Source organism: Anolis carolinensis, chromosome 3 (genome assembly GCF_035594765.1).
Source record: "Anolis carolinensis isolate JA03-04 chromosome 3, rAnoCar3.1.pri, whole genome shotgun sequence".
Classification (NCBI taxonomy): Eukaryota; Metazoa; Chordata; class Lepidosauria; order Squamata; family Dactyloidae; genus Anolis; species Anolis carolinensis.
In genome coordinates this window covers 257,052,647-257,163,857 of record NC_085843.1, presented here as the reverse complement: position 1 = coordinate 257,163,857, position 111,211 = coordinate 257,052,647, and the positions used below count along the sequence as shown (strand labels likewise).

The 111,211-nt window shown below is 39.1% G+C and overlaps 1 protein-coding gene and 1 long non-coding RNA gene across 6 annotated transcripts; one reads left to right on the top strand and one right to left on the bottom strand.

Moving 5' to 3' along the window:
- Positions 1–18,242: 18,242 nt before the first annotated feature.
- On the bottom strand, positions 18,243–97,565 carry agtr1 (angiotensin II receptor type 1). 5 transcript variants are annotated; one of them, XM_062976656.1, is made up of 3 exons: positions 73,363–73,751; positions 34,565–34,670; positions 18,243–23,876 (listed from the first exon to the last, which is right to left on the bottom strand). In XM_062976656.1, exon 3 carries the CDS (start codon positions 23,825–23,827, stop codon positions 22,739–22,741), a length of 1,089 nt encoding a protein of 362 aa, XP_062832726.1. In that variant the 5' UTR covers positions 23,828–23,876; positions 34,565–34,670; positions 73,363–73,751; the 3' UTR covers positions 18,243–22,738. The 5 variants fall into 5 exon arrangements, 4 of the variants coding, with proteins under 4 accessions (XP_062832726.1, XP_062832725.1, XP_062832727.1 ...); XM_062976655.1 differs by lacking the exons at positions 34,565–34,670; positions 73,363–73,751 and adding an exon at positions 97,087–97,565; XM_062976657.1 differs by lacking the exons at positions 34,565–34,670; positions 73,363–73,751 and adding an exon at positions 75,676–75,837.
- LOC134297867 (uncharacterized) lies at positions 58,856–61,159 on the top strand. The gene is made up of 2 exons (XR_010004757.1): positions 58,856–59,285; positions 60,163–61,159. It is a non-coding gene; the product is annotated as an uncharacterized LOC134297867 (long non-coding RNA).
- Positions 97,566–111,211: the final 13,646 nt, after the last annotated feature.

Here is a 111,211-nt window from a genome sequence, read left to right as displayed (position 1 = left end):
TTATCTCTAATTACATGGATATTTTATTAAAATAATACATTTTGGCTGAAATATTACACATTTTTTATAGACAGTCATTTTGGAGTCATCCCCTCTGATGGTGTCATCTCCTTACCCCTTAGTGATGTCACTTTTTCTTTTTCCTTCCCATCCCTCTGTTTTGCTTCCAAGTTCTCTCTTCACCTTTTCTAAGAGAAGATGAAACATATACAGCTTCATCCTTTAACATTCACACTTGTTATGAATGGGGCCAAAGCCATGCCGTCCATTCTATTTCAAGGGCTGCAGCAGGGGAAGAGTTGCCATTCAATTTTCTGAGTATTTCAGAAACAATGCGGTGAATGTAACAACACCAACACTCAGAAAAGTTGCTTGTTTTGACTACAACTTTTAAAATCTTCAACCAGCATGCCCATTGGCTGTGTGGTAAATAGAGTTTTGGAAGTTTGTAGTCTCCTCTCTCCTCGCCACATGACAACAACTTTTCCAAGCTCTGAGGATAATCAATTACTTTTGCATTTGGCGAGGCTGGGCTTTTCAGTCATTCCAATGTCAGAATTCATTGCTGATAAGATAATAAACTCCAGCTTGCTATTTCTATGTTTTTGCAACTCATTGGACCTAATGTACTCAGGAGATCTTCGGTCTTTGAAGAAATGGTGTGCTGCTGAGCCTGTTCTCAACCATATGCACGCCTGCTTGGGGATACCTTCTCTCCACTTATATTTGATTAATATCACATCTTTTCAATTCAAATAAAAGTCTTTTTGGCCCATCCCACAACTCAGTCTCAGCATCAGGAGACTAGGATAGTGTGCCTTAATAGCTTCATAGAAACAAAGTTTTGTTTACCTGAACAAAGTGTCTGTATGCACTCATCCAGAGGTGGGTAACTAGGTGCCCTCCAAATGTGGCTGGACAACATCTCTCACTATTCCTCTCTATTGGCTTTGCTGGTCAGTGCTGATGGAACCAGTCACCCAAAAACACTAAGAGGAACATGCATTTTTAGTTCTGCACTCATCCTCACCTTATATGTCTGCAGAAGGTAGTGGTCAGATATAGTTTATGACTTATGGTAACACTAAGGTGGACCTATCAGGGGATCCAGCATAACTAAAGGAAGTCGACTATAGTGTCACACTAGAGATTCCTAGAGAGAACATTTTAATCAAACCCATGAATAATTAATTCTGCAAAAGTTAAAATTGTAAATTTTAAAATTATAGAATAATAGAGTTTGAAGAGACCATATGGGCCATCTAGCCCAACCCTCTGCCATGAAGGAAATACACAAATGTGGGGGGAGACTGTAGATTTCAAACTGCCCTACCACCTTTGCAGTAGAGGAGCCCAATTTATTTGAACACAGAATAGCAAGTCAGTCAATACATTGACTTCATCAGTGAATTGACTCTACATAGCATGTAGTCACTTCATGCCTGGCTATGGAGACAAGTACATAATGTGGCACAGAACCTGTTATGATTGAGCCTCATGGCTCTGCTTCTGGCAGACGTGGACGTAAGACTCCTCGAGAGTCAGATACTCTCGAGGAGCGCGAAAGAAAGAGGCTGCGAGATATCTTTGCAGAACCATCTGACGAAGAGTCTTTTGAGGGGTTTACGGAGAGAATGGAGGAAGAGCTGGTTAGCTCAGAAGAGGATGAGATGGATTGGACTCGGGTAAGGGAGGAATTGGGTGCCACTGGCAATGATGGGATGGAAGATGATTGGGGACCTTCAGGACTAGACCCATGGACAAGCTGGAGGGATGGGACGGGATCCACAGCTGGGGATGCTGTGGGGCGTAGTCAGAGGTGTTCCAGTTCTGATGAGGAAAGTGATGAGGAAACGCCCGGGTTAAGGAGAACAGCTGATAGTGATGAGGACTTGTAACTGGCATAAAATGGGGCTTGGGAGCAATAGCAAATTGCGTTGGGCAAGGTAATCTGGACAAACGCTTGGGATCTGTGTGGGACGTTTTCCTGAAGACGGGTGTGTTTCGTGTGCTGATTACGTAAGTTGTTTTGGAATTTGGGTTCAGACGGCGGGAGGAATTGTGTGGGCTTTTGTTTGTGCAAACCTCTGCTTAATCTCAATAGCTTTGACCTTCCGTCGTCTTCTTGACGGACGCCATCTGCTACTCTGGATTTACGGACTGAACTGACTACGGGCTTGGATTCTCCTTCTGGACTTGGAAAACTGCAAACGTCTGCTTCTGCCTATCGACCTTCGGAAAGAACTGGGACTACTCTACTGCTTCAATCCTCGGCTGTTGTGTTTGTATTGGAAGTTTGCCTGCTGTGTGTAGGAGTGACTTCTAAGTTACTCAAAACATAGTACTGGCAGCAGAGAGGCATCTGCTGCCAATTAGTTACATTCTTTTGAACTCTTTGTTTCCCAGCTTCTGTTTTGTTTGTTCCCAAGCTGAAGCAAGCTGTTTTGATTTTACCCGGATTAAACTCCGGTTTAATCCGGTTTATCTTTTGAACGTTTTTCTTGCCCCTTTTTGCTTTTTGAGGCTAATGTTGCCTGGCCCTTGTCTTTTACGGGCATTTTGAGTTCTGTAAATCCAATAAACTCTGTTATCTTTGATCTTGTGGCGTTCTGTCCTTGACAGAACCAATATGAAAAATGCTTCTTCCTGGCCACATAACCATACAAGGGCACTGATATGACAGGCTGACATAAAATATCTAAAGAAATTAGAGGTTTTTAGAGTCCAAAGATGATATTGTGGTTTTTAGGTGCTTAGCAATAATACAGATATTAAGGATGATGATAAACAAAACTGCAGTGTATAGTGCAGTTGGAGTGGATTGCTCTTCATTCCATCAAAACTTGCAAGTTATCCAGAATCACAGCAGGTCCATATCCATTATTATTGGGGTTAGAGCTGCTCCAACTGGCAGTCTGGATAGAACTTTGGTCCTCTTTTGCATTCCCCACAAGAAGGAGACAGAGAAGGGAACAAAGAACATTACTGTAAGTTGATGCTTCCACATCAGCTGTGCCCTGACCTCAGGATTCACTTCACTTTTGGAAGTCCTGACTTTAGGTGCTCTTCTTGCCAATGGGAATCATGAGTGAGGCATGAAGAGAATCTTCACATTCATTGATCAATGACTGGAATGACTGGCAGCCATTCTGCTAGCCAACACACGAGATAATCTGTATTGTAATCTGAGATCTGTGACCAGAGAGAACAATGGTTTTTTTCTTTCCCGATTGTCTTTCAAAGATTAAATGAAGGAGAGGTGTACCATCCCACCAGCCTCTCCATTAACCTCCAAAAGGCACTGAATGAAAATGCTCTGTAAGCCAGAAACTTCAGTGAGCTATTGATGTGTCTTTAACATTGAGAGGCTGATATCACAGCATTATAGAAAATGAAGGGTTAATATATTAAGATTGCGGTGGGAAAAGTGTGACCTGTGGCCTCATATGTGGCCTTTGATACTGTTTTTCCAGCTCTCTGCTTCTTTATAACCATGACTGGCCAATTTGCTTTTGGAAAATAATATGTTTTCTAATCTTGGAGCCACTGAGAAACAATAGTTTGCAGTAAAATGGGATGCAGACTCTTTTGTCTTCCCTCATCCCATGAACCAAAAGCAGACTTCATTCATTTCTTCCCTTTTTTTGACTACTATGGAATTGATGTGGCATAGAAATGTTGTAGTATGTTGAGAATTTGCCTAGGGCTTGTGGACCAGAGTTTGAAATTATGGCCAGACATGGAAAACTGCCTTGGGCAAGTCCCAAACTCTCAGCTTTAGAGGAAGGTAATGGCAAACCTCCTCTGAATAAATTTTGCAACACAACTCCATGAGAGGGATGATATCTCTTGGTGTCAGTTTGCAGGCAACAACTGGTAATGAAATTGTCTGTTGCCTGTATTTAGATACTGTGAGATTGCCCAACGTTTTAAAAAGAGGTGTGGTGAGTGTTATGGAATTGAAGAAAAACAAGCGTCTCTGCTGCCTTTAAAAAAAAGCATTAAAATTTGGCAGTAAATAGAAGTGAAAATATAGTACTTTTGAGACTGACTGAGAGAGAGAAGCTTATATCGCAATATTTCATAGATGCATCCAATGAACCAGATTGACAACCTTATCAGACACAGAGAATGAGTGTCTTCCCACTTCTCTCCTCTGCTGGCACAAAGAACATCACATGATGCAGGGCTACTTTCGACAGGACTCTGTGGGGCTCCATGTTGGCAGTGTTGCGGCAGTGGAGCCCAGAGGAGTTGCGTGTACACCTGACTTCTCATTGAAGAACAAGAAGAACCAAAGAGGAAGTGAGGACAGATGGGGAAATGCTGTGGGCAGGGAAACTACGAGCCCCAATGGGGGGTAACAGAGTCTGATGGCTCCTTCCGCTGCCCCACAATTGTCCCATGATTTCTCCCACTGTCCCCCCTTTACTCCTGCCCATCTGATAAGGTCCTATCTACAAAACCTTATGCTATAATCTCTTAGTCGTAAAGGTTCTACAACATCCCTTTGCATACAGATACAGATTAACAAGCTATGGCTTGGAATAGAAATGAAAAGGTTATGCTTGGAGTCTTAAACATGTAATTAACTTTATCGGAGCACTTCCACATCTTTGTAGGGGAGGAGAAACTGCTCTGGTCCCTCTCATGTCTTTCTGGAACTTCTAGAGGAAAAAGAGGGCAACGAAGACCAAACCGATTCTAGGAAATCACAGAGGAGGCAATGGGAGGTGATGGATGGTGAAAACAAACCTGGCATTGTTCTTTTTTTGCTTTCCAAAAAAACAAAAGGCATCTGAAATAAGTAAAATAAGAACTCTCATCACAGATGAGAAATGCAGCATAAAATGTTGTTAAAACATACCTAGCATCTGGCAACATTTATTACCACATCACTTTTAACTGTCTCAAGTCTTTCCCTGGGAGATAAATGGCCTATATAAGTTATATTTACAGCTCTGCTGAAATCAACACAGCTTTTGATACTATTTTTTAAATCTGTTACTCAAAAACTGTTCTCTGGTATTTTAAAAATGATCTCCTCCCTCCTAGCTCCAGAAACAAAGGATAGAGTAAATCATAGAATCATGGAATCATAGAGTTGGAAGAGACCTCATGGGCCATCCAGTCCAACCCCCGCTAAGAAGCAGGAAAAGATAAACACCAGTTTGTAGTGAACTGGAAATTGGCAACTGATCATTTTTGGATGGGACTCTTCAAAACCTTGTAAAAGTATTTTTTGAACTTGTCATTTATCAAGAAGCTAGACCATTGTGCTTGCATATATGGGGAATCCATACTGTGCACCAAACTTGAGCTCTGTAACATCACTTTCTATTTAAATGACCTTATAAGAGTATCATGAAGATGAAATACAATAATCAGTTTCCTGGGAGGGGGACTACTAGTGAATGCATCCTACTACTACTGGCATACAGGAGTGGAAACAGAGTGACCAGGAAATATGAATGTGCTTCTTCAGAGAATCACACTACTACTGGAAACATAATTCTGCTGGGGAACCAGGTCCTCTGTACTAAGTTATGCAGGTGGAAAACAGTGATCTATGTGGTTGTATCTATGGTTTTTGTGCTAATTTTTTGCTTTTTTATGTAAACAGGTATTTAGTGATTAATTAATTGGACAGAAGGGGCTTTTAATGAGTTTGGTGCACTGTCCTTTTATTTGCATTGATGTTAATTTTAAATTAGTGTGCCTTAAATACTTAAAAGACATTTGCATGAACTGTGTCACCAGTTGGTTTTTAGCTGTGCCATGTCAGGAATAAAATGGAGATGCAAATTAAATACACTGGGTCCCCCAGTTTGGGCACTGTATAAAGCCACATTCTGAACTCCTTGGAGGGAGAGTGTATTGCAAATGTGATAGATAAATGGGTCCATTTATTGATGGTTTATAATAAAAAAACCCAATCCTAATTGACTAGCAAAGGGAAAGGGGAGAAAGAAATGGATAGACATTGGGTGATCAAGGTTGTCTATTTCTGCCTATACAATTAGCAACAGCATGTCATACACAATGAAGCAAATTAAACTTCCCTAAAGATTAACCTCCATCCTATGAAAACTTCAATCCAAATTTCTGCTCAGCTCAGAGAAAGTAAGTGGATGACTGACCTTTTTGTATGTGTGTGTGTGGGCTGAAATTTCTTTCTCTGGTTCACTGGTAATTTACAGTTCTGTTTTGCTTTTCATGTTGAGTTGGCCTTCAGCAGTGAAGTAAATCATGGCGGGTTCCTTCTTCTCTATCTGTTGTTTGTGATAAGTCAGCATGATAACTTGAAAGTAAGAGGGGCACCTTCAACTCAGGATAGTTTTTACATGTGGGGGGGTGACCTTTCATTGGAGGCAGTTTTTGTCTAGTGAAATTAAGCAGTGAGTTAGCCAGAACCAGAGGCAGCTGTCCAAGGAGACATTCCTGGTATACAGCAAGTGAAGGAAGTGCTGCCAGGAAAATGGTCATGATCCATAAGGAAATCACCAGTTGGAATGTTTTGGGACTACAGCCTCCAAAATCTTTCAAGGAGCTGGAGTCCAAAGGTAATTTTTCCAAAGGTATCCATTCATACTTCTGGAAGGTAACTTTTCTAAGTTATGACAAACATTTTAGTCATAATGGTTTGGGACCTCATTCAAATGAACAGCAAAAATGAACAGCACCAAGAGCACAAAGCTTGTGCAAGTTAGGTTTTTGCTTTCTTGGACTACTTCAATAGATTCAGGGGACATTTCCTATCTCCTTTGGAGTTTTGAAAACTGCTATCCATCTCTGGAAAAAAAAACCCACAACCAGAAGTTTAATTATTTGCTTTCTAAATGAATTTTCTGCTGGGAAAGGCTAAAAAGTATTTTCTAAGAAACAGGAAGTGACCCGTCAGTCATTTCGAGTTTCTCAAGGAAGCTACTCTGGCCCTCAAATTACTCTTAACATACACAGAGATGGGGCGTGAGAGAGAGAACGGGTGAAGAATAATTAAAGAATGTGCATTGTGTTGAAAATATTGTAGATCATTTCCTTTCTTTCTAAACCTGGTTCCAACTTTGTCCAGCTGTTTCAAGAACACATATGAAAAGCATGTTGGAGTGATAGATGACTAGCAGCTGTTGTAGAGGAACTGAAAATGACGATGCACTGTAGGGACACAGTGTGGAACTTCAGATGTTTTCAACTCTTATCATCCCCAGCCAACATGAACAATGATCAATGATGGCAGAAGGTGTAGTCCAGGTTCCTTGCCTCAGAGGATAATGCTGAGGTCATTGCTCTTCAAATCTTGTCATATAGTTGTGTATCTCCTTTAGGAAGCTGGACTTAAATGCCGACTCTGATCAGGTCAGGTGGGAAAACAGATGATAGAACCGGTGTCAATAATCTCTACAGCTGTATAGTCATTCCTGGGTACAAATGGGAAAATAGGAAGCTTTACCTAAGTCAGGGCTTGGCAAAGTGTGGCCCTGGGACACATGTCTCCTGAGACCACTTTTGAGGTTTTTCTTCTTCTTTGTGTCAGGAGCAACCTGAGTTGCTTCTGGAGTGAGAGAATTGTCCATCTGCAAGGACGTTGCCCAGGGGACGGCCGGATGTTTTGATGTTTTACCATCCTTGTGGGAGGCTTCTCTCATGTCCCCGCATGGAGCTGGAGCTGATAGAGGGAGCTCATCCGCGCTCTCCCCGGGTGGGATTTGAACCTGGCAGCCTTCAGGTCAGCAACCCAACCTTCAAGTCACAAGGCTTTTATCTCCTAGGCGATCAGAGGCTCCACTTTTGAGGTGCTGAATGCACAAGACTCTCTGAGGGAAGGGAAAAGAAAAGATAGTTGGCATCCTGTTGGTAAGTTTTGATATTGTATGTCACATCAAGGACATTGTAGCTGCTTTGTATTTTCATTTGCAACTGCACAACTATTGCTATGATTACAAAGGACCCTAAAGCTCATCTTAAAAGCTATTTGGAATGACTGGGCTCTGTGTTGAATGACACAGGATGACGTGACCCTGCCTACAGCTCCTCACAGCTGCAGAAGGTGGGACCCCTGCAGGGACCTGCTGCAATTTTTCATCACAGCATTGCTTCATCACAGCATTGCTAGAAAGAGTCTGGTCACATGAAATCTAGACCACAGATCTAGACTACACTGGTTTCTGTGAATGCCCATAGATCCTTGGGTTTCTCACATTTTGATCCATAATTTACCTTTAGCACTGAATCATATGCCCTCCTGGTGTCTAAAGTCTAGTTCCACTTAACTCATGTGGTGTCTCATAATCCATTACTTACTTGGAAAGATAAAAGAAAATCCACCTCAGAGTGCACCCATTTATTTTTCTTTGCAGAAAAAGGATTTCCTTTTAGAAGAATACCTTGAACCATTAGCTCCCTCTCTTCAAGGAAACATCAGTTAATCATCTTGAAAGATTTTAAGTCATATGGCAGCATAATAGATTGGCTAGTCGACAGCTGTAATTACTACCTACATCTCCTTGGCCTCTTCTACACTGCCATATAAAATCCAGATTGTCTTCTTTGAACTGGATTATATGGCAGTGTATACTCATATAACCTTGTTCAAAGCAAATAATGTAGATTATCTGCTTTAATAATCTGGATTATATGGCAGTGTAGAAGGGACCATTGTCATGTTTAATGGGAACTGCAACTGTCTGACTATTAATGGCTGCATATAGAAAAGAGATTTTTTAACTAAAGCAGCTTGTGTTTTTAACTTAGAATGAAAGCACTTCGCCTTTAGGTGAGTTTGCATTCATGAGAAGAGAAGGTGCACAGGTTAAGAGTAATGAACTATGGGAGGAAATAGTTAATGAGACTCTGATGTAACTTACAGATGTTCAAATCCCCTTTGCACATGAAGAACCAATTCCAAAATGGGGGAAGTTCATGGCAATGCATATTGGAAAACAAAGATCTCGCTCATGGAAAGGCTACTCTATACAATGCTGGGAAAACAAGTAGGAAATCTTGCAAAATAAATTGTTTTGCTTGCTTCAGTGATCCATGAATAGGGTTAAGGGTTTGTTTGCTTCATGGTTCAGCTTGATGTTCTTTTAATCCGAGCTGTGTCTTCAATATTGTCTATGCAATTAAATGCTTCCTTCTGCTGTCATAAGTTCATAACAACAACATTCAAAGGACAACATGAAACTATATCCTCACAATGTCTCACGGGAACAATGACATCCTCTGTTCTCCCTAATCATATTTTGAAGAGCTTTTCCTAAATGCCACATTCTTGACCTTAAAAGGGGAAAAGTACAACACAGATCATGTATGTGGCAGTTGAAATGCTCCAATTTGTATCTAAGCCTATAGGGATTAATATTGCAACATGTGTTATTTCCCTTACGGTCCCTCAAGATTGCCTTTGTCATCTACCATTCAGCTTTATTCTGCTATAAGAGATAAACACCAGTTATGTCTGGCCTACTTCTGCTCCTTTTCCTAGGCCAGCTTATATAGGGCCTTCCCAGATCAAGGCAGATAAGCCACAATATCTGCTTTGAACTGGGTTATCTGAGTCCACACTGACATATAATTCAGTTCAATTTGGATTTTATACAGCTATGTGGAAGAGGCCATAGTGTTTATGGCACTTGTATGTGCTTCTGTAAGCTGCCCCTAGTTCTTTTTGGGAGATGGTGGTGGGGTATAAATAAATTCTTCTTCTTCTTCTTCTTCTTCTTCTTCTTCTTCTTCTTCTTCTTCTTCTTCTTCTTCTTCTTCTTCTTCCTCTTCTTCTTCCTCTTCCTCTTCCTCTTCCTCTTCCTCTTCCTCTTCTTGAAATAATTTCTCAGAAGAACCATAACATGGAACACAATTGCCTTTCCCCTTTCCAGAAGAGAGTTATAGATTAGAAATGGAAAAAAAATCTGCCAGTCATTTCTCTCTCCATTCTAATCAAGACACTACCAATTGAAATATTTACAATACAGTTAAACCACATGGAAGGCCAACTTTCTTTTATAATGAAATGCTCAACAACATTAAAAGCAATGTATAGTTTACAATTAGAAATAATAAATGCCACTCCAAGCAGCACGGCACTTTGTTGGCAATGCTTTCTTTAAAAACAGTTGATAAGAATGTGTATAATTCTCAATTTCCACCTCCCGTGTTCTGATGGAAAGGGAAACCAACATTGAAGAGAAACAAATCTCAGTGCCCTTACACACAGCTGTATAACCCAGAATATCAAGGCAGAACATCGCACAATATCTGCTTTGAGCTGGGTTATCTGAGTCTACACTGCCATATATCCCAGTTCAAAGCAGAAAATGTGGGATTTTATTCAGCTGTGTGGAAGGGGCCATCGTTTTTCTTAGTCCATCCAAACCAGAGCCTAACTCTTATAATTCTGAATGTAAATCCTTCTAAGTGAATCTCCCCTCTCCCACTGTTTTGAGAGGCTCTTAATTTTAACACATATAGGGCAGGCAGCTACTCTATGGGCCTCTTCATGCTGAGGTGGAAATAATTATCTTAACAAGCAGCTCCTAATTCCCAGGTTTCTTCACAGCTCAGTAAAATTTCAGTGTTCATTCAATAACCTGCAAATAAGTAAGAAAAAGAAAAAAGAAAGAAAAATACTTTTAAAGTAAAAATGACCAGAACCTATAAGTAACAAGTTGGAAGTAACAAGTTAACTTTTTTTGGACAGGGCAAGGTAAAAAGTCTATGTCAAATGTTATGAATAGGATTCAAATACTATAGTGATTTAACAGGTAACAGTTTCTAATTTGCTTTCACAAGTTATGTTATGAAACAGCACTTTAAAAGAAATTTTAGAGGTGCTCTAAAAGAGATTTGTGCACTTTTATACCATATAACTTAAGGCTTCAGGCTCTGAAAGGTAAAATAAAGTAATAGAAAAGTAATCAGGTTGGAAAAATTAAATAATGACAAGTACAGTAAACCTTTTCAGCAGGGCAAACAGTGATTGTAATGGATTGCTTCCTCAAAACAACCTACATTTCCAGGCTCTAGTGTTCAGATTATCTAAGGCCCCTTCTACACTGCCAGATAATCCAGGTTATCAAAGCAGAAAATCCACATTATCTGTTTTGAACTGGATTATTTTAGGGCCCTTTCACACATGCATTATAACCCAGGTTAAATCAGGCTAAAAGGGGGTGGGGGTGGGGTGGCTAAATGATGTTTAGCCAAAATTTGAGAGGAATCAGGAGAAATTGGGTCAAAGGCTGCAAAACACATGTTTAAAAGCTGCCCTTTAAACTCGGTTCCTCCTGAGAGTCTTATTAGGAATGGCCAGAAGTAGTTTTGCATCATATGATGGGCTCTGTGGGACTCCATCTTTAAAGTGATTTTAAAGTGTGTAGAAAGGTTTTGAAATGAACCTTGATGCTCATTTCCTCACAAGTAATAATCTTGCACGAAACTTTTACAGTAATTTTTTAAAAATAACTTATTCTTCAAGAACTGCACAATTTTGATATATCTCCACTTCACTAAGGAACATATTCCCCGCCCCACTCATTTTTTGTATCTGTGTCTGATGAGGTCCTATGTCAGTAAGCATAATAGAAAAAACAATAGCTTGGAGAAAGAAATTTATCACATATGCATCTGATAAATTAGGCACTGTTGCACCAGGTCCTGGAAACACCTATGACCACTGCACCACACAAGAGTCCAGGAATATAAAAAAAAGTTTATTGTAAAAACCATATAAAATCATATAAAATCAGGAATAAGAAAGGAAGATATATAATCCAAAAAGGTTTAGCAACAGGTGATATTCAAACAATAATTGAAATGTCTCATAAAGTTCCAGAGGCAGCAAAATCCAAGAACAGCCAGGAATCACAGATACAGCATAAGTCCACAACCATGAAGGTATAACTAGTAACACTTGTACAGGAGTACATGAACAAGAACACAGAAAACTGCCAAAATATATTAAATCCAAAACCAAAGCTTGGCTTGAATCAGGAACAAGAGAACTCAGGCTTAGCTTCATTCTTATGCAGCATTGCCTGAACTGACCTTAAGGTATACAACTTGTTGTTTAATAGACACCCATGAAATCATTCAGTTGCCCGTGAATTTCTTTCACAACTTTCTCATGTTGTGGCCTTACATTTATTATTTAAACTGTTACGTTTATTCATATCATGATCTGATCACCATGCTCAATATATCCCATATGCATGGGGGTATTGGGATAATGATACAAAAGGTTTGCTAGGGCAGATCCTCTCTCACTCAGACTCAGCCCCCCCTCCCCCCCCCCCCCCCCCGCCGAACAAAAATCCAGGCTACAGGCCTGCCTTGAGGCCCTGCACTTTCCGAACCGGTTTTCTGACAGAGAGAACCATCATTTCCCAGACTTGAGGGCCCATCACTTTGTACCACAGGAAAGCTCACAATCCTTTCTAAATCATCAGTTAAACCATCAGCCTCTGGTGACTGATCTACAACAGGTACACTCTACAAAAATGTTTCCTACAAACTTTAACATAGACTAGCAGGGCTATATCTTTATGTACCAATAAAGTTAGACTGAACTAACTTGATACATAACTTTGTGCTTAATTAAGGTGGCCACATATTTAAAAAGACAGTGCTCTTGTACATTTAATAGCTGAATAGGAGATAACAATTGTCATGTAAACTTAATTGATTTTAATATATGGCAACCCGCTTATAGGGTTTTCTTGACAAGATTTATTACTCAAAGGTTACCCAAATGCATTTTCCCCATTAATTCCAGGCTGAATATGAGCTTGTTTTTATGAGAAAAGGTGGTGCTCAAATTATGACTGATAAACTAGGAAGAGAAGAAGGAATGTTGCTAGCCAGACTGTGACATAAACTGCACCTGTTCAAATCCCAATTCACTGAACTTACATCCTTAAAATTGAGCGCAAAACCTGGTTTATCAGATATGTAAAAGGACTTCTCATATGAACACCAGGGAAACAGATGTGACTCTAGAGATATATAGATGTGCAACTGTTTGAATCTTGTACCGGAGCATCTGTATTGGTTCTTGTACCAGAGCATTATTTCCCTGACTCATACTTTTTCTCAAAGGACAGGAGTATCAGTTTTAACAAGATTGACTTGGAAATAATTCTTACTAATCTCAGTAGAATTTCATTCTGAATATACTTGTTTAGATTGGTACGCATGTTATCATAGTATTTGTGTCTACTTTATCTCCATAAGAAGCACTGGCTATTTCCCCCTAACTCATAGGTTTTATTAGTCTCAATGGGTAAGATTTTCAGTCCAACGTATGGTGGCTTCTTGGAAGTCAGCCCTATTGAACCCAATGTGACTTCATTCTGAATACATTTCTTCTTTAAGCAGACACAGTGAAGCAAAAAAAAATATTCTAATATGTAGTTATACTTTATGCATGGAAGAAAATATCACAAAGATCTAAACAGCAGCAGGGAGTTTGCTTTATTGTTTACCTCCAATTGAATAACCAGCCAATGCAAAGCTGGGCCATCCACACACAATATGAAAAATATCCTTACAATATACATTTTGTGTATGTCAGCTTAATAGAGCATCCCTAAATATAAGTACAGCTGAAGGAGTGGATACAGAAGAGGTCTGCTATTTTGTTGGACTGTTTATACTTATTTATACCAGGGATGGGGAAATGTGGAGGGGGGGAGGCCCATTTTTACCACTGCAATCTCACCTGTGGGAACACTAGCACACCTACATGATCATTTCTGGTTTCATTTCGACCTATTTGGGTTTTTAAAGTAGGCATTTCAGTATGTGGGGAACTTGAGATCCCATGTTTTGCAAAGATTTTGACCAATTTGGGGGTATTTCAATGGGAACAATTATCCTGGAACATTTGAGGGCCTTCATGTTGGGGAGCTTCACAGACCATAAATTGGGGACCCAAGGACCTCAAGCCCCATCTGTTTTATATCTTGTCTTTCCCTAAAACCGGAACTCAAAGTGGATTACAAAATGAAAAAACATATGAGTAAAAGATGCACACAAAAACAGATGAAGACAAAAAGTTGTATTTTAAGTGCACATGAACTGTCTATGTTGTAAAACTGAAAGCAATTGTAATACATCCATTTAAAAAAGCACATACAAGGTAGTGGTATTCCTGGTCAATCAAAAGGAAGAATCAGGGTATAGGGATTTAGAAGACTAATGTTTATGTTGTGACCATGAGTGCATATGCTAGTGTGCCAACTGTGCCTGTTCATAGAGTTGTCAGATCTGGTCATGATAAAACATTGGTATGAATGCCTTTCCATGTGAGATTCCCCTAGATCCATCACTTGTTATCTTCCATCAACAAGTTGAGGCATAGTTGAAGGTCTTTGGCAATGACTATCTGTTGCTTTTTATTTCTGTTATGATAACTGCAGTCTAATTCCGGTTGACTGGGTTTTGCTTGTTTTCTTTTAGTTTCCTGCTAGTAGGTGAGTTTATTTTTGGTACTGTTATTTTTGTGATATTTGTTCTATTCTAGTTTTATATTGCTTCCTCTTGGAATTTTGTTTGAAAGAAGAGTGACATAATGTTCTAAAATATAATTGTGAATTAAATATTATTGGGGAGAAGGATCCTTTAAATGAAAACTTTCTCATTACAGCATGATAACAATTTGATAGAACAAAATACTTGTTGCCATAATTATCCATATTTGGTTCTGTGTCTTCAGTTTCATAGTAAATTGTCTATCAACATAACATAAAGACAGCAAAATGCTCAAAATCCATAATTTTCTCCAGATTGGGATGTAGAAACTGGCATGTGCACGTGCAGGGTTGTGCCAACCTTTTATCAAAGAGTTTAAAATGTTAGCATTAACATTTTGCTATTGTATTTGTTCAGAGAATAAGATGATATTGTATGAAGGAAAGAATTCACCAAATTACAGATGCCATTCATGTGTCATGATAAAGAAACCCAATCTCCTGTTGGGTATTGATGACTGTTTTAAATATTCCACCTTAACGAGCATGTAGATGCATGACACACATTTCATCAACACAGCTGTCTTTCTGTTGTGGTCCCAGAGGGTCCTGAAAGTACCTGAACTATTATGACTGACACACATCATGGAGAATTTGTGAGGTCTTGGAGAGGTGTGTGGAGAACCCATCGCTCCATGCCCTGCATCATTCAACTTACCTCTGTCCACATCCCACAGGGGTAGGCATTGCCGCCCGGCTTCCTTCCATTGTAGCAAAGGCAACGTGGGAAGCCTCCTGTGTTGCTGCCATGATGGTGTATGCCACTTGCTCTCCCCTTTCACCATGGAGCCCAGCCGGAAGTTGTTGTACATAATGTAATAGGTTCTGTGGGGAAAGGGGAGATAAAGTGGCATACAACAGGCAAATCAGTCCGTTTGATAAGGTCATAGGTGTTTGGTTTTGAAGTACAGCAGGCATCACTTTTCATCCTTGTTATGAACAAGCTGATAGCACTTGATAGGACTATTAAAAGAGTTCTGCTGATTTGGACATGGATTTCATCTTGACCTTTTTTTTCTGCCTCAGCTGAAAGGTGTATGGCTAGGGGCAGGAGCCAAAAGCAAAATTATTCTACCCAGCCTCATCATCACTATGGTGAGTTTATCCAATGGTGAGAGTTGATGGGAACCTTGGTCCAACAACATTTGGAGGGCTAAACATTTACTACCCATTTACTCATTATACTCACTTTACTTGATGAATTGCCATCATGTCTGTCCATTCCCTTATTTCAGTACAGCTAATCATTGCTGTTACAGCAACAGTACAATCAACATTTTGACTCTATGTATCTTCATTCATTTTTAAATAGAGCAAAGAGGAGGAATAATACATAGGTGTACCTCTACATGTGTATGTGCCTTTAGGTCTCTGTGACTTGTTAAATTCTGAAAGGAAAAACAATACTCCATTGCTATTTTTGGGAGTAACAGAGTTGGAAAATGGCAGGAACTTCTATGAAAGACTCTGTGATGCTCCTGACCTTTATCTCTGTCATTTCCCCATCTCTTTGTTATAAATTCTTTTGGTTTAATTAAGATTTTTTTTCCACATCTGCTGCCCCTTATAATTGTTCCCCTCTAATTGGGTTAGATGTTTGCCACCTTTGTGTGACATAATACTAGAGCCAAGCAGGAAAATGTGTGTTATTACTTCAAAGATGTCTTACTTGCTGACAAGAATTAATTAGAATTCTAAATTGTTACATAAGTCTTCTGTTCTTCAGTGGGAGCCTTAGTGGAAATGATGGCAATAGATAATTAGCAGCCACTATTCTGTCTCTTCAGTTTGGATAGTCCATAAAAGATTTGATGCTTCCTTTTCGTAAAATAAACAAAAACAGCTTCTGAACTGTCAAAAGAAACAACAGCAATTCTTGAAGGCTAATCATTAGGAGGCTTTGTCATGGACTTGTAATTGGTTGATGAATTCTGCTTCAATCAGGGAAAAAGTGCTTAAGTGCCAATAAAAAAAGTTTTAAAGTTAGTGTGATTTGCTTCCTGATTTTTTTAAGTTTCAGAATGCTCTCTGACAATTCTGTTCCATCAGCAAAAACAACTTCTTTGAGAATTATTGGGTGAAAGATTTTCTCTGATTGGAAGTGTAGCGGGTAGGTTTTCTGACAACAAGATTGCTAAATGGGGATGACATGTTCTTCTACAAGTTGCTATTCTTAAAGATGTGGTTGTGAAGCAGATTAATGTCATGCACTAATTCTAGCCTTGTCGAAAAACAAATATTTAATCCCCATTCCTTTGAATCTCTGTGTGCAAACTCTTATATCACTGGATAAAGCAAAATAAATGAATGTAATACAATGTAATATAATGGGATCAGTGAACATATGGTATGCTATTGGACCTCAACTCCAATCAACACAGTCAGCAGAGAGGCACGAGGGTAGATGCAACCCAGAAGCATGTGAAGAGCAACACTCTTTCCACCCCATCACAGAAGAAGAGTATTGGATTAACACTCTAAGAAACCATGCTTTGAGTCCCTGCTTGGCCATGGCAACCCACTTGATGACCACTCTTGTCGCCTCAGAAGAAGATAATGACAAACCTCTTTTGTGTAAATCCTACCAAGAAAATTCTGATAGGGTTGCAATACTTCATCTTGCAGGCACCTAACAACAACAACAACAAGATTGTGTATAACATCATCATCATAGGCAACTACTCACATTGCCAAATGGTTAGAGTGAAGAAGCAAAGCATTATTTTTGGAAATTACTTCCAAAAGAAATAGAGTAAATTAACAGAAGTGATTTAAAATCTGTGGGTACATTTTGAACCCTAAACTGCACATAACCTTAATGAATCCATAAACTGACAGTTTGTCAGCTTGTCATTTGGCATGGATCCCAAGCTATTGAGAAGAGCTACTGCCTTCTTAATGTTATTTCATAAACATTATGGGGCAAATTAATGTATTGATGAAGTCAGTGCAATTGGGAGGGACAGCCTCAATAGATATTTGTATGCAAGACTTATATGTACTGCTCCTCAGGCTTAATCCCAGGGTTCTGTAAATTAGATGTATTCTGTTGCAGAGCTGGGCAAATCTTCTGGCTTCAGTCTGCTGCCGGAGCCTCCAGTGGCCTAGGGGATAAAAGCCTTGTGACTTGAAGGTTGGGTTGCTGACCTGAAGGCTGCCAGGTTCAAATCCCACCCGGGGAGAGCGCGGATGAGCTCCCTCTATCAGCTCCAGCTCCATGCGGGGACATGAGAGAAGCCTCCCACAAGGATGGTAAAACATCAAAACATCTGGGCGTCCCCTGGGCAACGTCCTTGCAGACGGACAATTCTCTCACTCTAGAAGCAACTCAGGTTGCTCCTGACACGGAAAAAAAAGTCTTCTGTCCTCTGGTTGAGGTATACAAATGAGGAAAGGAGGAGGAGAAAAAGGGACATTTAAAAAGCCGCTAAAAAGCAAGATGATAGAAGTTTAAGCAGGACTGTCCTTGTCAAATTGGGACAGTTGGAGAGCATGTTTGTAACCAGAAGGCAAATCTAGGGAATGGCATTTCCTATAAATTCTCTCAGTGTTGTAGTCTATATTTTTTACCTTTTAATAATGGCAACAGTACTATTCCTTATTTTCAGTAGGGGAGAAATGTTTTAAATGTATCATTGCACATTGAATGATTCCTATCCTTTTTATTATTTCTCTTTTATAGATGACACAAACAGAAACACAAAAAATCACACAACATTCTACACATAAAACAGATGCTTTATCAAAATGTATGTTATTCAATAGTTGTTCTTCTGCATCTATATATGTTACAGATGGAGGAAATGAATAATCAAACACATTAACATTGGTTTATGCTGCAAGTTATACACATAAATAAAGTATTTCAGTCTTAATTGTATGCTTAATAATGCAAAGCCTTTAGTTTCAGGTATCTGTATTATTGTTCAATGTCTTTCAAACAAAGGTAAAGAAGTATTAAAAGGTCAGGCTCAAAATAATGCACAGTAGATAGAAATACAGAATTCAGTGATCTTCACAAAATATATTTTACAGCCTGTGATTTTTACGGGTCATGAATTTTGCCTTTGAATTTGATTACTGCTTTATAGCAATTAGCAAGGAGTTTGCAAGCCGCTCACATTTCGCAATAAACTTCTTTGTATTCATGAATTAGCTAATTCAAAAGTGTTTATGCATTGAAAAACTCAATTAACAACTAATTTTATGATGTTAATGTACCACCATAACATATCCTTCTCATGGTGGCAGACTTGTAGTACAAAAACCCCATATGAAAATAATTTAAAAATACTGTAAAGCCAAACATAAAAACATAATATCAAAATAATATAAAAATACAAAAAGAAATCAAACACTTGGAAATCCCCAAATAAAAAAAGACATTCGAAAACCAATTAACCCAGATTTTGAGTTCTTTAAAGGTCAAGGTGAATAAAATGTCTTCATCTGCTGCCAGGGAAAAGGCCCCCTTCCTTATGGTAACCTGCCTCCCTTCCTTCAGAGGCGGCACCTGGATTGGAGCCTTTGCAGATTTTAAGATTTGGTTAAACAGATATGAAAATGCTATTTGGGTGTAATGGTTTGAAAGAAGCAATGGAAAGGATAGTCAGTTATTTTTACTCATTGGGAAAAGGGCAGAAGTGGGTGAGTTAATTGGTGGGCCATCCTGGTGTACTGGTCTGAGAACTGGACTATGTCTGGAGATCCAGATTAAAGTCCCTGCTCAGCTATGGGAACCTGCTGGATGCCTTGGGCAAGTCACAACCTCTCAGACTCAGAAGAAGGCAGTGACAAATGCTTTTTCAACAAATCTTGCCAAGAAAACTCCATGATATGTTCACCTTAGAGTTGCATAAGCTGAAAACAACTTGAAGGCATACAACAGCAACAATGAAGGTACAATTGAAAGGAGTATAATCATTTGGATTTTGCATTTGCTTCAAATTAATGGTGATGAATCTGAGAAAATACAGTAATATTTGAAAAGGTTTATGAATTTAAAAAATGTATTCTGGTGAGATGTCATACCCTATTGTTGGACAGCAACTCTTATCACCTCTAGCCAGTTCACCCAGTGGTGAGAAACACAGGGAGTAAATTGAACAGCTGGAGGGCTATACAACCCTTACTTTATCAGATGAGTTCTAGAAATTTTATCTGTCCTCCAAAGTCAAAAATTAGCAAATGAGGAACCTCCATGTATGCAATGAAGTATACATGGGTCTTTATAGAATTAGTATTTTTAGATTTCCAACTGCTCGTATGTAAGGATACAGATAATTTTGCTCCTATTATAGCATTTAGCTTGTTTTACAAAATGATCCATCATAATACAGACAACAACAACAGTGACAGTTTTGAAATACAAATGTATCATACGGACAATATCTTCTACAGCTTTTGAGATGCAGAATATATATTATACAGAATATAGTATCACATGTTGTAACACTAAAAAACCATGGTACAAGAAACCACATCACCATTTTGTACTGTTTTAAGTATAACATTGATCAGTTATGAAGTTTAATGTTGGTTCTTTTAAAGTTCTTATATACAGTATGTGTAGATGGAACTACTGAAAAATATTCAAAGTTTACAGGAAATTCATATACATATCCAACAGACTGCTAACTTTTAATGTTTTTTGATGTCAGTGGTTTGGGAAATTATATGGTTCAGGGTTGGATAGCTCCAATAAATTCTGACCAAAATTCAGAACAGATTCACTGAACCTCTGACCACCCACCTTCCCTGAATTTCACTGCTTCCTAACAAACACTATTTTCAGAAATGTGAGCACAATATGAACAAACAATACAATGTTTTAAGCATAGTGTTTCCTGGACTATGAAAGACTCATCCAAACTACAGTGCCATATCAGTTTCATGGCACTTTAATTGTCATGGCTTTATTCTAAGGAATTTTGGGATTTCTAGTTTAGAGAGGAATTTTAGCATTCTGTTTTAGAGACTTCTATTGTATATTCTCCAGAACTATAGAATTCTGGAATCTACTGGTTGGAGGGAAAGAGAGGAAGGAAGAATGGTACATACATACATACATACATACATACATACATACATACACACACACACACACACACACACACACACACACACACACACACACATATATATATATATATATATATATATATATATATATATATATATGACAAGGAACATTGAATTCAAGGTGGAAAAAATAAACTCAAGTCAGATAAAGCTTTATTATACAATAAATAGAAATAAATATCTTTACAACATAAGCAAAGCCAACATTTACAAGCACTCTGCCAGCAGAAAAGGGAGGCATTCTTTGTATGTGGATAGCAATAGTGTATGGAAGAGAGGGGCAGGAATTTGTTTCATTATTCCAATCTGTGCATTTTCCCTTGTGGCATTTGGGGCATCTATTGAGCCAACAAGAACTCTGAGTTGAAGGCCTTAAAATAAAATGCTCTACAAGTGAATAAAAATGCAAAAGCATCTTACATTTACACAACAAAATTCATTAGCTGGATCATTACAATCAGCACTTACGGTGGCAGTTAATGAAACAATCAATAGAATGTTGTTTATGTGTGAAATTTCTTTCCTAGTACTGAATTTTATCCTTCAACTAAGTTAGGCGAGAAGGTGTGGCTGTGATTTATGGGCTCTTTGCCATGGAATAAATGTACATGGAATAAATGACAGTGCTATGTAGCTCTTTAAATCCTGGTCATGTGCCCAACTGTACAATGCAGTTCCATAACCCTTCTCATGCATTCAGAGAACATTTAGAAGGTATCCAAACTGCTTTTGTCAAACTGCATTTGTTTGCTTCTAACAACTGTATTGACAGAGCTGGCTATTATACAGTGTCTATTTTTTTTCCAGAGACATAGGCAACAATCCTTGGTGGCCAACAATTCATTGAGCATGTAAAATTGCTTGAGGTAAGTATTGATGCACATCTCTATGTAGTTGGTTTCTAACCCCATTGCATTCATTGGCCTTTGCTCCATGTAGTCCTGTCGTGCGGAGGAGCTACGATGAAATGAGGAGCTCCATGCTTTTATATGGCCATGAGGAAGCCTGAGGGTCTATATATACAATATCATGATGCCATGCAGTGCCATGAACTATGACTGATAAAATTTTCACAAATGTCAGAATTTGCTGCTGAAGCTTGGAGCTACATCACTTACACCAGTGCTGTTTGTGTGTGTGCACACTCATGCATGTAAAAGAGTGAGAGAGCCATTATGGACAAGGTTGGCTGAGACAGCTTGCTGATTTCTGCGTAAACCTTTCATATATATATGTATAATCACTAGCTCATGGCTCCACAGATGTCAACGTGGAAAATGCCTATTTTTTCCACTTGGGAAAAAAACACACAATCCTAGACTCTAATGGGATTGCATTTAACGTATATGCAATAAATGTTCTCTAAAACTTAGAAACACTAATATAAATTCAATTGTTAGTTCAAACTAGAACGAGTCAATTGAATCAATGGGAATTTATTCATTCAATTATTCTTGATAACTGAGATGAACAACTGGATTCATGCCAAGTCACACAGACATAAAATAATTTTGCTTCATGTGTATACTTTGATTTAAAAGTCTCACAGTGCTACATGTATATGCCGTCCCAATCCTGACAGTCTTTGCTACTGAAAGGGATATATATATATATATATATATATATATATATATATATATATATATGGAGTTGTAGCATAGCCTAGGTAGGTTTTGATTATAATCAAGTAGCATACAAGATGCATAATTCACATTCTTGAAAAACAGCATGGATTTACTACATATATATTTTTTAATATTCCTCTGTCTAAGGCCCTGAAAGAGAAGCATAGTTGCTTATGTAAGTTCAAAGGAAAACTTTAGACTTGATACAATGAAATAAGAAGTTGGACCACACTTTTGAGTTCAACTGTACGTTGTTCTTAGTTCTACCGCATACTCTTTCTCTCCAAGCTTCAACCTCCAACAGGCAGGATGTTGATGAACACGATTGCCTAACATTCAGCTGTAAACCACCAACAGTTTTTCTCACAATGTGAAATGAAAGGCAACTGCTCAGTTTTTATAAGGATGATGTGTTTCAGATGGTTTAACACTTTAAGCTATGGAGGTTGCGGTGCAGCGCGAGACTCATCGCTCCAGTTGCAGAAAAGATATGCTACTGCCAAGCCATCACTCAACATCCAAGGACCCATTTTTTCTGGCTGTCAAGATTAAGTTTTCTGAAGGACGATAGGAAAGGGAGCTTGTTTTTGTTGCCAGACTAGCATGCCTGACATTTGGAGGGATATATTTCAGAAGCTGAAGAAAATATTTTCTAAAGTTCTTTCCAAAAAACCCGTAAAAGACAGGATTCAGACAGTTGTTAAAATAAGCGAGACAGATTGTGAAGGGCATAGCTGTATCCACAATATCAACAATGTGACAATTCACAATCACACGGAGCTGGATCAGCACATCGAGAAAAGTGAATATTTGATGAGGGATCCAAGAAAAAAAGAAAAATAGGACAATTGCAATGATCATCTTAAAAATATCATCTCCTCTGGTCTTGTTCCTTTGAATCTGATAAGCCTTTTTCAGGGTCTTCCAGATTAATACATAGCTTGTTGAAATGATCACAAAGGGGATCAAAAATCCCAGCATGTTTTTGGACAAGCCTAATCCAACTTGAACTAATGTGTTGTTGGTTGTGTTGGTGGGGGTCTCATACCGAAATGCACAAACGGTTATATTTTCATTTTCAATGAAATAAACACTGCGGTGAATCATAACTGGCAAGCTAGCAAGTGCTGCCATCAACCAGATGATGATGCAAGTTATCCGAGCAACCACCATGGTGCGCCGAAGCCGGGACTTCATTGGATGCACTATTGCCAAGTAACGGTCAATGCTGAGGCATGTTAGGAGAAAAACACTGGCGTAGAGATTGAAGCTTGCGGCAGCTGATGTTAACTTACACAAGCAATTGCCAAAAGGCCAGCGATATTCCATGGCTGTGGTAGCTGCCCATAATGGCAAAGTCACTATGAAGCACAAATCAGCCAGGGCTAAATTGAATAAAAAGACACTTGCCACAGTTTTCAGCTTCATGTAGAAGTAAATCACAACCACTACCAAGCTGTTTCCAAAGATACCTATGATGAAGATGATTGTGTAAACAGTTGGTACCATAATCAGGATGTAGTTGTGTCTTCCCAAAGAGGAACATTCGACATGGACCCTTTTGACGGTCTCTTCTGTAGATATATTTAGGACCATTTTGGTAAGTTCAGCTGGAAGCTAACTGGAAAACTGATATGAAACTTAACTGAAAGAGAGAGAGAGAAAATGAAAAGTGAGAACATTATTCATTTTGTTGTGCCATTATATTGAAATCTATTAGGCATACTCAATAAATAATTTTTTACAGTAATTTCTGCAGACATTTAAACCATGAAAAGAAATGCAATGGAAAGGACAAAGCTGATTGTCAGTTATTATCTTTTTCTTCATTTAGATGTAGGAAATATTACTGTTAAAATGATTAAGATCAGGCTACTGGTTTATGTTCATCATATCTGAATCTAGCAGAAAAGACAAGGAAACAAAAATAATCTACAACAAAATGTTTTACAATATCATTTTCTCCTAACAAGAGTGCATTTGTATAAACTGTCAATTAGCCAGCTTTACCATGATACAGGATTTAATACCTTTTGCCCTGTGTCATTTTGTTTTTCTTTTCCAAGGAACAGTCAACATTCCATGACATTTGAAGATATTCAATCTTCAGTAGGATTTTGAAAGCTGACTTCAAGTTTATTTTTTTAAAGTTCCCCTGAAAATTATGGGGGTTTCCCTCTTGTTTCTAAGTGGCCTCATTTTGGATTCATTCCTCTTGGCAGCTCATCACCTCAGTTTGTTATGACAGGGAGTGGTGATTTTTTACTGATTGTAAGGTTCCTGTGGGAATCTTGACTAAAATTTGTTTAAAGGGTCAGTCCACATGTCATGTTTTGTCCTGTGCTTGGAATGTTAGGATTAATTTCTGTTCATTAATTCTGAATGCTAAAATGAGGGGAATTAAATCATTGTTATTAAAGTTGTGCAGATAGAAATCTATTTCACTACATTCACGAATAATGCATCCATTAATTCACTTTTTAGATTTAATAAAAGCCAGAGATTTTCAGAGAAGTGAAAGTACCATCACCAGGGGTTTTGAGGGAAGGGGCAGTGTCTGTTTTCCTTGCTGCCTCTGGCTCAGCTCCTGGGGACTCACTCCTGGCAGAACTGAGCCCTGACTCTGCAAAGCAATGGCAGCAACAACACCTGCTTGCCCCAGAAGTTGGGACATAAAAGAACAATTTCTGAGGTTCTGACTCTGCAAATCTGCTTGCCCCAGGGGCTGGGGTATTAAAGGACCACGCCTGCAGGCCCTCAGGCATAAGCAAGAACTGAAGGTACCATCACCAATCTTCAGTGGGCCTGAGTCCCATCACAGGCCAACTACTACTGCAACCACCACCCAGCCTCACTGCCACCTGGCTGACCCCCATGATAGCTGCTGCTGACCCTCACCAATTCCCTCTCCAATCCCAGATTGCAATGGCAAAGGTAAAAAGGGGCTTCCAGCTAACCGGCCTCACTATCATGTTGCCTCTAACAACATCAAGCAGAAACTCAGACTTTATAGAAAATATGGCTGAAGACAGCCGAGCCCACTCAAAAATAGGCTCTGTTGGGGAACCCACAATGCACATTAAATAAGTACTCCCTAATATGTGCGATCTGATGGGACAGACCTTGAAACTTATCTTTAACCATATAGAGGACCTTAATGGGAAACTGGACTGTCTATATGACTATGTATCCTTGGTAGTTAAGGACAACTTAGAACAGCTAAACACCAGGGTGGGAGAGTTTTTTTTGGGGGGGGGGGAACAAGGCTCTCGAAGGTGATTACTGTATGGCTATACCGTTAACTGCCTACAGAGTCAACAACAGGGGGACTCAATTGCCAATATCCCAGCAAGGAACCGGGAGCTTCCGGTGGCCTAGGGGATAAAAGCCTTGTGACTTGAAGGTTGGGTTGCTGACCTGAAAGCTGCCAGGTTCGAATCCCATCCGGGGAGAGTGTGGATGAGCTCCCTCTATCAGCTCCAGCTCCATGCGGGGACATGAGAGAAGCCTCCCACAAGGAGGGTAAAACATCAAAACATCCTGGCGTCCCCTGGGCAACGTCCTTGCAGACGGCCAATTCTCTCACTCCAGAAGCAACTCCGGTTGCTCCTGACACGAAAAAAAAAGCAAAGAACCCACCCACAACAGTGAACACTACAATCGGATAGGCTGGCCATAGAGGCAGATTTACAACAACAGTGTAGCAGATGGATGACAACCTCAGGATCAGTGCAATTTGTTTTATGTTTAGGTCTGGTGTTTTACAGTTTTAATGGTTGAATTTATAATGGAAGGCTGCTGTTTTGGATGTGTAAGGGACTGTTGTATTATTTGTGAGCCACTGAATTTTGCCATTTATTTGATGTGAACTGCTTTGAGTCTCCTCAGGGAAAAGCGGTATATAAATGCAAATAAATAAATAATAGTTATCACTGTTGCATCTTTGTTGTGTATTTCTTTACTGGATCCTTTCTTTCATCAAGTGCACACCTTCCTTTGTGGTAAAGACCTGCTTAGAGAGCCCGCATGGCATTGTGTTTTGAATGTTGGAACAGGAATCTAGAGACCAGGGTTTGAAAACCTGCTCAGCCATGAGACACAATGGGTGACCTTGGGCAAGTTACAGCCTTACAGGAAGGCAAGGGAAATGCTTTCTGAACAAACCTTGCCAAAAGAACCCCTACAAAAATGTAATAGGTTCACCTTAAGTCGGAGATGACTTGAAGGTACATAACAATAACAAAGACCTGCTTACCACTGTACTTATATGCATGCCCATTCAGAAATAATCTGGTTTAGTTCAATCAAGCTGATTTCCAAATAAGCATGGATAGGATTGCAACAATGTCCAAGCAAAGAATAAAGACTAGGAGTTGCAATGTTCTTAAGGGGTTTAAATAAAAGTACTTTCTGTATGGACAGAAAAAGAAATGAGGAAAGAAGTAGAAGTAGTGAGCAAGTAGGACATCGATAAAATTGAGACTTTTTTCTCTTTTCAGTTTCTCTCACAAACTTCATACCAATCCTCCAGAGTATTTCTCCAACACTTTTCACCCTACAAGCCAGTAGTGAGATGTGTGATCTTCCTCCTTCTCCTTCTGAGGGTTCTTCCACACAGCCATATAACCCAGAATATCAAGGCAGATAATCCACAATATCTGCTTTGAACTGGACTATCTGAGTCCACACTGCCATATAATCCAATTCAATGTGGGCCTGAGATCACCCTCTGCATTGAATGAACAAAACGCACCACAAGAATTATAAATTGAGCTTCATTGGCATAAAGGGAAAATGACAAGTTGTTACACCTAACTGATCATTTTCCAACTGATAACACCTTTAATCAACAAATTATCTCTTTGAGCTTCACTAGAGTAAAAGGGATAACTAGTTAGTTATTGGCATTTCTAAGCCCCTTTGTTCAGAATCTAGCTGGATTGGTAACTGAATCTCACTCCAATGCTCTGGTTGAAATATTGTGCTCTGCCACACCTGAGGTGACAGGATAGTAGGATAAAAGGACAAGTCAGGTGGATTAACCAGCACTCGCTTCTAACAGCAGGGAACAACTGACATCTGCCACTGATATTCTGCTCCCCCAGTTAATGCTGGATATATGTCACTTTTCTTTTCTTTCCTGTCTCTCCAATAAATTTGCTAGTATAGTCTGGGCAAGAACTCTAATCTGTGTTGCAGTCAATCTCTGCTAGATCTACAGTGGGAAAAAGAGACAGAGAGCTACCTTTGCTCTCTACAGATCATTTGGCACTGCAGATCTGATGAGGAGCAGAAAGTATTACGGCTGTGAATCCCCAACTTATATTCAGCCTCTTTTTATCTAGTTAGTTGGTTTTTGCTTAGGATATTTATGTGCCAACTTTCAGCTCACCAGGGAACCAAAGTCAATTTGCAACAAATAAAAACATTTAAAATATTTACTATATAGATTTTTAAAAATAAGTTAAAAACACTCATTTAAAATAACTTTAAAGCTAGGAAGTTAAAACAGGCAATAACATTTCAAGGAACAATGACTATATGAAACAGCCTGATGGAAGTTCAGAAAAGATTGACCAAGCCTAAATTGTTTATTATATACGTGTTAATAAATCTTATATAAGTGTGATAAGATGCCAGTAAAAACTTCTTGTTTCTGTGGGAAATGACAACTTCATCACACTCACCAAATTCAGCATCCTAGTAGTGCCTGTTTGTTTTGGGGACGGAGCCCCATGATGACCATTGTGTGACTTTTGCCAGAGGTTCTGCCCCCAACTGGGGTGAAAGTGTCCTTGGATGCATCCCTCACAACACGGGAAGCTTCCTGTGTTGTGCTGGCTCCAATGGAGCCAGCATGGAAATTCCTCAGAAAGGCAACAATTCCCACGTGTGATGGAAGAAGCGTCACAAAGAGAGAGCTGCATGCAGGGCGATGAATTCATCCTGCTGCCTCTCTCTTTCCTCAGCAAAGCTGCTTTACCTGGCCTTTGTGATAAGGTCATCCACATGGAGAATTAATGCAGTCTGACATCACTTTAATTACTCTGGTTCTATCCTATGTAACCATGGAAGTTATAGGTTTTACAATGTATTTAGCTTTTTCTGTCAAAGAGTGCTGGTGCCTCACCAAGCAACAAATCCCAGGATTCCATAGTATTGAGACATTTAGATAGCTCAAGTGGTATCAAACTGCATTAATTCTACAGTGTAGACCAAGACTAAATCCTTAGTGAGTCTTGTGACCCTAAAACGTCTAAGAAACAGCATGGAGGCAACTATATACAGATCTTCTATTATTTTATATACAAAATAATAGAAATGGAAGGGACAACAGGAAACATCTAGGCCAACCCCCTGCTATGCTAGTGCACTCCCAAGAGTTGGTTATCCAACTTCTATATAAAAACCTTAAAAGGAGGTTTTTAGATCAGAAATTGGACAGTCAACAACTTCTAAAAAATGATATTTAGAAAAGCTACCACCTACTGTGTTAGGTTCTAAATATCATGTTTTTAATGTTGAGGGTGGGTGGGATTGTCAATCAGATTTTTAAAATGGTACTGGAGAAAGGGAATACTATGGGCTCTTCTGCACTGCTATATAAACCAAAATATCAAGGAAGATAATCTACATTATCTGGTTTGAACTGGATTATCTGAGTCTGCACTGCCAGATAATCCACTTCAAAGCAGATAATCTGGATTTTATACAGCTGTGTAGAAGGGACCTAAGTCTTTGTTTGCCATCAAAATTTTCTTCAAGCTTTCAGATTCATGATGGCAGCTGGAGTAGGAAGACTTCTATGCGTGGGGAAACACATAGGCCCCTTCCACACAGCTGTATAAAATCCATATTGAATTGGATTATATGGCAGTGTGGATTCAGATAACCCAGTTCAAATCAGATATTGTGGATTATTTGCCTTGATAGTATAGGTTATATGGCTGTGTGGAAGGGCCCATAGAGAGGAAGTGGGTTTTACAACAAATTTAATCTCCGGGAGAATAGAGGTTAATCACATTCCTCCAGCTGTGTTCCCATCACAGTCTTTTCCTTCAAACACACATAGAAATGATCATACCAGGCAATGGCAGAGTAAAAATAAACTATACTGGCTATTAAATGGAAGAAGCATCAATTAAGATAGTTCTCCACATTATCTGTCCTAATAATGCTTATTACAATACTGAAAGAGACTGGAATATATTAAATTTGATGTAAATTTAATAATATATTTTAAATGTAAGAAATAATTAAGGATAATCAGGTTTTCTTGTACTCTACTAGACAAAGTGGCTGACCTTAAAAACCTGAACACTGCATCATTAATAAGAAATGGAATGCTGTTCTTTCCACTGTATTATCTTATCAATGTAAACACTAAATATAGCTCAACTGCTAGATTCCAGATATCTTGGTGTTCTGTTTCTATTACATTATGGATAGATACTGTAAACAGCTGAGCGACTTTGTTTTATGGGATATGTTTTGGCTGCTCTTTGGAGACCAAGACAAACAATAGAACGCAATGTGTTTTTAGAGAATCATTTAAGAGGTTGTCTTGGATCATGGAGATTTGCTAGCTATTAATGAGAACAAAACCTTCTGGCATTCAGAGATTTGCTTAGCTGCACTTACATGTATTTCCTGCCAAATACTAATTTGTGTCTGATTATCAAGCATGTTGGCTTTATACTTAAATTCACTTTGGATATGCTAAGTCATTGTGGTTAAAATAAATATGAGCCAAAATCAGTGGAGCAACATATTTTCTCACTGATAGAACAAATTACCATATATACTTGTGTACAAATTGAAAAAATTGTAACAAAAACTTGCCCCTTAAAACTTGGATTGACTTATACATATGTTACCATGTTATTTCCATTGGCCATAGTCCCACTTTTAGCACTTTTAAATGCCTGTTTAAAAAGGGTGGTGGCAGCAGCTCTATTGTGGCTTTCTGGTTCTTTTTTCAAGCTTTCTTAGTACAGATTAAGCTCTGAGAGTGCAAGAGCTAAATCTGGGCTGGAAGACCTTGGGTTGGGAGACAAAAATGTCTTCCTTTGCTCTCTCTGCATCAGCTTCCGTGCTATGGCAGAGAGAGTGGGCAGAACAGGGCTTCTCCTTCCATTACGACTTTGGCCTGCCACCACAACCACCAGTTTTCCATGCACCCAGTGGGCTCATTCCCTGAGCACATTGGGTTGTATAGTTTCTCTGAGCTTGCTGGGTTTATGCAGGAATGGAAACAGTAGTGGCAAGGAGAATGCTGGGCTACTCCCCTTAAAGAGTGACTAATCAAGGAATTCTTGTCCAGATGGATGAATTCAAACTGTGCTACTTCTGCTTTGCATGGAAAGGATATAAATGATCCAGCATGGATACTCTGGGTCCGTTTTCATTGATTTTTGGTCTGCTGCCACCATTTGCGTTCCTCCATGTTCCTTGTAGGCACATTCCCAAAGTGGACTTGGAGCACATTGAGCTGCATTCTCCTGCTCCCACAACTGAAGCAGAAGGAACAGAGTTTGAATTAATCCATCCAGATAAGAAGGACGAATTTCCCTCTCTGAAGGGAATGACTATTTCTATTCCTGTGTGTTGTGCTCAGCACCTGGTGGACTTGTTCCTGGAGTGGACTCAGAGCATGTTGGACTGCATAGTTTCCCCTCCTCTCAGTGAGCAATCAATCATGACATTCTTATTTGGATGGTGGAATTCAAACTATGCTGATTCTGCTTCATCCATTGGCAGGTGGGTGGTGGGCTATGCAGCTCCATGTTCCCTGGGAATGAGCCTGCTGGGTGTCTGGAGTAACAGCAGCGGTGGTGACAGGGCAAAGTCCAATGGAAAGAAGAGAATAGTCAAATGGACTAAAGGATGCAATCCTGCCCTCACCACACATATTCACCACACATACTTTAATAAATGTGCATTTACTAAAGCATAGGTATACATAAAAGGCTTTATTAAGCTTTTTAGTCTCAAAACCCTCTATAATCTTTGCATTCAGTAGAAATTATCTTCAGAAATGAATTCCACTAAGATATTGGCAGGAATCAATAGGTATCACTCCGGCGGGAAGGTAACGGCGCTCCATGCAGTCATGCCGGCCACATGACCTTGGAGGTGTCTACGGACAACGCTGGCTCTTCGGCTTAGAAATGGAGATGAGCACCAATCCCCAGAGTCAGACATGACTGGACTTAACATCAGGGGAAACCTTTACCTTTTATTGGCAGGAAAGCCTATTAGATAGTGTTCTTCATATTTTTAATGGCTTATTGATAGCTTTGTTTTGGGATGGTTTTATTTTATTTCAGATTATTGCATACAGCTTCAGTGGCTTTTAAACCAAAGACCTGCATAGAAATAAAAATAACTGGAGCACCATATTTGATGAAAGGATGAAACAAGATAGGGAACCATAGTTAGATTCAGACTCATTATTACAATTCAGGCATGGTGAAACATAAACCACTTACTCATGAAGAAATTTCCTAGGTAATTCAAAATGAATTGAAACAATTTGATAGAAGTTCTGAAAATATGTCTTATTATTCTTAAAAATACATATAATGTAGAGAACATATATAAATGAGGCACTTCTTCTTATGTGGCAGTGCCATAGTTTGGTTTCAAACATTTTGGTATCTTCATTTGTAAAGTTCAGTTTGTTTTACAGTTTGGGAAGAAATTCTTTTGTGTGATGCCGAGAGAGTGTTCAAAGTTCTTGTGCACCTCCAATGGTAGGTGCTCCATACCCAATGTGATTGGACCATCATGGTGCCTATTGGAAAGACCCAGGTGTACTGTCATATCTGCACAGGTTGGTATGGTACAAAGAGGGCCTGACATAGTTTCAGGAAGAAGAGGAGGAATAAAAGAGCAGAAGTGTCTATATGTAGGCATAATCAATGAAGATTCACACCCACAGAGCCAGTTTGCTTCCTGATCCTCTCCCCAGACTTTTTGCTTGGAATCTGGCTTGCCTAACTAGCTTTCATCTAGACCATCATCTTACTATTCATCATAATTTAGTATAATGGTTATCCATTCTTTTTTCTCACACTGCCCAACTTGAGTATTAGGTATGCAAATGGGCTTTAGTTTTGACAGTTCCTTGACTTCTCTTAAAATACAAAGGGTTCGGCGCTTAATTTCTCTGCAGATCCTGCTTTTGATGATTTGAGTGAGCCTTAAGGTTGCAAATGTTGGATGACTGAAGGAAAATGATGCCCAAGGTCTGGGTGCAAAGCTGAGAGGTATTCTAGTGACAATGGAGTGAACAACCATTTTTTGCCTGGTGGTAGAAACTCAGCTCAAAAGCCACCTGTTCACCTGATATTATAGAACTGGAATGCAACTGTCAGGCAGTGCAAATGAACAGGAGAATGTCATAATGTGATTATGGGTACAAATGGAAAGTTCTCCTTCTTATGCTGTGAAAGGAACTCTGCATCAATGAACTAGATCCTGTCCTCTTTCATTTGGACTTTATATCCACTCCCAAGATAATTTCTACCTTCCACAAAGTACAAAAGATAACCATCCCCTCTTTTCCTTGCCACCCACTAAGTCATTGGAGAAGATCTGGCACATCTTGTGGGGCCAGGCTTTTGAATAAGAATCAGCAGCATTAATTACTATTATGTACACTGGAACTCAATTGACAGACCCAGTCTTTTAAACTTGAACACGCCTATCTGTATTTTATAATGCGTTTTATGAATGTCTTATGTAAGTTAATTTTTTAACTGATTTATAGTGTATTGTACAGTTTTTATATGTGTGTTTTATTGTAAGCCGCCCTGAGTCCCCTGTTGGGTGAGAAGGGCGAGATATAAATATTGTAATAAATAAATAAATAAATCTAGCATGTCTGCAGAGCACCTAGATACCTTAATCAAGCAGCTTCCATGTGTCTCCTTCCAACCATATTTTACAGGTAAGAAATCTCTAACCTAAGCAAGTGGATCAGGGCATTTTTCAGAGTCTACTATGAGTTTCTGAGAATCTCTCTACTGTAGTGGTTCTCAACTTGTAAGTCCCCAGATGATTTGCCTTCAACAGCTGGTAAACTGGCAGGGATTTCTGGGAGTTATAGGCCAAAATACCTGGGGACCCACAGGTTGAGAACCACTGCTCTACTGGGAAAGACAATAGTACACTCCAGTAGAAGTGCTTCCACTTGGTAGTCCTAGCTACTTACAACCCTCTGGAAGATATTTATTTGGAAATCCCCTTCCACATTTGTAAGACACTAGAAGAACCCAACTCCTCGCTGCAACAGATCCATCTGCTGCCAATTCATTTCTGGGTACAATGCAAAGGGCTGGTTTTGACATACGAAAAACCCAAGGCAACCCATCTTGGTAGAAGTCATTCAGAGGGGGTTTGGCCTTGCCTTCCTCGGAAGTTCAGAATGTGTGATTTGTCCAAAGTTTCCACAGTTAAATGTGGTTTTGAACCTGGTTTCCCAATATCCTAGTCCAGCACTCAAACCACTTTACCACATTGGCTCTCAGACTATAGTGCCTTACAAATATGGAAGAGGATTTCTGACAGTGATTCAGATGAATGGGAGCTATCAGATATCTTGAAACAGTTCAATTGTTGTCCTGGAATAAAAGTTTACCTCCTCTGGAAAGAAACAGAATGTTCACTGATTGCTTTAATCAGGTCAGATTGAATACTAACTGTGTTTTGATGAGCACAGATCTGCGTTGCTGAATAATTTGCTGCTGCACTTGATTCGTAGAATGCAGTCATGAAACATTGGTGATTGTTTGATAAGTTCATGAGGATGAACGCTCCTCTAGCTAAACTGTCTTTCATGCATTGTCTAGATAAATTTCACACATTATCTAGATTAATGATGACAGAAGTGAAATGCATTAGAATAGATGAAAAAATAGTCATGCTACAGATTTTTAAAAGTAAAACCTCATGTTTTCTAGGAAAGAAAGAGGATAATATAGTGCAAGGCATAGATACATTCAGAGCTGTCATGCTCTATCACATCTGTGGAAGCTGCCATCTTGATTTTCCACTTCAGAAAAAATATGTTTCTGCTTCACTTGTTAAGCTTTTAACTTGCTTTCAGGTTTTTTTTTTCAAAATCATGCAAAGACTGGGAGTTTTATGAGGAAACTACCATGGTATACATTAGAAGTTCTCTTCATTATAAAAAAAATCCAATTTGGATCTTAGCAATGGTTCTTCAGTGCAGCTTAAATGTGGTGTCTATTTCCTCAAACTTATACACAACTATAAGCAAATAGATCACAAGGTTACACAGGTGATAAGGTTACAAATAAATCTCACCTTATCATGAGAAAGTTACACAGCTGCTACTTCCAGAGTGTTTGTGGTATTAAATAAGAATTCCTTATCAATAACACTGTTCCTCATGAAATAAAATAAGTGACATCTGGAAAGGAATACACAAATAGATGACGATCAGACCAAAATTGTTTGTAGTCTTGCATCCTGTTTCCAGAGTAGCCAACAGTGAGTTTCACTGCAGCTTGTATTGGAAGGAATTTAGCCTCTGGTATCAGGAGTCAGACCCTCAAAACCCAGAGGAGGTGTTACACTGAGGAGGAGGATTGCTCTAAGTGTCAAGCCAATGGGTGATACCTGGCTTCACCTGCTTTACCCACCCATTTTTGGTTAACCACATCCACCATCACAAGGGCAAAATATTTCCTTCAGTGAGCCTCCTCCCTTCCCTGTGATAAGCAGTGATAAGCACTACTTTTAGCAATGACTGTATGATGTATTCCAGGAAAACAGTTGGCCTCTCTCGCTCTCTCAATTTGGATATTTTCCCACTCTTTAAAAAGGGCAAATAAAACAAATCCGTCTTGGTCTTTCTACCACATTAATTTCAGGATGCAACCTGTTTTTGTATGTTCAAAAAAAAAAAAAAGGGGGAATCAGCATTTCTTATTTTCTTGCTTCCATCATTGCCAGTGGCAGTTCCATGTACAAGTGGATACCATCACATTACCTATGTGGGATCTGAGCTTACCAGAGGTATGAACTTACTTAACCATAGATCTATAGGGCCCCTTCCGTATTGCTCTAAATCCCAGGATCTGATCACAGATTGTCTGTTTATCTCAAATTATCTGGCAGTGTAGACTCATATAATCCAGTTCAAAGCAGATAATCTGGGATCAGATCTTGGGATGTAGGGCAGTGTAGATCCAGGCTAGGTTAGCAGGCCCACAGATTTGCACCATACCACTTAGAGCCCAGAGTCTCATGGTGTGTCATTGTAGTCACCATTTTGAATAATTAGAAGGAATGATGCGTCTAATTCTGATCACTATTTGGACTGTTTTTAGTTTTTAAAAATACTATTTTGGAGAACCCTCTCAAACAACATTTTACAGCTCTGCAAAAAAGTTTTTAATCATTTTGATGTTGTTTGAGTAGGGGATGCCAGCGTTGTTGGGACATCAAAGTCATTAGTTGCATGATTTCTACCTCTAAACAATCACAGGAAGAAATTAGCATAGACACATTGATGGAACTTAAATTAATTTTTTTTTGCTATGTGAATCTAGAAGAAGAAGCAGAAAGAAGGCCCCAGTTAAACGTGGAGTACTCATTCTGATTGACTGGACATAGTTAAGTACTACCTTCATGGTTTTGCAATAAACTGAGAAAATAAAATGTCACCAAGGACTTGTATTCCAAGTCTACAGGAAGTTTGTATTCTTAGCTGCAAGTAATTTTGTATCACCTATTAAAGCCGAATAAAATATTTTTCCTAAGTACATGTTTACAAGTAAAGGAAGTAGTAAATGTCTTACTCTATCACTTGCTTGGGCATTTATAGCCAACTGACTTACTAACTGGTTACATGCTTGTCACAGTTGGCTGTCACTTCACAAACTGAGTGTAGTTTACTTTATTGTAGTTTGAATACCAGTTTTCACTGTTACAGTACTCAATGTAAATGAGTACAGCTTCAAACAGCTTCATTATTACATTTACCCTTTGGATACAATGCTTCTAAACTGAGGAACCATTAGAAGCCTTTCATAAGAGAATCCAGTCAGAACTGTATCAATTGAATTACTCTAGAAACTAAAGAAATAATAGAACTGTAGGCTGGATTTTAACTCTAACTTTACTGAAATATTGAACAGGAAGCAGTAAAACATCTAGCAAATACTGAGGTCTGCATGTTGGTCTCCTTGTCCAATGTATCTGCTTGTGCAGTCCCACCCACTTGGTCTCCTACTTCTCAGAATGATCTGGAAAGTCTGTAGTCAGGGCTGTGGGACCCATGCACTAACCGTCTACCACCACACCCATTCTTCCTTAATACAAATATGTGAGATGGTCTTTGTGAAGAGGACTCATGGAGTGTAGGTGGCTTCAGACCTTCTCATGAGCAGCTTTTGGGTGTTTTCGGGTGAGTGAAAAACAACATGCAGTATCAGCGGTAAGTGGAGTGAACCCACTTGATCTTAAGACATTTTTGTCAACTCTGCTAAGGAGCTATTATGAGAACATCATAAAACAGCATGATCAACTGTGCAAGTATTTATACTTGTACTTGTTAAGAGAGTTCATGCCGAAACCCCACTCATACCGTCAAAGCTGAGTGCAGAAAGAGCAGGGAGATTAGGGGAGAGCACCATCTTGTGTTCTCTGTATACACTGCTGTGGTTCCTCCCCACAACTACAATTAGCCCTTCACATTAATTGGGGTTAGGGGCACAGGACCCCTATGAAAGTGAAATACTATGAATTTTAAAAATGCTATTCTATCTGAGATAATATTTCTTTCTGCATCTCTAGGTCCTTCAGCATGATTCTATGGTCAATGTACATTGAACGCTGACCATAGAACTATATTGAGGGTGGGGTGCAGGATGGAAAGAAAAACAGGACTACAGATCCACGGAGAGAACATTTTATCAAATTTACAAAATTCAAACCTGAAATTTGTAGACGGTTGACTGTACAACTACTACTCTGTTTTCCCCCCCTCCTTTTTGGAGAACACCACAACAGGGCTTTTCTAATGAGCGAGTACAAAGAAAGAGGAAAAGTTTAAATTTGACTGTGATGAATGTTGTAATCATAAATGACAAACTGCTTCTTTTGTGCTGTTACATTTTTGTAATATATATATATATATATATATATATATATATATATATATATAGTACAAATGAATTCTGTTAATGATGAATTTCAACTCCAGAACCAGAACAATATAAGAGTAGTGGGCTGTACTTCTTAAGCCTGGAAGGTCAAAATAGCTTTGTTATAAAGCACAATTCATGTAATTATAAATGGTGTGTATAATAGTCACTGGAGGTTCCATTTTTCAAGAAAGTATCTGGAGAGCTGCTAATCCCTGCTGTACATGACTGTCCTATTTGACCTTTAATTCCCCCCCCCCCCCCCTATATATATATTGATTATAATAAGTCACTGATGAGGATATGCTGTTTCAGGCTGTTCCACCAAGTATTACTTCACACTCTGCTCATTTTCTATGTTAGATGATCTTATTTTCTAATTAAACTGCCCAAGATAACAGAAAATGATGCTGGGCCTCTTTACAAGCTAAATAGTATTTTGCTGAATCAAAAACAAGATTAAATACCAGCAATGAGAGATTCCTGTGAGAACTTCATTAACAGTAAACCCAAGCCAGATTTCAACCTAACATAAACGTGTGCTGTTTACCTTCTGACAAGGACTTACTTGATAACAAGTGGGCAGACTGCCTGTAAAAAGGTTGCCCGAGCATCTAGATGTGAAGGACTATTTCATTGCCTAATGTTATATTATTACCCCTTTGCAAATGTAATGAAAACAGAGCTATTTATGGGTACCATATTTGGATGATTAGAACGAGTTCTTTTTGAACAAACTCTGAAGGTACATGATGACCTTACTCTATAACTTTCTTTACAAATAATGGATAATATGAGCCAATATTTATGATGTAAAAGGCATACCATCATAATGAAAATAAACCCCCTTTTCAGCAATTTTCCAGAGATCATTACAAGATAACTTTTCAGTTTTGAAGATGGAGAGGACAGGTAACTTTATGCTGAAAAGGATGATGTTTGCATAACACTGCTTCTATAGTGATTTGTGATACTGCTTAACCAAAAGCCTATACTTGTCTACATGTGAAAAGCACCACTATACCAACCCATGCACAACAATATACAGTGTGTGTGCAGAACTATGCACAATGTCCAATCAAGCACAACTCTACTATTTCAACCGTGAACATAATATAGCCATTTTGGATTTGACAAATACATCCAGATGTTTCTGTAGGAAAACCTACACATATTGTGTAAGATGCCAATTGGATTTTTGATTTTGCTTATGTGCCCAGGGCAGAAACCCGGTTTGGCTCTAAAAGGGTTCATTAGACTTCAGCACACAATTAATCCTAATTGGCCAAATAACAGTATGATAATATCATGTTTTGCATGTGATCCCTGACTGGCCCAGATTAATTGTTGTTGTTGGGCCTTCAGACTGCTTTAAGAAATGAAAACAACTGTGTGCATATGCCGCAGCAGACTAGGAAAGGAAGGTTTGTGAATAGACCCACATGCGCATGGATCAAGAATCCTGGAGCAGTTACTCCCAATTAAAAGGGAGATCGAAGAACATTAGGCTCATCATTATTTGGGGATTATATGTTTTATGAAAGGAATTCTTTTTATATATATTAACTAGGGATTTAGTTTCTGTAAATCTGTTTTTATGGCTGTAGCTTTTACTCTTGTCGCTAGAGAACTAATACAGTTTTGACTTTCTTGCTCCAGTTGTCTTTTATTGCCAGTGGCTAGAATGAAAATCTCAGCTCTCACAATTTTGCATTTCCCCTCTAGCTCATGATTGTTAGGTTGTCCTCATTTCCTGCATATAAATACAGTAGTTCCAAATAACTGGAAATCGCATCCTCATGAATCAGCAGCTTCCCCCAAAATTATGTTTCCTGTTTCAGAAATATGGGCCTCAGGGACTTTTAATGCACATTTCAATTATGAAACAAATGTTATGACTCCATAAGGATGCTCTGGCTTAGATTTCAATGCAAGCTAAGGAAGAATTCAGTTTCTTTCCCCCTTCGCATTGATCCAGCCCATGACCTATTATTTTCCTTACTATTTGTGCAATATCCTCTCAGACCATATTTATTCTTCCACCTGGCTGCTTCTACTAGCATAGTGGCAGTAGTGGGGAGTCTCTGGGCCTAGTTCTGGCCTTTGAGTTATAGGTGGCTAGTAGAATACTGTGTACATATTTTAAAATTATCAAAATGTATCAAATCACTTCAAAACGGGGCTTGGAAAATTGCATTTTATAGTAAAAGAGTGCATAATCTCAGCACATTTGTTTTTATTCCTATAAAATTTGTTCAGATGGATATGGTATCTTTTAGAAACAAGCTCCCAAAATAGCAACCATAGAGGGTATGTAGAAGGATGGAAAGGATTAAAAGCACCATAGCACTTTTTCTGAGAGCCAATATGGATTTCTGCCATGGTTGCAATATATTATTTACTCATTGCTAATTGAGTGAATAACATAAGCTCCAATTTGGTCTTGGGAAATATTTCATGCATAGCAGGGGATTGAACTGGATGGTCCCTGTGGCTTCTGCCAACTCTATGATTCTGAGTCTATCTAAAGGAAAAATTGAAGGTGATGTTGATATGTTTCTGTTTATTTTGCCATTACCTTCCCTTTGTCCCTCCCTTTAGTGATTAATCCAACCATGACCCATCATTTTTTTAAAGTTATTTTTTTGGACTACAGCTTCCCAGGGTTCTTCTACTAATAAGGTTACTAATGAACTGTAGTTGAAAAAGTAACTTTTCTAAGTTTGACTGCCAAAAGTTTCCTTGAGATCTCTTGCCAATTGCACCAGCTAGGCTTCTAATAGAGAAAAGCGGAGGAGAAGTTCTAAAACCAAAACAATCAAGGTCATGTGAGAAATGGCACAGGAATGTTTGGGAGGTTGATGATTAGGTGTTAGAATCCAAGACACACATCAGGATAAGTGAACATCCTGGAATCATGTTACAGAGTTTGGGGCACCAATCTGGGGAAAAAGAAAATGTGTTCAACTTCTCTGTGATGAAACCTTGACATTTCTTAGAAGCCGCTATATTTACAAATGGCAGAAGTTTTAACACTGAAACATAGCCAGTTTCAAAATACTCGTTACACAAGAGAGAAATGACCAAGACATGACATTTTTTGTTGGTAAGATCAGATATATAGCAGCCACATTATTACTTTATAGATGATGACAACAACTATGATGATGATGATGGCAGCAACAATAACAACCATTTAACCCTTTAACTGCTCTCCCAGAGTTCTGGTACTTCATAATATTTAAAAAATATTTTTAAAAAGCAAGTACCAATTACAGCACAGAAACAGAATGGCCTCTACACCAAGTAAGCTGGGCGTTGTACTGGATGGCCCATGAGATCTCTTCCAACTCTATGATTCTATGATTTCAAGTGATGGGAACATGGCATGATCTGCCATGTTTACCATCAATAACAGGGAATGGGTTTCATAGAATCATAGATTCATAGAGTTGGAAGAGACCTCATGGGCCACCCAGTCCTACCCCTTGCCAAGAAGCAGGAAAATTGCATTCAAAGCACCCCCGAAAGATGGCCATCCAGCCTCTGCTTAAAAGCCTCCAAAGAAGGAGTCTCAATCACACTCTGGACAGAGAGTTCCACTGCTGAACATCTCTCACAGTTAGGAAGTTCTTCCTAATGTTCAGCGGAATATCTGTTCCTGTAGTTTGAAGCAATTGTTCCACATCCTAGTCTCCATGGCAGCAGAAAACAAGCTTGCTCCCTCCTCCCTATGACTTCCCCTCACGTACATGGCTATCATGTCTCCTCTCAGCCTTCTCTTCTGCAGGCTAAATATGCCCAGCTCTTTAAGCCGCTCCTCATAGGACTTGTTCTCCAGACCCTTGATCATTTTAGTCGCCCTCCTCTGGACACATTCCAGCTTGTCAACATCTCTTTTCAATTGCAGTGCCCAGAATTGGACACAGTGTGATTCCAGGTGTGGTCTAAGGCAGAATAGAGGGGTAAGTAAGACTTCCCTGGATCTAGACACTATTCTCTTATTTATGCAGGCCAAAATCCCATTGGCTTTTTTGCCGCCGCATCACATTGTTGGCTCATGTTTAACTTGTTGTCCACAAGGACTCCAAGATCTTTTTCGCATGTACTGCAGTCAGGTTTATTGCAGAGAGGTGGCAGACTGGCAATGAGATGGACACGGGGTCCCATTTCAATGAGCATTTGCCTCCTTCATTCAACCAAGTCCTTTAGCATTGTTCAAATACAGAGTTTCTTCCCCACTTGGCATATGCTATGGGAAAGGAGCATTATGTATAATTCACTTCACTTCACTTCATTTCATGTATAATTGCCAGGTCAGGACTGGCCAGTGCCTGAGAATCCAGAATTAAAACCAAATTCATGCTGAAGGACCTAAAATGCCTAAAGACAACCTATTGTGCCATAAGTGGATCAATCCCCCCTTTGACAGTAAATTAAGTGCAAAACAAGATAATGGTATTATCCAGAATGAAACAGTTTTCATTTAGCCCAAAAGTTCTACTTCTTTTCAAGTACATGACTTTGACCACTAGAGGTCTGTATTTCATACTTTTAGAAATGCTATTTGAAAGAAAAATGTGAATGAATAGCCATTGCTTAGTCAAAAGTTGTGTTTCGAAAGGTTCTCTTCATCCTTCAAAAGTAATAATAACACGGGAGAGACCAAGGAGAAGAAGCCTTAAACCTAAGGCAGATTAGAGGATACAATAGATCTTTTCCTTCTCTAATTGCTGTTATTTTTATATATTCTCAATTTTCTGACATTTAACCTAATATTCTATTCTAATAAATCATGGCCTAAGATTCATGACATATGTTGGTACAGGGCCACATAGATTAAGTTCTGTGTCAGAGAGCTTGCAGTCCGTAAACATTCTGAGCTCAATTATGAAAGAAAAAAAAAATCAAGTCTCTGCTATAATAAAATCATCTGCCAGAGTTAAAGCCCAGCATTAGGAAAGAGGAATGCTTCTTCATAGATAATATTTTAAAGGTCTTTTAAAAAAACACCCAGGACATTTTAATTACTGTATATACTCGAGTATAAGCCTAGTTTTTCAGCCCTTTTTTTAAGACTGAAAAAGCCCCCCTTGACTTATACTCGGGTGAGGGTCCTGGTTGGCTTATATTTGGGTCAGCTTATACTTGAGAATATATGGTACATTTATTATTTTTCTCTATTATTATTGTTATTATTACATTTATTATTTTTCTCTATTATCGTTGCTACTATTGCATTTATTTTACTCTATTTTTATTATTATTAATACATTTATTATTTCACTCTGATCTTATTATTATTATTGCATTTATTATTTTACTCTATTTATTATTACATGTATTATTTTACTGTATTTATTATTATTATTATTACATGTATTATTTTACTCTATTATTATTAAAAGAATACATAAGCACATTTACATTGAAGAAGATGAGAATAATGATTTAATCAGAGTTGGACAGTCTTATCTTAAATGTGAGCTTTATGTAAATATTCAAAAACATTTAACCTACTGATGCCTCAATTAATGTAATTTTATTGGTATCTATTTTTATTTCTGAAATTTACCACCCTCGGCTTATGCTGGAGTCAATGTTTTCCCAGTTTTTTGTGGTAAAATTAGGTGCCTCAGCTTATATTCGGGTCGGCTTATACTTGAGTATATACGGTAATTATTCTTTGCAAAATTCACACGTGATTGTTTTGCACAGAAAATACATATTTTACATAGGAAACAGCATTTTCTGTGCAGAAAATAAGATTCCTTTATTAAACATATTATTTCTTGTGCAGAAAATGTTTTGGTACTGTTCTTTGCCCAGGTGGAGGCCAAAAGGAGCTGCTAGACAGAGAAGGATAGTACATTTTGTGAGGTGGGGGGAGGTTGAAGGAGAAAAACAATTTCCCCCATTTCTGCTGGTTATTCCCCCTCCCCACTTTCCATTTCATAAACATGGGTTGTTTCCACAATAGCGACATGGGTTGGAGGGGGGGAATAACAGGAAAACAGGGGGAAATGGTTTTACTCCTTCAACTCCCCCCCTAAAATGGACTATCCTTCTCTGTCTAGCGCCCCCTTTTGGCCTCTGCCCAGATAATTAAACAGTACCGATGTTTTTATCTATGCAAAAAAGGGCATCTTTCTAGCATAAATCAAACAGCTGCCTGGATATTTTTGAAGTCTCCATCGGGATGTGTGGGGTGGTTATTGCTTCTAAGTACTCTTTGAAGGCACCATCAAGTAGAGTGCATTACAGTAATTCAAACGGGGGTTAGTTAAAAGGATCTATCACTGTGTCCAGATCAGGAAGTTCCAGGAATAGGCGCAGTTGATGCACTAACTTTATGTATGCAAACGCACTCCTGGCCACGACAAAAACCTAGGACTCCAGGTTCAGGGCTGAATTCAGGAATAAACCCAAACCATGAATCTGTATCTTCAGTGGAAATGTAACCCTATACAGAACAGATTGAATCCTTATTCCCTAATCTAACTTTTGACTGGATTGAGTTTCAATTTGTCATCCATAATGATAAAATTTACATTGATCCTTAAATTACTAATAAGATGAACATGTCACATTACTGTTTTTATTATAGTGTACAAGGCCTACTGAAGTATTGTGAGATGGTTTTTCTCATTCTACTGTTATCAGTAGACCCATATAATCCAGTTCAAAGTAGTTAATGTGGATTATCTGCTTTGATATACAGTAGAGTCTCACTTATCCAACATAAACGGGCCGGCAGAACGTTGGGTTAGCGAAAATGTTCGATAATAAGGAAGGATTAACCTATTAAACATCAAATTACATTATGATTTTACAAATTAAGCACCAAAACATCATGTTTTATAACAAATCGACAGAAAAAGTAGTTATGTACATAGTAACGTTATGGAGTAATTACAGTACAGTAGAGTCTCACTTATGCAACATAAACAGGCCAGCAGAACGTTGGATAAGCAAATATGTTGGATAATAAGGAGAGATTAAGAAAAATCCTATTAAACATCAAAATAGGTTATGATTTTACAAATTAAGTACCAAAACATCATGTTATACAACAAATTTGATGGAAAAAGTAGTTCATTACACATTAATGCTATGTAGTAATTACTGTATTTATGAATTTGGCACCAAAATATCACAATGCATTGAAAACATTGACTACAAAAATGCGTTGGATAATCCAGAATGTTGGATAATGAGACTCTACTGTATTTACGAATGTAGTACCAAAACATTGCAATGTATTGAAAACATTGACTACAAAACCTAGAATACTAAAAGGCAGACTGCATTGAATAATACAGAATGTTGGATAAGTGAAGGTTGGATAAGCAAGACTCTACTGTATTAGTCTTACACAGATTTGACTAATGTTTAATGTATTAGCTGCGGAACAAAAGACCCAGAAATGAATAATGTTACTCCAGACACCAAGTGGATTGATATGCTTACTTTTCACCTCCACGTCCCATTTTTACTTTAAATGTGGGGCCTATTTTATGCCTTGCTAATAAATGCTTGTGTATGTAGCATATGTCTCTCTATTGTTTGTGTCTATGTGCCTTCATTGGTGACCCCATTTCATAGTATTTTCTTAGGCAAGAAATACTCAGAGATGGTTTGATAATTCCTTTCTCTGAAATGTATTCAGGGGAAAAAATAACCCCCAACACTGAAATTACGACATAGCTCGTTCCACAGAGCCAGTAAAAACCAGAACTACTTTAGAAAAAACCAACTGAAAATACAGAATCATGCATCTGTGGTATAAGAAATTAATGGGTGTAACCAGGCTCTGGGAAAAAAGCAGAAGGAAGAATTTGAGACGCAAGTATGGACATTTCCCCAGTTTCTAACGAGAAAATGCTGGTGAGAAAAAGAAAACATGGATTTCCTGAAGTTCTGCAAAGTGATACTGTTATTTGACATAAGACAGCACACTGTTCCAATGATGATGGCATACATTTTTGTCCATCTTTAGAAGTAGAAGGCTGTAAGGAATTTTCTTTTATTCAACCTCTAACCTTTTCACACTGGGAAATATTTCTATAAACATCTCAATCCAGTGTGTGTCTATGTGTGTGCACTAGAACAGAACTTGGGCATTAGACTTGAGGGCACCATAACAAGTTTGGTAAAGTTGAGGGCACGGTGACAAGCCTAACATGGAAGAATGCCAATTTCTGCACAGCACATTTGTGTGGATGCCATTATAAGAACAACATATTACATTGGGAACAGGGAAAAGGTTTGTGAGTCTGTATCATCATCCAAATAGTTCCTAGGGATGAATTTGGCATGCTGGATGCATGGGTTCATTTAGACAAGAATTCGAAGTCCACTGAGGTAGAAAAAGAGTCTTTTGCTGTTCCACTACAGAATAATGAGAATCCAACACAAGATCAGAAGTTGGGGAATTTTATTTATTGTTACCTATTTAATTGTTTCTTGGTACTGACCAAAACTAAAGTAGGGAGCAACTTCTTGTGGGATTGGCTGAAGGAGCTGATCTCACTCAGATGACATTCCCCGGGGCAACGCATCATAGACCCTGAGAAGAATTCCTGAAATTCAGGGCTTCTGGAAGGCTAATCAAAGGGTGTAAGTTGCAAATTCACATGGCTCTGATAAGGGCAAAGATCCAGAGACCAGTCCCAAGGACAGGATATTTCCCCTCAACCCCAAGGTCAAATGAGATTAGAAGAGAAATGTTCTTTTTTTCTGTTTTTCTTTCTCAACATTATAGAAACCTTTTTTTGCATTAGATAACAATAGAAGAAGACGAAAATGTAAGATGTTAAAATGCACCTGTTCTTGTACCCTTCCTCATTCCTCATATATTTACAATAAAAATTATATGAAAAAAAGAAAAGAAAAGTGGTAGCTTGTGAAAGAAAATGTTTATCTGGATGCATTTTTCAGGGGGAAAAACTTTCTAGTGTTTTCTAGCTGTTTCAAATTGTTTTGGTTTATTTATACGAGGTTTATATGAGCTGATTGTTTTATTTCCCATGTTTGCGTTGTTTGCTTTTAAATAAATAGTTTGATGAAATAATCAGGTCAGATAAGTGATGTTGAACTGCTCTTCTTTTTTCTGGTGTAGAAAACTATCCCTATTATTTCCATGTTTCCCCTGCCTCTGTTACAAAAATAGATGTAATGGCCAAGAACACACCTATTTCATTAATAAAGTACAGGCAGTCCCTGAGTTACAAACGTCCAACTTACAAACAACTCATAGTGAAGAATGGGGGTGAGACTGCAGGATGTAAGAGAAATCTACCCCTTGGAAGGGAAATTAATTCCTGATAGAATTATCATTGGAATTTCTGCAACAAGCCCAATTTTTCAAAATCCATTTAGCACAAGGACAGAAAATGAGGCGAAATCTTCTGAAGAGGGGCACAGAGAGCAAAACAAAGCCCACATGGGTGCTAACCCTTCCCCATGCTATCCAAAATTAACACACACACACACACACACATGGCTGGAGTTCCACTTAAAATGTACTTGGGGACTGCCTGTGATATTAATATTTGGGTAAGGTGAAGCAAATTTGGAGATGGTAATAGCTGCTCCACACTCACAGTTGCACTAGACCAGGACTGAAACATCTCCAGATGTTGTTGCACTATAACTATAACTCCCAGCTGCCCTAGCCACCATAATCACTGGTGAGGAATGCTGGAAATAGCACTCCAACAACCACTTTGACCACATTTGCTTTGTATCCTTGATTATTAGAAACCCCTGCCGAAGAGCATCAGCTTTTCTGTTAGAGAGTGAACAAGTGAGACATAAAAGGATGGCTTGGACATCTCTTTGCGGGGATTTCAGTAGAATTCCTAAGTGGCATCAATGCAGGAATGTGTCCTTCTTCAGACTCATTTACTTTCAGCTGCATTTGGCAGTGTAGATGGAACATGGGCTCAGCGCAGGGCAATTTATGGGGACATAATGCACTTGATGACAAAGTGCCCCTAGAAATGGGTGTAGCTAGGAACAATAGTAAGGAGAAAACTGCCAGCAGCCTAGTGATTCAGAAGAAAAAGCCGTAATTACAGAGCTTTTCACCTTCCTTTCCTCCTTCTTACCCTGTTCTGAGACTTGATATAGTGCTATTCCTTCCAACAGCTTTTAACACAAGACCATCCGAGAAATGTGCTCCTCCTCCAGACAGAAACGGTTTGGTTTGGGGGAAATCAACATCTTGTTGCAATTAGAATCAACAATAACAATTTCATTATGCCTCTGTGTATCATTAAGAACTCCAATTTGCCAAGTTTCCAACACTGCTGACTAGAAATGCATAATGTCATCATTTCAATTGTAGAAATTAAGTCACCAGTAAGAAAGAAAGAGGGGGGAGAGATCATGTACTATCAACTCCAGTGCTACTCCCCCACCCCTGTCCTCCTTTGTGTTGAGCAATGTAGTAAATATGTAATGCAATGGATGGAAATTTCCCATTGCTCTTCAGTGCTGTCAGTTTTTTGGACTCCTGACACACAGCTTTGCTTGAAATTGTATTCATGTATAATATCACTGCCCCACCTCAAAGTTGTGCAACATCTGAGTCTATCTATGTAGGGGAAGAAAGCGATTTTAGAATATGATTCTAATCAGATATACACAAAACTAAATCCAACTGATATAACTGACAATCCTATAGATGTCTATGAAATGCCAAGTTTTGCTGTGTTCACTGGGGCTTATACTTGAGAAAATATGAATAGAGCTGCAGCCTCAGATTTAAGTTTGAAACATATATTGAGATACTCAGCCTCATGTTGCTTTTGTACCATCTCCAAATTATGTATTATTTAAAAAAATATTGAGCTGGTATATATAATTTTTACACACAAGTAAGTGAAGTAGAACCCAAGATAGACTGAAACTGTACCAGATTACAGACAGTACAATTCCAATCCGGATTTGGCAACTGATGTACCTCCTTTATGCAGTTTTTGAAAATGATCACTTCTTTTAATGGTTTACTTTAGAACATTATAAACTACAGGGATAGAACCCTTGACACAGCAGTCAGAAAGAGATTAAATCCAACTCAGATCTATTTTTCCTTTTGAATAAGGCTGGATCTACACTGCCTTATATTCTAGGATCTGATCCCAGCTTATCTGTTTGTCCTAGATTATCTGCCAGTAGACTCATGTAATCCAATTCTGGGACTAGAACCTGGGATATAGGGCATTGGAAGATTTCCTTGGAATATAAAGTGTTAAATTTCCCTCCTCTGTCTCCCACAGTTCTATATTGTTTACTTTTGATATTTCATTTTATTTCAGGCATGACTGAATAACCTCAGTGTGTTTCAACCATGGCATGGGCATGGCAATGTGACTCAGTTACAGAGCAGTCTAACATTTATTGAGACTTTTAGACCTCTGGAAGAAACTGCCATCTTTTTTTATGAAGGGCAAAGACACTCAGAAATCATATAGCACAATTTTGAGATATCCAGCACCTCAATCAATCAAAGCCAGTTTCACTGGAAAGAGACAAACTGAGTTTCCAATCAGTAGCAGCCATTTGGATGACTCTCTCCAGGTCTTTTTCTCACTATGGACTTCATCATATATATTTTTGGCAGGGTCAGAGGATACTTTTGCCTCAGTTGATCCACGGAGCCCCATGCTGCCCATCACACGATGCATGCTCACTTCCGGCAGGGCTCAGTGGATCAACTGGGGCAAAAGCATCCTATGATCTTGCACCCTGAACACAAGAGGCATCCTGTGTTCCATTGGGAACAATGGGGCCAGCGAAGGGGGGAAGCTGCATGGCGATGCTTCCCCACATGTGATAGCAAAGCATTGCTACGGGTTAGGTGGGATGTGCTTTGTTGCCCTGCTGATTGGCCACGGTGGTTGGCAAATCACCTGCAGGATTTCATCAATGTGATGAGGTCCTATACCTTTGCACCTTCTATGTAGTGTTCGTCTATCCCCTGAAGTAGTATACCTATAGTGAGCAGGTCACTAGAATGTTTGTTTTTTTGCTATATTTGAAACAGAAATCCTGACGAGTGATACTCCAGACCCTTTCTATTTAAATCCACCCATTTTAATGGTTCAGCATTAAGTGTCTCTCAGCTGATATAAAAATAGATAGGCAAACTTACAAACACGTTTTCTTTCCAGTCCATAAGAGGAACTCAATTTGAATTCATGTCACTGATAGAGAGAAAGCAAATTCTTTCTCTTGTGGGAATGAATATACAGGAATGTTGATTAAGCCTTGTGAAACTTCTAAGTTGCACAACTTATTATTTTTTGCTACAGAAAAGTATTGCAGCTATATATAGACCGCCTTCTTCATACTTTACCATCTATTTGAGTATTTGTACAATATTTTCCTAGACCACTTGTTTCAGTTGTGTGATCCTTACCATACCTGCTAAAGCATTCTATAGGATGGCAGGTTTTGCTTGCCGAACTATACCCATTTATTATAATGTACACACTGTAATAATGTATAAATAAGCTAATTAGAGAAATTTGTTTTGTTCACATCTTAATTGAATGTATATTTTTCCTTTCTCTCCACACAGGAATTCAAAATAGATCATAAGAATAAAAAATACAAATAAAAATATATCAAACTATAATATTAATGTGCAAATGAAGAAGTAGAATGGTAAAACACATTTGAGTTGTACAATTTCAAAGCACAAAATGTTCACAGACACCCAATCTATGCAGAGATGCTACTCAGGAGTAAGGCATATCCCAAAAGACTCCAATCTGTGTCTGGCCCAATGAAATTGCAGTCCTCAAGTCTCTTAAGGGGACCTTTGCAAAAGGAGAGGAGAATGGGCACACAGGCTGGGTTCTCTTTTCAAAGTGGATCTGGCCCTATGTCACACTAGTGAATGTTGTAAAAGTTATAAACCAATACAAAACAATTGACAAGTAGGATGAAATAGAAATACAAAATTCCACAAGCTTAAATGATAGGTTGGGAAGGCATCACCAAAGGCCCTTCCACACGTGCCCTGTAACCGAGGCTAAACCGGGTTAAAAGGAGGTGGGCAGCTAAACAAAGTTTACCCAAAATGCAGGCGGAATTGGGTTAAAGGCTGAGAAACACATGTTTAAAAGTTGCCCATTAAACTTGGTTCTTCCTGAGAAGCACACATTTTAACATGCCTGCGTAAATCCGTAGGCATGGAAAACACATGTTTTCCTTCCTTCCTCCCTGTCTGGACTCCCTCCTGCTTCCTATTTCCCTATCAACTTACCAGGGCTTAGGTCAGCTGTGTGGCCTCCATCCCAAGAGGAACTAGGATTTAAAATCCCAATTCCTCTTGGATTTTTTTTGTCTATCTGGAAGGACCCCAACAGATCTATATGTGGAATTGGACCAGACATCCATTTGAGATAGGCCTGTCTTCTTTGGCCACAGACTGGGTGACTATCTAGGTCCCATCTGACCATATAATCGGAGCCCCCAGTGGTGAAATGGGTTAAAGCCTTGTAACCTGAAGGTTGGGTTGCTGACCTGAAGGCTGCCAGGTTCGAATCCCACCCGAGGACAGCGCTGATGAGCTCCCTCTATCAGCTCCAGCTCCATGCGGGGACATGAGAGAAGCCTCCCACAAGGATGGTAAAAACATTAAAAACATTTGGGCGTCCCCTGGGCAACGTCCTTGCAGGTGGCCAATTCTCTCACACCAGAAGCGACTCAGGTTGCTCCTGACACAACCCCCCCCCCCATATAATCCAGTTTCTGAATGCAATCTGCCATATAATCCAGTTTAAATCAGATAACCTGCATTCAGAAACTGGATTATATGACAGTGCAGATGTGGCCTCAGAGACCAGTGAAAACACACTACCAGTACTAAGGGGAATGCAATTCATCTGACTACAGCCTTACAAATAGGCCACCTCAATAAATTTGCTATTAACTCCATTTATCTTGTGTACTTGTTATATGTAAGCATTTTGACTAGATTATATGAAGTCAATATAAAGTGTGCTACACTGGATCAGAACAAGGTCACTGTGCCTTGTATATTTTCAAAGGGCTCATGACAATCTTCATGCAACAATTTAAACTGCCAATATTGCATTGGTGTGGGTGGATGCAAATAACCTTAGCTATTCTTGATGGGAAGGTTTTTACTATCTTGGGGCCCTTCCACTCAGCTATCTAACCCAGAATATCAAGGCAGGAAATCCCATAATATCTGCTTTGAACTGGGCAAGCTGAGTCCACACTGCCATATATTCCAGTTCAAAGCAGATATCGTGGGATTTTCGGCCTTGATATTCTGGGTTATAAGGCTGTGTGGAAGGGCCCTTAGTCATCACTGCAAAAATTAGTGCTGAATAGTGCAGGATACATTGGATCTTTTCTGTGGAAGAGAAAGGTTGAGATTTTCACACAATTGGTAGGGAGCATAGCCAGCCCACATGGTTAGACTATACAGCAAGAGCATAAGATCCCTCCCCTCACACACATAAATAATTTCAAGATGCAAGGGGGTAGAGTAAAATCCACCCACGCTCACTCTAGTAATGCCAGTTAAGCTTAGAGAAAGCTGCAGCTCCAAGTGTGATTCAAAAAGATATGTTATGTGGAACTGCATATGCTTCTGTTTTAAAATCTGAAATGTTCCTTACAGGGCGGGGCATGTAACTTCTTTGGCTTTTCTCCCAGATGATTTTTGGATTTCAGCAAGAAATTCTGGTACAGATCAATTTAGTCTTCTACAAAAGCCTACTGTATAAACAAGCAGAATGTGTGATTTTAATTGACAACTCTTATAAAATCTACTTTCCTTTCATCTGTCATGCTGTGAAATTTATCACTCTCAGCATTTACTAACTGCAGCTAAAGGATTAAGGAAACTTTTGTATCTTGTGCGTATCAAGCCTGGACTAAAATCTCATCTACTCTATGTTAAAGTAATGCTATTTCCCGTAGTAACCTATGGATGTAAGAGCTGGACCATAAGAAAGGCTGAGCAAAGGAAGATAGACGCTTTTGAACTGTGGTGTTGGAGGAAAATTCTGAGAGTGCCTTGGACCGCAAGAAGGTCCAACCAGTCCATACTCCAGGAAATAATGTCCAGCTGCTCACTGGAGGGAAGGATATTAGAGGCAAAGATGAAGTACTTTGGTCACATAATGGAAAGACAGGAAAGCTTGGAGAAGATAATGATGCTGGGGAAAATGGAAGGAAAAATGAAGAGGGGCCAACCAAGAGCAAGATAGTTGGATGGTATCCTTGAAGTGACTGGCTTGACCTTGAAGGAGGGGGTGGGGTGGCGACGGCCGACAGGAAGCTCTGGCGTGGGCTGGCACATGAGGTCATGAAGAGTTGGAAGCGACTGAACGAATAAACAACAATAACTATGTCAATGTTATTTTGAATCATGAAATGATGAAAGATGAAGAACCTATCCTTTGAAAATTGTTTCCTTACAATCTGGATGGCCATAAAAAAAATTAAGGAGTATAGATTAATAAAGTGAACACAAGGCAGTTGAGCCACATTTTCTAAAAAGGTGTTTTCTGAATTTTAAAAAGGAACAATGTGTCTGCATCATATCATAGTTGTTGAGTTTCTGGGTTGGTCTGATGGTACAAGATATTACAGACACTTTGAAACTTCTCAAGAGTAAGAATGTTTTCCCTGCAATACTACTTCTCAAAGAAGGAGGGAAATTAAATGGTTCTTATCATTCTTGCATTCTTTCATATCTCTCCCTGTTAGTGGCTCAAAGTACTATCTAACTCCCCAACTGATGTTTAAAAACATAGTTATCATTGGGTATTTCACAATTATATAATTAAGATGTATCACTACAATCCACTTCATCATGTCAGTTTATTTGGCAACAATGTAACAATCCTTTCAAATTGAACACTCCTACAGAAAGACTTGTGGGAGAAGGAAGTCCAAGCGTAGACATTGTTTGATTTTATCTACATCAATATGAATCATACATGTAATTGCACTGAATGCAATTTGAGCCAATTCAGTATAAAGCCTACATAAACCTTTGTGGCTTCATACTCCCCCAACCCCAAATACAGTCCTCCAAAGGCATAAAGAAAATCTACATAAATGTCAAGAACATTTGCCAGTGCTCTTTTTAGAGTTTTAAGCCTTGGCCAAAGAGGAGTGGATGTGCCTTTATAAGTTTGGCTGAGTTTTGAGAACCTCGGGAAAAATGTTGGGTACATTTATACTGTAGATTTAATGCACTTTGGCACCACTTTGCTGTAACTTTTGTCATATCTAGCTGCACTTGCAAATCAGAATTGCAGGAAGCTGTGGTCTAGCAATATGTGGAGGAGTACATGTTCCTCATCTTTGTCTTAATCCAAATGGAGAGAGGAAGGCTGGTGTCTGAACTGTGCTATGTACAGCAGCAATATCTAATTCTACATGCTCAAAGATCATACATGTGTAGAGATGTGTAACATTTTGACTTAATTTAAATCCTTTCTTGGAAATGAGACAGGATAGGAAGACAACAAATAAATAAATAGATTGAAGGGGTCATATCAAATGTTGACTTTTCATTCCAGCACTCATACAGGATGGCATCCAATATTTGCTGACTTCAACCACGACTGTACTCTACTCCGCAAGAGAAATAGAGCAGTGGTTCTCAACCTGGGTATCGGGACCCCCGGGGGGGGGGGTGCGAGAGGGCTTCAGTGAGGTTGCCAAAGACCATCAAAAACACATATGTCTGATGGTCTTAGGGTGATCCCTTTGACAGAGAAAGCTGAAAATCTCTCCGCCTGTCCTCTGGCCCAATTCTATCATTGGTAGGGTTCAAGGGGCTCTTTGATTGTAGGTGAACTGTAAATCCCAGCAACTACAATTCCCAAATGTCAAGGTCTATTTTCCCCAAGCTCCACCAGTGTTCACATTTGGGCATATTGAGTATTTGTGCCAAGTTTGGTTCAGATCCATTATTGTTTGAGTCCACAGTGCTCTATGGATGTAGGTGAACTATAACTTCAAAACTCAGGGTCAATGCCCACCAAACCCCTCCAGTAGTTTCTGTTGGTTGTGGGAATTCTGTGTGCCAAGTTTGGTTCAGTTTGATTGTTGGTGGAGATCAGAATGCTCTTTGATTGTAGGTTAACTATAAATCCCAGCAACTACAACCTCCAAATGGCAAAACCTATCCTCCAACCTCACCAGTATTCAAATTTAGGCGTATCGGGCAATTGTGCCAAATTTGGTCCAGTGAATGAAAATACATCCTGCATATCAGATATTTACATTACAGTTAGGAAGTAGCAACAAAAATAGTTTCATGGTTGGGGTCACCACAACGTGAGGAACTCTATTAAGGGGTCAGGGCATCAAGAAGGTTGAGAAATATTGGAATAGAGGATCTCCACAAACTTTAGGACTTGTGAATTTGCAGCTGGCAAAAAGTACCTCCCATAGCATATATAGAAGTGAAATCAGCTATCTCAGATGAAGTAATCACTTGAATCCACATAATCTTTCATACAAAAATGCTAGCAACACATGCATCTGGAAACTTTTAAAAAAGAACCCTGTTCCATGTTTTGCAGGTGAATTCACCACAAATGGAACATAATACATTTCATTGAGTGTTAAACAGTTATATTAACATCTGGCAGAAAAATTTCAGCATATACTCTATACAGTTTTTTAAAAAATTGGGCTGCAGTTTGAATGTAGGAGACCTCACTTCTGAATAATTGTGTAGCATGGAAATTTCACACTGTGGACTTAATGGTTTTATCTTCTCCATATTTTTGTTGATAATACATATAGATTACATACATATAGATTACATACATATAGATTACCTCAATTTAAAATGTGGTAAATCAGCCAAGCTATATGTTTGGGGTCCCCTGTTCATTTTTCTAGACTACAGCTGACAGACAACCAAAAAGACTCTCCCTAGCTCTCTGGCATAAGTGCAGCACAGTTCTTTCCTATTAAGACTGGAAACTGACTGAAACTGACATTTAAATGTGGTCTGTGTGTTTCAGTAAAGGGCAGCTATAAAGGTGATTATGAGCTCTGATGTGTGGGGCACTTAACATTTCATTGTAACTCCAGTGCTCAGAAAAGCAAATAAAATATTGCACTAACACATTTTTCAAAGAACTGCATCTTTATTTATAAATACTATAAAAAACTGAGCAAATAGATAACATTCATAATACAGTAATGGATCCTTTGAGTTCTCTTTTTAAAAATAAATACAAGGACCTGAATCCAGATTAAGTGTCATGCGCAACTGGGCTAGAAGAAAAATTCACACTGCGATTTCCCCCACAATCATCCTGCTCCCTAGAAACAATATATAAAGGGTTACATTACTGAATCATTAGACAATTGTATATAAGAGAAGAGAAAGGAGCATCTTCCTAAACTGGGCAAAGATTTCATAAGATTTACTTATGAAAATGACTAGAGGAGGCAGCACAAAGTCTATTCTTAAAACTGGATCCAGTCCTATGGAAATCTTAGGAATATTAATTTTTGTTTTATAAATTTTTGTATTACAGTTCTCAAAGGTTTTGGTACAGATAGGAGGCATAGGTGACATGAATGTCTCCAGGGGGCTACAGGTCTCATCATCATCATAGGCACATTTTATGAAGACACAGGAGAAAGATTTCTTCGTGGCTGCTCCCAATATGTTATTTTGTTTAATTCTGTTTTAATGTTTGATTATTTGTATATTTTAAATTGTGTGGCCATACTTTTAATGTAAGCCACTGAGTCTTCTTCAGGAGAGATAAAAGTGGGGTATAAATACACATAAGAAACATAATAATAATAACAACAACAATAACTAGGTTATCACACTAGGGATTTAAAGTGAGTCGCTCACATTTCTGCCGCCTGCAGAATTCTGGAAAATGTAGTTTGTGAAGGTGAGGATCTCCACAGCTGAGAATTCAAAAGGCCCTGCCCTAAACTACATTTTCCAGAATTCTGCAGGCGGCAGAAATGTCGGACCACCTGCTTTAAAGTCCTAGTGTGATAACGTCAATAGTCTCCTTGTCCAAATTCCAATTGCTAAAGTACATCTGCTGAATTGACTGCTGGATGGTAAGATAATAATAATAATAATAATAATAATAATAATAATAAACTTTATTTATACCCCGCCACCATCTCCCCAACGGGGACTCGGGGTGGCTTACATGGGGCCATGCCCAGAACAATACACTACATTAAACAAGATCAAAAGAACAATAAAATCAAGGGCGGGCCACATGAGCACTAGGTTAAAACTCGGGGTGAGAAAGGAAGTAGGAGTAAAAACCACAGAGGACAGTGTCATAAAGTGGCGGTGCAATCTGGAGGACAAATATTGAAGGAGAGCAGCAAAAGGGATTTATCTAGTGATTACTCTCCAAAGTCAACACTTATGTAAGTCATATTGATTCAGTGGGTATTCACCAGTTGAGACTACTTATTGGCTTTGGGATACTGAATTTAGTGGCAGCTATTTCTGAAAATTAAACAGCTGTACATGTCCACTCATTTGAGTGTTAACAGCCCATAAATCCCATGGGACTTAACTTGAACTGTAAATATATTGTTCATGGAAACAATATTCACACACTAACACCTAGAAGGATGCCAACTTTCTCCCCTCTCTGAGATATAGCAGGCATGTTTATAAAGCCAAGGAACACTCAACATGACATTCGCATTTTTTTAAATTTTTTGGTGCGTTTGTGTGGGAGTATTTTGAGTATTTTTGTGGCTGCAGAATCTGTGGATATGGATGGCTGACTGTAGTTCAATTTCATGCAATAATGCTGTTAGAATAATTACATTTGACAGCCACACCATTGGAAAAACGTGACTTTTTCTAAAATATAACACTACCAAAAAAAGAAAGGAAAGAAATTGGAGACGATAAAAGTAAGGATGTTAGGAACTGCCTGAAGCAAAAAAGGTAAAAGATTAAGAGCCAGAGAATCAGCATGGAGGCTTACTAATGACTCCCTCGTTATGGTCATAGAAGGAAGCCGAAGATTAGAAAGAAAGAAAAGCAGCAGTCTAGTTAAATGGAAAAATACAAGGAGTCATCTATGAATGCTGAATGCCAGCAGGCATTAGGTGCGTAGCAACCATGGAGTGAGCCTGAGGCTCTGTGTGGAGCCTCCTCCTTTATGCAATGCTTTCCTCAGACACACTGGGGCGACAGTGATGTTTTAATCATTCCTATACCAGGTCTAGCCCTCTTTCTTTATTATTTTTATAACAAAACATTCTGAGGTTTGTAGGGATTAACTATATTTCAGCTTTTATGAAATTCTGATATGCTTTTCATGCTTCTGGAATTGAATGTTATCTCAAATCTTTCTGTGATCTGCCTACGCAGATTATATTTAAATTGCAATCCAATTAGAAATGTTTGGTTAAGCGGAAAAGAGGCATAACAACAAAACATTTATAATGTAGGTTTACAGATGAAAGAAGTATTTGGAAATCTTCATATTCTCAAGAAATATCCATTGAGACATTCATTTTTCATTTGTTCATGCAATATTTATTTATTTATTTACAACATTTCTATCCCACCTTTCTCTACCCCGAAGGGGACTCAAGGCGGCTTTACGCATAGGCAACTATTCGATGCCTTAAAAACAATGTACAATTAAAATGAACATTTAAATAGAATAGTAAAATACATTAAAACAATGACAAACATTTAAAACAATATAATCATACTTATCACGTAATCCACAAGCGTAATCCAGGACGTTCCTATAGTCATTGCACCTTATTCTATATTTATCTATGCAAAAGTTCTCCAAAGGTTTAGTCACAAAGCCTCGTTTTTACTCTCTTACGGAAGGTCAAGAGGGAGGGAACTGATCTAAAATCCCTGGGGAGAGTGATCTATAGCTGAGGGGCCACCACTGAGAAGGCTGTGTCTCTCATCCCCGCCAATCATGCCTGTGATTATAATAAGAATCCATTGAGACACCCCATTAAAGAAAAATTAGCAACCACAGCTTGGTATTGTGCATTTCAAAAAATATTTGCAAACATTCTTTAAAGTATTTTTTTGCATAAAAATGTCTTCACAATTTTTTCATATGAAAGACCTGAAATGTGAAAAATTGTCAGAAAATGTCTAAAAAGCTTGTAATATGGACCAACAAGGAGAAACATTTCATCACTTTCATTTGTGCACTCAAGAATGAACTTAAGTGAAGATTTACTTCTCTAGTCTCAGACAGAGTAGATTGAATGTATCAATAGGATTTCTTTAAGTATTAAATCAGCAGTTGGTTCAACAATACTTCTCATGGTAAGACTAGTACTTGGATTTAGGTTATAACAGCATAATCATCATCATCATCAGCAACAACAACGACTTATAACTGGGATCTTCTTTTTTCAAAAATTCATTCGTGTTTTGAGTAGTTTTTGTGTGAAATTTATATTTTTTCTACAGAAATATTACAGTTTGTTCAAAACACTATTTTCAACATGAAATCATTTTTGCACATTTTGGCTAAACCCTGCTAAAGTGCATAAAATCGGCAGAACACATACATTTAGATTTTTAAGTTGTTCAGTAATCAAAACAACATTGTCTCTTGTCCAGGAGCCTACAATAATTTTTGTCGTTCTTCCATTTTCAGAGTGAGGCAACTGTCTCAGATGGCAGAAGTTAAGGATGAGTATTGATATGGCCTTCAGCCATTCCTCCAAAGATTCCTGGCTAGCAGTTTGATGGAGGACAGAGCAGTGTGTGGAACACAGGATCTTCTCTGCCAATGCTAAACTAGCCCTTTGGCCTTGAGGCCAGTGGAAGTCACAATTCCATTGCCAATATTCAAGTAAGATTTGCCTTTCAGTTCATATTGTTCCTGTTTGTGGAGTAACAAGGAAGGGCGTTATCTTGTCCTTTACCTCATGCAGCAAAATTTATTGGCCCCACCCTGCTCGTTATTTAAGAGAATTTATATAAAAGAAGAAGAAAGAGATGAGACAAACAAAATGTTTTATAGCACATGTCTTCACAAATTACAGCCATTCCATTCTCACTGAAAATGTATGGTCAAGTATATGGTAAGTTAGGCAACATGTGTTCTTTACTGAAGTAATTTCTAAAGACATTTTCCCCATCATTTACTGATTCTCCATGAGCTATAGGACATGCATAGAAGCTTTCTTGTCTCTGTTCTAAGAGTTGAGAAAGTCACTTTAGATATGTTTCCATGCACCCTTTTCTCCTCTTTGAATACAGAGAATTTGGAAGATAAAGATCTGAGAGGTGTTGCAAGAGTATAATAGTAGAGGTAAAAAGGAATAATGCTTTGGACTACAGTTTCCAGAATTCTCCAATTAGCTTTGCCATACTGACGGGTGATTCTGAGACTAATCCAAATAACTAATATTGCCAAGCTCAAGAAGAAGGCTATGTCTGGCTGAAATACTGTGTTCAACTCAGGACTGGACCATCTATTAGCTAAACTATCACCCTATTACTCTGGAGACAGCTTCTCACTTATACTCCTGAAATAAAATTTAACTATTTGTGTGACCAGCTGTTAAAATGGAAATTTAGAGTTGGCTGGGCTGGATGCTATCTTGGTCTGGCTTTGGTTCAAGTCCCACCTTTGGCTCATATGTATTAGCTGACCTAAAATGTTTGCGTAACATAAATATAGATGTATTATTTCAGAATTTTGCTTTTTTTTCTTTCTATTCAAGATTTCTATCAGCTATCACTTGGAACAAAATTAGAGGTGTGTAACTGTGGAAGACTATGGGACTGCATTAGAGACCTCTAAGAGACTTTGGAATGCTCACGCCCAACTGCACCTGCTCTTGCAATAAACAACCACAATTTGTTGTTGAAGGCTTTCATGGCTGGAATCACTGGGCTGCTGTGAGTTTTTCGGGCTGTATGGCCATGTTCCAGAAGCATTCTTTCCTGAAGTTTCACCCACATCTATGGTAGGCATCCTCAGAAGTTGTGAGGCATCAACAATTGTCCCCAAAACTTTCCAATCCCCCTGTAAGAGGCATGGAAACATGTTAGGGGCCTTACTGAGGCTCTAGGCAGTATTTTGAGGCAAATTATGTTTTTATCGAGGAGAGGTGGGTAAGAAATAAAAATTCTTCTTATTCTTCTTCCGCCGCCGCCGCCGCCGCCTCCTCCTCCTCCTCCTCCTCCTCCTCCTCCTCACTGGGAGGGACTAAAGGGGCTCCAAACATAGTGGGACAGAACTTCACATCTCCTAGATACCGTTTCTGAACATTTTGAACAACCTCCTTTGATCCCTAGGGTTTCAGGGGGATCATAAACATAGTTTGAGGGCAGTGGTTCCCAACCTATGGTCCTCCAGTTGTTTTGGACTTCAATTTCCAGAAATCCAAACCAGCTTCCCAGTTGTTAGTAATTGTGGGAGCTGAAGTCCAAAGCAACTGAAGGACCAAAGGTTGGGAACCACTCTTCTAGGGGATCCACACTTTGTTCACCCCAGACTCAATTAATAAAAAGCTGGATTAAAATGACCTACCATGAACTGCTATTGTAATTGTGAAGACTGGGGTTGGGGAATCCCTCTGAAGCTCTAGGTATAAAAATGTGATTAATAAAATATATTACAAAATGTGGACATTGTTTTAAATGAAATTTAGGAAACAACTGTAGGAAAAGTCTAGGAAACAACTTTCTCTGAGAAAATAAAATATTTTGCCATTACCTCTGGTCATTTTGAACCCATGCCTGATGCAACTACTGATCAAGGAGAAAAAGCAATAAAATGTCATTTGGTGAAGCCGTCCATAAAATTAAATTGTATTCCTCCCTTGACACTAGAATGATTTTCACAGCTAACTAAAGCAGCCCTGGAATTGAGACTAATTTCCTCCTGCTTTATGTTTCCATAGAATTAAGCAAAACAATAATCCCATTTGACCTTTTGGTTTGTAAACCTGTGAGATGCTGGAAAGCATAAACTTCTCTTCTACTTTAGCATGGAGTAACCCACATAGGAAATCTACTAAAGTTCACTATTTGAATCTTGACTTACAGCCTCACCAGACAGTGCTGTTTTCGGCAGCATACACCAGGGTTCAGTCATAGTTGGCCCACGAAACCCGCTGGCTCCCATCTCATGACGCATGTGTAGTTCCGGCAGGGCTCTGCAGGTCATCTAGAGTAGAGCTGGCATATGCTGCCATGGTGGCAACAGGGGAAGCTTATTGTGATGCACAGGAAAAAATGGAGGGAAGCTGCATGGTTGACACTTCTCTCCATGGGATCAGCCTCCTGCTAAGCCAAGAGATGTGGGACGTAGGGCGATGGGTTTCCCACACCCCCCGATGTTGGTTGTTGATTCATCACAATGCATGGTGATTTCGGTGACCCATGTGATGAAGTCATTAGGGCTTGCCTACATGAAAAAAAAATCCCTGTACTCATCTTTAACCCAGTGCTGGTTGTCTAGAGTACACATGGAAACTTCCAGTATATATCCTTGGTTTTCTGCTCTTGGACCAACTTTGTTCCACTTTAGACAAAGTCAAAGGATACTCCAGAGTTTTGGCCAGATCTGCTTCCAGGCAGATGCATCAACATTTTGCTGCACTAATCAGCACAGGGAAAGGGGATAGTTCATCATCATGTCACTGTTGCTACTTCCCACTAGTGACCAAGCTCCTTGTGAATGCCTCACTATTTTAGTCCTGTGGGACCAGCAAAAAGGGTCCTTACTGATTGTATAGATGCAGATACAAAAGGGAGCTCCATATCTGGTGGAAAGTGGTGGCGATGACACCGGGATAGGCAGAACCATCTGGACACCAGTCTCAGATTCAGCAGACATGTGCTGGATCTGGGTCTGCTTCAATGCAAAAAATACTGCAGAATAATTTGCTTCACATAGACCTAACTAAAATCTATAGAATCACTTTTCCAAACTGTTCATTGAATCTTGTTAACGACACTTTCAAATAATATTAAATAATGCCAACTTTTCAGGCAGAATGGTTGATCCTTTTACCCCAAAATACAAAGTCTACTCTGGAACTATCAAAAAGCTCAATTACTCTCAGTTAACTAGTAGTCATGGAAATTGATAGATGCCCAATAAATATAGTTTCTGGTTGTTTCAGAGTTACTATTAAAAATAGATCTAACTAGCCACTTTGAGTCTCCTTATATAGAGAAAAAGCAGGGTATAAATATAAATATAATAATAATAATATACCTCATACTGCCTTACACCATACCATGCCATAAACTATATATTGACTTGATATTATTATTGAAATACAGTACAGTAGAGTCTCACTTATCCAAGACTCGCTTATCCAAGGTTCTGGATTATCCAAGGCATTTTTGTAGTCAATGTTTTCAATATATCATGATATTTTGGTGCTAAATTCGTAAATACAGTAATTACAACATAACATTACTGCATATTGAAATATTTTTTCTGTCAAATTTGTTGTATAACATGATGTTTTGTGCTTAATTTGTAAAATCATAACCTAATTTGATGTTTAATAGGCTTTTCCTTAATCCCTCCTTATTATCCAAGATATTCGCTTATCCAAGGTTCTGCCTGCCCGTTTAGCTTGGATAAGTGAGACTCTACTGTAATTACAAACAAGTAGAGGCAAGAAAGACATACTTAATGTAACAGTTTTTGAACATTATTTTGTATTGTATATAATGTATTTTTATTTTTTAAGTATTATTTCTTCATTTTTTACCAGTTACGTGAAATTTCCAATTGCTTAAGTTTCAGTTTACAGAGAATCTACTGTATATGTATTGCCATTTTTCCTGTGAACTCAAATAAATGTATATTGCTGAGGTAATCATATGGCAAAAATGACAACCCCAAGGTCAACCAGTGATTGAACAAAAGTAAGATTTGACCAGTAAGATTTGAACAAAACTAAGCATCTCTTAAGGCAGTGATTCTCAACCTGTGGATCCCCAGGTGTTTTGGCCTACAACTCTTAGACATCTCAGCCACTTTACCAGCTGTTAGGATTTTTGGGAGTTGAAAGCCAAACATCTGGGGACCCACAGGTTGAGAAACACTGTGCTAAGGGCTGGATGACACAGATAGTCCCCATTTCCTACCTCTGGGATCTCTTTGCTTCACGCACCCACCCCTTTTTCAAAATTCAAAATGGGTGGGGGAGGGGGACTATTTCCTAAAGGTATGTACAGCGAAATAGCTTTAAAATCGCCTTAAAAACTCTTGTCCTTTGGAGACTTCTGTAGTGCAATATTTTCCATCCTTCTATGGCTCCTTCTACACTGCCCCATATCCCAGGAACTGATCTCAGATTATCTAGCAGTCTAAACCCATATAATCCAGTTCAAAGCAGATAATCTGGGATCAGATACTGGGATATAGGGGAGCGTAGATCCAACCTATAAGAAACAATTGTAAGACCTTTGTTGAAGAAACTTCCATCAGACTTTCACTTCCAAGATCATTATTGCCAAAGCTGTATCCCTCATTCATAAATTATTAACATGAGTTATGGTAGGTCCAAATGCCTAGGCTTTCTTGGATGAAATGGATTACTTTTATCCATTTCAATCACATTTCAAACCTGGTTTGGGGACAAAAACAGCCTTGGTAGCCTTGGTACAAGGAGCAGCATGGGAGATTATGTCCTTGTTTAACCTTCTGGATCTTTAGTGGCATTTTATTACATTGATCATGATATCTTTCCAATACATTTGGCTCATATAGGATTTGACGCAATTGTACTACAATAGTTAGAGTCTTTTATGGCTGAATGTTCCCAGGAGGTAGTGTTGTGTGATTATTGTTCAACTTTTAAGCGCTAGTCTATGGAGTCCCAAAGGGCTCAGTACTGTTTTGCCAGCCAGCAAAATCTTGAGTGCCGCAATATTCTCATTCTGATAATCCTACCCAGGATTGCAGCTCCAAAACTGTCAGATCAATCCTGTCGCCCTTATTACTCACCCCAAAGCAAGCTTGCTAAGGATATTTGTGGAAGCTGCTTAGTGGAGGATTCTTCTTAGGTCCCTTCGTACATTGCCATATAATTCAATTCAAAGCAGATAATCTGGATTTTATATGGCAGTATAGAAGGGGCCTAAGGCCATATAAAACCTAAATTATTTGCTTTGAACTGGATTGCATGGCAGTGTAGATTCATATAAACCAGTTCAAATCAGATAATCTGTATTATTTGCCTTGATAATCTGGACTACATGGCAGTGTAGAAAAAACAATAGAAAAAGAAGTGACTTTTAAACCAGACAGTATGGCAAGCATGTCTGTAACATTTTCAGTGTTCTGTCTTATAACCCTTTGGGCTGTCATCATCTTTACAAAACCAACAGAGTGGATTTTTTTTTCCTGTTTAATTTCAGCAATGGCAAGTATAGAATGCAGGGCATTCTTCCAAGACCAATTGGCCTGTTTACTGCTTAACCTTTACACCAGTGTGCACTATCAGACATCACCTCAGACAGTCAAATTTCTTTACATGGAAAAAAAAGAATAGACCAGCCATTTATTCAAATCCACAACATTCTGAAAAATACTCTATTCTTCCTTTAAACAAGTAGTTCAGGAGATACACAATTGCTTTTGCACAGAAGATAAGAGAATATTGTTCAAACTTTTTGAAGACGTGCTAATACAAAGCCAATGATCACTCAGCATTGACTTGCCAGAAGCCATTCCAGGACAATTATGGAAATAGGTTAGTGGTATTCCTAAAAACAAGTATCCTGTACAACTACTGATTATTTAAATATGCCAGGGAAACACCAAATAAAATGGATAATATCAAGATAAAATATGAAATGCACATCTCAGCTTACGTTTACACTTACTGGATAAATCTGGAGCAAACGTTTCCAGTGCTGCCCAGGAGTATCCCCAGACCCCCTTGGCCATCCACATGGCCGATTGGCTCAAAGGCATATCATGGCCACCACCACATTATTGGCAGGGTATTGCTGATAATGTCACATTTGTCACATGTTGCATACCAGGGTACTAGCATGCTTCCAAAGGATGCCACACCTCTTCTCTGCCAATGACAACTCCTTTCTGAAAAAGACTTTATACACAGATTTGCTCTTTCATAAATGTGTAATGTCATGTGCATCATAGGGAAAACTGCTTTATACCAGGCTAGATTGTCTTCTTGTGTGTCTGTAGGTACATAACATTTACAAGATGTCCTATAACATAATTTCTGGGCAGCTTAAGGTGGGTTTAAGATAAATGAAGTTACTGTAAATCAATAAGATATATCCAACTGAGCATTATTATAAAGTCCTCAGATTTCCTTAAGAAGGACAATTGGAAGTGAAAGAAGACATGTCTATAAACAGCGTTTGAACACAGGAATAACAATATATAAAGCCCAAACAGTATGTAAAAATAATATAGTTTAGGAGGCCTGAGAAAAAAATAAAAGCTTAAACAATATTAAAGTAGGTATCCTGTAAGCCTCTCTGTGACCATCAGTATTATTTGGGGAGGTCCCAGAATATCATTCAGATGGAAGAGCTTTCAAGCCGAGGTTTTCTCATAATTTGCTACTTCCTAGTCCTTTTAACTGAAGATGACAGTTTGATCCTGGGATTAGTGCAAGTAAATATGTACCTTGCTACAGAGTCCCCATGGATGTTTCCCCCAAATACGGTGCACAGAATGTTTTTAAGAGAACAAAACATGGTACATATAAAGTTGATCAATTGGTACTGAGAAGTGGTCCTTCTGCTGATATATCATCATCAGTCCCAGTCAACACAACCCACAACAACTCATGCTGGGAATTACAGTCTGATAAAAACTGCAGGACCACAAGCTGCTCCTTCTGATCTAGTCCTGCAGATCAGAGGAAGCAGCTTGTGACCCCAGGCAATTCTTCCTACTGAGTAACAGCCCTCTCTTTCAGGACTGTTTTCTCCAGGCTGCCCCCCCCCCCCCCAATATTGTGGGCATGCCAGTGCTATTGGGCTGATAAGAATCACAAAACAGCTCTAGATTTTAAAAGGTCTGAATAGTATATAACACAAGCTAGGTATTCCTTATCCAAAATGACGGGACCAAAATGTGCTTTGGATTTCAGATTGGTTCAAATTTTAGGATACCTATAGTTGCATGTACAGGCAGTCCTTCACATTTGCAGATTTGATTTTCGCACATTTGATTTTTTACAGATTTTATTAATATGTTCTGTAGGCATTTCTAGGTCTAAGAATTTCTACATTTTCTAGGAATCTTTACGGTCAAATTCCAGCATTTGTAGGCCCTAGAAAACATTAGGAGGTCTGAAAGACCCGGGTCTAATGGGCCTTGTGGGGACGACCCTCAGTAGTTCTGGGACTACCAAGGTGTCAGTCCCAATAGCCCAATTCACTTCTTCAGGCTGGGTGGGTCCAGAGAAGTGAAGAGGGAACCCACTCCTCCTGAAATCCCCCCCTCCCGAAAACCTTTAAAATAAAATAAAAACTTACCGGACTGCCATTAGGCCTTTCCGCATGTTTTTTGGAAGTATCAATGTAGTGCTACGAGATGGGGGGGGGGGGTTGCTCCTGCCCCCTCCCGTCTTTTAGAGCTACATTAGTATGTTCCAAAAAGCATGCCTAAAGGCTTAATGGCAGCCCTGTAAGTTTTTATTTTATTTTAAAGGTTTTTGGGGGGATTTGGCTGTCTCCATTGTAGCACGATTGTTACTGTGCTACGATGGGGACAACACATGGGAAAGCCTGCTTCTTTTGGCCCGTGTCGACAGCAAAGTGGGCAAAAACAGGTTACTTTAACCCATTTTCTCCAGCGACAAATTGCTGTCTGGAAGTGGCCTAAGTAAGGGTGAAAACAGTTTCACCTCAGATACTGCAATGATGTGCCACTACAATGAAATCTAGCTTTTGGGTTTGTTTGTTCGGAATGTTTGTGGACTAGGTCAGAAGTGTGGTGTGACTATGGAGATAAAAGGGCAGTTTAGGCTTCTGTTTGTTCCTAATGTAACACTATAGGTAGCCCCCAGATGGCGTAGTGGACTAAGTGACTTGAAGGTTGGGTTGCTGACCTGAAAGCTGCCAGGTTCGAATCCCACCTGGGGAGAGTGTGGATGAGCTCCCTCTATCAGCTCCAGCTCCATGCGGGGACATGAGAGAAGCCTCCCACAAGGATGGTAAAAACATCAAAACATCCAGGCGTCCCCTGGACAACGTCCTTGCAGACGGCCAATTCTCTCACTCCAGAAGCAACTCCGGTTGCTCCTGATACGAAAAAAAAACAACACAAAAAAACTGTAGGACAGAAAGGGATCACAGCAACTTGTTGCTGTTTTAGCTGTTCTCCAGCTTTGATCTCAGGGACATTTTGCTAGTTTCCACACTATATTTCCAATTTCTCTAGTTTCCACACTATAGTTCCTTATACCAGAGGTTCTCAACCTGGGTTCACCAGATGTTTTTGGCCTACAACTCTCAGAAATCCCAGCCAGTTTACCAGCTGTTAGGATTTCTGAGAGTTAAAGGCCAAAAACATCTGGGAACCCCAAGTTGAGAATTACTGCCTTAGACAGTACTGGGAAGCACTGGCCTCCTTATGTTTCCAAAGTAAAGGGAGCAAAGAATTATGTACTGAATTTCAGTCAATTTGCAGAATTTTCCTAATTCACTTGGATTGAGGAACAGTAGCTATGTATCTCTTATTGCCAAAAACACCACAATTCCTAGATTAACGTTTGAGTGTTTGGGACAAGAGCTCTACTATTTCTGTAAGCATGGGTTGTCTCTATACTTGCTGTCTCCTAGCTTGTTATGCCTCCCTCACTTAGATCCTTGGGATGTCAACTGAGATTTTATTTTTTCAAACTTTGGAAAACATTTGAGAATGTCACCATGGTCTTTCCATTTGTTTTGCAGCTGTTGCTTCATCTTCCCTCTTCCTTACCCCCCCCCCCCCCTCACAACACATTGGCTTCTTGCTAAGCCTCAAAATTATATATGAAAGGTCATGGGGACCAGATCTGCTGCCAACTGTGCCGGTGGAGCAATATGAATTTCAGATGCAGTGCAGAGGCATCAAGGTCTACTGTTTATGCATGTTTATTTGCACATATCACAAATCCACCAGTGTTTATGTCAGTTGTATTACACATAGCAAAGTGTGCACTTAATCAACTGGAGAAATGGTCTATAATCCATTAAGGCATGCATTGCAAAAAATGTATTTACCTTTAGTGCCACAATCCAAAGCTTGGAAAATTTATGTGTCCCAGCTGTTTGAAAGATTCTGGAATTTGTAACCTAAAGCAGTAACTTTTCCAAATTTTGAATCAGAGTAATATGGCTGCCTCTTTCACAATGAACTAAAATAATGTTCCTGCTTTTGTAGTATGAACGCTACATACAACATACTGAAATGTGAGATTGTCTTGGAACTTGCCCCTCTCTCACATTTTTTTCAGGAATACTCAGTGCAAGATGGTGGGGATGTAGCAAGTGGAACCAATGCCAAAAGAGGGATATTACTCCCTTGTTGCATGCCTTAAAGTCAACTGTGACTTATGCTGACCCGATGTTAGGGTCTTCCTGGGAAAATTTATTTTAACTTTACCATTTCCTTCCTCTAAGGGTGAAAGTGTATGACTTGTCTAAGGTCAATGGATTTCCATGGCAAAGCAAGGATTTGAACCTTAGTTTCCTGAGTCAAAAATTCAAATCACAGCACAAAGTTTGCTCACATTATATGCTAAATTTTTCTAAACGTATTTCTGTATTTTAAGTATTTATTTTCTTACTTTACAGTCAGAATGCATCTCTTGATATATGTGAATGGGTGCAAATGTTATATATTCACCAGACTCAAAAAGGTCCTCAATGGCAATCCTAAACTATAGATTTCAGAGGAAGACATTAGATTTTTCTGTCTCTGCTTGGAATTCCAAGCTTAAAAGCAGGGCCGGCCGGAGATATTTTTAAATGTTAAGCGGGGGTGCTAAAAAGCGCCCCCGCCACCGGCCCCGCCTCCGACGCCCTGGCCCCGCCCAGCGTGCCCTGGCCCCGCCTCCCACGCTGTGTGGGAGGCGGGGCCAGGGCGAATAGTGCGGGGGGCGGGGCCAGAGTTGGCCCCGCCCCCCGCCCAGCGTGCCCTGGCCGCGACCAGGAAGTAAGGCCCGAATGGCCTAGCTGTGCTGTGCGCGTGCGCACAGCACAGCTAGGCCATTTTGCCCTTAGTAACAAACTAAGGGCAAAAATGGCTTATCTGGCTGTGCGCATGCTTTGTTACTAAGGGCAAAATGGCCTAGCTGTGCTGTGCGCACGGGCACAGCGCAGATAGCCCATTCGGGCCTGACTTCCTGGTCGCGGCCGGCGATCGCCCGGGCGGTCGCCGGCCGCGACCAGGAAGTCAGGCCCGAATGGCCTAGCTGCGCTGTGCGCGTGCGCACAGCACAGCTAGGCCATTTTGCCCTTAGTAACAAACTAAGGGCAAAAATGGCTTATCTGGCTGTGCGCATGCGCACAGCACAGATAGGCCATTTTTGCCCTTAGTTTGTTACTAAGGGCAAAATGGCCTAGGTGCTTGGCGCGGGCGCGGGGATTGAAGCCCCGCGGGCCCGCGCCAACACCGGAGGCGTCGGTGGCGCTACGGGTCGCTGTCGACGCCTCGACAGCGCCCCTAGCAGCCAGCGCCCGAGGCGGCCGCGTCAGCGGCCGCCTAGTAACAACCGGCCCTGCTTAAAAGTAGCTTTTCAGATAAAGAGAGCATTAGAAGGTCTCAAGATATTCAACTATAGCAGGAGAAAGTATTGGGTTGAGAGCAGCCTCAAATCCTGTACACAGATTGGCTAGTTAAATCTCATTAATTTCAACTGATTTCAATAGCATTATCACATTCAGGGTTGCAGTGTTACTGTAAACCAATGTAGGATTCATTTCTTTTTCTCATTAGTTTCATGTCCCATTTTATTCTGTCCTTTCTCACTCTATTCTGTTGCATGCCTGCAACAGCCCTGTGAAGTTTGACAAAAAGACTCGTGGGTTCAAGGTCACGCTGTAACTTTCAAGACTGGGGGAGATGTGAACCTGGTTTCTCTAAATCCTAATCCAATACTTAAGTCCACTGAAACAGTATTATAAGTAAGGAAGCCGAAACTTCCCAAATTGAGAAACAGCTTGGGTCACATATAATCTAGACAGGGAAGTTATTTTGAGCATTATGAAAACAGGGCATATCCTACCAGTTGTCCCTTTACTATCAACTTTCAAGTCAAACTTAGAAGTGAGAATTTGGCTGCACCTGTAATAACCTAGAAACATTGCTACGGACAATATGTCTGTCACTTCTGTTAAGTGGTGCTTTGGACTTGCTGATGAGAAATATGAGAGGATTCACATGATGTGGCCATGAGCACACAAGTGCTCTATCTTTCACATGCAGATAAATCTGTGGCAGAGTTTCAAGGAGCTGGCCTTGTGGCTAATGGATCTGTCTTTCTTTGGGGGATATTGTTGTTAAACTACTGCCTTAGCAAAAAAGAGAATGCCTCCTCCAATACTCCATAAACAGAGCACAAATCTTCACTTTAAAAGTTTGAAAATCCAGATACACTTTCATCTCTCTTTCAGAGAAACAAGTATATGAAACAAAGTACACATATCAGAGCAGGATGCAAATGATAAGCATGTACCAGACCAGAAATAATATTTTAATATATGAATGGAACCTAAAAAAGTTATGTTTCTGGTCTACAATTCCCATAATCTCTCAATATCCGTGCTTGTCCAAGAAAGCAACTGTCCCAAGTTCTGGGCATGGTCCTAGGGATTTTCAAGTACCTTTAGAGACAATTTTTTTGTGTCAGGAGTGACTTGAGAAACTGAAAGTTGCTTCTGGTGTGAGAGAATTGGCCATCTGCAAGGATGCCACCCTTGTGGGAGGCTTCTCTCATGTCCCTGTATGGGGAGATGAGCTGACAGCGGGAGCTCACCCACTCTCCCCGGATTCGAACGGCCTGTCGGTCAGCAGTCCAGCTGGCACAAGGTTTTAACCCATTGCGCCACTGGGGGCTCCTTTAGAGGCAATAATACCTTTAGGTCTACCTTTGAAATAAGAGAATGCACAAAAAATTATAGACTTACTACAAAAAAGGCAAAACTTCAATTCCTGAGTATACTAAAGTCATCAATGAAGGGAGTTACACATACCAAGGGAGGGGAATAAATAAAGCTTAAGAGTTCACAAAGTTTAGACTGAAAGTGGAAGAGGCCAAGGCTTCAAACACACATTCGCACATACATGAAAACCACAGGCATGCAAACAATAAATGCCAAAGCTTGGTTATAGAAAACTACTCTGTGGTTCCCCACAACCACAGCAGGATTATATTTCCTGAGGGTTTGTGAGAGGGAGAAAGCAACTGGTGAGAGTGTAGAAACTTTAAGATTTCTCAAGGAAAGGAGGGGTGGGACAGGGGGATTTCTCCCCAGTGGGAGAAATAATAAATCAACAAGGCATAGTCGTTTGAGTCTGTTGCATCATTATAACCAGTAAAAGAACACAAAAAGCAGGAAACAAAAACCAGACAATCTCCACATGTCAAATGTACAGTTAACTGTTAATTCCTTTAACTCTTTGGCACTTCTGTTTAGAATCATAGAGTTGGATGAGGCCTCGTGGGCCATCCAGTGCAACCCCCTGCCACGAAGCAGGAAAACTGCATTCAAAGCACCCTTGACAAATGGCCATGCAGCCTCTGCTTAAAAGCCTCCAAAGAAGAAGCCTCCACCACAGTCCGGGGCAGATAATTCCACTGCTGAACAGCTCTCATAGGAAGTTCTTCTAAAGTTCCTAAGTGGAATCTCTTTCCTGTAGTTTGAAGCCATTGTTCCACATCCTAGTCTCCAGAGCAGTAGAAAACAAGCTTGCCTCCTCCTCCCTATGACTTCCCCTGACATATTTATACATGGCCCTCATCAGGTCTCCTCTCAGCCTTCTCTTGTGTAGGCTAAACATGCCCAGCTCTTTCGGCCACTCCTCATAGGGCTTGTTCTCCAGACTCTTGAAACGATCACTGAGAACAGAAAGAGAAGGAAGCAATGTTGTTGCTGTCTATGGCCACCCCATCAGCAACATGCACATGCAGATCCTCCGGTGGCCTAGGGGATAAAAGCCTTGTGACTTGAAGGTTGGGTTGCTGACCTGAAGGCTGCCAGGTTCAAATCCCACCCGGGGAGAGCGTGGATGAGCTCCCTCTATCAGCTCCAGCTCCATGCGGGGACATGAGAGAAGCCTCCCACAAGGATGGTAAAACATCAAAACATCCGGGCGTCCCTTGGGCAACGTCCTTGCAGACGGACAATTCTCTCACTCCAGAAGCAACTCCGGTTGCTCCTGACATGAAAAAAAGCCCTTTTATATCTCCCAAAAGTTCCTGTGAGGGTGAAAGCAACTAGTGGGAGTGTAAGGTAAAGGTTTTCCCTTGACATTAAGTCTAGTCTTGTCCAACTCTGGAGGATTGGTGCTCATCTCCATTTCTAAGTTGAAGAGCATTGTCTGTAGACACCTCCAAGATCATGTGGCCGGCATGACTGCATGGAGTGCTGTTACCTTCCCGCTGGAGCAGTACCTATTGATCTACTCACATTTGCATGTTTTTGAACTTTCAAAATTCTCAAGGGAATGGGGCAGGAGGGAAAGGGGGACATATAATACATTCCATAGACATAGTGGTTTGCTTACGTTGCATCACAGTTCCTAGATCAAAGTTGCAACTCATCATCATCATCATCAATAATAATTTACTGCCAACATTACTTGTCCCCATAGATTCACCTAACGGTCAGGGAGATGAAAAGCCAAGACATACAAGATGAGTTTGAGAGAGTTTTTAAAAGGTTGCTGCAAAGGGAAGGTGGAGGAAACTTACAGAGAAGGCAGAAGAAACTTCAGGGCAGCGGAGGAGAAGGCACGAGCTGGAGGCGGCTTCTTCGGAACCGGGCGAGCTTCTTCCCTTTGGGCGGGGCGGGGCAGGTCCACCTGGGCCAGGAGATGGCCCTGCTTTGGCTTGCTGGGCCACTTCCCGCGTGGGTGGGTCGCTCGCTGGTCCTCCCAAGACCAAGGCAGGCAGTGGGTTTCCGCGGCGAGGAGGAGAGGAGAAGAGAGGAGCGGTGGCGAAAGCTCGGACCCGCCCGTTTCCCTAGTCGGGATTTTATAGGACGGCGCGGGCTGTTTTCCCCGGCGTCCTCTCCACCCGCCCCACTCCCTCCTGGGAGACCCCCTTCTGGCCCTGGCCTCTCTTTCCCCGCCCTTTCCCCCTCCCCAGCCATGAGCCAGCCTCCTTCCCTCCTTCCTTCTTTCACTGCCCGGCCCCCTCGGCGCCCCTCCCCATCGCCAAGCTCCTCGCAAGGAAATTGCGGCTTCCTTTCCGCCGCCTCCCAGGACGTGGTACCCTAGGGCTGCCCACCTTTCTCTTGACCCCCCGCGGTGAACACGCAACTTCTACTCCTGCTTCTCATACACTGCGGTGCCCCTATAAACTCGGCTGGGATGGAGAGCGAGCCCAGCTTTTGAGAACCCAAAGCAGGTCCTCCCTGGAGAAGTTTGTTGGTCCTGCCCCAGAGGGCTGGAGGGAGCACCCATTCCAGATGGAGCTCACAGTGGCGCAGAGAAGGGATTGGTGGGCTGCTCATTTTCTGCCTCCTCCATCAAACAGAAGAGACAGACTGGCCCATCCCGCCTCAGCAGAAGGAAGAACAGTGGGGCTGGGTGCACACCTCTCTCAGTGGAGTCCTAAAGGCATGTTGCTGAGCATCCCATAGGAGACCTATTAGAAAAACCTGCACCCAGTATCAGGACACAGATTCATGGAGATTCACATTTGCCAAAAGGATATGTGGAAAGCGCCTTTTGAAAACCACTAGTCAAAAAGTCCACTATTTGAACAAGTGATATTCACATGCATTCATGTAATGGCACACAGGTAACTCAGCTGTTAAACTGAAGAACCATGTCTTTGAACTGCCAAGGACAAAGATAATGCCACTACAAAAATATATTTGGCTAGCAGAGGATGGTTATCTCTTTAAAGTTGAAATTGTAGTTGTAATTGTAATTGCAATTGTAATTGCCCAAAACAAATGCACTTAGAGATTAAAAAAATATCTCTAAGTTTAAACTATGCACTTAGAGATAAAAAAAACAAAGCTACAGTAGAGTCTTGCTTATCCAACGTAAACGGGCCGGCAGAACATTGGATAAGCGAATATGTTGGATAATAAGGAGAGATTAAGAAAAAGCCTATTAAACATCAAAATAGGTTATGATTTTACAAATTAAGCACCAAAACATCATGTTACACAACAAATTTGACACAAAAAGTAGTTCATTACACATTAATGCTATGTAGTAATTACTGTATTTACGAATTTAGTACCAAAATATCACAATGCACTGAAAACACTGACTACAAAAATGTGTTGGATAATCCAGAATGTTGGATAAGTGAGACCTTACTGTATTCATATATTGGCATACAGGTAACTCAGCTGTTAAACTGAAGAACTATGTCTTTGGACCGCCAAGGACAAAGATAATGCCACTAAATATATATATATATATTTGGCTAGCAGAGGATGGTTATTTTGTTTAAAGTTGAAATTGTAGTTGTAATTGTAATTGCAATTGTAATTGCCCAAAACATATGCACTTAGAGATAAAAAAAACAAAGCTACTTTGAAAAATCGAGCCCTTGGTTGCGCAGTGTATTAAAGCATTGAGCTGCGGACTGAAAGGTCGCAGGTTTGAATCCGGGAAGCAGAGTGAGCACCTGCTGTTAACCCAAGCTTCTACCAACCTAGCAGTTCGAAAACATGCAAATGTGAGTAGATAAATATGTATTGCTCCGGCAGGAAGGTAACAGTGCTTCATGCAGTCATGCCGGCCACATGACCTTGGAGGGATCTACAGACAATGCTGGCTCTTCAGATTAGAAACGGAGATGAGCACCAACCACCAAAGTCGGACACAACTGGACTTAATGTCAGAGGAAAACTTTTATCTTACCTTTTACCTTACTTTGAAAAATAACATCTCTTGTTTACTCATAAACATCTTGCATTAATTCACCATTCAGGCACATTTCTTATTGAAATTCAGTTACAGATAGGATGTAGCTTCTCTCTGTGTTGAATATACAGTGTATCATTCTTAATCAATAGTCTTTAAGTGTACTTGTACTCACTGAACTCCATAAGCATACTTCTATATTGAAGTCCAAACAGCAACATACATGCACCCACTTCCACTGAGGTCTGATGCAAAAGAGAATACAAAATGGAATCCTGAGTCTGAACATGCTCAGTACATCACATGTCTATAGTCCCTCCCACATCAAACTGGCAAATCAAACATACATATAGAATACAGGTTAGCAAATATATACATTAACAAATCAAATACTGAGAGGCTTGGGAGGTTTCTATTTCCAACAAGAACAAGGTGGGTTTTCAGGTTCTTGGTGCTCTCAAGATGGGCTGTTTTTGAGGATTTTGCACTATGCATAGTGCTGGTGTGTCCTTTTATTATTTATTTGTTTATTTATTTATTTACAGCATTTATATTCCGCCCTTCTCACCCCGAAGGGGACTCAGGGCGGATCACATTGCACACATAAAGGCAAACATTCAATGCCATAACATAGAACAGAGACAGAGACAAGACGCAGGCACAGGCTGGCCTCGAACTCATGACCTCTTGGTCAGAGTGATTTGTTGCAGCTGGCTTGCTATCCAGCCTGCACCACAGCCTGACCTCTTCCCTGCCAGCCTCATAAGGTGCTCCCAACATGTGAGCTATGGATGTGGCTGAGCAGCAGGTGGAATCACCTGCTTGTGTTTCTTTTCAACTAGTGGGGAACATTGTGCCTGTATGTACACCCAAGCCACCTGTCAACCTGTAGTGGCCTCATGAATTTCATAAGGTTTTCTTAGTGGCACATCTACATTCAGCTTTTGTATCCCCTGGTTCTGCACCATTGCTGCTTTACATTTTATAAGGGATGCCACTTTACTCAACCATTGGTTAAAGTTGGACTTGAGCATCCACAGGTTTTGGTATATGGGGACCTGGAACAAGTAATAAAATAAATAAAATACTTTTTAAAATTCCTAAATTTCAAAAAAAATATCTACCGTGTTCTAATGCCAACTAAGGAAACCCATTTAGAGCAATGAAATTTATCTTGATTTGTCATTCTAGAATTTATTCAATGTTTCTAATGTAGTTAAAGCAGGTAAACCATGAAATTCATACACACATATTAGTTAACCTTAATAGTTTAATTACCATTTCTGCTTGTGGCCTGGAGTACAATGCTGGGCAGAAGATGGAATTGGATCTACTAGTAGATCACTGAGGGATCTGTCACTGGTATCCAAACTGGTGGTTCCAAGACAGATGCTGGTAACTGGTTCTCTAACCCTGGTGAGTTTCCACAAAAGAAAAAAAAAACAGTTGTTGCCAATTGGCACAAATATAAAGTTGGTTCCTGGCACACTGGAGAAAAATAATGGCTGCTCCCTGACACCAGATAATCTGAGAATTACTCATCTGGATCACATTGACAAGGATATGCTGAACCCTGTTTTTTTAAAAAATTGACAAGCTTTACAGCAGTGGTTCTCAACCTGTGGGTCCCCAGGTGTTTTGGCCTACAACTTCCACCAGAAATCCCAACCAGTTTATCAGCTGTTATGATTTCTGGGGATTGAAGGCCAAAACATCTGGGGACCTACAGGTTGAGAACCACTGCTTTAGGGACTGTGACCTTATGAACCAAAGTAGGCAAGTGTAAGGCTTTCCCATTTGTTCAGCAAACTGAGGATATATTACTCCAGCTTTCCTTATTCTTAATTTGATATTTAAAACCTAACAGCAGAAATTTCTGGAGCTGAAACTCTCACACAATTTAATGAATGAAAAGTAGAAATTTCCTATTTATACCCATTCTGCTTGCTACAAGACTAAAAGAGATTCATGACCAAGACACATCCTGCCTTACAACGCACACTAATATAGTTGAATGTTTTCTTAAATGAAGACCACACTTTTAACAGAGCTTAATCCTGTTCAATGCTTCCAGTCACTAAACAGTATTGTATTAGGGAAAGTATGTTTGAACAACTTCTAGCTGATTTATAAAGTTAAAAAGTTGGTGATGATGATTGCGATGATGGTGGCACAAATGACTGTTATTAAGGTTCTTTAAAATTCACTAGATAAATTCTGTTTTGATTTTGTAACCAGAGTAACATATGTTCTTCAGCAGATGCTCACATATATTCAGTGGGGAGTCCTCTGGCAGCATGTGTTGCACATCTGTTTGCTAAGTCAGAAATCCAAAGGCGCTTTAGAACTTTTTCCAAGGAGTATCATACGTCTTTTTCTCCAGCAGTAAATACAATACTTTTAGACACAAAAATATGAACACAGAACAAACTCCAAATTCATGTTCCAAGACCCACCCACCCCCCATGGGTAGCTAAAATCATGGATGACAGTGAACTCATTTTTGACCATATTTGGGCTGGAAGCATACCATAGAATTGCACTGGAGTACTTTAGAGAAGCCTGCAAACACTTCTTGGGGAAAAGGGGATATTCTTTGGAGTATGGGTAAATTAAACTTTATATCGAAGGTCATACTGCATTTATATGACTACTTCACTTTCATTTCAGTTCTTTGTTTCCTTAAATCAGAGATCAGCAACAGTAGATGTTGCTGGATTTCAGTTCTCTATGTTCATAGCCTAAGCATAGGTAGAGCATATGTATCATAATATTCTGATAGACATTGGAAGTTCATTTTTTTTCTACTTCAGATCTTTAGGGAGACAGTCAGGAATAGATATATAGTTCAGACATCCTAAAATCCTCCTCCTCTATGTCCATATCACTTTGCTCGTCTTCTCCTCAGTGGAGATGGGAAGACAGGAAAATCATCCCTCTAGCTTTCTTAGTTCCCATGGAGATATAACACTGGAATATCATGAACTACCAAAACCTCTCTGTCAAGTCCGAATATTGATTCAGAGTAACCCACAATGGCATGGTTTCTTTGCACAAGGCAAATTTCCTACAGTCTAAATATACATACTCAATTCTCTGGGCAATATAATGATGTATTCTTTTTCACCCAACATAAAGTAGAGACATCATCTCATTTCCATTATTTTATTCTGAGAAATGTCTGCTTGAAATATGGTTATTTGAAAAGCCATCTTTTATTATTAACTAGTTGAACAAAACCTATTTGTATGTTTAAAGTGGAAATGTTTTTCCAAAGTTGAAGATGTATCTTAAATTATTAGAGATATCACTGGAATGAGAAAGAGATGCCAACATTCCTTTTCCTTTCAGATTGTTTGCAAGTTCAGCATTCTCAAACTAAAAGCACATTGTGTGAATGAAGGAGGAGAGAGTGCTCATCACTTTCAATATTTTTATCTGGAATTTCTCTTCTGTCAAAACAATGAATGAGAGTAACTCAACAGAAACCAAGCCTAGAGTATAGGATCTCTGGTCCATGGACCTAGTCCAGTCCATGGGGGGCTGACTCTGTCTTTCCAGAAATGCCAAAGGATGCTTTGGCCATGGGAGGTTGGGGATTTCAGGAAGGATCATTATGCTCCTGGTGTCAACCAGTTTGTGGGGTGAGGATCTGACCTGGTATCTCAAACCATTTCCCAACTCTAGCATACCAAGGTCTTGAGACAGAGACAAGGCTCCATTTTTCATCCCCGGAATCTCCTCTTTTACCCAGTAAAAGACATTTTTTTAAAAAGCAAACAGTGGGGTGTAGCCTCTTTATCTGGAATTTTTAAAGCAGAGGCTGGATGGCCATCTGTCCAGGGTGCCTTAACTGTATGTTCCTGCATGGCAGGGGTTGGACCGGATAGCCTTGTGGTCTCTTCCAACTCTGTGGTTCAATGAACCATGGCAGTAGAACTACAGATCCAAGCAGTAACATTCTTCTCTTAAAAAGAACATTTATTCCTCAACCTTGTTCTATTATAAAATTTTATTTCCTTACTATTCAGATTTTACTCCCTCTCAGAATCAGTAGTGATATCCTGGTCATTTCTGGTTTTCTGTGGATAGAAGAATGTGTCTGCTTAAAGTTTATAGGGTGAGGAAAATGGCCCAAAGTCCTCTGGAACCTGATCACTTCTGCATTGGTATCCCAGATCCATGCCCTGCGGTTCTGATTTCCCCCTGCACTGAGATAGTAAAAATGAAGCAAAGCAAGAGTCATAATAATCATATAGTAATTCCAACATAAAACACACATTGAATAAACTATCAAAAGCTGAGTAAATATGAATTTTATTGGTCTGAACAGGTAGGAAGGAAGTATAAAATCAATGGGACAAACATACTGAAACTGGGCTGGACCTTTTCCTATACTTACAATGTCTTGTCTTTTTAAAGTACACTTTTGTTGTGCCCCATTAATTAGTCTGTTCTCCTGTTTTCTTCCAGTTCGATTTTCTGTTCATTACTTGGAGTATTTTTCCCTGTATTAGTATTAACCCAACCTGGTGATAATTTCTCCAACATTTATTTTAGCACATCTTGAGGATGGCAGTGATTGCGGTAATTGTTTCCTTGTACCTCACTGTGGTTGGTCTGGTTCATTCTGTTATTTTGCTCTTGAATCTGAATTAAATAGGACACCCATCTTTTATAAACAATAGCAGGCTAAATTCATCCTGGAAAAACACTGTTGGAGCAAATAGAGTTGCTGGCATTCTATCTCTGCCTTGTTATGTTTTACCAATCAAACAGCTCACTGCAATAATGCTAATCAGAGATTTCCAGTGATGAAGTTCCTATTTACCTTTAAATTATCCAAAATTACCTCCAATATAACAGTAAAAAAACCCTCCCTATACTTCTGTTTTTCTTCATAGCATTTTAGTTCAAAAGTTATGAGAATACTTTTCAGTGAGCAGCAGTCTCTACAAGTTTGCCACTGTTCCAATATCCTTACAATATATATTTTTAGTCTATAATTTTACAAAGTGTTGACATAAAGGAAAAACTTGGCAAATCAGTGATATGTAGTTGATATCTGTTGTGCTTGAAAAACCGGCCCAAGGCCAGTTCAGCATTAGGCACAGTGGCATTTGCCTCAGGTGAATGCCATGCAAAAGAAGCACATTAATTTAAATTATTATTATTATTATTATTATTACTGATTTTTTTTAATTCCCAGGGAAAGACTGGAGTTGCTCCATGGGCAAAATTACCTGACAATTATGCACCACCATTTTGGAGACAGAGAGTGGTGGATGGCTTCTGTTGTTTTTCCTCAAGCAATGAAAATTCTTCTACTGCAGTGGTTCTCAACCAGTAGGTCCCCATGTGTTTTGGCCCACAACTCCCAGAGATCCCAACCAGTTTACCAGCTGTTAAAATTTCTGGGAGTTGAAGGCCAAAACATCTGGGGACCCACAGGTTGAGAACTACTGTTCTACTGGTTTTTACACTTCTTTTTGGAAGTGGTTTGATGAAAATTTCCTTTAGGTCTCAAGGTGCCATCTTTGTTTAAGCTACACCTGTTCAGAGAGCCATAAAAGATTCTGGTAGGCTTCAGCATAAGAACATGCTTGACATTGGAATTGTAATATGACCAGACTTCTTCTCTTTATTGTTCTGGGTTTGTTAATAAGCCTAGAGACACAAATGGAGGGAACTATAGCCACAACTCTGTTTAGTCTCCAGTTGTGGTGGGTGGTTTTGATGTCAAAGCCACCAACTTTGTGGTAAATCTGCTATCAGTTTTGGTATGGACTTTGAAGAAGTGATATCCCTATTTATGAAATGGGCACAGCACTTTGAAGTGCTCCTTTATAATCTGGATAAAAACTGAGAGATTCATTGCCCCACTGACACTGGAGCCACTAATTACTTCTTGCAACACCAGAGTTGCAAGGGATATTCACTAGCTCTGTGTCCAAGGTTTCCTTCCTCTATCATGACAAAAACTTTCATCTGAAAGGAGAGTAAACAAAGTTTCCAAGGAAATATAGCATTCAGCAAATATAAGACATCTAGGCATTAATGATTTTCAATCTCTCTCTATGTAATGCTAGAAATTAGAGAATTGAGGGAAACATAAATTTGTGGGCAGTAGAATTCTTATTTGAAGTAACAATTTGTTTTCCCCCATAGCTACATACCCGGCAGAAGGGGATGTTTATACTTTAAATTGTTTTTGATCATTTTGATATGAATATTCAGATATTTACAGTAGGGTTACATTTATGGCAGGAAGTTTATAATTCAAACTTAACAAGTTTAATGGTAATATCTGAAAAAGTCTTCTACTTAGTATCTATGATTAATAGGATTCTGATCTGAATAAATGTTTATTTTACTCTTTCTACAGATGAGAAAAAAATATGATCTACAGTTAAATACTTAAAAGCATATTGATTTTCTTAACAGGTGAAATAATTGAAAGATTATACAGAATATGAATGCCAAACCTCTCTTAGTAATATTTTCCACTTCTAGCCCTTTTGATGGCAACTTACCTTGCATATTTAGCTTAGCCTCTTTTTCGGTGTAAGATTGTGATATTGCAAGATACTCTAGAATGCATCTACATTATATAATTAATGCAGTTTGACACTTTAACTGCCATGGCTCAATGCTATGGAATCATGAGCCTTGCAGTTTAACAAGATCTTTAGCCTTCCCTGCCAAAGAGTGCTGGTGCCTCCCAAAACTACAAATCTCAGGGTTCTATAACATTGAGCCATGGAAGCTAAAGCATCATCAAACTGATTTAATTCTACAGTGTAGATGTACCTGTAGTAATGAGTGAAGTGTCAAGAAAGTCTGGGAAGTAATGACATCGTTGACACAATATTTCTATCAGAGAGATGGACTGAAAAATGAAGGCAACAGGTGGGGTTATCATTTGCACGTTCACCTAGAAAGTTAGTTTTAAGAAGGCTACACTGACATGCTAATAAGCAATCTATACCTGAGATGATAGGATTATGTGCTGAATCTTACAGAATTATCCAATCATGTTTCCATTATGGATGGCTTCAGTATGCTATGCATGGCTTTAGCATTCTGTGACCCTTGGAGATCCCCCAAGTTTGTGCATACATTTTTCTTTAATCAATGGCACTTAGACTTGAAATTAGAAACAGAGGGCATGATAGCTGAAAAAAAACTATGCAAATTTTATTTATTCATTTATTATTTCAGTGAGCTTACTTTGATTGAGATCAATACTAGGATGTAGGCTTAAGAACACACATCCACCATGGTCTTATACATTTCCATCTGGATTTCTGAAGATAGGGGTCAGAACTTCGATATGGATGCATTCTTATACTGGATCCACCTGCTACTGAATACTTTCATATGAAAATTACCACAATGTTAATATAACATTTTCCATGTTTGAGAAGTCCCTTGAAGCCACATCTCTGTCTTTTCTTTCTCTTAAAGCTGGCTGCAACTCAAACTCTTTTATTGTTGTTCTTGTTGAACTCCCTTGAAACTCATCTAGCATGTCAATTTCCTCTCTAAAGGCAATTAGCCCCAGATCGGCACAATACTCCAGCCCTGACTGAATTGTCCTACGAATATTGGAAAAAAATTACTTCCCTTCCCCTGGACACTGTGTTTCAGTTAATGCAACACAACATGACACTTGGTTCTATGTTGTAATGTGTAGTGATGGCAACCATAATACTGTTTAGCTGTGATTTGATTTAACTAATATGGGAGCATAATATATCTTCCGTTCTTGCTAGTAGCATTCATGTCAGTGGGATAGTGAACCCACCCCAAGTTTAAAGAACCCACCCACACTTTAAAAGAAGCATCCAAGGTACTGAGCAAATCTTGAGGATAAACTTCAGAACCTTGGATAGCTTTTTTTTGAAACAGGGCTGAAAATCTGGAGTGATCTCAAACCTCCACTGACATGAAAAGAAGTAGCCATTTCTGTAAATTGCCTACCACTACACCCATTTCTATAAGGCCATTCGTTTCTGGTGTAAAGGGGCATTTTCAGGGACTTATCCAATTGTTAGTTTCAACTAGCACAAACTCACTGAAATCATGAAACTCAATGGGACAAGAGTTCTAATGGGTCTACTGTAATATTGGCCATTTAAAATCAGTTTTGCCATTACAACTGTCACAGAGCAAAAAACTTGAATGGAAGAAACATAAACTATTGTGAATAATCTGCCCCACTTGGATCTTTGGCTTCATCTACACTGACCATTTAATGCAGTTTGAAACTAGTTTCAAACAAACAGCTACAAAAGTGTTCAAAAGATAGCCCTTAATATGCATTAGGGCTCTATGGTTTATGTAATCACCATTCGGGCCTCAACTATTTCCAGGATTTGCACAGCGAAAACACTCTTCAATACTGCTTAAACCTGTATTAAATGGTCAGTGGGTGATCCCTGAGTGTTTGTAAAGTGCTCCATGTCTAACTATTTTTGGAAGTAATTAATCTGCCTGTTTGAAAAATAGAGGCCTGGCCATTTTGCCATTCTTGCAAAGTTCTATAGTATGGTTTTGCCTAGGTGGCTTCTAATTTTCACTGGGAAATGTCTATTGATTCCCAGACCTCTGAGATGTGGACATGAGTAAAGAAACCTATGAATTTTAAATCAATGTGTTAGTGACCACAAACATCAGTGCATTTTTTTTTGTAAGCAGTACTGTAATCATGATCTTACAATTGTTACAATTTGAACTGCTTGAACAACATGATTGTTCTAAATTGAATATAATGCAGCTTATTGTCACTTTGGTGGAGAAAAAGGAGCTGATTGGTGGTGTGTGCTGGTTATAAAATACTCTGAGGTCTAGCCAGATGTCATTTTCATTTCTTTCAGTCTTTTCCTCCCCCATACCTGTTAGTTATCACATCTGTCAGGCACCAAGGAGATGGAGAGAGTTGTTTTACAAATTGAAAATCACTTCACTATGTGCTAGTAATAATCCGATTGATTCTGGGTGATGGGCAATGCAATTTTTCTGTAGAGTCAAGATTGCTCTAAACCAATGATCTTCAACTGCTTCAAACCTGAGACTCACCTTTTAACTTCACTCTGCAATGTGGCAAACACATTTAAGTATACATAAGACACCATGAACCTATTTTTACTTCATCTCAGTATCTCTCTTTTCTGGTAAGAAAAATGACTGAACACTGATGAAAAAACATTGGAGGTTAAGCAGGGAAGACAATACCATCTGAAACCTAGGGCAAAGTAACTAAAAAAATAAAAACACCGTCTTGAATACTATAAAGATACCAGTCAAAAAGGATCAGCCTGGTTAGTACTTGGATGAAAGACTACCAACAATACCACATGCATGGGATCACCATAAAGTCAACAGGCAAATTGAAGGCACATATTCACATACCCTTGAAACACACAAAATTTAATTATGTTATGGTTGTGAAGGGGTGGATTAAAACAAAATTGAAGGAAACAGTAAGTCATTTGGTTAGTCATCTAGAATTGGCCATTTCATGGGTGAACTTATTTAATAATTCTTTGAATATTTATCTCACCACCTATTATCTCAACCATTTTGACCTCAAGTCCCTCAAAAATAAAGCAGCCAGAATTTAGCCGCTAGGTCTCATGGTTTCAGCAGTCATTCACTGACAAATATCAATATCTGAGATTTTCTGAGTTTATATATATGTATGCATGGGGGCTAGTGAACATGTTAATTAAATCGGTGAATAATAAGATTTGTAAAAGTCAAACCCACAAATGCAGAGGGCTAACTGTAGCATATACTCTATATACCCTTATATAAGTTTAGAAATTTCAGTTAAAATTTAACCCCCAAAACCTGTGTCAATTATCCATGGATCAATGTGAGCACTACAATGTAATTAATATTTTCAAAGGAACCATCCCCTTCTCTGAGTTGAGAAGTGAAATGCAAGATCTTAGAACATTAAAAAGCATTGACTACCTTTGCTCTTTCTGCTGTAGTGATATTTCTAAGCTTTTTGGGTGCCTGAGTGAGGAAATGGTGGTGGAGGCCAGGAGTGACTGACTCCCTGCAGTATCATTGGTGCTTTCCCCTCCCAGTGGAATCACCCTCAACTTATCCATGGGTTAAATCAAAATCCATAATTTTGGTCCCCAAATCTGCCCTTGACTTATACATGAAATTGACTTTTGTGTGAGTATATATAGTAGATCTCATGCAGAATGAATATAATCTTATATGAATGTAACCTTCAGCCTTAAGAATCTTTTTCTTTCATGCAATCTCAAAATACATTTCTTCTGCTCAAGAGTTGAACTGCCAACAACCTTTTTGCAAAAAAAGAGAGAGGAAAATAAAATAAATATAGGTTTAACTCTGCCAGGGGATGGCTAGACTTTACGCTGTTACAGTATATGTGAGTTAAAATCTATATCTCTTGGACTCGAAAATTCTGAATTCTGAATGTGTTAAAGCAATATGGTATTTAAAGGAAACTGTCAGTCTTATTCAATCTTTATAACTGATGTGTGTGAAATGTATTTTTAAGCATTAGGTAAAGGTGAAGGTTTCCCCTGATGTTAATTCCAGTCGTGTCCAACTCTGGGGGTTGGTGCTCATTTCCATTTCTAAGCTGAAGAGCCGGTGTTGTCCGTCTCCAAAGTCATTTGGCCGGCATGACTGCATGGAACGCCGTTACCTTCCCGCCGGAGCAGTACCTATTGATCTACTCACATTTGCATGTTTTCGAACTGCTAGGTTGGGAGAAGCTGGAGCTAACAGCAGGTGCTCACTCCGCTCCCCAGATTTGAACCTGGGACCCTTCGGTCTGCAAGTTCAGCAGCTCAGCACTTTAACACACTGAGCCACCGGAGGCTCCTTTTAAACATTAGTAATCACTAAAAAGAAAAGAACTAAAGAAGCCCCCCCCCCCCATTTAAATACCTAGGGTCACTGATTTCTATAGATGGTGACACAATGCCAGACGTACAGTCATGAAGAAATGTAGCCTGGTTGAAATGGCAGCAAACTACTGGCATTCTATGGGACTCGAAAATGCTTGAACAAGTCAAGGCTAAGATCTACACTACAATTGTTTGCCCAGCAACAAAGAAACACGAACAATCCCTTAACACAATGGAAATGAAAATGCTGAGATGGACATGTGGTTCAGCACTTCTTGACTATGTGCCAAACGATGACATCCATCATACACTAGGAATAAAAGCAACCAGTAAGAAAATGCAGGAAGCAAGACTACAGTGATACGGCCATGGCATGAGAAGAGAACCAACATCAGTAGTAAAAAAGCACTACATTTGGAGATTGCAGGATGACGATCACATGGAGGGCTAAATGGATGGACACCATCAAAGATGGATGGACACCATCAAAGAAGACATGCGTGCTGCTAACCTGACGGATGCCCAAAACAAAGCCCAGTGGAAACCACAGTCACACTGCTAACCCCTCCATTGGGAAAATAGCTTAGAAAGAAGAAGACTAAATAAGAAAGAAGTTGTGAAATATGAAAAGACAGTAATTATTTATCAATAGCTGATACTGATGTTGAAACGCTCATTAGTCTCTGAAATTGATGGATTAATTTGTTGCTGATATTCTCATAATTATTTCACAAAATCAAAAGAAATCTTTAATTTTTGAATGCATAATCCATAACCTGAGCACCAGAGAAAGAATGTGTTTTTTGTAGATTAATTTTGATAGCAAGATTATTAATGGAATTCACAAAAGTTTGTTAAAATAAATCAGCCTCAAAAGTACTGCTAAATTCCTTTCTGCCTGTGCTTTCCCTTTTGTTTCCCATATACAAATATAGTCCTTAAAGATCTATACATATCCACTAATGTAGAAAACATGGGGAAGGTGGCAGGCAGGAAGCACAACCAAATGCTGTGGCAGGCAGGCAGCCAGAAAATTGGTGGCAACAGCTGCTAGAAAGGCAATAATGAGCACAGAAACTGCATTCTTGCTAATTCTGCAGAAGTTCCCAAATTCCTGCAAACTGCAACCTTTATGAGTATTGTTATTCATGGACTGTCAGAGTGTAGATGCTTAGTATCATTGTTTGCACCCTTTCCTCTTCCAAATCAGTTTCTTTATGGAGGGAAAAAGAACAAGTAACCCAGGACCTAATGACATAGAATTTAAAACAACAACAGAACCAGACACTGGGCAATTACCAGAAATGGGGAGTTGCATAATTTAAATGCTTTTTAGCCTTCCTCCAATAACATTCAGTTCATTACACACAACTGGTTCTGTTATTAACAACTAATTACATGCATGTGAGTGACAAATATCCCAAACTAAAGCTAGGTAAGCTTTTGCTTTTATGATATGTTTCTATGGAGCCTGCTGCATTTTAAATGCCATGGAAAGAGCAGGGCTTAGAACTTTTTGTCCGTAGATAAATCCGTTCCAGGAAAGTGATAAGCTTCTCATTAAAGCAGCCATAGAGTGCATCTCCAAAAATAATTCCTTCTGCAATTGATCTTGTGGAAGTGTCAGCTTGCTGTAAGGTATAGTAAATGAAGAATAAAACTTCTTGATTTTTAAAATTAAATTTGTTTAACTTGCCTATAATTTTAAGGGAACTTAAGTAGGTGACTACTGTTTGTGATCTGTTTACAAAGTGATATATATAGCTATAGATAACAGTGAAACTATTGTCTATTTATTTATTTAGATTCTGTTTTTCCCCCAGAATTGGGATTCAAATTGGCTTACAGTTTTAAAAATTCAATACAATTAAGAACAAAATACAAAAAAAGTCAACATTGGCATAACATTTAAACTGTTTACCATTTCAAAATAATTTAAACCATCAGTTCAAAGAACATGAAAGGCACTGCAGACTAACTCAACCAGAGAAATCAGCCATAGCAGAGCACCTGATGAACCAACCTGGACACAGTATATTATCTGAGAACACAGAAATGCTTGACCACTCCAACAACTATCATGTCAGACTACAGAGAGAAGCCATTGAAATTCACAAGCATGTGGACAACTTCAACAGAAAGGAGGAAACCATGAAAATGAACAAAATCTGGTTACCAGTATTAAAAAAACTCAAAAATCAGAACAGTAAATAAGAAGCAACACTCTGAAAACAGAGGAGTCCCAGACATGGGAACCAGGGGCAGCTAATGACTCTGAACAAAGGATTCCCCCAGGCAGGAAGAAGCCAGGAGATGAAGCTATTCAATGATAATTTAAGTGATTAAACAACATTCACACTGGCCTCCAACTGACAAAGAGTTCTTCTCTCACCCTGGACTTTCCACAGATATATATAAACCTTCCTTGCTTAGTTTCTCCATACCTCACAACCTCTGAGGATGCTTGCCATAGATGTGGGCTAAACGTCAGGAGAGAATACTTCTAGAACATGGCCATATAGCCCGGAAAACATACAACAACCCAGTTTAAAGAATAAAGAACTGGCCTTGATGTTGACCATATACATTTCCCAATTTTCATTTGGCCTTATCTACACTGCCATAAGAAATCCAGATTATCTGATTTGAACTGGGTTATATGGCAGTGTAGGCTCATATAATCCAGTTCAAAGCAGATAATCTGGGTCCTGAGATAAATCCAATGGTTTTATATGATAGATGAAGAAGTTGTGGCCCTCCAAATGTGTTAAAGTTGCAATTCCCATCAGCTCTGTTCAGCATAGCCAATGCTCGTGGAACTCTCTTCCTATATTGATGTTTCTTTCATAAAATCATTCCTAGTAATTGTTTCCACTCCTGAAACAAGGGAAGTCTCTCTCATTTTTTGGCTGCATGGTATGTCTGTTTGATGTGGGCATTTATTATGACAATTATGACTTCTGCAGGCAGAGTAGAGAGGACTGCCTTACTCTTCTATGATAATCATCCTTCATACAGAGCACAACATTAAATGTCAACTACTTCTATTCTGGGTATGTTAAGTGGAATGCCAGAACGAAGGCAGCATTGTTATGTTGCTGGAGGTCAGACTGCTTCTTTGAATGCTTTATATTAATCTAGATTTTCCATCTTTCACTGCTATTAACATAATTTTTCCCATGAAAACTGTTCCTTAAAAACATAATGCTAATGAGTATGTAATTATATTTTTCTTTAGCCATGGCATACATGTTGCCTTCTCTGCTTACTATTAAAAGATATTTTCCATTTAAATAACATAGATTCTTTCTTTCTTTCATGGAACTCAAACTTGTTATTGGAACTCAAACTTCAATCTGTTATTGGAAATATAATTGGAGAATGGGAAGACAGGACAGACACAGGCCATTGTTTCTTTAGGTGAAAAAATATATCCATTCCCATGGGAACCTGTCAGAAGTGCAGGCTGAGAGAAATATGGGAGACAAATGTTTGTCTAGGTCAAGGCGATTGGAATTGTGGAGACAGGGCATGCAACAAAGGCAGACTCGCTTTTCCCAGAGAATTAGAGATAAGGATCAGAGAAGCAGGTGTGTGAAAAATGATGTCATGGGAGATTTTGGGGCTTTTAAAATGGTTCCTGCTGGTACAATCTTTGCAAGAGCAACAATGCATTCAGGTAAAGAGCTCTTGGTTTTTTGGGCCTGTGTTCTTGGAATTCATGTATTCAAGTTTCTAAGCTGTTCTTGCTTCTCGTTCCTCTGTAGCATAGTTTGCCTGCTGTGGATTCATGTTACTTTGTCTTTGGATATCTCTGTGGATTGATTTTGGAAACTTTTTTTGAATGGATTTTTGGACTCTCAGCATTTATGGAAATAACCTTGTGAACTTTGGTTCTCTCTTTTGAATATACTCTTTTTATATACTCTGCTTTTAATAATTTTTATTTATTGGATTTCCTGGGCAGTATGTGGTTTGTGGTGAAAAGAGGTTTCTGGGCCCTAGTGCAACAGGCATAGAAAAAATGATGTCCCTTACATAAAATGGCAAAATCAAGATTTGCTTTTTGGATTAAAAACCTTGAATAGTTGAAGCAAAGCATACAGAATCTATGGACATGAAAGGCCAACAAAAACAAACAGAAATACCTTGATTAAATAGCTTTATGTCTTTTTATTCTGATAGGAATTCAAGCACGATGTCATGTTTCTTTATACCAATGTCACTACTGCAAAAACAAAACAAAAAAACAACCGCACACACACACAGGAGGAAGTCATTGGAAAGAAGGAAATAAAGGGGTAGGCTCTTTTGGTTTCATCATATTAACAAAGAATTGAGGTATTAATTGATCCAGAGATGAAATTATACATGCGGTTTGCAAATGCCAGATACCTGCTGGCAACAAACCTAGCCACTAGATCTGAAAGCCAGAATGAGATTAAAATATCCTGTTGTTATACAATGAACTGATTGTATATATAAAAATAAATACTGTTTGCTTAAGGCAAAATGGTCTTTCCGAGTAAGCTCTGTGTTGTGTTACAGTGATGGGTACACATGCAACAAAGCTGAGGCTATTAATGTCAGAGCAACAGTTGATTTTATTAGGTCCAAGGCAGGAATATATTCCAACTCTTCCCTTAGACTCTAGTCCACTTTACATCTGCCAGATAAAAAGGTCTTCAAAGCAAAGTGGAAAAAGTACTTATTTGAGCCTAGAGCAGGTGATAGAAGCATTGAAGCAATGAAGTATCTATAATGATGGCAGGCTGGGGCACTTAACCTGAAGCAAAATACATATGGTTATCTCTTCCATTATCTGTGTTAGTTTAATAGGACCTAAAATCCATTGTATGCATGGTTAGTTAGGATCGGGAACCAATGACCTGGAGCATCTAAGTCTGATGCTATGCCTCTTAAGGAATATTTATCTCATCTCATGTTCAGTCTGGTGGGCTCTAAGTATGTCTGATACATGATGAAATAAATTTATTTTTTAAAAAACAAATAATTAAACAAAGCAGAAAGCTTCTGGAACTAGGGGTGAACATATCATTAGGCAGAGTGGTCACTTCATGCAACAGATACTGGAAGGCAACACTAGAATGTCTTCTAAATAGCCTTCATTGTGACCTCTAAGCTATACTGTTGCTCCCAGGTGGTCTTCTATCACTGGTGCTAAATAAAAAATCAACTGTAGTGTCAGGCTAGTTACATAGGATGAGTATGCGTCCTATCTTGCTTTTTTACTGATGTTGGCAAAATGTCTTAAACCAGCCATGCCTCATGCTCCATATCTAAGAAATGGAAAATGTACTTTTGGGATCTATGGATTCATCTACATGGGCCAAATGAGGTGAGGTAGGGGTGAATGGATTTCATGGCAACCATATAACACAGAAATCTGATTTGCCCTAAATGTTCAGGGAAGGCCCTGAAACTTTCCCAAAGCTCTGGATCTCATCCACATTTTGGGGATATGTAAATAGTTGGGTTGGTCCTGATTCGGAACTGACTGCCATCATTTACATAACCATCCCACTTTCTCTGGATTTGGGCAGCCTGGGCCTGGGATAGCACTTATCATCTGATCTTGTCCCCATCAGAGCAGCGATCATGGAGTGTGAAATTGCTGGTGGTCACCACTTGTCACTCGTGCTGCCGTTGGCTGAAATGCAAGCATGACTTTGAGAAGGGAGGGCAACCTTCCTTCCCTCCCATCACAGAGTCGTACTAATATCAGCATCCCCAGGGTGGGTCAGTGCTGTGTTGTGTGGACACCCTGTTGTTGCCAGGTTGACTAGGAAGCTAGTTGTACAGACTCTCCAAGGGTTGATCTGAAGTCCTCCACTCCAGATCAGCTCTGACATGACATGTGTAGCTATTCTCTAAAATTCTGGCATCTGCCAAACTTCCAATCTCTGTCTGAATTTCACTATTTCCCTCTCTTTGCTTCTTTCTCCAGTTCACTGTTTTCATTACATGGTTTTTGTGTCTTCCTATTAGCATCTTTTTCCTTCAAAGTGTGATGGAATCTTCTTCTTTGGAGATTTTAAACAGGGGCTGAATGGTCATCTGTTGGGAATGCAGTATGGCAGGAACTTTAACTGGATGGCCCTTGTAATTTCTTCTACCTAATATGTTTTTATGATTCTGCCAAACAGTGAAGCTGTCAGTGTGATGAGGTCAGATATCACAGCCTTGTGTAATAAAACACATCATCTGACCACATCCCCATCAGAAGCAGAATGGACTTTCCTCCACATTCTCGATGCCCAGTAATGTAGTTCTGGGAAGCCAGTTGCTATCATTGTAATACTTCCACAATAATGACTATGAAGTGACCATAAATACAGATAGGCTCCAGATGTGTAACTTTAGATCCTGATTTCTGGCCAATGTATTCTATGTGTCTGTGTGCAAAACTGTATAATTCTTGCATGAAGAAAATCCAAAAATATTTCTGTGCAGAATACTTTCCCAACAAATTCTGGCATGTGCAAATATTGGGTGAGCAACATTCAGTATCTCCACAGTGAGCAAATTGTGGAAAGTATTCATCCTCATTTGAGCAACAAAATAGTAAAATATTTCTATTCTTAGTGTAAAATGGATTTTGCTCATGCCTTGTTTTTCACCCCTGCATTTCCTCTTTGTCTCGATATAGTATCAAATAGGGTTCGATGGAAGGAGGGATTTTTTTTCAGTTCATTTTTAATATGAATCCACACATTGACTTTCTCATTTTAATGAGAAACAATTTGAATTTAAAAAACTGGGAAAAAGCCATCTTGAATTCAAACTGAGTCATGGAGTATGTATGCATTAATAATTATAGCATAGCAGTTTGAAATACTTGCATTGCCATGATTCTCTTATGGAATTCTGGGACTTATAGTTTGGTGAGATGCTCAGAATATGTTGTTATAGAACACCATTGCTGTAGTTTAGGAATGTATATCAGAGATTGCCAGCATATAATTCTAAGTACCTCAACAAACAAGAAATCCCTGTAATCTATAGGATGAACCATCATAAACCATTTGGCATCCAAATATAATTGTAGTATAACCTTTCTGGAGTTTGTCTGTAGGGTTTATCTGTATCCAATTCATTGTCTGTTCTTTATTTAAATTTGTTGTTCTTCACTAAGATGAAATTTCTATCTAGATCTATATACATATTACCAATTAATTTGGGATTATAGTAGTCCCTAATTCACTTTCAAAACCCTGTGGAATAGCCTAGAAATAGTTCTGAATGAATATGCATACTCATACTGGTAAACACAATTAATGTACTTAAAGCTTTTCAACAGATGTTCTTCATTAGGACTGACAATGTGAAAGTGTTACATGTTGTAATCAGTGTTGAATGTTATGCATTTTAATAAGTCTGATTTCCTAAACACAAACCGGAGGAAAAATAGAAACACAAAATAAGCATAAAATCCAAAAGGGATTTATAAAGTTAAAAAGTTCAAATGAAATACAATCTGCAATCTCTGCTAATGTTAGTATCCTAATTAAAATGATCCCTTTGAGGATGACTATACCAGGAAATAATTGATTTAGATATTTTCAACTAAAGATGCCTTTAGACATTTTCCTTAATGCAGTGCCCATGAGGGTGAAAGCAATTATTTTGATCTATTCTTGCACTTTTAAACAGTTCATAAATCCCCAATTATCCAGCCTGCCTCATCTATATCTTATTTTTATCGATGTCTTATTGAGATACTTATTAGCACCACCTGGATTTCATTCAAGGCTCAGAGAACAAACTGAACATTCTTCGGATGTGTACAAAATTATGTTGTCCTCCCCTCCTCTCAAATCTCCCAAGATAAATCCTGCCAGAAACGAGTTGACCAGACTGTGACAATTTGAACAAATATTTAACTAGCTTGCTAGATCTTGACATAGCAATTGGCAATGCTGACTGTGCGATTATAGGAATTATAATCCTAAAAATACCTTTCAAACTATACAGCATTACTGCTACTTTCACTATCTCTTTTGATCTAACAAAAGTGTTACAATATAAGAATATAATTGCGAGTATCTGTTCATCAAAGGCTGTGATATTTTAAGATTCTTTGATACAGTTAAAGCGGGACAATCATGTATGGATAGGTCTCTAGTCGGCCATATGGCATTCCATGTGGTCTTGAGAACATTTGAAAGAAAGTTGATAAGACTTCTGACTCTAAGCACAATGAATGACTTTTAGGATTTTATTTTTGCAGTTTCCTTGTGATTCCCCAGCCATCATTTAAAAATGGAATATTCTGAGTTTTGTTACAGATTTAGACAACTGCCACTAGCTAATTAGTCTAAATAATTCTTGTGATTGATTGATTTAACATCCCACCTTTTTTAATGGAGTACAATCCAAAGCAGTTTAACATAATGCTAAAGAAAGAAAACATTACAGTGCCTAGAGTTCTTCTATGTTTTGCTGGTTATTGTCGTGCCTGTGTATACTCATTCCATTCTTTCTGTGAAATGTTTGTAGTAATTTCTTGGATCTATATTAGATCTATAAAAGCTTCATTTATAACTGGAGGTCTGATTTGGTTAAGTGGTCTATTGTTTGCGGGGGGGGGGGGGAATTCTCCTTTCTGATAGTCTACTTCCTTGGAAAGACTGCTGTCCTGACTTGAAAAGAAAATTAAGAAAGTAAAGTCTGGAATCCTGTTGTTGCCTTTGACATGTATAAATCCCACTAGAAAATGGTTGGCCATTTTAGTCCATTTCTTAATGCCCATTATGGGTTGTAGAATGTCAGTTCTAGGTTGCAGAAACAAAGTTGTGCATGGAGTACCATTGTGCCTACAAATTCATGCAGACATGTTCATCTGGATGCCTACATGCCCATTAAATTATACTTGTGGGCAAACATGCATACATTGTTGCTGTTCAAGACTAGCCGTGTATAGCATCAACACTATATAGCAGGGGTCCCCAAACTTTTTAAGCAGAGGGCCGGTCCACAATCCTTCAGACTGTTGAGGGGCCGAATTATCATTTGAAAAAAAAATACAAACAAATCCCTATGCACACTGCACATGTCTTATTTGTAGTGCAATAACAACAACAAAAACAACAATGAAAGAACAATACAATATTTAAAAATGAAAACAATTTTAACCAATATAAACCTATTAGGATTGGAGAGTGTGGGCCTGCTACTGGCCAATGAATTAGGTCAAGTTAATTAGCATTGTTGTTGCTGTTGTGCCTTCAAGTCATGTCAGACTTTGGCCGAGCCTAAGTCTAAAATTAATTATTTATTTACTGCATTTATTTACTACATTTATATCCCAACCTTCTCACCCCGAAGGGGACTCAGAGCAGCTGTATGTACATAGCATATATTATATTATTAGCATAACACAATATTAGCATTATATATTACTATATTGAACTATACCACTATACTATTATATAATATGTAATATATAACATATAATTAATATTATTATATGGTATTACTATTAGTATTATATTGTATAACATAAGATTATTATCAATATTATATGTATATACAGTATATTATATTATTAAAACTGATATAAAAATATTATATTATAAAACTGAGGGCGGGGGCCAGGTAAATGACGTTGGAGGGCCGCATCCGGCCCCCGGGCCTTAGTTTGGGGACCCCTGCTATATAGTATAAGTCTGCATTTATATTAGGCGGCCCCAATGTAAGATCTTATCAAATATCTTTACAGTGACCACAATTATACCACTGAGCTAGACATTCTAGCTTTTCATTAAGGCAAAAAGAAGGCTCAGCTTTTCATTAGAGATTAAACATTTTATCTTTTTGATAAGCATTATGGGTTTCCTGGAAAGTACATTATTTACAGCAATCTCTAAAATTTAATTAGGAGAAAAGTAGAAAGATGCTGGAAAAAAGCAGTCCTAATTACTGTAAGCAGTGTTTTTGCTATGTTTACAAAATAGCTTGCAAACAGTGGTGGGTCTTAATACATTGCAGCTGTGAAATATAGACACAAAAAGCATGATGCAATATTAATAAAGCAGTTTATCAAATGCTTTAAAGAAATGGCCCTTTTGGTCTGGAGAGAAGTTGGGAGAGTAGGGGAAAGGCCCCACTATCACTCATTGTATTGGGTATGAGTGAACTCCACCTTTCAACAAAGGTGCTGATAATGATTATGTTGCAATTGTTCCTAACAAATCTGTGACTTCCATATTCCTTAATTAATGGTCTCCTTTTGTTTAGCAGAACAAATCCATTTCATCTAATCTTAAACCTCTGTTTGTTGAGATTGAATGTAGGCCTTATCTATGCTTGCAACCCCCCCCCCCCAAACCCAGACTCACTGTGAATAGAAGGTTGACTGTCTCAATGATATGCAGTGATATTCTCGTATCAAGAATCAGCACATTAAAATTGAATGCAAAATACATCATTTTGTTACCTGTACCACTAAAGGGATTATTTAAGTTATCACATGTTTATGTCCATTAATGTATATCGGTCAAACAGGCAGGGAAGTCAAACTTTGAATTATAGAACATAAGAGTAAGATCAAAAATCATTCCACTGTGTCACGATTCCAGGGATCTCCTGGTACTCAAGCAGAGGTGAACCAAAACAAACACCCAGCTTGTGTTAAACTGTTTAATTAAAGCAGTACTTACTGTCTGGCTGTTTTCAAAGTCCCAATGTAAAACATAAAGATAGCACTCAACCACAGAATCAAAACAAAACTGATAGCAAATGCTGTTGCAGGTGCAAGAAGACACTACTAAAAAAAAAAAGGTCGTGTCCAATAGTCAAACACCGAGAGTCCAACAAGAAAGTCCAAGGATCAAAAGTCTATACCATAGTCAATGACCAGTCCAGAGGTTCCAGGTTCCAAGAGCTGAGGAGACAGGTCAGGATACCGAAAATCTACAATCCTTGGGGGAAAAAAACAGCAACAGCCAAAATAGAGAAAATACTTTTCTCCCAAAGATCATTCTCCAGGCTAGCTCCTTATATCCGGTACAACCCAGCTGCAACCTATCTCTTGCATGCCTCCTCCCTTACTTTCTTTCACCTTTAATTCCTACTTACAGATTAATCAGCCCTGTAGAACTAAGACTTACATTAACACCTTCCATCACCAACTGCTGAACATGATACATGACACACTGATTCTATTTTTATAAACGTTTTGAAGATTTGAACCATAATCCTGAATCACTTCGAGTCCAGATTCTAGAAGTTGTCAGACCTTCCAAGGGTATTGATTTCCAGACCAAACTATTACAATGAGAATCCTTTTGGATTTTCAGTCTACAGACGGAATTCCCTAAAGATATGAATGAGACTAACTCTCATGACTGTTTTGTATAAATTTGTTGTATTTCTTTAAATGTGACTCGTGAGTAACTGTTACACATTGCATTATAAAACACCTACATATTTGCCATATGAACAATAGGTTGGCTTGGCCACGGTGGTCCATGCTCTTGTTACATTCTGAATATATTACTGCAACATGCCCAACGTGGGCTTACCTTTGAAGACTGTTCAGAAGCTCCAAACGGTCCAATGGGCAGCAGCCAGATTGCTCACCGAAGTGGCATACAGGGAGCATACAACCCCCCTCCCCGCTAGGTGCTACCCCCCCCCCCCCCCGGGTAGCACACTGGCTGCCAGTCTGCTACCAAGAATAATTCAAAATGCTGGCTTTAGCCTATAAAGTCCTAAATGGTTCTGGTCCACTTTACATGTCTGCACGGATCTCCCCCTATGAACCATCTTAGAGTTTAAGATCATCTGGTGAGGCCCTTATCTCGATCTCACCTCCTCTGCGACTCGATTGGCAGGGACAAGGGTCAGGGCCTTTTCAGTGGTGGCCCCCCAGCTGTGGAACACCCTCCCCAGGGATATTAGATCAGCCCCCTCCCTCCTGGCCTTCTGTAAGAAAGTGAAAACGTGGCTTTTTGATCAAGCCTTTGGAGATCTTGTGAAATAGATATGGAATTATGTGCAATGACTATTGGAATGGCCCGGATTACGATTGTGGATGGATAGCATCGTTAATAATGATGGCATTGTTTTAAATGTTATTAAATGTTTTAATGTATTTTATAATGCTATTTAAAATGTTTAGTTTAATTGTTCATTGTGTTGAGGCATTGAATACTTGCGTATGTGTAAACCGCCTTGAGTCCCCTCCAGGGTTCAGAAAGGTGGGGTAGAAATGTCATAAATAAATAAATAGGTTGAGCCATTAAGGCTCATACTCACAGCCGAATAAAACTGGAAGCATAGTATCATTGATTGAAAACAGAACTCTTGTAAGTATAAGCATATTTTGCAATATATATTATTTGATGTTAAATTACATTGTGTTTAATGTATTTAGAGAACAACTTAGGTTCCACACTATTTATGAAAGATTCTACACATAACTGACCACATTCTTCAATTGTGTGAACTAAGTAATAAGAGTAAGTAGTATCCACTAATATTAGTTAATCATACTAAGTCAGAAAACACTTTATACAATTGCATTAATGTGACGTAATACTTACAGAGTCTATCACCAGACGAAGACTCTACTGTGTAGTTGAAACCAGTTGTGGACTAGAAGTCTACTCATCCTTCAGGAAGATTTAAGAAAATAAACATGGAAATTTACTACATCGTTTACTACATTGTGAATACACATACTTTGTATCATACTGTGAATGCAACAGTTTGTGATTTCTAACTGCTTATCTGGCATTTACATTCATTTATTGTTCATACTATATTGTTTAATGATATTCAATACCTTGTTATTATTTGAATAGTAGATACTTGTCAGTTAAATCCTTGGGAACCCATTTTTAATTGTATTACTCCAGAGTTTACCAGAACCTCCAGACTATTATATGGTTTTGGGGCAGTTTGGAAAGCAGGTTGAGCCAATACACTATCCATACTCAATTATTTGAAAACTGCAAGTGAGACCTTAATTCCTCTTTAACCTTTTGATGACCAGATTCCAACATACAGTTTGAATTAATGTATTTCTGCTACAGATATATCAAATCATACTGCTTATTGTGCACTTCAGCCATCTCTCACTAGCTGTTCTCTAGCTTTTCCTTTCTTGCTACTGAAGTCAGAACCTGATCTTCTTTTTCTCCAATGTGTTTGTGTGCATTTATTCTTGCAAACCATGAGCAAATATCCAACTTGATTTAACTTTTTGTTTAATACGTTTATCTGAAAACACATTACATGGACTATCATTTTTATATTGCACTTTATATTTTGACAGAAATGAATACAAAAGACTGTGGGCACTTCCTTTTGGAATTGATTAATCAATTGTTTGAGTTGCTGATTTTGTTAAATAAAATGTGTCCCAGTCTCCATAACAATTGTAGATCATACCTTGATTGTGTGTGGTCTAGTTAATGCATATAATGCATATAATGAGAGTAAGGTGTGAAATGGCCAAAATGAAACACAAGACATTTCAAAAATCTACCCAAGGTGTAAAGGCGAAACATATTGGTGAGAATCAAAGAGAAAGACTCTCATAGTCCCACCCCCCCAGCTATGAGACTGCTCAGATGTTGGGTTGCTGACATTTTTAATGCGTGTTGGACAAGTGATGCTTATGTTCCCTTTAGATCTTACAACAAAGTACTGCCACTACTGAACTCATTCCAAACATCTAAGTAAACAGCCTGTGCTCCAAGAACCTCCAAAGGTTAGGAAAACAAAACAAAAGTAATATATACTAAAGCCTCTACATCAGCCAATCTGATCTTAAAGGGCAAAGCAAGCCTGGATAACATTAGCTCATAAGAGAATGTAAGTAACTACAAAACAAGGGTTATGAAAATGGCATCCCCCCAGCTTTCCCAGAATTTGGAAGTTCGGGATAGGCTTCTTGGGGTCTAATTTCTTCAGAAACTCTCAGGGTCATGGTGAACAACATCTGTTCACTTTATTTACAGAATTGCTGGCTGGAGAAGGAGGGAAACCATAGCCAGCAAATGCATTATTTGTACATTATTTATTAGTTCAGTTAATATTCTGCATTCCCTGATTTAATGGTTTTTCTCCTCCTTATTTTGTCCACACAATAATGGGTGAGATAGGACAAAATGGGAGATAATGTCTCTTCCCAAACCCCTGTTCTCTTAGCATGTTTAATGGTTTAGTAATGATTAGAATCTGAATTTTAATCAAAGTCCCAGTTCAAGGACCTTATCAGACGGCAATATTAAGGCATTGTTAAGTAAAGAGAGGAATTGGGAGCTGGTCATACCTTCCAGTCCTCTCTCGTTCATTTTGATTTCTTCTCCTCTCATTAGACTTTTAGAGCCTCCCCGTAGGCACCCGCTATCTTCCTCATCACACATAGGAAATAAGTCTGCGCCCCCAGCTTTTTTTCTTCATGCAAATCTGCCAGAATCCCTTTCTATGGGATGCATCTAAACCCATTGGACACTTGATACAGGGATGCTGTTTTAAAACATTGCTTTCAATGTTATCTAATTGTTCTGCAACTAAACCCATTGGACCCTTGAGGCAGGGAGGCTGTTTCAAACCATTGCTTTCCATGGGATGAAATAGTTTGGCATCTAAACCCATTGGACCTTTGAGACAGGGATGCTGTTTTAAAACATTGCTTTCCATGGGATGCAATAGTTCGGCATCTAAACCCATCGGACTCTTGAGACAGGGATACTGTTATAAACCACTTTTTGCGTTTCTATAAACAGGGATGACAGCTCTCTGGTAAGTACAATATTATAATTGGAACAAAACAGCAAAGAAAATCTGCTTGTTCTTTTTTCTACAATGCCTCTATTACACTATAGTGCTCTGTAGTTCTGTAATGGGGGGGGGGGGGGTTGATGGCTGCCATGACTCCCAGTAAATTTACAGTGGATGCACATACAGTGGGTGCGGGGGATGGATGGACTGTAAGTTTAATGAGGTGGCAAGACTCATCACTAGAGAAGAAATAGAACTTTCCCTATTTTTCAAAAGAACCAGAAATCTCCTAGTGTGTCCTAAAGAATGGTGAGACTGAAGTTCTTCCATTCCATAACTGAGTGTAGTTCCAGATTTCCCCAAGAGTTCATTTGATCCTGAACACTGGTATCCTGAACACCACAGCACAACCTATAACAGAAGATGGTCTACAAAAGAGACACATTTTTTGTACTAAAGATGAAACCAGTTTGTTTTCCATTGCTCCAGAGACTAGATCATGGAGCAATGGATTCTCACTAGAAGAAAAGAGATTCCACCTAAACATTAGGAAGAACTTCCTGACAGAACTTGACTCAAGAGTGTGATTGAGGAGACGCTTTGGAGATTTTTAAATGGAAGCTGGATGGAGTACTTTGATGTGTGTTTCTACATGGTTAGGATTGTACTAGATGGCCCTTTTGGTTTCTTCCAACACTATGATTCTAGAATCAGTGTCCCCTTAAGCCAATTATAGAATTGTGGTTTATTAAGGGTTAAACAGCAAATTATACCCAGACCCCAGCTGGTGATCATTGGCTAAATGGGGTCCTTGAACTGAGATGCACCACTCCAGGGCAAGATTAATAGAAGATAGACAACCAAGGTTTATATTGTGCAGAGGGGAGCAAAGATATTAAATGTGTGCAAGCATGTCATTTCCCCTCTAGTTGTGCAAACCGGTTGGTAACACAGGAAAGTTCCTACCCTTACTCTGTTCTCAGCCTTAGATTTTCTCAGTCTCAAACTGTCTAGCTAATAAAAACGAATCGGTTGAGGTCATGAATACACTTTGACTCATTTTATATCACTGAACACCTGATAACATTTTGTCATGATGCTAACAATATTTCCTAAACCCATTTTACTGGCAGCAGAGGCCAAATAATGACAGCAGTCAAGCCTTATTACCCGTTGCTCAACATTTGTCTCTTCAAGGGCCGCTCTAAGTCCAACCAGCCTGTGTAGGTTGTAGAGTTCCTACCTTCATCTCCAAGATCCAATGAACTTATACTGGAAATCTTTCTTTTCTTGAGCATCCTTTCCTCAGAAATTTTTAGGGCTGTTAGGAAGGTCCCAGGTTGTTCATGGCTAGGATGGCCAGCTGAAATAAGGGAAGGGTTACTGTCCCTTTAATGCAGTGGTTCCCAACCTTTTTTTGACCGGGAACCACTTGACCAGGGACCACTCTCCAACATTAGTACCAAAGGGTTACGAACCAGTTTTTGGTCAACTTTAGATTTGGTTTGGTTATTTGGGGTGCTGATTCAGAAAACTGCATTGGATAGACCACATCAGAACATATGCCATCCAGTAGTTACCATCTGCTCACCCACAGAAAACCATATGTAATAATCTAGAGCTGATGTGTTCTATCCAATGCAATGGTCAGCTGTTGAAAGGAACAGAAATAAAATAAATAAAATAAAATAAAGAAATAGAGAGGAAGGAGGCTCACAGACCAGATTTTCGTTTTCGCAGCCTACTGCAGTGAGAACCACTGCTTCAATGATTGTGTGGAAGAGAGAAATTGCGCAAGTGTTTTTCATGCAAGCAAGAACCTACTAAAATCCCATTTTTTACAACATCAACAAAGGAACAGGATTCCTGTTCCTTAATTCATCTGGAAACCTTATTTATGACAGACTCGAGCAAAGTTTTGTTTAATTTCTGGAACTTTTGCAGTCAACTTCCCTTTCTTTCCTTTTCTGGATATGAAGATTAGAAACATGCCATTTACTTCTTGAAAGGGGGAGGAAATTAAATATGGCACTGGATGGAGACTGTATACTGTATTATGATATCAGCAATTCATAGCTAACTACAGTAGGTAACACTTTAATATGTTCTGCATTTGTTAAATTGCTCTGAAAAACTGCTGTGTAATACGTGTGCTTTATATCATGATTTGTCATATAAATAAAATACGTTCTTGTGGAATAATGATTACTCTTCCATGAGATCCTTTCCAGAAGCTGCATGCAGTACTAATGTATTGGAAAAGTGTTTACTCAGACCACACACTGGGCAGAAAATGCAAGAGGCAGTGTGGGGAGTTGTGTGGGAGTAGTATTTGCTTTAAAACCAACAGAATCTGTTATTTTAGACAATGGTTACCAATTGTATATGCATGTGTGTGTGTATGCAAAATAAATCTGAAAACACAGATTTCTTAAAAATATAATTAACATGACAGTTGGCTCTTAAATGAATTAGACTTTTGCCATGGTAGAACTGGTTATTGGATTATATCTCATTAGCAAAAAGAAAGGCAAAGCAAAACAGACACCTCAGATAATCATCATTTACTGTATTCATTAATTCATTCATAAGAACCATCCAGTATGAATATTTTGAAGAGATTTTGGTGTTTTTTTTGCTTCTTTAAGAGGCAGCCAAGACGTTGGCAACAGATGGAGCTTTCTTATAGTTAAAAAATGCTGACTGAAGGAGGGGATCCCTGGCCAAAAAATGGGATGTCCTGATGTTCAAAGCATGAGCCTCATTAGCTATTCTGATTCATGTGGGACTTCAAAATTGTGTTAGTACTTATTTACAAACACTCCAACTACAGTCTATTCCTATCCAACCAAACTGCTTTAAAAAAAAGAAAAGAAAGATGGCGATTTTTTTCTTCCTTGGCATTCCTTCTGAAATACTTTTCTTAGTAAAGAGGCACTCTGAGCTGCCCCAACATAAACAAACAAATTTCTTAAACCCACTGGATAGGCATGGTTTGCTGAATGAAGATTGTGGTGAATGCAGTCTTTGTTAGAAAGTAGTCTAGGGTTGGCTGCTGGCCAAAAACCCTTTACAGGAAAAAATGTGGTTGATATATTGCTGTTAAAAAGCATTTGAGTCCTGGATGTTCTACATTTGATATTGTGTCATGAGTCCAACACTAGATAGCAAAGACCTGAGTGCATCATTGGCCATGAATCTCTGTTGGCCTCTTCAGACCGTGACCTTCAACTGTCTGAATTTGGCAGGGACATTTCTTATTTGTTCTCTGCTGCCTCAATTTCCCAGACGCTTTTAACATTTCCCTGTGTTTGTCTTCTCCTACACATCCACCTTTGTTCTTGGTTCATTTCAGTTACCTCAAAATGCAGGAGAGAGAAAGGAGAGGATGGCCCTCTCCTGTAGATTCAGATGAAATCAAACTGCCTCACCTTCTCCTAGCCCATCTATTCTTCTTCAGTGCTAGCCACTTTTTTGCTCTCTTAGCTGCCCAATGGTAAAAGATGCTTCTTTTGTGCATATAGGTTTTCTGCAAATTGCAGAAAACACAACCAAAACTATGTAGGGTTTCGAAAATAATTGACATGATGAATCAACTAAAACTGAAATCTCATCTTTACATTTTGATTACAGTTGGCTCACCACATTTATGAGTTTAACTTTTGCAGATTTGATTATTCTTGAATTTGACTAATATAGTCTGAAATCTCTAGGTGTCCAACTCATCTTCACTGAGGGCTACATCAGCTTCATGGTTGCCTTCAAAAGGCCATTTGTTATTTTAAGACTTTATTAATGTAACTGTGTCCTGGCACTGAAAGCCTCACAGGTCACATAAAGTGCCATGACAGGCCGGATTTGGTCTGTGGGGAAATGTGTTCTAGGTCCTCCCATGCTAATCTATGATCAACTTCAAAGGGTCATTAGATAATTCTCTCTGGCAATATGCATCAGGCCACAAATTTCCATCCCACCAAAACCCGATGTATGATTCTCCATGCTTTAAGCAATTTTTCAAGGGGATAGGGTTCTAAAGGTCACAAAGTTGATGAGGGCCACCACTGAACATTATCACCCAGTTTTGGGATATCTTTTTAGTAGGGTCTTTCTTAAAAGTGTATGATTGTGTGTAGATGCCTTCTATTAATGGTTTCACTTTTGTTTTGCATTGCTAGAAGATTTGTCATGAGACTTGGAGGAGAAAGTGCAGGTTGATGAGTATCCCTTATCCAAAATGTTGGATTGGCTTGGATTTTGGATTGGCTTGGATTTGGAATGCCTGTATTTGCTTATAAGTCCATAAGCAAACATTTTAGAAATATCTAAGCAAAACATTCATTTATGTTTCATAAGTACTACAAGCCCATATCCAAAAGGTAATTTTATACACATATTTTAATAATGTTGTGCATGAAACACAATTTGTTTCAATGTTTGTGCATGAAACACAATGAACCATCCAAAAACAAATCTCACAATCTCAGTCACCCATGTAGACGATTTTGGATTATGAAGTACATGTATTTCAGATTTCCAAATTCCTGATAAGGGATGAGCAACCCGTACTATTATTAGATTGCACTGACACATTTTTTTACTTCCAGGCAACCAGGAACCTCTGCTGCATCTCTGCTACATTTAGTCTACATTTCATTATGTTTGCTCTCACCTCCAAAGTAGTGCATAGTGACACTGTGTAATCACACTTCCATCTGCAAATTGCAAGGAAAGGAAGTTTGCATGCAGCTAAGAGAATGGCAATCCCGAGGATAAAGCAGCTTTTGATACTAAATGCTCAATGAGGCATTTCATGATAAAAAGGTAGCCTTTGCTATAGTAACATAGCATATGTGGTTTACATGAATAGGCTAAGCAGTTAATGAATAAATACTGGTAAAACAAATACAAATATCTCCTTGAATAATTATTCTCAGATCCCACCTCCATCTGGGCTACTTGGAAACTGTTGGAGGAATCTCAGTAAAAAATAATTTGAAGCATATCAAAACACATATAGCAACAATAATCACCAAGTGAAACATCAGAAATGCTTTCCCTACAAGTCAAGTTAACAATAAGAAATGTTCTAAAAGCTAAAAGAAAAAAAAACATAAGAAAAAAGAAAAAATTTCTCTGAATTTCCTCTGAAATATAACTTGTTTGTTTGTCTCTTATCCAAGTATGAGCCAGGCCTGCCCTTAGTCCACTTCCAAGATCAGACAGGATCTGGTGCCTTTGAGATATTTTGGACATATTTATCCTTGCTGTAAAGTGATAACCAGAAATGAGTTTGAAATAGATAACAATGTCGCAACATGGGGAAACATGATCTTGTGACCCAGTTCTTAATACAGTTTAATCACCCTATGTGGCTGCCGTTTCTGATTTGAGGCCCCTCCTCTAAAAGAAGCTCCTGGCAAAGCACAATGCAAGTCATTCAGTCTCAAAGCTATGCGAACCAGCTACTCTATCACTTATCTAGGAGGAGATACAGGTGGTATGTCAGCCACACATGATGACAGACACTTGGTCACAAAGTGAATCTATAATCACCCACAGACTTTGCAGCTTATCCTTCAGGGAAACTGCTGTCCTTTTTGAACTGGTTGAAGAAAAAGGAGCAGATTCTAAAACTAAAAACCTTGGTCTCTTTAGGGCTAAATAAAACAACAACAACAAAAATAAAATTGAGTATTTTTAAATCTCTCACTTTCCAGATAGCCCCCTTTGCCTAGAATTATATGTTCTTGAATGTTATCTATTTGTTCTACTATCTGCTGATTAATTTTTTTTTGAAGAAACCTATCTTTAAACTTAATTCACACCTTTCATTTTTTTGGTAGTAGATAGTACTTGAATTTCATGCTGACATATTTCTGCAATGAGCAAATGGAAGAGAGGAAGCTCCTGTTGCATCATTTTGACATGACAGGAGCTTGCTACGAGAGGTCTGCAGATGGAGGCAGGCCTCTTCAGCAAGTTTACTGGGGAAATGGGAGGCTGGGAAGGGAGGGGGGCCATCCCACTCTCTTGGGCTACCAGAGCCTGAAGAAGTGGGAGGCTGTGGGGATGGGGTCTTGGGATTGCCTTCAGTTTCATCTGAATAGTCTTAACTGCACGCAAACACCAGCTCCACACTTCTACTAATTCAGATTGTAAAAGCAAACCCACTCAAATATATAAAAGCCTTCTGTATTTTTAATATGTGCCATTTATCTACACACCATTCAGCTCAAATGGTTCCTGTTTCTGAGAACTGGTTTATATACGTGTGCATTTAGCAAAACTCTAAGAGGCAAAAACACATACAGCTAAACTATATGAGACATCTTTAAACTGAGCCACTGTTTATAATAGCATAATATGTTTATTTGTTCAGTGTTTTATGGCTCAGTCATGGAAACTCAATGGGTCACATTGGGCAAATCACACTCTTTCAACCTCAGAGCAAGGTGAAGGCTAAACCCCTCTAAACAAACAATTCCCAAATCCCCACAAAACCCCCATGTTTTTGCCTATTTGCTTGCTTAAGGGTTGCCATAAATCAGAAATGACTTGAAGGCACATGGCAACAACATTTATTTCTAGCATTTTAACCCCATTTTAGCTAAAAGCCTCCTATAGTGGCTCATGGAGATCAACTAACATGTCATTCTTCTCCAGGCTTAAGAGAAAAGAATCAGTTTGCTGACAATTTTCACTCCATGGTAAGCCAGAAGGAAGTGTCACTCTACCCACTCCTTGCTGATTGCAGGTTTTGTATTATTTCAACCGACATAACTTCAATGACCAGGTTTTTGCATGAAGCTCCATGGCTAGGCTTTCTGGACACCAACATAGGGTTCATTTCAGTGCATTTGGCTACCATCGTGGTAAATTTGGGACCAATCCAGAGCATAATGATATCATCTGGTCCCAGATTAAATGGCTAATGTAGATGATATTCTAGTCTCTGGAGCTGCAGACAAGTAGCTTGCTTCATCTTCCATAAGATATTCCTTCAGATATTTAAACATGGCTATTAGGACCATCTTAAAATTATCTTCTTCCAGGTAAACATACCCTTAAGCTGCTCTACAAGGGCATGGCTTCCAAACTTTTTACCATTTTGCGTGTTCTTCTCTGGAAAAGTTCTAGCCCCTCAATATCCTTCTTGAATTATTGTGATCAGAAGTAGACACGATATTCCAGATGAGGCCTGTTGGGTTGTGGGAAGTTGGGGCAGCTATTGTTCAGGGCTTGATTTTGGATCAGTGTGCCAACCTGGAAGCTATTACAAAAGCTAATTAGATGAAACTTAGAGGAGCAAATTTCTCAGCTTTGTTAACCAAACTTTCCTGTGTAAGAGCTAAAAATTACTGCACTGTCCAGTCAGCCTGATATAAACACCAGGAAAGATATTGGAGTAGATCATTAGGAGGCAACCTGTAAACACTTAGGACCTCATCATACCTTTTTAGCATCCTAGGATACTGAGGTATAATCCAGCGCTGAATGGGAATTCTAGCCATCACATGATGTCACTGGACTTCCTGTTGAAACCCTATCCCCAACCAGAGTGGAAGCATTGTAGAACCGCTTCGGTGCTACGTCCACTGTGTGAATGTCATAATCACTAAAAGTCAACATGGATTTCTCAAAAACAAGTTATGCCAGACAAATCTTCTCTCTTTTTTTTGATAGGGCTGCAAGCTTGGTAGATGCAAGGAATGCTTTGAATGTGGCATATCTTGATTTCAGTAAGGCATTTGATAAAAGCCACCATGATCTTCTTGCAAGCAAACTAATAAAAGGTGGGATAGACAGTATTGCTGTTAGGTGGTTTGTAATTAGTTCCTCTTCATCCTGGAAAGAAGTGACTGATAGGATGCTGCAGGTTTCTGTCTTGGACCCAGGTCTGTTCAACAACTTTATGAATCACTTGGATGAAGGTTTAGAGGGCATGCTTATCAAGTTTGCAGGTGGCACCAAATTAGGAGGGATAGCTAATACTCCAAAAGACAGGATCAGAATTCAAAATGACCTTAGCAGATTAGAGAGCTGGGCCAAAAGTAACAAAATAAATTTCAACAAGGAGAAATGTAAGATACTCCATTTAGGCAGAAAAATTGAAATGCAAAGATACAGAATGGATGACGCCTGGCTTGGCAACAGAACATGTGAAAAAGACAAAAAGACTTTAACATTCATGCTGAGATTACTTTTTCAGGAGTGACTCAGGACTTGACATTTCCTGTAAGAATTGTCTGTCAGTCCCAAATAATATCTGACCCCACTTATGCTGGAGGACCTATTTGTTCCCTGCTGCATGAAATGGAGGAAATTTCTACCATATTAATGCTATCATATGATTTAGATTAAGCAGAATTCAGGGCCTTTTCAGGAGACCATGAAGGTGATCTGCCACAGGAAGCTGACCGATTTAGATGGTTTTCTGATGGCTCTTGGAAAGTGTCCTGTTGCTTCAATAGACAATTCTTAACTTTAGAATAATGGAATGACCAGGGCCACCTCCACAATTGCTCCTCAGCATATCATGCAGCAGAGATCACTAGAGAGTTGCTGGCAATACAAATGAATAAAATGGCAACTAGAACAATAGCAGTTCTTTTTTTAAGAGCAGGTCCAATCAAGAATGAGCTAGAGCTCACTGGGAGACATTTGGTAGTGCTGGTACAAAAGAAAACAAGTGTGAGTGCAAGATCAAGTGAAAGAGCATTTCCCCCTACGTGTATTGTGATTTGAATTCTCTTTCCAATTATTAGCCATTTCCTACAACAAATAGTAGCTTTATTATTCCAAGAACTGAAGATTCTTAGCATGAATACTAACAGCATGCTTCTTTAGGGATTTTTTTGTTTCAGAGGGCTGAATCCACGTATGACTGCTGCATGCTCCTATGATGTTTATAATGTGGCTGGCCAATGTGGAAGCAAAACGAACGACAAGGTAGGCCTTTGGCCTGACCTAGCATAGGTCTTTGTATGTTCTTGTAAATGCCTTGACTTTTAGAATAGGAGACAGTGTACAGACAATGTGAAATAAGGAAAAAGCACATATGAAGCTGATGTCTAACCAGTAGGAGCCATTTTTGCAGGGGGGAAGAAGTGGTGCAGGGGACTATTCTCCAATTCCCAGTTACAGCTGTGTGGGAAATGCAGGCAGCCTAATGACTTTGTTGAGATTACAGAAGCATAAGTGAAGGTGAAAGGGAGCTTAATTTCTGAAGACTACAGCTACCTCGGGGTAATGAGTATGTAAACAGCTGTGAAACTGCTGCAAGCTGTTCTTGCTGAACAGAGCTTCATTAAAATTGCAAAAGGGAGTTAACATTTTTTTACAACATTAATCATATAAAAACATTGAACATATAACAGCTGGGTGGTTATTGTTTTTTTTGTTTTGTTTTGTTTAAAAAACAAAAACTCTTGGGGGTAATGCCAGTAAACTGTTCCTGACATTTTGGTACCACTAAGCGTCTTGAGTAGAAGGAGAGAAGGAAGTAACTAATAGCTTAATTCCTAGATGTCAATCCTTCCAGACACAACAAGTCTTTAATGTACTTCTTCAAACACATGTCCTAGTCAATTACTCCAGGAAATGTGAGAGAAGATTCTGTCTCTGTGGAAACACTTTTCTGTTTAAATTGGTAGTTTACCAATCTGACACAGCAGACGGATAATGACAATGAATACCATCCACCCTTTGAACTTCTGCAGGCAATACCCTTTAATTTTGACAATCAGCTGCCTTCTCTGCAATTGGAGTCATCTTGTTTTGCTTCTCAGTACAACAGACATGTGCCTCACTATTTCTCTAAGCAGAACGGCTCTGGTGTTGCACATTCTGTTCTCTGTATTTTATTCTATTAAGTAGAGTTAGTTGCACACAATTTTGGTGAGTAAAATCTAACCAAGGCCTGCTTAAAAAGGGAATATGAAATACATTTTTTCAAAGTCAACCCAAAAGCAGTCACCTTTACTCCTCTGTGGCCACTACCCTAAATTTTTGGGATATATAGCCTTGTTCACAGTATTATTCAATTCATTC

Excerpts from the sequence above, each read along its gene's own strand:
- agtr1 (XM_062976655.1), bottom strand. The coding sequence starts at position 23,827 with ATGGTCCTAAATATATCTACAGAAGAGACCGTCAAAAGGGTCCATGTC.